This window comes from Simochromis diagramma, unplaced genomic scaffold (assembly GCF_900408965.1).
Source record: "Simochromis diagramma unplaced genomic scaffold, fSimDia1.1 OVJJ01000176.1, whole genome shotgun sequence".
Taxonomy (NCBI): Eukaryota; Metazoa; Chordata; class Actinopteri; order Cichliformes; family Cichlidae; genus Simochromis; species Simochromis diagramma.
Window position 1 is genome coordinate 1,941,165 of NW_024386892.1, and position 144,179 is coordinate 2,085,343.

At 43.5% G+C, this 144,179-nt stretch overlaps 3 protein-coding genes across 4 annotated transcripts; all 3 read right to left on the reverse strand.

Annotated features, from left to right (window-relative positions):
- Positions 1-5,022: 5,022 nt before the first annotated feature.
- shtn1 (shootin 1) lies at positions 5,023-43,811 on the reverse strand. Of its 2 annotated transcripts, none has more exons than XM_040033861.1 (16): positions 42,518-43,811; positions 38,945-38,997; positions 37,555-37,615; positions 28,572-28,666; positions 24,009-24,177; positions 21,464-21,561; positions 17,452-17,533; positions 15,601-15,695; positions 15,373-15,519; positions 13,725-13,878; positions 13,367-13,481; positions 12,017-12,099; positions 8,668-8,768; positions 6,870-6,920; positions 6,414-6,531; positions 5,023-5,283 (listed from the first exon to the last, which is right to left on the reverse strand). In XM_040033861.1, exons 1-15 carry the CDS (start codon positions 42,675-42,677, stop codon positions 6,421-6,423), a joined length of 1,575 nt encoding a protein of 524 aa, XP_039889795.1. In that variant the 5' UTR covers positions 42,678-43,811; the 3' UTR covers positions 5,023-5,283; positions 6,414-6,420. The 2 variants fall into 2 exon arrangements, with proteins under 2 accessions (XP_039889795.1, XP_039889793.1); XM_040033859.1 differs by having other exon boundaries at positions 8,668-8,771.
- A 108-nt stretch (positions 43,812-43,919) lies between these two features.
- atp6v1ba (ATPase, H+ transporting, lysosomal, V1 subunit B, member a) lies at positions 43,920-83,644 on the reverse strand. Its single transcript, XM_040033862.1, has 14 exons — positions 83,428-83,644; positions 68,267-68,322; positions 67,910-68,008; positions 63,239-63,332; positions 62,777-62,854; positions 60,092-60,231; positions 56,080-56,181; positions 52,326-52,423; positions 52,071-52,194; positions 47,474-47,624; positions 47,035-47,117; positions 46,223-46,327; positions 45,991-46,120; positions 43,920-44,576 (listed from the first exon to the last, which is right to left on the reverse strand). The coding sequence occupies exons 1-14, from the start codon at positions 83,534-83,536 to the stop codon at positions 44,437-44,439; spliced, it is 1,509 nt and encodes a 502-aa protein (XP_039889796.1). The 5' UTR covers positions 83,537-83,644; the 3' UTR covers positions 43,920-44,436.
- Positions 83,645-100,166: 16,522 nt separating this feature from the next.
- vax1 (ventral anterior homeobox 1) lies at positions 100,167-105,853 on the reverse strand. Its single transcript, XM_040033723.1, has 3 exons — positions 105,521-105,853; positions 104,233-104,420; positions 100,167-101,818 (listed from the first exon to the last, which is right to left on the reverse strand). The coding sequence occupies exons 1-3, from the start codon at positions 105,732-105,734 to the stop codon at positions 101,276-101,278; spliced, it is 945 nt and encodes a 314-aa protein (XP_039889657.1). The 5' UTR covers positions 105,735-105,853; the 3' UTR covers positions 100,167-101,275.
- Positions 105,854-144,179: the final 38,326 nt, after the last annotated feature.

A 144,179-nucleotide genomic window follows, 5' to 3' on the forward strand; every position in this document is an offset into this window, starting at 1 on the left:
AATTGTAATGACTATAGTGTGTTTTAACATGCTGTAGTTTTGTATAGTTATTTAAAACAGATCGCTCTTGAAAGCGAGACCTTGTTTCTCATTGAGATTTACCTGTAGAAATAAAAGTGAAATTAGAAAATAATAATAATACAGAGAAAACGCCAATAATAATATGACCCCCTATGAGCAGCACTTTGGTGACAGTGGGAAGGAAAAACTCCCTTTTAACAGGAAGAAACCTCCAGCAGGACCAGGCTTAGGGAAGAGCAGTCATTGGCTGCAGCTGGTTGAGGGTGAGGAGAGGAAGACAGGATAAAGACATGCTGTGGAAGAGGGTCGGAGATCGATAACAACTAATGATTAAATGCAGAGTGGTGCACAAACACATAGTGAATGTGCAGACTGTGTGCCTTTGTATGCTTGGTGCTTAGTGCCTGTTCTTATACTTCCATGATCTTTGGATCTCCTCAGTTGTGACTACCTTCCTTCCCCCTTTTTATCATCTCACTACATTTTCTTCAGTCTGAAGGACATTCTGATGTCTTTGGTATAGAGTGTGGCAACTGATGTATCATTGGCTTAGAAAAGAAAGTTAGCGGCCATCCAGGTCTTTATGTCTTTAAGACATTCCTGCAGTTTAACTCATTGGTGTGTGTTATCTGGCTTCATGGACAGATAGAGCTGGCTGTCATCTGCATAGCAGTGTAAATGTATGCTATGTCTTCTAATGATGCTGCCTAAGGGAAGCATGTATAATGTAAACAGAATTGGTCCTAGCACTGAACCCTGTGGAACTCCATAATTAACCTCAGTGTGTGAAGAGGACTCTCCATTTACATGCACAAACTGGAGTCTATTAGATAGATATGATACAAACCACTGCAGTGCAGTACCTGTAATACCTACAGCATGTTCTAATCGCTCTAATAGGATATTATGGTCGACAGTATCGAACGCTGCACTGAGGTCTAGCAGGACAAGCACAGAGATGAGTGCTCACTAAGTTCAGCTACAGCAGTGAACTTAGTGAAGTGGCTGCATTGGCTTAGTAACTGTTAGCTTATTAACTGTTAGCTTAGTAACTGATAGCTTAGTAACTGTTAGCTTATTAACTGTTAGCTTAGTAACTGTTAGCTTAGTAACTGTTAGCTTATTAACTGTTAGCTTATTAACTGATAGCTTATTAACTGTTAGCTTATTAACTGTTAGCTAACGGTACCACTGAGTGAGAACTGCTTTGCATGCAGATGCTCATGGGGTGCAGTTAGCTTCTTTAGCCAGTAGGTGTGACATGCATCAGGGCCTGGTGCTGTACAACTCTTCATGCTTGAGACTCTTTCTTGGATGTTTGACACTGTGATAGTTAATGGTTCCTGTTCAGGGAGGCTGCTGTGATCTAATCTTAGCTCCATAGCCACTTTTCTACTTCGAGTATTGCTCTCTCTCCAGCCTCAGTGCCATCTGGTCAGGCTGCTGGACTCGCTGATGCTGACTAATGGACGGTGCCACAGAGAGTCCACCTTGGACGGATCAGTGGAGAACGTCTGGTTTATTCTTTTATGTTCTGTGTCTCTGGTATACCTCTTCTAGCAGTTAGCCAAATCTGTGAGTCATGACAGCTTCTAAGGCCTCAGGTGTGAACAGCTGTTGTGCCTCTTAGGGACCATTTTCTTCATCACACCTTTTTGTTGTGCTAACTTTCCTCTGTGCTGCCTCGATCTTTGGGTTTCAGTGATGGCCACAGTAGGGATTGTCTGTAATACTGGATTCAGTAGACTTTCAGAGGATGCTTCATGTAGTCTTGGTGATTGGCCACAGAGAGTACAGGTTTCCAGCTAAGCCGCGATGTTCTTTATCAGTTCAGCTGCATTCAATGCCTTTAATATACCAGTTGCTCTTAGAATGTGTGGATGAATATATATCCCTCCTGACATGATGCTGGAACACTGAACTGCCTCACTGGAGTCTTGCATGGCTTGGTTTAATGGGTTTTTCATGTATTTATATGTATTTATATTATTCAGGTGTTCTTGGAAGCACGAGTTAACACACCTTGCCCATTAGGGTTTCAGTACCTGGGACTCCCCACCATTTGGTGCTACAAATAAAGAAGCTCCTCCTGCGTTCTTTCCAAGCTCCTTAGACTAAAGGATCTGAAGGTTAACACTAACACTAATGTGTCTGGAATTGTACAAACGTTCTACAGTTTTAAAAAAAAAAGTACAAATAACTAACACAAACAAGTATGTTTTAAATATCTGGGCAAAAGTAAAAAGAACTCACAATGGACTCGAATGAACCCTTTGAAAGCCCAGCGTATCGACTTTTCTTCATCCTCAAAAAATGATAAAAATTGCATGACATATTTTTAATGACTGAATTACAAAAATATGGCTTATGTAGCAAATGTAATCTGCATATATATAAAACTCATATATATGCAGATTACAATTTGATATATTTTTGCATAAAGGTGCAACAAACCCTCCATTATCACCAAATTAAAGATTCCTGGCAGTTATTTCATGCTTCAGGTTTTAAAGGGTTGAGTAAGGATGTATTTTGCATTTAGTATTCATTTTAAACAAACATTTTGAGAGTGTGAAAAGAATGAAACGAAAAGAAGAAAGTTCTTCCTGTTGTTGTTTGTTTGGCAGCTCACACCCAGTGTTGCTGTAAATGTCAGCGAGTAAAGGCAGCCTCTAATCAATGAAATGTGCCGACACAAACCGAGGCTGGACACACAGCAGCGCTCATCTGAAGCTCCCCAGCAGGCAATTTTTAAAAATACATGAAATGACAATCAAAATAGGTCAAATTAAGTGTTTCCCACACACGCTAACAGGACCTCCCTAATTGCTGGTCCTTGAAGGAACAAAAACACCAAACATTAGCTTGTATCGGCGTGATGTTGAGGGAACACAGTGGTGAGAAGAAGGAAGAAAAGGACATGGCATGGCTTGGGTAATTGCATGTTTTGCCTTAGTTTGCGATGTCGGCACCGTCCATCAGTCGGCATCAGCGAGTCCAGCAGCTCGAGCTGAGGCAGAGGAAAGAAACCGAAGCGCTGACTTTGTTTCTGCTGAGGAAAAGAAGACGGAGGCAGTGCATCCAAGGGACACCAGCGTCTCTCCTCCTTTGAATGCAAAACTATATGTGAGCATTCAGCTGCGCCCACACAGCCTCGACTAGAAGAACCTCATTAGATAAAGAGGATATGAGGAGGTAGAGACATAAATCTCTATTTTCATTTACTCTCGCTCAAGCAGGTCAACTGCACACTGATACTCTAACCTCCAACTAGATAATCCCACACATCCTCACGCTGCTTTGTCAGCTGTCTACACCAACGATTAGTTTGTCGAATCTGCTGAGCGACTGTTTCCTGTTCCTAACGACGTGCTGGTAAATAAACTTAACCAGGACTTCCTCTGCAACATGTGCTTCAGCAGACTGATGAAAGAACGAAGGGAAGCCTTTGAAGCAGTGCTGCTGATGAACTTGGTTAGAACACAGACTTTGATCCACAGTGACATTTCCTGTACACTGTGTCGGGGCTGGAAATTGCACCTCAGTGTTAAATGAAGCCTAAAGCGTTAATGAACAGCAGCACACAATAGGTGATGGACACCAGCCATAGTTCACAACTCTCATGTTTCACTCTCTCAGTGAAGAAAGTGTGTGGGAAATGTGGGCAGGTGTTGGGGAAAACAAAACACCGAAGCGGCTCGGCCATGTGGTCAAATCAATCCGTGCCCGGCCCTGCTGGAGATTTTAGACATGGTACAAAGCAGCCAGTGGGGAAAAGTTCAGCATTTCTGAACTCTGTGAAAAGGTCCATGTTTCCGTCTTGTAAAAATAAATACAACAGTGTGCAGATTAAAAACGCCACCGTTGTTTCTACAGCCAGTCCAAAACAATGGTGGCGTTGCAGAGAGGCTGCAGGTAGAGCACAGCTGAGGCTGAAACGAACCTCATGTTCAACACGTTTTATTTAGACGCTTTGTAAAACATTTAATTAAATGAGTCGTGAGGAGAAAATAACTGCTGCGTGCCGTCATAACGTAACAGTTCAGGACTAAGAACAGAGGCTGGTGGTACGACTCGGGCTTGTGTCTCGCTCCTCTGAGCGTCTCCGGCTGTGAAAGCGCTGCAAAGTAAACCGCGGCTCGCTTTTTTAACAGCAAAACATGCATTTAAATAAACCAGGTTATAACACATTAACTTGTTTGGGGGGGGTAAATGTGACCTTATACATGGTTTGTACAATAAGAGATCAAATAAAGTTTAAAGGGAAATCTGTGAATATTAATCCTAAGAGCATTAAAGAGCTGCTTAGTGAAGAAAAACACATTTTTATCTTTTATCTGATTGTAAAACACTTTCAGTCAAACTGATCCCTAATTATGTTCAATAAGTGATGACCTTAACCGCTGTCGATTGTTGTTTTCATAGAAAATCCCCCCAAAATGCAAACTGTAAGTAAACGATGGCTGCATCCACTGATATGACACTTTGGTTGCTGTAATCCTGTCGTGAGGCTCGCACTGAGCATTTTCACTCCAGCGTGTGACAATCAGAGACACTGCAGCTGGTCACAGTCACACCTGCGTAATCTGCTGTATCCTCCTTTATGACTGTAAGGAGGCCATCATGTACAAACTGGACATCAAACACACTCTTCAAATGATGTCAGATACATTTCTGGAGTTGTGTTTTAAAGAAGTAAAGTGACCATAAATTGATCTTAAGGGTCAACAAGTCGAGTGAGGGTGCACACAGAAAAACAGGAGCTCCCCAAATAAAATATGTGTCAGTGAAGAGAACCACTGAAACTAAATCTATCGCGGCGGCCTGTGATTGCTTACTGGGAGGCTACAAGTTTAACACTGGTCTACATGGAACCATTCAGAGAAAAGCAAAAGCTCGAGGCTGTGAGGCGACTGTGTCACTGTGCATAACAATGAACTGGTATTTTACAAAAGGAGCTGAATGAACTGCAGGTGGTGTGCGATACATGCCTTTATTTTACTGGAAGCAAACAGTCCAGTGGGAGTTACTGACACACTTCTGACTCTTCTTCATAGCAACAGGAACGTGTCTTTCCCTCTGACGGTGACCAAGAATCCATCTGACTGTAATCTCATCAATACAGTCAGAGGTTATTGTAAGTGTGCACTGATGTAAAAGGCTGGTTAATAACACTCCATATTAGTCTTCAGTCACCCACATCCTCTGTACACGTGGATCCTCAGGCGGCGCCACACTGCGGGGAGACACGAGGACGCTGACCTGCACACACACACACACATGCATGAAACCAATCAGCAGTGTCACCTTTGTCAGGCTACAGCAGGTAAGGCTGAGAATCTGTGGGTGAGGCCAGCGTGAGCACACAGTGGGATCCTTTAGATAAGAAACAAAGGATCCACTCTTTCATCGTGTGCCACGCTGCTTATCAAATATAAGGTTTATGCAACAGGTAACAGTGATGTGCAAGCTATTTATTCAAAAGGATCATTTATTTTTAGTGCTAAAAACAAATGATTGAAGCTAGCCATTCATTTTCAAAATACTGATACTTTAATATTTCTTTTATTGAGGGGCCAAACTACAGTTTCTGAACAGAAAAATAGTTTTAGTGGCTGAATGTTAGTCTTGTGTAATCACAGCTACACTGGACGTCTCAGAGAAGTCCAGCTGCACAGATGAATTCAGCCAGAAATTCCTCTCCTGTTCACAGTGGTGAGGATTAAAGCGCTCGGTGGTATTCAGTAAGACAAGCTGCTGTCACAGTGTGGGCCAGCAGATCCAAAATGTTCCCAGGAGGAAACAGAAAGCTAAAATGAATGAAGCACCTGCTCTTGCTTCTGTCAGTAACCTTAAAGCAAAGATAAATGCTTCTCGGCTGAATGCTAAAAATCACAGGTGCCTGCAGACAGGCCTCAGATCAGCCAGCGAGACTGTAGGTGTATGTATGGAGGGACAGTATGACGAGCATGAAGGTGTACCACAGCATGTCTGCATCATCATCATCACTGGAGCGTCTTTGCAGCCACACTCTGTTCACATGCACGGGCTCGTTCTCTTTCCTGACCTCTGTGAAGTATATGCTAGCCCACAGGTGTCAGTAGATTACCACCGACGGCTGACAATGAACACAGATTGTGTTTGTCACAGCCTGATAAAGACTTTGAAGTTAACACGTACCACACACCGACTCTCAGCCCTGTGACACTGTGATAAAAACACACGTATGCTGAATTAAATCTGGTAACAATCAGACTCGACTGAGATAATCTGAGATGTTCTTGGAGGAGCCACACGTCAGTCCACTGTCCTCGTTTAGCTCAAAACAAGAGTGGAGAGACGAGTCATCCAGATAAATGACTTATCAGTATCGATCACGTCCAGCGCCCCACCTTTGTGTCAGGCGTCCAGCGCGTCCCGCCGCCTCAGCAGAATCCTCTGCAGCTCGTCGTCTCGGGTTGTTGTCGGAGACGCTGCCTTTGGTTGTTGTACAGTTCTGTTAAAATTCTCCTGGCCAGTTCAAACCACAATAACACAGATCAGGACAAAGAAAAGTAGCAGCTGCATCACAAACACGTATCTGCGTCTTGTTAACACTGCAGTGGAAGTATAATTAAGGTTTCTTCAAGTCTTCATGTTGTGTTTTTAGCATGAGAGTAGCCTCGTTAAATGTGGCACTGCTACTCTGATCTCTGACTTTAGTGTAGTTTCATGTTAAATTGTATTCCAAGCACAACTTTGTATGACATGAAAAACAAACAAGTAATTTCAGATGTGAAAACACAGCGAAAGTTCAACTAGTAAAATACGGCTTGTGAGGACGTGTGATTGTTTTAAAGCCCCATTACCATGATTCCTTTAAGTTCCTGAATAGCAGAATTAGAGGGCAGCTTCTCCATCTGATAAAAGGAAAATAGGAGGAAAAAGATGGGTTTGGTAAATAAACAGCAGTCTGACACATTATACTTATTTTTCCTCATTCAGCACTTAGAGGCTAAACTGCACCTCTTACCACAGAGACGAGACACTGTAGGCAAGCACAAGGAAGTATGCTTTCTACAAGAAGCAAATATGTCAACACACAATCATTCTGAGTCACGTCAATTTTCCCATCCTCATTATTTATAATTACCTTGTAGAGCAGGTCCTAATGCTATCTAATTTGGCTGAGCTGTTGAGGCGGAGGAACAAGCAGACGAAAAGACGTCTTTGCCATGTGTCATGTTTTATCAAAACAACAAGCTCTTAGATAATTCCCCACACTGATGGGTTGGAGAGCCCTGAACAATATATGCTCAATGTACAAAAACCTCAGCGAGGTCTGACAACAGCGGACGTCTGCGGCCGGCGCTGCAGTTTGGCAATTTTAGCAAAGATGAGCCACATTCACACGTGTCCGTCATCCTTCCAGCTGTACGTCCGCCGCGCTCCCCTTTCATGTTTCCACGTCCTGTATACTCTGTCTGTCCTCAAACGATGCAGCATTAACCTCGACATGGCTCCATCACAAAACAGCATCATCAAGTCTCCGTAGGTCCTTTTCGTTTTTCTATGTAACAGACCTCAGTGTCACCTCCACATTAAGTTTATTATACATCTTTCGTAACCCCCTTTACATTCACGTCTCTGTTTTGATCTTAAACAGTAGTTCTAGCAGGTCTGTGGCTGCTCTGCTGGTAGAGTGGATCATGTGATCACGCTGTATGCAAACAAATCTGAGGGCAACACTTTGATCTGACGCTATGGAAGGAGCTCACGGGCGCGTCACTGCAACCCCCCCTGGCTTCTGCTCCGCGGCTGCTGAGCGAGCCCTCATCTGGGACTCTCCTCAGCTCTTACTGGGACAGTGGCGCGGCTGCCCCTCTGTTGGTCTTCCTTGGTCTCTTGTGTTCTGGGGGCCTCTGGATGTCTGGAGTTTTGATCTCCTCCATACCTGCTTCATGCCCTGGAGGACGGGGCTGTGGCCCCCCCACACCCTCTAGCAGATCATTACTCGAAGGAACCTTTTAAACACAAGCGCGTCCATGCTCACAGGTGTACACACGGGTGATCACACCCACAAACTACACCCTTTTTGGCTCCTACCTCAAAGCACACTGTGTTCTGTTGATCTTATGTGCTGCACAATAATGTGTAATATTTAGTATTTACTGTCATATTCCCATATATCATTGTGATGTTGTTTATTCTGTTACTCTTGTTCTCTTCTGCTTGTTTTCTTTTTTCTCTCTCAGCAGGTGATCCAGGTGATCGATATATGCATTTTTTTTTCTGCCCGTTCTGTTGGTTTTTGTTTTTTGCCCTTCTCCCCCGTCCCTCTTCTCAGCTGTTTCTCTTTCCCTCTTTCTTTCTCCCCTTCTTTCCTCCAGTCAAGTCTGTCCCGTATTCAACAAGTGAAAATAAAATAAACAATAAAAGGTGAATCAAATGGACCATTACGGCAAGGCTGGGATGGTCAATATGGTAAAGTAAATCCGTTGGGCATCTTTCTTTGCCTTTAGACAACAATTCTGATGCAAAAGAGCCAAACGGGACAGGCACAAAAAATAAAATAAAATAAAAAAATTAATTAATTAATTAATTAATTTGACTTTGACTTTAAAAATCAAAAACAGCAAATCACGGCCCACGTCAGGGTTAGGTTACCTGTTTCCTGCTGCTGTTGGGTGACTGGTTGACAGGTCGAAGCTGAACACCTTTCTTAATCCTTTGCATCATTTCCTCCACTGCCTGCTGCCTGACATCCACTTCTGGCAGTGAGTGACCGACACACACACACACACACACACACACACACACACACACACACACGCACACGCACACACACACACACACACACACGCACACGCACACACACACACACACACACACACACACAATGTTTTTATAATGTCTCAGCTGTGGAGAAATGCAACACAGCTTGAACCTGGAGCAGGACCTGAGGACAGAGGCGACACTTGCATAGATGGTGCAGTATTAAGCACCTTGAGGCAACCGTTGTTGTGATTTGGTGCCTTATTAATAAAACTGAACTGAATCATATTTAGTGATTCAACAGCAGTAGATTAGGAACACCACCAACACTTGGGGTTTTCAGAAGCATGTTAGCGTGGTGTAAAGTCATAATTAGCTCTGCGACTGAAATAAAGTTAATTCAGGTTGTTTAAAAAAACACTAAAGAGCCAGTCGGGAGTGATTGATGATTTTTTGTTTGTTTTGCACACACATCAGTCTGTTCTACACGACCGAGAATTGTGGAGGTTGATTTGGCTGATGATGAATAATTGTTACTGAGGCTGCTAATTTCAAAGTCTTCAAAGTACAGCAGGACATCTGTAGTGTGTAAGAGTACCAGAATTACTCTGGAATCAATTTTGACTCTGTGTGTAAAAACACACTATTCAACTATTTTTCATCCTCACGTTTACAAAGGACAACAAAAAGTGTAATTCTACAATAAAGGAGTCCATTCTCAAAGCAATGTGAATATTTAATTTTCTAACATCAAACATTCAGTGGCACACACAATGGAACAATTGTCACTTAAGATGTCTTTAAAAATCACACAAAGACTATTTTGTGTTAAAGTAATCGTAAAATATTTTTCTCCAGTACTCAAAGAGAGACTATTATTCAGGTGTCAGAGTAGAAGATCCTTGGGTTGCACCTATTCAGCCTTGTATGCAATTCCAACAAATTCCCTGTGTGTAGTGCTCAATTCAGCCGGCACATATTCAAAAACTATTTTAAAAAATGAGGGCACAGTTTAAGCCTATTCAGGCAACACAGATGTCCTACCTGCTCCAACAAGTCAAGGCTTTCAATTTCATTGCACAAATTAAAGAATTCAACTTCCTGACCTAAAAGGCCAGCGATGAAGATTCAGAGTTGGAATTTCTCATGGACCATTTGGCATATTGGTTTGTTCTTCTAATGTGTGAGTGACGTGTGGTAAAAAGGGTTAAAATTGAAAATATCTGAAATGCAAAATCAGAATTCAAAACTCCTAAACTGAAATACATGAAACAAAGCATCTCAAAGGGAAGGAAATACAAAATGAACATGCATCGCACAAAAAACAGAAGATTTTCCCAAATCGGGGCAATCAGGAGATAAAGAGAACAATCGTTCTAACTGACATGCATCAAAACATAAAGCAAACCAACGAGGCCTTTCTAGGTCTTTGGCCATATATACAGTGGTGTGAAAATGTATTATTAAATATTAGCCAAGTAAACACAAAATGTAGTTTCTAAATGAAGATATTTATAATTAAAGGGAAAAACCCAAACCTCCACGGCCCTGTGTGGAAAAAGTGATCGCTCCTCAATCTACTAAGGTGCTGGGCCACCGCAGCCACAGCAGCAACAACTGCAATGCAGCCTTTGAGTCTTTCACAGCACAGTGGAGGATTTATAAGCATGAACCACCTTTAAGGTCATGCCACAGCATCTCAATCGGACACAGGTCAGGACTGTGACTAGGCCGGTCTAAAGTGGGTGTGAGGGTAACTTGGTTATTGACCCAGTGTTTTGTGTTTTGGAGTCTTGTTTATTCATTACTATGTTCCCTGCGTGTCTTGTGTTTCCTAGTTCAGTCTGCTAAAGCTTGAGTTTTTGCAGCATTTATAGTTTAGGCAGTTATTTGGTCCTGATCATGTCTTTGTTTCGTCCCTGTGTCCTTCCATCAGTGTTCCTGTGGTTAGGTCTGTCTGGTCTTCATGTTTGTGTCTCCGGTCATGTCTCTGTGTGTTGCTCTGTCGTCCCCTCACCTTCTTGCCCCTCCCTCTCCTCCCTCTTGTGGAGATACAGAAATTCTTTTATTGCTGCCGTATAACCTGCATCATTATAACTGCATTAATAACATTCTTTACAGCATTATTCCATCTAATAATATTTCTCACAGTATTGATACTGCATTACAGTTGTTGATTGAAGATGTTCATTTGAGGATCCTTCCATTATGTTAACTTTTAATACAGGTACGGTTGGAAGTATTTCATGCACATTGCATATTTGTGCTTATTTTGAGTTGATGTTCGGTTCATTAAAGGTTTTAAGCTTCACTGGCATGACTGTCCAGGTGATCCATGCTGGGGGAAACTAGAACATAGAAGGATGATTGCATACATGCTTACAGTACATATAATACATATAATCTAGGAATAGGCCTGAGCAGAGGCCCAAATGTATTCAGCTTCTTGTTGCAACCTGTTGTGTTTTGTTCTACTTGGTAACAGATGACCGGAGTCGACAACCAGCCCTCAGAGACCCTGAAGGCTTGAAGTTATTGCCTTGTTTGGAAGGTGTTATAGAAAAGAGAAGTTCTATGCCTGTTTATAGCCATCTAAGATGTACCATTTACTGTAACTGACGTCTTTAACCTATTTTTACGCCATGGGGGGCGTGTACCTCACTGCTTTATAAGTGTTCTCAACATGTATTTTTGTCAGAGGACATATGCTGATGTTTTCTCCTGGCTGTTAATAAACTCACCGTTTGATTGCACTTTTCTGGGGCCTCCGTGGTTTGTGACACTGCTCTGCATTGATTGATTTCGCCACACTCTGTTCCCTGGGTTTGTGCGTATCAGTGTGTGTGTGTTCCTCGTACTTCCTGTTTTAGTTTGACAGTCTCTTGTCCTGTGTGTTCCATGTTCAGCCCTGCTTCGAGTTAATGTGATTATGTTCAGCTGTGGTTTTGTTCGCTCATTGGCCCTTGTGTGTATTTATGTCTGCGTCGCAGTCTCTCTTATCCTCCGGCTGTGTGTTCTGTGTAGTTTTGGCATTCCACCAATAAAGCTGCGATTAAGCTAGTGAGAAAGTAAGACGAGAGAGCAACACAGACGTGACTGGATCAGAGAGCAAGTGTTAGTATCTTGCCCAAGAATATCTGGCATGTAGACTGGAGCAGACGGGGATTGAACGACCAACCTTATGATTAGTAGGTGACTACAAGTGATTACAAGTTAGTACAGCACTGTCTCTGATCTGTACCTGGTGTCTTGGCAGAGTCCTGTTCCACCAGCGGGATGTCGGTTCTGATGCCTCTTCTCCTTCGAATCAGTGATACCAGTGTGCTATATGGAAAGACACAAACACATTGTTCAGTTAGCTGTTATTTAGGCTGCTAAAGTTTCCAGAAAAAGTTCATTTTAGCGAGAGAGTAGTGTTCAAATCTAAAACTGAGTGAAAGAAGCGGTCATATTAAACACAGTGGTATTGAATTCAAATCAAAAAATGGCCTGTATTTGTATAGCGCTTTACTAGTCCCTAAGGACCCCAAAGCGCTTTACATATCCAGTCATCCACACATTCACACACTGGTGATGGCAGCTACATTGTAGCCACAGCTGCCCTGGGGCGCACTGACAGAGGCGAGGCTGCCGGACACTGGCGCCACCGGGCCCTCTGGCCACCACCAGTAGGTAACGGGTGAAGTGTCTTGCCCAAGGACACAACGACCGAGACTGTCCAAGCCGGGGCTCGAACCGGCAACCTTCCGATTACAAGGCGAACTCCCAACTCTTGAGCCACGATTGCCCTTAATCAAGGTAAACAAAGCATCCCTGAGATAGCTGAGAGCTATAATCCCTCCAGTGTGCTGTGGGACTACCCCTCAGTGTCAGCTCGGCTGGAGATGCTTGAAACATCTCACCAGAAAGGTGTGCAGGAATCACTGGAAACTTTCAATGCAAAGGAGTGGCCAGCATGTCATTTGGAGGAAGCTTGTTTGGACTGTTTGTGTCTGTGATCTTCTTTCAGTCACTACTTCTCTCTTAGGTGACGGTTTGTCAGTGCTAGCAACAAGCCAGCTACTCCTCTCAACCAAAACCCCCCAGGCTTTACTGTCATTGCCCATGTGTGGTGCCCAACACACCACACAAAGATTTCAAAAAGGACTCTGCTCTTTAAAATGTCCCCGATTTAAATAAGCCCTCTTGTTCACTGAAGAAACCTTCATCCTAAACCACACACGTAAAGTTTGACCCTAGCCTGGCCAATAGGGTCTCATTAGTGTCCTCCAGTGCTCCTATCCTGGACAGGGTGTTCATGTCTCTTTGCTGTGGTCCTACAAGAGTCCAACACATACATTGCAGAGGAAAGGTCCCATGGTTGGTCTGGCTTGTGCTCCAACTTATTCACTTCACTTCAAAATCACTTTGCAGTATGTTCAACAACTCCACTCCTGTCTTTACACTGTGGATTACCTGCACTGTGTGGTTGCTGTGATCAGCTCAGTCAACAATTTATTTCCTTATAGTCATTTTACTGTAAAATTATTCCATCACACTCAAACACTTTCACACATTGATGATGTAAAGAGTAAACTGTGTGTGGTCAAACCTGAGTGGGTTCGTGGTTGAAGGCAGGGCTGGAGGAGGTGGAGGAGGTGGAGGTGGAGGTGTTGGAGCTGGGGGTGGGTTGGTAGCGGCCTGAAGCTTTTTCTGGAGCTCTTCAACTGGCCCATCAATCACATCCAGTTACAGTGCCAACACATCACCAAGGACAGAAATTTTTAACTATTATAGTAAACAACTAATAATCTTCCAGGCTGGCAAAAGCCACGGAGAGAATTTCAAGGTCACACTTTAAATCAGGTGTGTCCTTCTGTTGAAACAGCCGCACACACAGCGTGCTCTCGACACTGTTAGTGCTGTTTCCATTCTCCACAATGCCCCCTTCCAATATTGTTCGACCTCACCTGTAAACCTCAGATCCTTGAGCTCCAGTTCAGCCTTGGAGCATTTATTGCTGCACTCCTTCTTCTCCTCCTCCAGGAGCTCCAGTGAGTGCCTCAATGCTATAAGCTCCCTCTGAGTTTCGCTGCTCCCCAGCATGTCCTCCATCGTCTTTATCTGAAGATGGCCCAAGCACACAGAAAATATTTTTTACTACAAAGGATATGCACACTAGTTCAAATCAGCGTAACCTTAAACATGTAGCATGTTTGGTTACATTTTAGACAGAATTGTCATGTCGACTGACAGAATATTACTAGTTTGTTTGGCTTTAAAATGAATTTTTGGATCTCATAATGCAGAGAGTTCATTTTTTAAATGATTTGCTACATTGTAGCATAATACTGCAGACAAACTGACAAAAGTTTACTTTGAAGAAACCACCTCTGCTCTGATAACACGCTGTTACGGCAGCTAGCTTCACGAGGTCATGGCCGCAGTGCTTTGCTGTTCGTGCGTTACCGTCACTGGTGTCCACATTCTGGGACTTTCTGTTTGTTCTCCTGCTTTCATTTACAGCTACAGGTAATAATATAATAATACAAACTAATCCAACGGCTGAAATTGTTTCTCTCCTCAATGAAGAAATACACACGGCTGAATTATTTCTAATCTAGGAAATGAATATCCCTCAAAGAAAAGAATGTGGATGACTCTGATAAACCAAGTGCCAGCAGAGTGTCGGTGTCACGGCGACAGCTCCGGTGTTGCTAATTTCTCATAATTCTCATTGGACAGCTGCCAGTTGACATTCATTCATCTGCTGCACAAACCCAGTTCCTTAACCAGTGTTTTAATTGTTCCTCAAATGAAGGGTATGGCTCACCTCCACCCCAGAACCAGAAAAGATCAGTGATCCCTCTCAGCTCTAATTGTTCTCCATCAGAGCCACAGGAGGAGGGAGAAAGGGGAGGCTATTCAGCTGCTTTTAATTATTAATCTGGCAGGTCGTGGCCCTGTGGTTGTGCTGCCATGGCCCATGATAATTCACCAGGCATTTCCACTCTATGTAATTAGTCAGCTAAATAAGTCGTGTTTGGATGCATACAAATTAAAAGCATTGTCCAAGCAAATTACAGAGGTGCGCTGCCTCCACTGCTTAACACTTTTCTTCTGTTTGAAGCATTAAAGAATGAGGTATTTCTGACTGACACCACAGTCTGTTCTTAGGTATAGATTAGACTCTGCAGTCTTTAATACACCACAGCCATTACACAGCATTGTATTTATTTACTTTGTATTTTTAAACTTCTATTATTCTGTTACTGTTATTCATTTTTAATTGGCTTGTTTTTCAAATGTGGCAAAATATCATTCGTCTTCATTACATGGTTATCGCTGCATTATTAGCAGAACGAGCCAGGATGGAAACTAATGGAAGCACATCAGCGTTTCGTGGGAGAAACGCTGCGTCCAGATGAACAGAATCAACTTTGGGAGAACTCCATCAGATCCACACAATGTCTGCTAATCTGGAGTTATTTTATCTGACCAACCTGTTGTTGCCTTGTACACATCTGTGTGGAGAGGACCGTTTTTAGTGTTAAACAAGAAATTCATTATTTTAACAAGACTATTTCAGGCCACATCCAAACGTCTCTTATATCAGACCTGGCTCTGGTGCTCCAGCCTCTGTGTCTCCAGTTCCTCTGTCAGTCGGGTCACCTGGCTGAGGGCATCCTGCAGAGCCTGACTTGGTGAGGAGCTCTGCATCAGGATCTGACTCTGTCTCTTCAGCTTCTTTTGCTCGACCACCATCTGGGAAAACACCATGAGGAGGATGGAGAATAAGAACATGGAAGACTGTACAAACAATCAAACAAACAAACAAAAACTCACAGCTCTGGCATAATTTTCTGCCTCGGCCCTCAGATCTCGCTCCAGGTTGAAGGTGTCGTGTAAAGTTTCATATTCCTCCACAGCTAACTGAGACACTGCAAGAAGATTTCCACAGGGAGAGATTTGTGCTTTTTGGGGCAACCAGAAGTTGTGACACTGTCTAAAATGTAAACAGCAGATATGATTTGCAAATCTCATAAAACTACATTTTATTCAAAACAGGACACAGAAACTTACACAACTTCAGCCTCATTCACACAAGCACTCATTTCTACATACGTGCTTTCTATCCAGCTTTCGAACACATTAGCGCCCGTGGCAGTGACAGCTTTCACACATGGTTTTAAAGCCACATGTGTTCCCATCCAAATACCGTCGTCTGTAAAGACCTCGTATATTTAAGCAAGACAACGCTAAAGCACATACTGCAGCTATTACAGCAGCAGTGCTTTAAAGCAGAAGAGTCCAGCTCTTCTGAATTATCAGCAAATGCAAACAAATCAGGACCAACCAGCCTGACGTTTGATGTTTTCTCTCATAATTTAAATATGAGTTCATGAGATTCATGAGATCCAAATCACCGCACAGTGTTTTAAATTTGGATTGTACACAAGTTCTTCAGAATTGAGGTGTGTGTGTGTGTGTGTGTCTGTGTGTGTCTGTGTCTGTGTGTGTCTGTGTGTGTGTCTGTGTGTGTGTGTGTGTCTGTGTGTGTGTGTGTGTGTGTGTGTGTCTGTGTGTGTGTGTCTGTGTGTGTCTGTGTGTGTGTGTGTCTGTGTCTGTGTGTGTGTGTCTGTGTGTGTGCGTGTGTGTGTCTGTGTGTGTGTGTGTGTGTGTGTGTGTGTGTGTGTGTGTGTGTGTGTGTGTGTGTGTGTGTGTGTGTGTGTGTGTGTGTGTGTGTGTGTGTGTGTGTGTCTGTGTGTGTGTCTGTGTGTGTCTGTGTGTGTCTGTGTGTGTGTGTGTGTGTGTGTCTGTGTGTGTGTGTGTGTGTGTGTGTGTGTGTGTGTCTGTGTGTGTGTGTGTCTGTGTGTGTCTGTGTGTGTGTGTGTGTGTGTGTCTGTGTGTGTGTGTGTGTGTGTGTGTCGGTGTGTGTCTGTGTGTGTGTGTCTGTGTGTCTGTGTGTGTGTGTGTGTGTGTGTCTGTGTGTGTACGTGTGTGTCTGTGTGTGTCTGTGTGTGTACGTGTGTGTCTGTGTGTGTACGCGTGTGTGTCTGTGTGTGTCTGTGTGTGTGTGTCTGTGTCTGCGTGTGTGTGTGTGTGTGTGTGTGTGTGTGTGTGTGTGTGTGTGTGTGTCGGTGTGTGTGTGTGTGTGTGTGTGTGTGTGTGTGTGTGTGTGTGTCTGTGTGTGTGTCTGTGTGTGTGTGTCTGTGTGTGTACGTGTGTGTGTACGTGTGTGTGTCTGTGTGTGTCTGGTGTGTCTGTGTGTGTGTGTGTCTGTGTGTGTACGTGTGTGTGTCTGTGTGTGTCTGTGTGTGTGTGTCTGTGTCTGCGTGTGTGTGTGTGTGTCTGTGTGTGTGTCTGTGTCTGTGTGTGTCTGTGTGTGTGTGTCTGTGTCTGTGTGTGTGTGTGTGTGTGTGTGTGTGTGTGTGTGTGTGTGTGTGTGTGTGTGTGTGTGTGTGTGTGTGTGTGTGTGTACTTTGTACAGCACTTTTCAATAGAAGGTGTATTTAACTGTTTATAAATACTTTTTCCTGTCAGTGTATCAACAATCAGTTAATCAGGACACTTTTTGTATTTACTTTGTATCAAATCATACTTACGCTACACTGACTCTTTGTACCCAGTAGATTAATAATTAGCATTATATTAATAAACCAGTAAAAACACCATATTAAAATGCAGCACTCGAACCTCTGTGATATTTCCCCAGCAGCTTCTTTTGCCGAAGTGTCTCCGCAATCAGAAGAGTATTATCATGTTTCTCCTTCAGCAGCTGTAAATGCAGCGAGGGACAGAGTAAAGACACATCACGGCATACAAACAGGTTTCATGATTTCTGTTTTACAATAACCACTTTGGAGATGGCAAAATAAGGAAATGGCAAAAGGACTGGTACTTATGTAGTGCCTTTCTACTCAGGCTGAACACTGAAAACACCTTCAACTACATGTGTTATTCACCCAATCACACACAAATCCATACAGTGCTTCTTATCTACACCAAAGCACTTTATCTAACATTCACACATCACTGGGGTACACCAGGGGGTGGGGACAAACCCTCTGATTGGTAGACAACCTTTTCTGTCACATTTACAAGCTTATTGTTTATATGCACAGCTATCTTTCCTAAATACGCAGTTCATGGGAATCACTGCTGTGACTAACCAGCAAAAACTGGATCAGTTATTGTTTTAAATGAAGCTGAATTTTTCTTAGTTTAGTTGCAGTGTGCACAGCACTACCACTGAAAACAGCCATGCTATTTAAGAAAATAATAATAATAATGGATTGGATTTTATATAGCGCTTTTCAAGGCACCCAAAGCGCTTTACAGTGCCACTATTCATTCACTCTCGCATTCACACATTGGTGGAGGCAGCTACGGTTGTAGCCACAGCTGCCCTGGGGCAGACTGACAGAAGCGAGGCTGCCATATCGCACCATCGGCCCCTCTGGCCAACACCAGTAGGCGGTAGGGTAAAGTGTCTTGTCCAAGGACACAACGACCAGGACAGAGAGCCCAGGGATCGAACCGGAAAGGAGATCAGAACACATATACAGAGCTATACCATGGACATGATCAATACTGAGCTGGAAATATATATCTGAATGTTAAAATGATTTGTTATTTGTCCATCCATCCACCCACCCACCCACCCACCCATCCATCCATCCATCCATCCATCCATCCATCCATCCATCCACCCACCCATCCATCCATCCATCCATCCATTTTCTTCCGCTTTAACCGGGGCCGGGTCGTGGGGGCAGCAGCCTAAGCAGAGAAGCCCAGACCTCCCTCTCCCCAGCCACCTCCTCCAGCTTGTCCGGGGGAACACCAAGGCGTTCCCAGGCCAGCCGAGAGATATAATCTCTCCAGCGTGTCCTGGGTCTGCCCCGGGGCCTCCTCCCAGTGGGACATGCCAAGAACACCCAGGAGGTGCCCAGGAGGCATCCTTGTCAGATGCCCGAACCACCTTAACTGGCTCCCTTCGCTCATTCGGGAGGATGAGCGGCTCTACTCTGAGCCACTGCTCCTCCCGAATGAGCGAATTTCTAACCCTATCTCTAAGGGAGAGACCAGCCACTCTTCGGAGGAAGCCCATTTTCACCACTAGTATCCGCGATCTCGTTCTTTCGGTCACTACCCACAGCTCGTGGCCATAGGTGAAGGTAGGGACGTAGATCGACCGGTAAATTGAAAGCTTCACTTCTACACTCAGCTCTCTCTTCACCACAACAGACTGCACATCACTGCGGCTGCCACACCAATCTGTCTGTCGATCTCCGGCTCCCTTCTCCCATCACTCGCGATCAAGACCCCGAGATACTTAAACTCCTCCACTTGGGGCAGGAACTCGTCCCTGATCTGGAGTGGGCACTCCACCCTTTTCTGGCTGAGGACCATGGCCTTAGATTTGGAGGTGCTGATTCTAATTCCCGCTGCTTCACACTCGGCTGCGAACCGTTCCAAGGCAAGCTGGAGGCCATCACCTGATGAAGCCCACAGAACCACATCATCCGCGAAAAGCAGAGATGAGATCTCTTCAACTAACGGACGGACTCTCCTCTCCAGCACCCTGGCCTAGACTTTCCCAGGGAGACTGAGGAGTGTGACCCCCCTGTAGTTGGAACACACCCTCCGGTCCCCCTTCTTAAAGATGGGGACCACCACCCTGGTCTGCCCATCCAGAGGTGCTGCCCCTAATCTCCAAGCAACATTGCAGAGACATGTCAACCAAGACAGCCCTACAGCATCCAGAGCCTTCAGGAACTCGGGGCGGACCTCGTCCACCCCAGGAGCTCTGCTACCAAGGAGTTGTTTAACTGCCTCAGTGACCTCGTAGAGATAGGTGAGCCATCCACCTCATCCCCAGAATCTGCTTCCTCCATGGAAGACGTGTCAGTGGGATTAAGGAGGTCCTCGAAGCATTCCTTCCACTGCCTGACAATTTTCTCAGTCAAAGTCAGCGGCTCCACCGGCACTATACACAGTGCAGGTAGAGCACAGCTTTTCCCTCCTGAGTCGCCTGACGGTTTGCCAGAATCTCTTCGAGGCAGTCCAAAAGTCTTTTTCCATGGCTTCTCCGAAACTCCTCCCACACCCGAGTTTTTGCTTCAGTACCTATTAGCTGCCTCCGGAGTCCCACGGGCTAACCAAGCCTGGTAGGGCTCCTTCTTCAGCTTGGTGGCACCTCTCACCTCGAGTGTCCACCATTTGGATTGGGAATAACCACCACGACAGGCACCAACTGCCTTGCGGCCACAGCTTAGTGCAGCGGCTTCGGCAGTGGAGATGCTGAACATGGTCCATTCAGACTCAATGTCCTCAGTCTCCCTCGGAATGCTGTTGAAGCTCTGCCGGAGGTGTGGGTTGAAGATCTTGGCTGTCGGAGGGGTGCTTTACTGAGCTTCAGGTCCTGGAAGGGTAGAACATATGAATGTCCCATAGCAGCTAGGTTCCCTAACTTTTGGTAGCTGTTGAAAGGATAAAGTTTTGGTATATCAGTGGTTAGAAATACCATTAATACTTTAGTATTACCTTAACACAAAGTCAGGGCTGACCCGGGACCATTGCTGTGAGTCACAGCATGAAGGTCCTTTCACAGCAGACACATTCACTTCTAACTGAGAGCGCAAAATTTGTTGCGCTGGCCGCTGCGCTGTCGTTTTCTTGCTGCAGCTCTGCGTGTACTAGATGCGCCTGCTCCTTGTTGTTTCTGTCTCTGACTTTATGTCCTCTACAAGAGTTTCTGTTGTTTTATCTTCAAATGTTCAATAAAAACATGTATCGCTCATTCACAATGAAGAAAGCTTTGTAACTATCCTACTACTGGTGTCTTCCTACATACTAGTGAAGACTGTGTCATTTCCACAATGCTGCTCCTTCTCGAGGTCCACAGAGCCGTTAAAGTCTCTGGAGGTCCCTGTGTGAGCTCGTAAACCTGTGACACAAAATTCATCGGACTCGGACACGCGCAGACTGTTTTCCTTCGTGGTGATGAAGGAAAACGCTGGGCTGGCATGTAAAAGAGCATTTATCCTTCCAGGACCTGCAGCTCCGTAAAGCACCCCTCCGACCCCTCCCATCTGTTCTCTGATTGGATTGTTTCATTTGTGATTGACATGACATTGACCAATCAGCTGAAAGGAAGAAAAATCGGGTCAAAATTCGTACTTGTAAGTTGAAACTGTCACACATCCAGGGAACCAGAGCGCAGAGTTTTACATGTAGACCTTAACAAACAACACTGTAACTCATGTAAATACTTTTACAAACACAAATTCTCATCTATAGAAGCACAAACATAACATTTTAACATGTTTAAAGGTTACAAAACTCAGTTCACAACTAAGCATTCGATTTACAAGCACAAAATATTTATGACCACAGTTTGACCACAGACATGGTCCTAACATTTAACTTACAGTGCAAACCTGCCTTAAATGTGACTCGTTGTGTGTTCCCTCTCGACTGCAGCAAAACAGAGATGCGGCAGCACATGACAAACCTCTGCCATGCAAAGTGCAGCTGCACACACAGTGGATCCCTTTCTGTCCTCCGTGCTAATGTGTCACTGTTATTATTGTTAGGAAACAACAATGCAGGGACACATTTTGCACATATTCACTACTACGAACTGGGAATCTGAATTCACCAAAGTATTCACAACAGGGAAAAAGAAATATTAAATACTTACTTCCTCCTTGGTCGCCCTCAGTTGTTCTCTTACTGCCTCAAGATCAGAGAGTGCTTGATTTTTCTCCTTAACTGTCATCTCCAACTTATTTTGCAGCACTAAAAAAAGCAGCACAGTTAAACAATGTTGTGGTGCACTGACTGTACAACTGTGACATTCTGTGGGTTAACCTGTGTTTGTTTCGTCAAATAAGAACATTTATTATGTAGAGCCAAACCTCTTTGAAACGCTGATCAGCTTGGTTCTAGTCTTTTTGATAATACCAAATAATTGAAACAGAGTAATTCATTCATACTGGCGTTACATTCTCGTTTTTTAGTTTGTGCTTATAGACCCCACCTAACAAATGTACGAGACCAGCTGTCATACAAACAAGAAAACACAAATACTTCAAACTTTGTCAAAATTGTCTCTGAAACTAAAACTTTATTAGAACTTATGAGTCAAATAGAATGCTTCTTTGAGTCGGCACCCTGGACTTTAGCGCTTTAACCACTAAAACTTCCTTTTTTGATATATATATATATACACACACATATATATATATGTGTGTGTGTATATATATATATATATATATATACACACACACATATATATATATATAGGCTTTATTATTTTTTCCACTTTTTGTAAAACAACAAATCTTAAATTTCATGGACAACATAAAAACACTATATTTCAGCATTAAAATGATCATGTTGAGCTTTAGTGGTGAGTTTAACCATTAAAAAATACTCTTTTAGTTTAATTTAGTGCAGCTGTGGCTTAAACCTGTGCTGTGCCGATACGTTGGTTAAGAACTGTACGTGTCCAAAAATGTGACAAATGGAATAAATCTTGAAATAAAGACGTGTTAATACAAACAGCTCACAGCAGGAACAGTCTGAGACATTTAAACAGGGTACTTAAGCAGAAGAAGGTCGCTGACACCAAAAGCTGTTTCAGGTACAGATGGATTGCCTTCTGGTGAGCAGAACGAGGATTTCGTGTCATAAAATTTTCAAGTGAAATACTGAACATGATTTGAACAGATGAACACAATCTGTGTGATGTACTTAGCTCAGAACCTACGAGAACTCGTTTGTTTGGCTGGGATCTACAGAAGTCTGCAGCCAAATATCTGGTGTTTCATCACAGGGGCTGCTTTGACTAGCTGTCCATTAACATGCAATTATGAATTTTCAAGATAATAAGCCCACAATCTTTGCAAAAGTCAACTTATTTCAGTATTGCCTGTATCACAGCATATTATTTGCAAATGACATGATTATCTGTCCCTTTTAATGCCAACAACATGAATGGAAAAGCATCATCGAGTATAAATCCATTATCACCGGAGGTATAATTACTGTTTGACTAAAGGAACTGACCATGACGTGAGCCAGAGGCAGCTGGAGGAGAAAATACATCTGCAGTGCTGAACTTCAGACAGCTGAAAACTCTCAGGACATCTGCCAGTTATTTTATGCACATCTGCGCAACACACCTAATATTTTTTACTTTAAGGGTGTAGACGTTATACTCTTCATGTCATCTGTAAATTGAATTTTTGGTGAAGCTAAATTTCACACTGTGATGGACGTGGCAATGGGGCGGGCTTAAACCCGTCGGGGTCTGAGACCCAGCACCTTGAGTTTATTTTTTCTGTTCTTGACTTCTTATGTTAGAATCATGTTTTATTCTTGTTAAGGATGTAGTTGAGTTATTTCATATTTCTGATTAATGAGAAAAATTCTGGCATATTATTTTGTCTTAGTTGAGTTTTAGTCTGGTTGATGTTTGTCGCTTCGTCATGTCTGCATCTCCATGTTTCCTGTTTTATTTTGAAAGGTCCATTGTTCCCCTGCTCAGTGTGTTTAGTTTTGTTTCCCCTGTGGCGTCATGCTTCGTTTCTGCTTCCCTCCTTCCCCTGCTGTGTTTAAGTCCTCAGTGTCAGGTCGTCTGAGTGTTTTGTTACAACTGTTCATGCTCGGGGTTATTCCCCGTCTACGTGTTTCATGTCTCCTGCCACAGTTTACAGAGTTCGTTTAGTTTTCCCAGTTTAGGTTTCAGTTCTCTTGTTTTGCTTCGTGTTTTTGTTTGTTGGCATTCAGTCCGATAAAACGTCTCTCTCTTCGTTACTTTTCGTCTGCTTTTGGGTCCGCTCCATAAACACACCGACCGAACCATTACAGGCCTCTAGAATCCAGGTAATTTGATTTCCACTCATTCAAATATGTGAGAAACTATGTGCCACGTGAAGACTTTGAGTAAAGTCCTTGTAAAATGAAGAGTCAAACACAAAGCTCATGGATCCATTTCCAAACTAGATTTCACCTCAGTGGTACATTCCCTTCTTCATTCATCCATCTTCTAACCCAGAGTTTGTCTTTGCAGTAACTTATCACTGCCAGCAGATACAAGTAAATGTACCAGTGCACAAGTGCTTTCACAGCTCTCCTTGTGACCACTGAACACATTCTTGTGTTCAAATACTCTTTGGTGAATGAATGAATGCTGTAGGTGAGGTCTGTCAGCACAGTGTAGGCTTTACTTTCTACGGTACCTGAGATGGAGGTGCAGCACTGAGGAGAGAGGCAGTCGTGGCTCGATGCATGCAGGTCCTCACTCTCTTCTGCTTCATCATTGAGGTCGATGTCAGCGATGGTCTCAGGGCTGATGTGAGACAGCAACATCATACTCTTCCTCTTCAGAGAGCGGTTCTGCCTGTCCAGCTGTAGCATGCAGGCAGACAAAGGAAGTGTAATGTACTGTCAGAATAAGATGCTTTTGTGTGTGTGTTATAAAGCAGCATTCATGGTTTATTTGACCAAATGAATAAAGTGACTCTGACTCCAACACTTTCTATGCAAAGTGTGCAAACATCTACCAAGATGGTTTTCTCACAAACACAAACCCATAAAGACACCAACTGAAGTTCAACACACCTGCAGTCAAGTCCGTAAGTTTTTGGACAGAAGTACATTTTTTTGGTAATTGTGCCCTTGCACACCAGCAAAGTGGACTTTTAACATTAATTAAATACAAAATACTTTTGTATTTAATGCAATACAAAAGTATTGCATTAAATATTTAAGAAATACAGCCATCTGAATACATCGTTTCACGTTTTCTCAAGAGTAACTGGACTGACTGACAAGCTGTTTCATGGCTTTTTAACTGGACAGTGAGGACAGTAGGCCATCGCTGGGCTCGAGCACAGATTGCTGAGCGAAACATCTGAGACCACAGGAGGCAGCTCAAATAGATTAGAGCAAAATTCTTCTCTTAGTTAAGAAAAACTCCTTCACGACATCGAACCAACTCAAGAACACATTTTCAAGGATTACCAAGTTCCACAGAGAGACCTTCATGAACATAAATATGCCCATAAATGCAACAGCTGATGCTAAAGCGTAGAAATGCTTTGAACATTTGCACTTTAGTCACGTCTTCATCGTTTCACATAATCTGAGGCAAATTCATTTTACAGGAAACAAAGTTGAGCTCAAATCATATTTTGCTTGTTTTCACCAAAGTACTGATACTTCTATTAAAACAATATCTTCCAATGTGCTGCATGTCCTAGCTGCAGTAAACTGTCCTGGTAACAAAGCATTCATGGAGTTTTATACGAGGTAGACAGTAGACAGTAGACCACCAACATCTAATGAACATAAACACAACTCGGACAGTCCACTCACAGAACTGCAGTACAACATGGCAGCACCACTGTAGTAGGAATAACAATTCATTTTAGCTGTTAATATTTTCACACTCCGTTATAATCATTGCTACAGGAGTGTGTGCTTCTCTGTTGAAGCATTATACTTTATTAGCATTATATATATTTATATATATACATATACGTATATATATGTATTAAGGATATATACGTATATTTACTGGTAAGTAAAGCATGAATGAAAGCCATGGCAGTGGGACTGATGCCTCTTATGCACGCTTCTTGATGTCACCTGAAGGAAGCAAAGCCCCTAAAGGGAAGACAAAAGTAAAGGAAATAGAAAACAGGAGCCATGAAAGAAGCATTTATTAATGGCATCCCGGTGAGAGCGGATTGCAGCAATTCCATCTTTTGATGACACCCTTCAGACGACAGCTTTTTTTCTGAAATGCAATCAACAATACATAACATAGAATCACATTCTTCTGATAATAATCTACAATCGGTGAAAGATGTACATCTAAAATTACATACTTAGATGACTCGAGGCTGACATAACAGTCGGCTAGCGCTGTCTTTGGAGGTCGCCATTACAAAGTCACAGCCTTGATCATACAGCAACACAAAAACATTAAGCATCAAAACCACATTCTCCTCTGACTGGTTGCAAATTGCTAACCCCCTCCAGCTGCTTTTAAATCAAAATGTTGACGAGTTAAAGAATTGCTCTAAACTTTGGCTTCTTTCAGAGCGGCCTTGGAGATATTTGTTGTGCAAAATTACCATCATTGGGGACAGAAATTAACATAGAGTTTAACTTGCCGTCGTGGTGTGTTCTAGCTCTGATTTAAATGCAAATGAGTAATAAACCCACGTTAACACAGTGTGCACAGGAATGGTGACTTTGGAGTATTGCTGCTGAAAGGCCAGCGTAATGTTTCATACTCAGACTGTACTCTGCTTATGGATTTATGGTGAACAAACGTGATGCTTTTAACATAAGTAAGTTAATAATTAATAAATGGATTTATTCTTTGAAATAGCTAATCAAGGACTATTGCTGTCCGCCCCACACACCCACAGCACAGGGAGTGTCTGGTTATAGACGTCGCTTTATATGAAGAAAGAAGCCGTTAGTGAAGCAGAGCGAACACATCAAATAAAGCCTGAAGGAGAGTCGTTACTTAGACCAAGCAGCCTTTTAGCCAGAAATCATAATTCCTTCCTGAAATAGCACAGTGCTAGCTGTTAGCAGCCGCTTCACTGGACAAAGCCTGAAACATGATGTCTGTTCTGTGCTCAGTCAGCTGCAAGTGGGATTCAAAATGATCCTGGACAACATTTCAAGACAAATACAGTTTGTCACATCTGATTCTCATTAGTTCCAAAGTATGCTGTTCATCTTTGAAACGTTTATTTTACAAAACAAAATGTAAAAAGTAAATTAGGAAGAAAGGCAGCTTGTATACGACTAGTTAGAGTAACACCTACTTCAGATGCTGCAGTGCAAATCTACGTACTGCAGCTGCTCGTGAGCCTCGTAGCTCATGTGGAGACGCAGCAGTACTTTTATTACCTCATACTCACGTTACCTTTTTCTACTCTGGGAGGGCCTCAAGCTTCACGTCGGCCTACTTGACCAATCTAATGGTTGTAAATATCTCAACTTTCTAAAGCTGGACTCCTGGTAACCGCTGGTTACTGCTGTTAATGCAACTGGAATAGATTTATTTTATTTGACTAGTAAAGTTATAGAAGTCTGTTTATCAACAGTGCTTCATGAGAAAAAAGGCTACTTAAAAACGGTAGAGTTACAATTCTAACAAGCTTCTTCAGTTCAGAACTGAAGAAGCTTCTGGGATGAGAGGTGAAACGTCTTCAAGCAACTTAAAGACGCTTTTCTTTCCAAGCTCCTTAGACTACGATGACCTGGATGACTGAGAACCTTCACAGACATATTCTGAACTTTTGGTTGAATATTTGACTAATGTAAAAATTCAATATTTGCATAGGCAAATTTTAATTTGTATCATATTTGTATCATATTTGCTACAGTTGGTAAGTGTGCTGTGCGATTTAATTTAATTTTTTCAGGCAAAAAACCCCCACTGATGATATAAAAGTCTCCTTTATCAAACAAGACACATCTGGCATTAGATGGATAGTATAAATACCTCAGCTAACTTCTGCATCAGGTGTGGTTTAATGTGAACAGCTGTGTTACCACAGGGAGCTTCCTGTGGTAACACAGCTGGTACTGATCTTTGGTAAAGTTTCAGCAGGGAGGCACAGTTGGCCTGTTACAGCAGATGACAGAAGAGCGAGCTGATCCTTAATCATAGGAACTGTTGATCATCTGAGGTGGGACAATATCATCCACCTTATCTTTGTCACCCTGAGCTACTCATGAGGAGGCGAGCAGGACTCGCAGGGGTCAGCAAACACAAGGAGTCAGATATGTTTCATGGCCACTGCTGAAACACAAGATTTCTATGATCAATAAGAATATTTGTCTACTGCTCAGTGCAGTAAAACTCCTTTAATATAAACATATAGACCTGATGTAACATTAACATCAAATATTTTAATACTCAAATGATACTAGTAATAATTTCATTTGTTATTTGCTGGTTTAGAGGTTAAAAAACCTTTTAAACATAGAGACACAATTAAGTAATTAAGCGAACAAATGAGTAAGTGATAATGTCAGCAGATGATCAGTGTGTAAATGGACTGATTCTTCCCCTGAAGCACTCAAAGCGCAGCAGTCACTCATTCACACGAGCGCCTTTTCTGTGCTTAAGTGCTTTTTATCCAACGTTCACACACAGTCACACTCCCATGGATGAAACTCGGGGTTATCCTTGCCCAAGGATATTTGGGGAGCAGCCAGGGATCGAACCAGCAACCTCGCGATTAGCAGATGACCTACTCTGATGAAAAAAGCCCACCTTCACTGTAATTCTTCCTCAGTCTCCAACTGTCCACACTCGCGTCCAACCAGGTGGACTCTGAGGGCTTTTGTGCAGAAATTGAATGAGAAATGATTACTGTGATAAGTTCAGCACCAGTGGGCTGCAAAATCACTATGTGCCAGGCTCCCCCACTTTCAATCACAACTCGCATTTTGGCAAGGACTCCAAAAAATTGTGCTGTGAATCAGAAGAATCCAACGCAATTTCCTACACTGAGCCGTGGGGACAGGAGCGGCGGCAGAGGACCAGAGAGCGCTGTGATTGTAACCCTGCGCTCAGATAATGTCATCACAAATGGCTGATTGGACTCTAACATTCACTTAGGAAAGCTGGTTTAAACCAACATTATTTTATTACTTTATTCTTCTCTTGTTTTACTTTAATGACACCGTTTTAGTAAATGTGAAACTGAATCTGAGCACGCATAGGAAATTAGTTCAGACCTGATTTAACTTAAGGTGAACTGTACCTTGGAGGCCAGCGCTTCAGCACTTTCTCTGCACGTTCGCTCAATCTCCAGGTTCTCCTGGATGGCGCTGACCTCTTCAATGACCATCTGAGAGACTAGAAAACACAGAAAAAGACAAGATGAAAGGAAAGAGGGGAAACGGCTTTTTCAGTTTCACGTTACAGAACAAATAAAAATAGTAAAATATGACAAACATCACATCCTACAACACCGATGTGAGGGAATTTCATGACTAATCTTTGTCAGTGTTACACGTGGTTGTTAAATTCTAAGCTTACACACTATTGGATACATTTGTTACGATGCTCTGTTTTAAAAGCTCATCATCAGTTTTGTATGTTAGAGTTAGTGTTTGTATTAAATAGCATGACTGTCAAATGTATTAATAGCTATCAATATTTTTCTGGGTGTTGCTGTCTCCAGCACCTCACAGACTCGGTTATGAGGACAACAGGTTATTAAAAAACACAAGTCAGTGTGTAAACAAAGCACATGTGTTAATTTTACAAACGAGTCATTAGTATTGATGAAATATGAAAGGCTGTACTCATGTGAAGAAGAACTTTAACATCAACTCGTGAACAAAAGGTCATGATGGAAACAAAGAAAACAATTAGGTTTTTCTAAAGGACGATGCATCGCTGCAGCTGACGAGAGCGCCGTAACACTCGACACCTCAGCACTGAATGACCTCATTAGAACGAGACTTTACACCGAACCTCATATTTATTTATGAGCTCATATTCAGATTATTTACCCCGTTTTTTATTTTCTTCATCCGTGTCTGATTGAATAGACGAGGAAAAGGATAGAGAACCAGAATATTAATAAAGGGGAGTGTTGTGCAAGTATTTCAAGGGTGGACATGAGCTTCTCTTTACGAGTCATGAAGTGTGATGCTACACCTCAGCCTGGGTGGGAACATTTAATTCTTTACTAAATGGTGACAAGAAGTGATTTTTAATTGATATTACCTATGACAATGGCAAAGGAAATACATGACCAACACATTTACCGCTAACTGCGTTCTGGGTTTAACGCTGGTCCCGACTCATGTAAAGATCCACACAGGCCATGTTTGGTGGAGAAAGCAGGAGCTCACAGCAGAGAGGAGCGTGGGAAAGCTTTCACTGCACACTGCTTCTATGTAAGCAGTTAGACTAACATTGCTGGAGTTTTAGTTTTCTTTTCTTTAACTGACGTTTGGGAATAACTGTACAAAACCATCAGCTTCAACAATTTGTTACATGTATTTTTGCTTTTTTCTGTTTTTAAACAACTAAAATATCCATACAAAAGGAGGGAAAGAGAAAAAAGGGAGCAAAACAGAAAAAGAAAGAAAAAGGCATGTAGGGAGTGAGATTTTACTACCATTAATATAACTAATATATCCTCTAATATATCTTCTAGTACTTAACACAGTCAAAATCAAAATCTGGCCTGCGTTTTTTTATATAGTCCATCCATTTCTTCCATCATGATACAAACAGGTCCTCTTATAGTTCATATCTGCTGTCATGTTCTCCATCCTGTAAATGTCCATTGTGATGTCCATCCACATGTTCATAGCTGGGCTCTCAGGAGAAAGACATTTTTCTGTGATGGCTTTTTTACCTGCTGCCAGTAAAATATTAAACACGTATTTATCGTTCTTTGTCCATCCTTCTGATAAGTCCAAAAAATAAAGTTTTACTTCCCAAAGGTAAATAACCTCCAAATATCTCTCGTATTGCTGCATGTATTCCCTCACAATACGTTTTAATAACATGACAGTCCCAGAAAATATGATAGTGATTTGTGCGGGTGACCTTCATAGTGAGATTTTTGCTAAGGTGTAATAAAATATCTTATCAGGCTTTTCCACCCAAATTCCCTCCAGCTCTGTGGGCTGCTACATTTCCATATGTATGTCCATATTGTTGTCCTCCTTTATCTCTATTCCTCCCTCCATTTCCCATTTGTTTTGATATATAGAGTCGAGTGTAATTTCATATTTGTTAATCCCTCATAAAGGCCAGATATAATGCCTCTGTCTTTATTTGAACTGTATGACCTTTTAAGGAGTTTTATTCTTCTTTTGTTTCCGTTCTGCTTTTTTGATCATGTCTGGTTTGATCTGTGAGGCAAAGTCCTGAAAACAAGCCAGAAACACTAAAAACAATCTCAGCACACTTACCTTTTTCCTTTGGGTTTTCAAGTTTTCATTCATACAAATATAAATGTGCTCTGAATAATGTAAACATGTCGACAGTTACCTGGATGTAGAGTCAAGAGGGTCTGTGGGAGCTGTAGTTGGCAGAAGCTGCCTGCTGCTGGCCACAGCAGGGATGATTACAGGAAATGTGTCAAACCCCCCAAAACGAGACTTTTAAGAATAAAATGGTTTGTGTCCCACATTGTACATACTTTAGTCGTAATTTTACAGTTTTACATGAAACCTGTTTGGCGTCTGTCTTTTGTCATGTTTGTTGTGTGTTCAAAGCTTCCAGGAAGTAAAAGTAAAGTGTGGATGAATAGTAAAGGTCAGATTATCGATGCGGAGAAAACGTTTGACCTGTACAGCAGAGCATAAACCCAGTGACAACACCCTGGCACCACTAAAGACACTGAAGGTGATTTATGAGTGTAACTGAACATGCAGCCGTCCGATTCACTGTCAATATGAAACTCTGTGATTAAAGCAGTTTTATTAAAACATTGGGAACAAAATCTGACGAAACTCCAAACAGCAACGTTTCAAGCTGCAATCGTACCTCGGTAGGAGAAGAACACCCTAAAGACTGCCCTGCCACTTAACTAATTAAACATTACAGCTGAGTGAGGGAGAAATTAAGCATTAGTGCCACTGCCGTGGGCAATTCCTTCCCCCCGGTGACACCTAATTAAGAAGTTGATGAACGTCAGCGCTCTGCGATATCCACTCTGCCGTCCTCCGTATCAGGCGCTCAATAGCACTTAGCTGCCAGTTTTCTTCCTCAGCCTCTTCTCTGTCGCTGTCCAGACTCGGCAACCTACGAGAGGGCGCCTCGAACTAAATGACGTGTTAATTATAATTACTGGTAGCCATGGTAAATAAACAGCGCTGGAAGCGTTGCAAGTATATGAGCACGAGTCCACAGGGGGCTCTGACACATCACAATTGGCATTCTTAATTGTAAGTTTCAGCCTCCCCATCATTGTCCCTCCATCTTTCCCCCCCTCTTTTTCACGCTTGTCTTTTTTCATCCCGCTCTCAGGAACGACAGTGATTACCCCTGTGCCGACGTGCTACATAATGGTATCAGCGCCGTCAACGGAGCAGTGAATTAAATTGTATCTGCAGCCGCTGCGAAGCCTTGATGAGGGGGGCAGATGCCTTTGTGGTGTTATCATTATAACACAATGGTCATGTTGTCATCAACCTTGCCATCGCCAATTGAAAAGGCACGATTGTGTGTTGGGGGCTTTTCGTCACATCCTCCCACAGCCCCCGCTCCCCGCCACCCACCACCCACCCAACACTTCTGCCCCACCCCCAGCCGTTTCGTTGTGAATAGGAGCAATTTTCTAAGAGCTATGAAATCACGTAATAGGTCCTAATATGCAGCTGCTTGGCACAGTCAGGCAGCCTCTATTAACGCGTAAGTCAAACACAATATGTGTTTTGGCTGGAGAAGCACTGAATACATGAGTACAGGCCAGAATTATTCAGATGAAAATCCACACAACTGTCATGGCTACAAAGACAAACTATTTGCTCCATCCTTTGACATGTGGTGCCCCATTTCAAATTCTGTCTCCACTAAAGTGGTCATAGCAACCTGTAAGGAAAATCAATTGAATGGTGCAGCGGAGCACCTGAAATGTGTTTGCAATCCCAGGAAGCGATTAAAAGCTCAGAAAAGGAGCTGGGGATGCAAGGGTGCCGCTCACGTGCCATTATCTGTATCCGGGCTCGTATTTCCACAGCTGCGATCATTTTCAAACAACATAAATTTATTACAGTGCGCCATCTTACTGGTAAATAGGCCCGTTAGTTTAGCCTGCAGCTAACTTTTCCAAGTGTGAGTGACAGAGAGTAGGGCTGCCACGAGTAGTCGACTAGTCACGATTACGTCGACTATTAAATCGTCGACGATTTAATAGTCGACGATTTAATAGTCGACGCGTCGTTTGAAGCTTTGTAAGATCCCGAAAGACGCAGGAATAAGTAGCAGGATTTAAGAGTGTAATAACGGACTGAAACAGAAGATGGCAGCACTGCATGTACAAGGATGCCAGCTGCCGTTAAACCCCGAAGAAGAAGAAGAAGCTGTGTCCCAGAATTCATAGCGCGGCCCAGGTCAGTTTCCAACAATGGCGGCAGCTAGTTAGTTTTAATATTACTCTTATTATTCTTTCTGGGTCACAAAATAAACGTTTAACATATTTTCAGGCGAGAATGTAGCTGTGTAAACCTCAAATATCTGCTCAGTTTATCAAGACACCGCATATTTTCAAAAGCGCGCCGACGTTTTCGGAGACGTCTGTTACCCACTAGCTCGATAGCGAGCCGGGGGCAAGGCTCACTAGAGCCGTGAGAACACCGGACTCCCGGCAAATCGTTTTCAAACCCACCGCCGTCTTTCGCTACTCAGGTTAAACATGATATATAAGTCACTTAGATAACTTAAATGTTATTGTTTGGCTTTTTTTAGTATTTTATTTGTTCCTGAGTAAATCGGTTTGGCTGAGATTAAAGTTATAGTTTTTACACAGCTGAGTAAACGTCAAGCAGACAGCTGATTATCAGAAGTGTGAGATGCTCGAGAATTTACTCCAGTGTCCTGTTATATTTTAGATAGCAAGGAGTTTATTAAACTTCACCGAAACAATCTGCAAACTTCATTAAAATTTAATAAACTATCATCTTGTCTTTATTTTTAGTTAGCACCTTAAACACTTAAAGCTGTAAGCTAATGATAGTTATATAATGCTGGTGCAATAAGCTGTACTTTGTACGTCCAATGGATGATGATCTGATTAGTCGACTAATCGCAAAAATAATCGGTGACTAGTCGACTATCAAAATAATCGTTTGTGGCAGGCCTAACAGAGATATCATGTTCCTGCTAATGTCTCATACCTCACTGTGCTCCTATCTGTCATCAATCTTTGTTCTTTGATCAGAATTTTTCATGCTTTTAGTGTCATTTTACAATACAAACAATGTAAACAAACTCTCACTGTAATGCTCTGTGTGTGAGATTGCATGTTGGACTTTTACTAGCCACTAAATAACTGTACCCCTGCAGAGACTAATGTTCAACCTGTCATGTCTATTTTGTACCATAGAGCAGTGTTTCCCATCCTTTTGGAGCCATCCATCCATCTTCTTCCGCTTTATTCGGGGCTGGGTCGTGGGGGCAGCAGCCTAAGCAAAGAAGCCCAGACCTCCCTCTCCCCAGCCACCTCCTCCAGCTTATCTGGGGGAACACCAAGGCGTTCCCAGGCCAGCCGAGAGATATAATCTCTCCAGTGTGTCCTGGGTCTGCCCCGGGGCCTCCTCCTCCCGGACCACCTCACCCAGGAGGCGTCCGGGAGGCATCCTTGTCAGGTGCCTGAACCACCTCAGCTGGCTCCTTTTGATGTGGAGCAGCAGCAGCTCTACATGTTTTTATGTGAAGCACTTTGTAACAGCGTTTTTGTCTTAAAAAGTGCTATATAAATAAATTTTACTTTACTTTACTTACTTACTCTGAGCCCCTCCCGGATGGCCGAACTTCTCACCCTATCTCTAGGGGAGAGGCCAGCCACCCTTCGGAGGAAGCTCATTTCCGCCGCTTGTTGAAGAAGCCAACAGAACCACATCATCCACGAGAAGCAGAGATGAGATTCTGAGGCCACCAAAGCGAAAGCCCTCCGCCACTTGGCTGCGCCTAGAAATCCTGTCCATAAAAATTATGAACAGAACCGGAGACAAAGGGCAGCCCTGGCGGAGCCCATCACCCACCGGGAACGAGTCCAACTTATTGCCAGCAATGCGAACCAAGCTCTTGCAACAGTTGTATAGGGATCGAATGGCCCGTAGCAATGGGCCAGACACCCCATACTCCCGCAACACCTCCCACAGGACACCCCGAGGGACTCGGTCGAATGCCTTCTCCAAGTCCACAAAACACATGTAGACTGGTTGGGCAAACTCCCATGCACCCTCAAGTATCCTGGAGAGGATAAAGAGCTGGTCCAGTGTTCCGCGACCAGGACGAAAACCGCATTGTTCCTCCTGTATCCGAGGTTCGACTAGCGGACGAACTCTCCTTTCCAGCACCCTGGCATAGACTTTCCCAGGGAGGCTGAGGAGTGCAACCCCCTTGTCGTTGGAACACACCCTCCAGTCCCCCTTCTTAAAGATGGGGACCACCACCCTGGTCTGCCCATCCACAGGTACTGCCCCTGATCTCCACGCAACATTGTAGAGGCGTGTCAACCAAGACAGTCCTACAACGTCCAGAGCCTTCAGGAACTCGGGGTGGACCTCATCCACACCAGGGGCTCTGCCACCAAGGAGTTGTTTAACTGTCTCAGTGACCTCACCCCCGGAAATTGGCGGGTCATGTCCCTCATCCCCAGACTCTGCTTCCTCCTCGGAAGACGTGTCAGTGGGACTAAGGAGGTCCTCAAAGTATTCCTTCCACCGCCCGACAATTTTCTCAGTCGAAGTCAGCAGCGCTCCGCCAGCACTATACACAGTGCAGGCAGAGCACCGCTTCCCCCTCCTGAGACGCCTGACGGTTTGCCAGAATCTCTTCGAGGCAGTCTGAAAGTCTTTTTCCATGGCCTCTCCGAACTCCTCCCACACCCGAGTTTTTGCTTCAGCCACCGCCCGCGTCGCGTTCTGCTTGGCCTGTCGGTACCTGTCAGCTGCCTCCGGAGTCCCACAGGCTAACCAAGCCCGATAGGACTCCTTCTTCAGCCTGGTGGCTCCCTTCACCCCTGGTGTCCACCATTTGGTTCGGGGGTTACCACCACGACAGGCACCAACCACCTTGCGCATCACACTGACTGTTTTTCAAATATTTATCTATTGCTATTACGCGCTGCATTGTCTCACAGCATAACTATTATGTCATTTCTCCTTCGTCTTCTTCTGTTTTACTGGCAGTTGAAAACCCATTTAATTGGAGCAGGTAGTTGTACTGCACTCTAGTGGAAGAGAATGTTATTGTTCCGCCCGTTACTCACGCCGATAGCTTAGAGGACCAATCAGGTGGAACCAGATAACCGTCCACGGCACACCTGTGGATCACCTGACACACCTATGTGCCAAGGCCCAGTGGTTGGGAAACACTGCTGTAATGGCATGGTACAATTCAACATTATATAGCATCATGCTAGCTTGATCTTAAAATAAATAGTGACAAATTACATTAGAAGCAATATCAGGAGACAGATCGTCCCGAGATTTTGCTCTAAAATCTAAAAGAAATGTTTTAAATATGTACCTTTTACTGCGTCAGGTCATCTATAGGCACACAAAGCTACCCAGACATACGATAATTAGACGTTGAGGGCACATTTGTGTATATCAGACTAAACTCCTGACTAAACTCCCATTTCTGAAAATCGGGAGCTTCCTAAAAAGCCTGCTGTAAGTGACACCAACAGGAGGCCAGAGAGCCACCAGATCATTATTAAGCCCAAATGAATCAAACTAATCCTACACTTTGGCCGTATTATTGTTTTACATGATAACAGGACTCAAACTTCAGAAGTTTTAAGAGACACAGATGGCAGCAGATGCACACAACAGCGGGAAATGACTTCAACTTTTAAAAGCAATACAGGAGAGAAAAATGCCAAAGAGCTACTGGAGGACTGATGAAGTCTTTAGGTACAACACTGAACCAGCAAGTACTTATTTCCAGACAACTCGCTGCTTTCATTCTTTAAGGCTGTGTAAAAGTCACCTGGAATATGTACATACTGCTGTACATACTGCTTGTTCAGTGAAATTATACTTGATAAGCTTTGAATTATAACTCAGCAGCAGCAACGTTTATGACGAGCTTCACAAGCTCAGTATGAGCTGAGACGGTGGTTCAGCCACAGAACTGATGAAACCTGATTTACAGGTGTTTGAGTCTTTAAAATCCTTTGTGAAGAACAACGTGATTGTGCTAATGTGCAGATGGAGGCCTTAATAATTACTGGACTTTCCAGCAGCAGCATGATTGCAACCAAACCAGGTTCAGAAACCAACACTAGAACATCCTTGGATCGCCACCTGAGTCCCTGCATTTGACTTGAAAAAGCTTTGGCAGGAATGAAGACGAGGGTTTACTCTGCCGTAGATCCAGCTGGCTGACTGCATGAATGTAGCTGAGCTTCTCTCAATGTAGGGACACGGGAGAAAACAAAATCCACGTGGGAGAAAAAACACTAATCTTTGTCTTGTAAACGTAATTATTTGGTGTTTAAAACCACTCGATCAGTGTATGTGTAGATTTTATTCATGCAGCTGCAGTTTGACTTTGTAACAGTTTAATTTCTGATAGTTTGATAGTTATTGTGTTACATACATACTGTACTTATTACTTTTTGCTTGTGAATTTATTACTGTATTTCCATTGTGAGTAATTCATGAATATGGATTTGTCACAAAGCCCAAAGGCATTTCCTTTTAGTCATATGTGTCAGGTATGCATGTCTTTTAAACTGTCAGCTGTTCACAGAAACATAAATCCAAACCAAAGCGCCTCCATGTTCAATCGTTTACTCTCTGGCCAACAAACGGACTTTGACATGTAGAACAGGAAGAGTGCGGCTCTAAAGGAAAAGCTACAGACGCTGGACAATTTCATAATCTTAGATCGGGATTACCCACTGTATGTGTTAGCGCCATAGACACGTATGACACATGCTCAGAGCTGTGATATGTGTATTAAGCATTGATGTGCAAACAATAGTGAGTTAAACATGTTGGTGCAATGGGAATCTCACTTTTGGACACAGGTGAACTTACCTTGCTGGAACTCAGAGAGCTTCTTCATCGCCTCGTCTCGCTCCTCTTCCAGCCTCTTGAACTTATGTAAGACACATAGAGTAGCTTCAGTTCGTCATTAACCTTTATGCAATGCCACAGCTCAGAGTCTGGAAAAGCAGGTCATTTAAATGCAATGACAATATATAAAACTATGTAGATGTTAAGAAGGGAAAACCCCCTGATGGTCTCTGTGAGCACCTCAGACCTTTTGTTTAGCAGCCATGTTTAGTCCTACGTGTACGTAACCTTCCATAATACATGTGTAGATAAATTGTGCTAAACTAAACAAAGTTTAGTTTAGCATAGATTGTTGTGCTACTTTGTCCTCATTCACTGTTGTTTCTGCCATTAAATATCAGTAAATCATTATCTGGTCAAACTTCCTTCTAAACTGAGCCTTACAGATGATCCAGTTTGGCTTGATGCTAAAGATCAACACTGTGTGTTCAGCTTAAGTTTACTGGACGCACACTGAGCTCTGTTCACAGAGGATGTGGACACCGTTATAGCAGGTGGTTCATTATTAATCCTTCACTGCTCATAATAAAACAATACTGTACAATGTCAGTGATATTACTTCCTGGAATACTGTGTAGATTACAATGTTCATGAACAAGTATTGATCCTATACTGGACGCCATGTTATTTGCTGAAACAGGGGAAATGAGCACTAAAGGTCTAACTACGTTACCCAACATTAGCTTCACAACAGGACTGAAGTCAATATTGATTCTAATTCTATTGTAATTCTCCTGATCCGTGTTCTGTGCGAGGAATCACACGGGCTTTGAAGGATGATCTTAGTGTGAAAACGTTTTAGAAATGGAGCAGGGAAACAAAAGCTTGGCAGGTGACTCAGGCTCACCTGTGAAAAGCTCCATTGCTGTGGAACTCGTGATTGTTTCCAGTGTGCAACAGTCACAACGATATTGCAGCAATCATAAGAGGGACTACGCTTGGAGAGATAAAAGTGATTTTTTTGCCATCGTTCATTCTCAGTGTTCGAAACAGTTAAAGACAAATATTACACACAGACTGACCTCATATCTGCTTAGTTTTAGACAATAACAAAAATGTGATCATGGCAGCTATTTAACACAACACTGAGTACTGGACCTGCTCGAGGTTATTATCAGCTCGATGCTTTTTAATCACTTTGAAACCAAAATATTTTTGTTAATGTTTTTATTGTTCAAATAAACAAAGAAAGAAGTGTTACCCTGCTGCCCCGCTGCCCCGCCAGCTTCTATTACTGTGAGCACCAACTGTTCTCATCTATCGCAGCTGTTACACTTGTTGCTACTGTAAGCGAGCTGGATCAGAGCTGATCGAGGTCTGCAGACTGTAAACATTAGATTGTATCACTTACTTCCATGGCTGTAGTTTCTTGCTTTCTCTGAAGATCCTCATACTCGTGCAGGGCTGTGGGGAGCAAAGGGTGCCAGTAAGCCATCGCCATCACTCAGTCACAGTAAAGAGCTCCTTTCATCTTCAAAGAGCCCAGTGGAAGCTTCTCTAGCATGTGATAATGTCTCATCCAGTCACACTTATGTCGTGTCACAGGACTATTATAGCACGCTATTTTGAATATAGTACCGTCTAAATATAACTGGCTTACGTGCACGTAGTGCAGGAAACTACCTTCCATAACACATGTGTAGATAAATTGTGCTAAACCAAAAAAATGAAATAGATTGTTGTGCTACTTTGTAATAGGACTATATGTAAGAGGAATAAAAGGAAGGCTTTACTCCATCTGATCTGTACAACACGGTCTTCTGTGTTCATCCTATTCCTGCTTTTCTTACAGCCATCAAACGTGGGCTGTACAGTCATTCCACCCTGGAAAAACTTACCATAACATTTGTGCTCATGATGAGTGCACATAAACATCTGACCACAACTGTACATTACACTTGTTAGAAAGCTTATTATCACACAGGTAAGGACTTCGATTCACTTTCTCTTAGTCGAAGCAGTACACCGTGAACACGTGAAAACAGAAGGAACGTCCTCCTTTTCTTTTGTCCCGTTAATCAGTCACAGAGCTGATTGCACATTATGATGAGAGCTAGCTTGACGTAGTCACAACATTATGTTTTAACTTCAGTTATACTACAAAAAACATGCCTCAAACATCATTATGCATCCTTACTCTAACACGGGCCAGATTATATTACTGGTCGTAATGATTACACCAACTCCATCATCCCAGCTTGGACTGTGCACTGTTCCCAAATAAAAAGCTGGGACATCTACGGACATCACAGCCCTCCTCAAGGACAAGAAGAGGGCCTTCAGAGCAGCACCAGAGAGAAGGTGAGAATGTTCAGGGAGCGTTGAGGGACAGGCTCAGAGAGGCTAAGGACAAGTATAAGAGAAAGCTGGAGCAGGAACTCGAGACAACAGCATGAAAGAGGTCTGCATGAAGACCATCACTGGATTCAGGCTGTCCAACTCTAAACTGGACTCTAAAGGTGGTGTCAGCCAGGCAGATGTCGTCCTGGACAATGCTGGATACCTCCAGGTTGGCCTACAGTAATGCACAGACACCAAACACGTTTGGTGGACGTTTAAACAGATGTGTGTGTCTGTGTGCTGAACCTGTACAGTTTATGGATGCAGGCTTGCATTAGGTAATAACTTAGCACTTCTCTTTTTAAAATATGGTCACGTTTGGCTCCAAAACGCCAGAATGACAGAAGCCAAAATCTTAACACAACAGTCTTTGAGATGCACAGTCTCAAAAACAACAGTGACAACAGCCACGTTTATCTTTGATACAGTCATGAGAAAACCAAAGTTCCCACAGGACTCCATCCAGTGAAAAACTAAATACACCCTAGCTTCTTTCATAAGAGTTAGCAGTTAGCAGCCATGTGGGGCTAATTGAATGCACTTAATTAACTGATGATCAACTACTGTGAACACTTTTTTTAATATTATGTTTTTGCATTTGTCCTTATTCTACAGTGACGGTGGAGATGGACAGGAAAGTAGGAAGAGGGCGAGGAGCCCAGCAGAGGACGCTGAGCCCTCAGGCCACCTTCACAGAGTCTGCTTCTGATTGACTGGTCAGACACATTTACACCAGTGGAGTACTGGAGGTCATTTAGTAAGCCTCTGGCAGCACTCGTCCCGTTCCTCCTTGCAGATGCAGATGCTGGTCCCATCAGCATCTACGTTGCCTTCCCATTATGAGAGCAACGTAATGGTGTGCTGAAAGAGGCGTCTTCCAGTCAAGTGCTCTGTAGGAGTCAGGTTAGACACGCCTGTCATGCTGCTGTAGATACCTGCCCGTCTCCTGGAATCGCCCCCATGCTCCTGGGACTGTGCTGAGAGAGACCAGACTTTCTGGCAATAGCACATATTTATGTGACATCTTAGAGGACTCGTACTTGTGCAGTCCCTGTATTGTCCTCATGCAACAATTAGTGACACTGAGCCAAGACAAATTCAAAGTGAAAAGAAAACAGTCAGACAAGAGTGTCAGTGGATTCCACCTGTTCAACCAGTTGTATTTGGAGGGCTTGTCTCACTGTTGCCCCTCTAATGTTAATTTCATTAAGACCAAAGCTGCTGAAACTGATCAACAATCCCCTCTGCTACCTTTCATCGCTCATCCAAGTGACTTCTTCAGACACAGCTGACTGCAGATTACAACACAGAGCGAACACCATCCCCACTGACACAGCAGCCAGGGAGGCAGAAGAACATCAAGAAGGCCCTGAGTAAATGTGGTTACCCCAGCTGGACGTTTGTCAAAGCTGGGAAGGCGCCTAAAGAAAGCTCCAGCTGATCCAGGAGAGAAGGACAACCGCTGAGTAAGCAAAAACCTGCAGTGATCCCGTACGTGTCAGGAGTATCGCAGCAGCTGAGACACATTTTCTCTAAACACCGGGTCTCTGTGGCTTTTAAACACCAAAACACGCTGCGCCAAAAACCGGTCCACCCCAAGGATCGGGTCCCCGACACAAACAGAGTAACATAGTGTACGCTGCTAAGTGCAGGAGGATTGCCAGGATTTATACATCGGGGAAACCAAACAACCTCTGGCTACAACACAGCAGAGCTACTTCGTCAGGCCAGGACTCTGCAGTCTGTTTACACCTACAGGCCAGTGGACACTCTTTCAATGATGAGGATGTTCACATCCTGGACAGGGAGGAACGCTGGTTTGAGGGCGGAGTCAAGGAGGCCATTTACGTGAAAAGGGAAAGACCATCTCTGAATGGAGGAGGGGCCTAAGGGTCCATCTGTCACCATCTTACAATGCTGTGATTGCAGCCATTCCCCAACTCTCTGTCAATGGGACTCATGGTTATTGATCAGTGTTCATGACAAAGTGCATATTAATGATCAATGACCTCACAGCCCACTGTTCATTCCTTATACAACTGTTAGAAAGGTTGGGCAAACCTGCATGTGGTGACTGAAATAGTCACTGGGATAAGTGACGAAACATTTCTCCCACTGGGAACATTTTAAGTTTCATCAAGTTGCCCAGTGAGCCACGACAGTCAGCAAGCGTGCAAAACCCAGAAGTAGGTCATCTACATGGATTATCCTGCCTTCATGTGTGCTTCTCTTGCTGTCTCAAGCTTTACATAGAATGACACGAGGGGTCTTGAGTTGAGTCCAACCTCTTTTTTCACCACAGGCTTGATTTAAGATTAGCTGTTTAATCCACAGGCCGCGTTAGACTGTGGCAGAGTTGTTATGTCAAGCTAAAGCACACTTACTGTACACACCTTTGGCCATAGAAACAAAACCCTTAGAGAAGGGAAATAAGCAGCTATGTGATAACCCAGCCCTCAACACTGGGCAAGCAGTAGATCTTAAAGACACTCTTCAGGATCTTAAACTGCTGGGCTGTGATGTCACGGCAGTAAAATGCAGCGTTACTACTGGAAACACTTACAGGACCAGAAAAGAAACTTACCCTGATTCGACAGCTTTGTAACAACATGAATTCTGTCGAGTTCCTCCGCAGCCATGACAGAAATCCCTGTCCAAAGTTCAACAGGAAGTGTTCTTTCAAGACACACCTGCCCAGGTGGACACTGGCGCACAGCACGAGATAAGAGTGCAGCTGGGAGCATTAGGGCCACATTAGGAACAGCATTAGTGATTATTTTGAGAATAAAGTCGGAATGTGCGGATTACACTTGATTCCAGACGAACTGCCACGGCTGTTGCATCCTTTACAACAAGCTTAATGTAGATGGCTTTATGAAACACGTGTCATGCAACACATCCTCTTTATTGTACGAGGATGGAACCGCTGATAAGCTTGCATCTGCCATTCTTGGTTTTTAGTTCCCAAACACCTCCTTTAATAACTTATTACTGCTGAAACTTTGGAGTCTTGGCTCTTCATACAGTAAAGACACAGAGGATACAAATAATCAGGCAAAACGTCAGACACCACGTGACAATAATAAACGTGTCATTTCTGTCGGTAACGTCACGACGCTCATCATATGTATGCATGTATAAGTCATATGTATTCACACAGCACGTTTCATAGATACAAGTCACAAAGTGCTTCACAATAAAACCAGAAATATAAAGAATAATATGAAACAATGAAAACAGGACTTGAAAGCTCGCCTGTGTAGAAACATCCTTTCCACGGACACCTTGGCACATTGTTTGTGTGGTTTTGTGCCAGAACAGGAATCATTTCCTTTGTAATAAAAACCGTCTCTGACGCACGAGTTCACTGACCGTGGAGGTTCGTCTCTGAACAACTAGAATCTCCACTTTGACCTCAAAAGGATTAAAAACAACAACAAACACAACAACAATAATAAGCCCGGCTCATCAATATTCTGGCACGCGGACGTCAACATTAAATATAGAAATATCAACAGCAGAAGAACGACGCTGTTTACTTTGTATCCACGTCAGTCACGATAAATGAACCGTCGATACAGTGAAGACAGCTGCGCGGTTTTTTCTTTGCAGATTAATTTTCCATTCAAACACATCCTGTAAGAATTACATGTGAACCAACATGAAACACAAAGCCTTCATTTATCCTTTGCTCGTCTTGTGTGCAGCACATTGTATCCTGTAGCAGCTCCACACAGAAGGATGACGTTAGCTTAACTGTCACACTGGCTCATCTGATGCTAACAGCTGATGCAGGCAGTGAGGGAGGACACTGGCTGTGTCAGCAGAAACTGGGAGAGCTGGTTTAGAGTTCACAGCTCTAACAAAGAAAGGATGAGGGAGCCTTGTAGTTACATATTTATACTTTTGTTACAGCCGCTAACAGATATGTTTTTGTAGCTCAGATGTTGGCAGCAGGGGACAATGATCCAGGACACACAACAAAGCACCGTCATATAATTTAATGTAAACTCACAGAACCATGGTTGCACAATAAACTGTTTCTGCAGACAGATGTGATTTCTTTAAAATACACTCATGTTTTTGCAAGACAAATCAAAACAGCACAAATATGTAAATGCAGAGAAGAAGCAAGAAGGTCCAGAGGGCAGAAGAAAGCATCCAGGTAACACGGAGAGCAAAGAGCACTGACCGTCCTTAAAACAAACACCGGTGCCTGTACAGTTACCAAATCATGAAATAACATCTTTCTGAGAACATGGTGGTATCATCACGGGTCTCTACAGGAAACCTTTTGCTTTGCTTTCGTTGGGCTTTATTTGAAAAAGAAGATATCTTGATATATAACAGCACAATAAATAAGGACTGATTAGGATACACTTACTCTTTACTCAGACACTTTTCATACACGAACACACTACAGTGCATCTAAAGGAGGGGGTATTATTACTGAGACATGGAAACAGGGCCTGTTAGCAGAACCAGAGCATGGTGACGTGTGCCTCAGTGACGAGCAGACTCTCGGGGGTAAAACTCTGCCAGCGTGCTCTGAGGAATCCTCTTGAGCATCTCCTTGGGGAAGATTCGCAGCAGCTGCCAGCCGATGTCTAAGGTTTCGTACACCGTCCTGTTGTCGTATGGGCCTGACACACAGAACAATCAGTTAGCAAAACACACCAACACATCCAGTGTTACAGTAACCTTACATGTAGCTTTTATCAAAGGTGCAGTTTTCTCCTTTGAAACAGAAACGTGATGCGAACACAATGAAAAAGCCTCTCAGTAAATTCAAATGTATTTATATAGAAACAAATCTCGACAGCAGTCGCCTCCAGGTGCTTTATACTGATGGTATAACAGTAACAGAGCACGTCAGTCACTCGCTGATTAAACACCGACATGAGGAAATCGAACGTGTGGTGCACTCCATGACGAAGTACTCTGGAGAACGTCATACACCTTTCATCGTGCTTTCATTTTTATTTTGACCCAAGCTCAGTTTATCCAGAGCGACTGTGAAATGATCAGCGAGAGCTGAGTAACCTGCAGCGGTCTCAGCCCCATCACTCACATCTGCAGAGCCGCCTCCATACAAGCTGTGACGTGTGTTTCCCACATGCTTTGGATACTGCTGTCGGGATGCACAGGAACATATTTCTCTCTGCTACACTACTGGAGTCTATTAGTGTTGAGAAGAGGAATAAGGCTCTGTATTTACCAAGAAGATTACGCCATTTTAACAGGTTAGTCACTCAGAGGGAAGAAAAGAAGGAACCCTCACAGATCAGTATTTTCCAGGAACAAACGTAACCTCAGACATACAATAAATGCCAAAACAGCTGCAGGTATTCACAGCAGAGCGCTCTGACAGAAGAAAACAGCCGTAGTTTCATACGTTACATGCTGATTACAGGCTGACCTCACCGCTGTGAGATAATAACTACATATCTGCTGTTTACTAAACAGTAACACTCTTACAAATCATATTCAAAACAAGTAACAGACTTCACTGTGACTGCAGTGCAAACACTGAGCTGAGCTTCACAGCAGGGTCCAATGGACCAGAAGCACAGCTGATCCAACGCACGAGGCTGACAGGTGGTGATCGTAAAGATGAACCACCGTCCAGCATCCGTTTAAGACCTGAAGGAACAGAGGAGCACCTCTGAATGTGTCCCCAAGTGCAGTCACAAAACCCCCCCAGCACTACGAGGAAGCTGACACGATGAAGGAGGAGGGGCGAGACACACCTTCAAAATAAAGGCCCCTAAGATGCTTCAAATATGTGGAGCTTTTAAAATAAAAGCTATCAGTTAGTTGTAGCCGTTCAGCGTGCCATGCTTTCCTCCTTCAGCTCTTCTAACCAACCTTTTTATAAATACTTGAGACTGACGACTGAGGCTATAAACTGAATCTAATAAAGGTGTCAGTGAGGTCGCAGATGAAGGAACGTAGGAGAAAACTATGTGAATAAAATGCTGTAATGAAATGTTGTGTTCCTGTTACACAGTGTGATACAAAGCTGCTGTCTGTCGGTGTGCAGATCGCTTTTCTTACCCTGAGCAATAAAGTTCTTCTCAAACTTCTGCAGGAACTCCAGATACAGCAGATCATCCGAGGTGAGCGCCTCTTCTCCCACCACGGCCTTCATGGCCTGGACATCCTTACCGATAGCGTAACAGGCATACTGCAGACACACACACACTCGCTGCGTGAACTATTACTGCTGCATACCAACACTGCTGCCCTCACACACATTATTCATGGTGCAACGTGCGAGACGGTTTACCAGCTGGTTTGACACATCAGCGTGGTCCTTCCGGGTCATCCCCTCTCCAATGGCAGACTTCATTAAACGGGACAGAGAGGGCAGCACGTTGATAGGTGGGTAGATCTGAAAGACGTAGGATGAGGTTACAGGTGTTACTGGATATTGTGGAAAAGCACAAAGGGCAGCTGTTCAGCTCCAAATGAGAGAAACAGGCCGGCTCTTTAAAAGACCTGTCTCTGTGCTGTGTCCACACTGCAGCGTGGTTTCTTAGGTCAGACCTGTCCAAACAACTCTGACCAACGTCTGATTTAACTGGGATGAAAAGTCTGGGTGTGGAACAAGATAAGGACAAACTCCTCAGCAAGCTGTGCTCTAACATTCACAGTCCCGTGTGTCCCTGCTGCTGTCCAAAAACACAGCAGCTGAGGTAGAGCACGCAGGGAGTCTTTACTGTGACGTGTGCAGGATCATGTCGTTTGGAACACACTGAGGAGGCTTCAGTCTAGCTTTGGTTTACAGCTTCGATCAAAACCTTAGAGGAGACTCATGTCAAACACGTCGCAGGTGGAGGAAAAACCACACATGTGCAGCACGTGGATCAAAGACTCTCCTTCTGGCAGGTTAGCATTTCCTGTCATACTGACTGTTTGCAGTGAGCATGTGCTCTGGGTACACAGGCTGATTTCTGCAGTGACAGGTGTGACACGGAGGACCTGGGCACAACACAGTCGTCTGCAGACATCATCAGTTATCATTATGTTAATATTGTTCTTCAGGTTTTAAAGTGCGGCGTGTGAGGCCACAGGTTCAAAGCCCGGACCGACACATACCTGTCTGTTGTGCAGCTGTCTGTCCACATACACCTGGCCCTCTGTGATGTATCCAGTCAGATCAGGAATTGGATGAGTGATGTCTGTTCAAAGAGACAAATGCATTTGTTGAACTGGAACACGATGACTATGAAGACGTAGCTGCACCAGCACAGAGAGGCTGTGTTACTCCAGAGCAGGGAGCCCTTTGTAAAAGCCAACACAATCACCCTCCCTGCAGTGCTGTGGGGGGGGCGGGTCATGTTCAGACAGGAGCAGGCTCTTCATACATGTTCCCATGGTAACTGACGGCATCAAAAATGTCTACTCATTCCACTTTAGACACCACCTCCATTAATTCAGTTGCCTCGTGGGCAGATTAACTCGTTTAAGGACAGGTGGATGACTGACGACCACACACAGGTTCAGCTCAGAGCTATGGCAGGCGGTGTGCTCTCACCATCGTTGGGCATGGTCAGAATGGGGATCTGGGTGATGGAGCCGTTTCTGCCTTCCACTCTGCCGGCGCGTTCATAGATGGTGGCCAGATCTGTGTACATGTAGCCAGGAAACCCTCGACGCCCGGGTACTTCCTCTCGGGCAGCAGAGACCTAAAGGTGAGGACGAGTTGGGGGAAGCAGACAAAGGCTGTAAAGAGACATTCCCATTATATTTGAATCACATCTGGGAGAAATGTTCAAGTCGTGTCATTTATTTTGGTCACTGGTACTGGATATAGTCTAGTCTTTACTGGTCTCACTGGCCAGTCCAAACACTTTAGACTGGTTACAGTTAGCCACAGATCTGCAGTTATTTACCACCCATGGGAGGAAGCTGGAGTAGACAACACAAACTCCAAGGTCTGAAACGCTGATGTGAGGCGACGGTGCTGCTCACCACTGTGACCAAGGTTAGGGAATGATCCCCTCCAAGTCAATATGTTTGGAAAAGAAACTTTAAAAACTGACAGCTGCTATATGAGTGTTTTCACACCCGACTTAAATTTGGTCTGAAACCAATTCAGAGGTTGGTACATCATCATTCTGCATCCTCAGGGTAAACGGGCTGCAACACAGGATTTGGCATTTAAACCGAAGACATCAAATTATTGTAAGACTCAAAACAAAGACAAACACTAGCCTTTACTTCTGCAGAGTCAAGTGATGCTGACTCTTCCATTTCGGTTACAAAAGAGGCAAAGAGCTGGTTGGAAATGCTGCCATTCTGTTGGAGACCCTCTACAAAAATGACCAAAGCAAATCTTTGTTCTAAAAGTTCACCGGATTCAGAGCAAGAGGGAAAGAAAATGGATCCTATTCACCTGTGGATTGAAAGGTTGATGGGCAGTCTCCACGATGCTGAACAGCAGAGTCAATGCAAAATTCAACCTTCACGCTTGTGAATGGAAACAGAAGTTAAATGTTAATGTCCCGGCTCTTTGTACGCGCTGAATTACCCATCGAGCTGCCCGAGGCTCAGTTGACTATTGGTGCAGCCGTACATGTGCCAAGGTTATGAACAGCAAACACACATGCACCCTTTAAAAACCCACACTGTGCTGTGCCAACATATTGAAACAGCAAACTGTGCAACACAAAAGGATTATTACGGAGACACAAAAGAGTGAGTTGAGAGGACCCGACTCCTCGCAACAAGGAGAAAGGAGGGCAGTGGGTGTGAGGGGAGTGGGGATCGGGGGGGTCCATTTCCTTTTAAAGCCAGACCTACAATAATGAAGTTAAGGTATTTCCTAGTAGACTGAAGGACACATTATCCTCCCTTTCAGCAGGAGCTCACGACTTTAGTGAGTCTATCACCTTTGTGCTGATGTTGCTGAGGTTTTACACTGGGGGGTGTTGACTTTGTGCCAGAGTGCAGCTTGACAGAGGATTCAGTATTTACCACACACTGCTGAATATGTGGCATACGTACATATGTGTGCGGCAGAGTGAGCGAGCAGATGGAAAAGCTGCATGTAAACTGAATGTGAAAAGAATAGGACACAATTAAAAACAACTTCTAGGATTTAACACTGAGAAGAAGAACTCGCTGACCACGTTAGCTTCTACAGATGAGCCTGAAGGGTTATTCAGCTGATTTATATTTACCTGGGATATGGCAGCATCTCAGGTTTCCTGCACAACATTGCTCAGTAAAGCCTCTGTGACAATGGATATATAATCCACCAACACCCATGAAGGTCTGGCTTTTGTTTTCACTCTCAGAGGTACAACGTGCATACAATGACACAGTGAAAAGCCTCTGGCAACAAATATCAGCCATGGAAATGTGAGAACCTAAAGGTTCCCCTTTTTATGCACAGCAGCATGATGACACGAGTTAATGTTGTTGTGGACACTCCAGCGACACAAATGAACCAGCTGACCGATTAACATTAATTTAAACACAAACAGTTGGACGTCTTGCAATGAGGCAGAAGGCCTAATGCAGAGCTGCTCCCTGATCCTGTAAGTGTCACTGTCCACACATCAGCTCTTTGTCTTCTCCGTGCACCTCGGAGGCTGTGCCAGAAAAACGTGTTGCTATCTATGAGTCGACGTTGTCCCCATGTAAGCAGCGTTAACGTGTCCTTTGGTCAGTGTTAGGGAATCTCAGTGGTCACTGTAGGCTAAAGAATCCTCGGCCAAGAGTTGCTCGTGAGGTTAAGACTCACGTGAAACCCCAAAAAACATTTAAAATGTGGATTCGTCCTACCAGAGTCGTCCAAAGACTCTTCAGGTCAGAATGGTAAATGTAAAATTATCAACCTTTCATAAAGAAGAACCAGTAACCACGACGACTGTGAGCCCGGGTATGAGGAGTCGTTGGATTTGTTTAACACACTTATCTGCATTAAAACAACCAAACCAGCAGTAGAGTTAGTGACCCTAACACGCAGGGCCACCGTTGCCCTGGTGCGCCTAACTTTTTCAACTGCATCGCTGAACACCGCAGTTTTACATGTGGGAAACTGCTGTCCACACAGACAATATTGATTTGTAAATGATTAACTAACAAGCTTGTGCTTAAAGTGCGTAAAGTGCTTAAAGTGCTTAAAGTGCGTAAAGTGCGTTGGCTCTCTTTGGTGATACTGTAGACAAGTTAAACGTAATCATCACATCGGCTCCTCTGACGACCTGCTTGCCACTGAAAGGCCGTGTTAGAGGGGACACTTGGGCATTTATCGCAGCATATAATGTGTTTCCTGGATACACTGTGCTTTTTCAGATGGCTCTGTGTCAGAGCTGGCTATGAGTTTCAGAAGGATCAGGCCTTAACAAAAAAGTTATCAGTAGTTCTCCACCTTTTTACCCACAGCTACATCCACTTCTGTCGGGCCGAGGCTGCTCACTACGGCTGGCATCATCACTGATTTCTGTAATCCATTCGATTCTGATTCACGAGGTCCTGATTCCATTCAGTTTGATTTTGCCTCAGACAGTCAGAAATATTATAATTCTGATGGTTTATCAGCACTGATACATGTGAGCCTTCATCAGAGGTGTGAGCATCACAGCAGAGGCCTTTGTGTCAAAGTAACTGAGGATAAAACAGAAAAACATGAAGGAGATTTTCCTGTTTTCTATAGCAGATCAACTTTAAAATATTCTGCAATATTGCATAGTTTTAAAAAGTTTACATTTCTTCAGTATTGAACAGCAGAAATTAGGCTTTCTCGTCCGAGCGGCCGACAGCGCTGTAAACAGCGGTAGACTGGTGGGTGATAAGCGAATGAATGATGCAGGAAACAGAGATTTGAGACGGGAAACTGTTCCTGAAGCACAGAGAGAGAGAGAGCTGTGCAGGAAGTGTGATTTTATCGTGCTGGTAGCAAAGCAGCAGAAGTCAGAGGGGATTCATGACGACGTTTATCAAATGTGGGGCGCAGTTTGGATCTTCTTTTGCTGCTGCTTCAGTGAGTTATGGTTGGAGAGAGACAAAACCTGCAGCTCAGAATCGAGCGCAACAAAGACGGAAACACAAAGCGCCGACGCATCAGAGTCAGCGAGCTGTCGGCTTTCAGCCCCGACGGCGTGTCCGTGTGAGAAAGCTGATTGCGATGCGTCGGGTCCGCTCTGTGTTTACGTTGTTTTCAAAAACTTGAACAGCTGGTCACACCAAAGATTCTTTTTAGTCGCATCATTGAAAAATATGGAGTGAGCCCTCATCTGGGACTCTCCTCAGCTCTTTCTGGGACAGTGGCGCGGCTGCCCCTCTGTTGGTCTTCCTTGGTCTCTTGTGTTCTGGGGGCCTCTGGATGTCTGGAGTCTTGATCTCCTCCATACCTGCTTCATGCCCTGGAGGACGGGGCTGTGGCCCCCCCACACCCTCTAGCAGATCATTACATGAAGGAACCTTTTAAAAACAAGCGCGTCCATGCTCACAGGTGTACACACGGGTGATCACACACACAAACTACACCCTTTTTGGCTCCTACCTCAAAGCACACTGTGTTCTGTTGATCTTATGTGCTGCACAGTAATGTTTAACATTTAGTATTTACTGTCATATTCCCATATATCATTGTGATGTTGTTTATTCTGTTACTCTTGTTCTCTTCTGCTTGTTTTCTTTTTTCTCTCTCAGCAGGTGATCCAGGTGATCGATATATGCATTTTTTTTTTCTGCCCGTTCTGTTGGTTTTTGGTTTTTGCCCTTCTCCCCCGTCCCTCTTCTCAGCTGTTTCTCTTTCCCTCTTTCTTTCTCCCCTTCTTTCCCCCAGTCAAGTCTGTCCCGTATTCAACAAGTGAAAATAAAATAAACAATAAAAGGTGAATCAAATGGACCATTACAGCAAGGCTGGGATGGTCAATTTGGTAAAGTAAATCCGTTGGGCATCTTTCTTTGCCTTTAGACAATAATTCTGATGCAAAAGAGCCAAACGGGACAGGCAAAAAAAAAAAAAAAAGAAAAACATGGTCGCACTCTAGAGCCCTGAATACAGAGCATTAGATTAAAACGCTGTGACTCACTGGGATTTGGCTTTTACACCGATGTTATTTTGACAAACAACACCTAAACATTAGCTGAGCCAAAGAAAGTAAAGGCAGTCGTACCTCTCTCAGAGCTTCAGCGTAGGAGCTCATGTCGGTGAGGATGACCAGGACGTGTTTCTCACACTGGTAGGCCAGGTACTCTGCTGTCGTCAGCGCCAGGCGGGGAGTGATGATACGCTCGATGCTAGTTAGCCGCAAGAGAAAAGTCAAGATCTTTAGTAGCTCTCAGTCCACGAGACAAACAATTACGAGTAACACACACAGCAGCCCACATGTACAACATCAGCCAGACTACTGCTGGAGATCATTTCTTACGTGGGGTCGTTGGCCAAGTTGAGGAAAAGGCAGACATTGTCCATAGAGCCATTTTCCTCAAAGTCAGACTTGAAGAAACGAGCCGTTTCCATGTTGACCTGAAACAGATGCCATAAGCATTTCAGAAATCATCTCTGGAACATTAGTGGCTTCACAAACTGTGAGGTGTCCTGGAGAGATGCAAGAACGTCTGAAGGCATGAAGGTACTGAAAAGGCAGTAAAGAGCAGGAGCGAGCCATTCTGTCACGAAGGGAACGTGATGTTTGTAAAACTCCACATAAAGACTTACAGTTCACGTCATTAATATAAACACGTTCATCCTCCTCCTTCCTTCAGTTTCAACTCAGAAATGGAAATTCGATTACTGTTCCATGTGGTAGGTTCACAACATTAGTACCAGGCGAGTAGTTCAGTGTCAGCAACGCACACAGCTACACAGACATGTTATTTACCATACAGCACATGTGACTGATGGCTGCGAGAACCACATTCAACCACCAGTCAAAGTTTCTCAATGGACTTCAGCACTAAGCAGGAGAGGAACTACCAGACCCCCGTCATCAACGAGTGCCCAGTGGAGAGAGTGGACAGCTTCAAATACCTCGGAGTTCACATCACGCAGGACCTGTCATGGTCCTGTCACATCAACACCGTGGTGAAAAAGGCCCGACAGCGTCTCTACCACCTCAGACGCTTGAGAGACTTCCAACTGCCCTCCAAGGTGCTCAGGAACTTTTACTCCTGCACCATAGAGAGCATCCTGACGGGAAACATCTTAACCTGGTTCGGGAACAGCACCATGCAGGACAGACGAGCTCTACAGAGGGTCGTGCGGTCAGCTGAGCGCACCATCCGCTCCGAGCTCCCTGACCTGCACTCAATCTACAGCAGGCGGTGCTGGACCAAGGCCAGGAAGATCGTGAAGGACCTCAGCCATCCCAACAACAGACTGTTCTCTCTGCTGAGGTCAGGAAAGCGATTCCGCTCCCTGAAGACCAACACAGAGAGACTGAGGAGGAGCTTCTTCCCGCAGGCGATACGGTCTCTCAATCACACCACCACACAGTACTGACCCACACATATGGTTCTTACACACACACTGGACTTTCTGGACATTGTTTTTGCACAACACTGGTCACTATATTCTTCATTTCCGGTTAATACGTGTACAGCTGCTGTTATTGTGTATATATTTATTTAGATTTAGATTTCTTCATACATTCTTATATAGTTCTATATTGTGTATTTTGTTGTACAGTTATTTTATTTTCAACTTTAATTTATATATTTTATCTTATTCTTCCCAGTTAAATTTACCCTTCATTCTAATTTGTGTTGTACAGTTATTTCATTTTTAACCTTAATTTATATTTTATTTCTTCCTAGTTAAATTTACCCTTTTTAATTTTTCATATTTATTTCCTATCTTATTCATAGCCTTTCCTTTTTTTTTGTTTTCTTTAGGTCACGAGCAGTTGTCCAAGCATTTCACTACATATCGTACTGTGTATGACTGTGTACGTGACAAATAAAATTTGAATTTGAATTTGAATTTGGACTTGATGTTATACTGTTAGACACGATGAGCACTGCCAGAGCCGCGACCTCAGGCACAGTCTGACCAAAACAATCAGAAACACACGACGACCTCCGGCGGGCCGCGCCCAGGACGTCCCCCGGCGGGCCGCGCCCAGGACGACCTCCGGCCGGCCGCGCCCGGGACGACCTCCGGCCGGCCGCGCCCGGGACGACCTCCGGCGGGCCGCGCCCAGGACACCCAGTATCACCTGTTCTTGAGTAAGAATGGCCTTCTGACAGGCAGCATCTTCAAGATCAGCTGTCCAGAGTTTGAACTTGGACATATATGTTTGACTTACACCTGCAGTCGTATTGCACAGCGATGGACGGTGAAGGACAGGAAAGGATGATGTGGCGTTTTCCTCTCTGAACTCACAGAATCCACGTTTGCACTGTGGTGACTGCAGATACTTTACTACATTGTAAGCCTTTTTGAAATCCCTCTTAAAGAGTGACACAGTGCACCTCACTGTAAGTCTCTGGCAAACACTGCCAAATTGCACTTTTAAGCCTCCTCCAGCCTGTGCCGGGCTGCGCTGTCATATCCTCCATGTGTAGCTTTTCCACCATTCTGGCTGCTCCAGCTCATCGTGATCCCTTTGCTTGCAGAGCACGTCAGCACTTCCCCGTGGTCAGACGTCGTTGTTCAGCAGGATGTCCATGTGGTCCAGTAACAGACCTGACAGTGGTTTAAACCTGCAGCCATGACTTTGGTCACAATCTGAATGACAACATTCATTCTCAGGGAAAAGTTTGGTGCAGGCTGTAGTGAAACATCAGCGATGTTCTGCTCGGTGACGTCTGCAGTGAAGCTACAAAGCCTATCAGCAGCCACCCACACCAGGTGCCTCTAAACCTTCCACCACAGCCCCACACCTGTGTTTGGGTTAGGGCCAGCGGAGCTCACAGCAGAACACTGTGATTCGTACACCTTTGGACTCATCACAGACCGCTGATGTCCTTAATTTGCCATCTGGTGACGTTTCTGCTACTTTCATGTTTCTGTCTGTTACAGTCTTTGCAGAGAGAGACACATCTCTCATTTTCTGCACAATCTCATTTGTTTTTTTAAGTCTGACAAAGACATATTCTGAATTCTTTTATATACTCTCCTGCTGTTAACGGCTTCCTGGGCCTGACTATTTCCTGAGCAGCCAACAAACCAGCACACGTAGTTGAATTTCAGTCCTCCAGCCTTCTGAATCAGGTGTTTTCCATATTTTTCAGCAAAGGCTTTGTGTTTGTGCTGGGAATGTTCTGCAACACAAACTTGTTGTTGTTTGTTGTTTAGCACACTGGCAGTGAAAACAAATCAATCTGCACACGTGGCATTAAAGGCGTTTTCAGAAGCTTTGCTTGGATTCATCCATGTTGAAAATCACACGCAGGCGTCACACATCAGCAGTTAGCACACATAGTTTGAGTGTTTCATTTTAATGTTACAAAATCACCATAACCTCATAAATTTACAGACATTTAAAAAAGTAACACACCAAGATAAGAATAATTCCTGATTTTTAAACGTCACAGCGAGCAGAGTCCCGGTCGCCGACCCCGCGTTAGGATGACAACCTGAGGAAGAGTTTCAGTTGGAGGTGTGACGTTCAGCACACCGTTTCAGCTTGATTCACTCTGATGCTGTGATGGTGCACACTGTGTGTTAAAAATGCATATTCAAGCACTGCCTTCACTGCTTATCCACAGTCGTCACACACCAACCACCGTGGGATGTGAACTGTGTAAGGTGAAAGGATGAAGGATTACATTTAGCAAGTGAAGCAAGAGTGTGTGTGTGTGTGTGTGTGTGTGTGTGTGTGTGTGTGTGTGTGTGTGTGTGTGTGTGTGTGTGTGTGTGTGTGTGTTCGTTCCTTGGAGGTCAAGCCATCACAATTGAGCATTACAACAGATGGAAGGAGCAGCTGAGGAACACAGAACTTGATACGGGAGGCTGACGGCGGCCTTTGAATTACTAAGCTGTCTACGTGGCTGGGGGCTATGCTCAGAGGTGCAGAAATAACAAGAGGGACTTAAAGGTTAAATCACCTGGTGAATAAAGGACAAAATGCAGGGCGGGAGGAGGGAACAAGGTGTCACATCAAGGTTAAGAGGGGGATTAGAGCCACAGATGGGCTGGGAAGAGTTTGAAAAGCTGAATGCTGCAATTTGTCTGCTTACCCCCATGGCTGCGAAGACAATGGCAAAGTTGTCTGCACTATAGTCCATCACATCCTTGGACTTCTGCACCAGGCCAGCCTGACGACAGATTTGGGCAGCAATCTGAAAGCACCAATAAGAAACAGAGTCAGACACACAGACGGATGGACAGAAGGGCTAACAGTCGACAAAAGGCTCTCAAAGAACACGTAAGCTAGAGTCAAATCCATACGAAAGCTTCACCTGAGGCTCAAAATGATCACGTGCTATTTACAGACTATAGCTGCTGTTATTAATGAAGAGACAATCACCAAGGAAACTACAGCCACTCACACTGTGACTGAGCGGCTGCAGCTGCCTCTCCATCAGGACTCAGTCTCATTACCGTTTCATATCTGACATTCAATCCCTACATAAACCACCACGTTACATATAAGACTGCAGAGACGCTGTGTCGCTGTAGTGAAGGTGTGACATGATCACGGCCCTGACCTCTCCGTGCACCTTGAATTCAGCCACAGGGTGGCTGAAGGGAAAAGGCCTACATGGATGAGCTCTGTCACGTGTGCTTGATGACACAATGACACCAAACAGACCATAATTAGGTGGAGAACACGTTGTGCGTTTGTTTGGGCACTTCTGCAGCACGTTAATCATGTAAAATGATCCTGAGGTCCAGTTATGCACAGCTGATCCTTTTGTGGTCACATGATTCATTCGCTCGCTCTAGCACTGCTTTGGTTTGAACTGTAACACTTTGATCTGTTCTACAATAATAAAGGTTTTGAATATCACATAAATTGCCATAAGCAGCAGCTGCTCTTTGTTTTAAATAATGCACAGCGACAGGGCATCTGGCTGTGGGTGCTGTGGGTGCTGTGGGTGCTGTGGATGCTGTGGATGCTGTGGGTGCTGTGGGTGCTGTGGGTGCTGTGGGTGCTGTGGGTGCTGTGGGTGCTGTGGATGCTGTGGATGCTGTGGGTGCTGTGGATGCTGTGGGTGCTGTGGGTGCTGTGGGTGCTGTGGATGCTGTGGATGCTGTGGGTGCTGTGGATGCTGTGGGTGCTGTGGATACTGTGGATGTTGTAGGTGCTGTGGGTGCTGTGGGTGCTGTGGGTGCTGTGGGTGCTGTGGGTGCTGTGGGTGCTGTGGGTGCTGTGGGTGCTGTGGGTGCTGTGGATGCTGTGGATGCTGTGGGTGCTGTGGGTGCTGTGGGTGCTGTGGGTGCTGTGGGTGCTGTGGGTGCTGTGGGTGCTGTGGGTGCTGTGGGTGCTGTGGATGCTGTGGATGCTGTGGATGCTGTGGATGCTGTGGGTGCTGTGGATGCTGTGGGTGCTGTGGATGCTGTGGGTGCTGTGGATGCTGTGGATGTTGTAGGTGCTGTGGGTGCTGTGGGTGCTGTGGATGTTGTAGGTGCTGTGGATGCTGTGGGTGCTGTGGATGCTGTGGGTGCTGTGGATGCTGTGGGTGCTGTGGGTGCTGTGGGTGCTGTGGATGCTGTGGATGTTGTAGGTGCTGTGGGTGCTGTGGATGCTGTGGATGCTGTGGATGCTGTAGGTGCTGTGGTCTGTTCTAAGTGCCCTACCTGTTTAGCAGCATGGCTCTGAATGATGGGTTTATTTGGTGAAAACAGAGCTTATAAGTCCACAGAGCAGAAATTAGGCTGGTGATCAAATCCTAACAATAAAGCTGGTGCTCTTGAGCTGAATACACTGAACCTGACTCAGCTTTATACACAGAGGGATATTTGGGGATGTAGTACATTTGTGAAGTGTCTGAACATGAACACACTACAACTGAGTCATGAATTTCCACTGTGAGGCACAAAAACTTCCAAAAAGGAAACAAAACAGCTGTCATGTGACACAGAAGGACCACAGCTACCACTCATGAATCATCCCACTTACTCATGTTAAACATTTCCACTGAAAGACTTCCACAAAATTGGACCTCAACATATCCCAAAGCATGTAGCTTAAACCTCTGAGCTAGCAAAAAGTTTTTGGTGTATTCAAAGCAGCTGTGAGTTCTTGGTATGATACAACAGTTTGGTAAAAGCATGACCTCCCAGAGTACAGGGATGAAATAAGTTGAGTTTAAAGCTGCGAGTTAAAGAGACAAAGGTTCAAAAGGACAGACTAAAGACGAGGGCTGCACTAATGATTGGTGACTGATCACCAGCAGCCTGAGGTCAATTCTTTTTATCTTGTTTTATCAGTAATGTAATAAATAATCATTATCGTTACATTTGTAACAAATGTAACGATAATGTAATACACAAGCTGTCCACGTCTGAACTCTGACATGAGTGAGGATGAGGAGGACGTATCCATTACTCTCATCTCTAAAGAGAAGAAAACAAAGTGCTGCTTCTGTTTGTTTGAAGTAAATTCTACTTTATCTCCTCTCCTCAGCCTTTACACATAAACACCTAAATAAATACCTAAATAAAAAAAGTATGTAAGTGGCTGTAAATGTATCTGTAATATCTGTCCACTCCATGATAACCCATCCATCACTGTATATAAATGGTGCTCTCCCATTAGTACCGCATTCTTTTTCTGTATGCGGGAAGTGGGACATAAACTCCCTGGTGTCGGTTGGGTTTTTCTAATTGTTGTTATTTGGACCACAGAGCACGTATTAGGTGGGTGGATAGCACTACTTTAACCTCCTCTGGTCTCTGGTGATCTGGCAAACTAAGGAGCAGACTGTCCGAACCATATCTGGTCTCTAAGTGAGGACGTATGAACCACACTACTCTGAATTTATTATGGCTGTTGTGTTTTTAACATGTTTTAATGCTTTGAATCTTGTTCTATTTAATCTGAACAAGCCCCTAAAGCAGGCAATGATCACTGTCGGCCTCTCTCAGTTTTTATTACCACTGTTCATTTTAAAGCTCAGTTTTTAAACCCATACGATGTAACTGCAGCCCAGCAGCAGTATATGAATGACTAACCTGGTATTGTGGATGGATTATCTCAGTTGTTCTCCTGGCTGAAGTTTGGTCCGTTTACAGCATCCTGCCATGCGACTGAATTTGTCTCTAACCATCAGGAACCGTCACGTTAACTTTTATCGAGTGGAAAAAAGTTGGCGTTCATCCTCCAGCTTCACTGTGCTAATGTTATGCTAACATAGCTGTGTAGCTAGCGATCACGTAGCACATCATTATATACCAACTAGCCCAACTTCAGTAACCCTACAAACGTCAGTGCTGTTTAGTTTTCTGTCTTCATTTATGTTGGAAGTGACAGCAGAGCTGTACGTTTGAATTTGTTTCAGAAATCTCTCAGTCAGAACATGCTATATCATGTTTAGGTAGAAGCTAGCGAGCTAACTTCCTGCTAACTTCTAACTCTGTTAATAAATAATGTAATAAATCCTGTTTTCATGGATGCCTGGATGCTAAACTTAATTGTTACACCTGGTAAAGCAGCAACGCTGATCATTTTATTAAAGATGGAAGAATTTAGACAGTTTTTAACTCTGAGTGATGCTGCAGTGTTCGTTTGACTTTGGGACCTGAAGCGACAGAGTTTAGGACCCAGAAACAGCTAATGATGTCAGACTTACAAACCGGACAGAGACACATTACTTTTGTGTTTTACTCCATGCACTTCTTCCTTATCAAAATCTGCTTGCAATACCAAATGAACACAGGAAGTAATGCAATAGGTTTAATGAAGTTATTCTTGTTGCAACAGACTACATGCAATGGGAAGGGTCACCTCATTTTCAGTCTTCTGCCTAAACTGACACTGACTCGAGTGGCATCATGTGAAGATGCTATCCGAGTTCACTCTGAAGCCACTACAGAGACACCAAACACTACACGAACATAATGCTAAACACACTTATATCAGCTAATACTCAGGTATGCTCTGGTGTTTACGATGGGGATTGATTCTCAATAAAGATAAAAAGAGATATTCAGCACTTCCAGTGGTACCTAGTGGCCCAGCATTTTACCAGCATTGAGACTTCTTGGTGTTGTCACTAAAGAAATAAAATGGTATGCTGATCTCACCTCATTGTGGGGCAGCCCAGCGGCAGAGAAGATGGGGATCTTCTGTCCTCGAGCAATGCTATTCATGCCATCAATGGCTGAGATGCCAGTCTGGATCATCTCCTCAGGGTAGATACGGCACTGAGGGTTGATGGGCTGACCTGGGAGACAGAAACACGTATTCAGCTGGACACAAAGGAAGCAATAGCACACTTCACTGTTCATCATACAGGTCAGTCCCACAGACTTGACCAGACAAAACACGCAACAGAAAAAACGTAGTAAGGAAATGGTGATAGAAAGTAAAAGGCTGTGCAACTGCTTAAATGGAAAGTGAGATTATTAATTTGATGTGAACAATCAGAAGCAATTACATCGTGTTATTGTGGAAGCTAACTGTACATTCATGTGCTCCAATAAAACTCTGCTGAGCATAGTTTACATTCTAGTTACAGTGACTACATACTGAGTCAATGAAAATATTTCCTATTACAGTTTCAACACGCTCTTCTGAGCTGCAGTAATTAAATAATAGTGCAAGGACAACAGCTACATTAGACAAATGACTGTTAGGAATTCTGCCAATTAAGCTGTTGCTTGCTTACTATATGATCAAAGGGTAACTGCACTTATAGAGCACTTTCCCAGTCCTACCGCCTGCTTAAAGTCAAACACAGACGTCTTACACAGGTCAGTATCTGGCACAGAAAACATCTGACAGGCCTTTCAATTAGTGGATAACCTGGTCTACCGCCATGAGCAATGGGGGGTGCAGAGAATTAGTCACAACTCATTAGTGACTTTGAATGGGGTTATCCAAGGATGTGCACAGAGACCTGCTCTCAGGAACTCTCACTCATGTGGTTCACCGGCACTAATCTATCAATATTTCACAACAGCATGTCAAACCGTGTAGCTGCCACAGGATTAGCGCCACTGTGGCCCTGTAGTGTGACCACGAGCTGCAGCACGGCGCTAAGTATAAACCATTAAGAGAAGCAGTGGTTAGGTGTTGTCCTGTTGACCAAGGTTAGGGTTAATCCTATCAAGCTCCTATGGATGCAGACTGAGCACATGACATGCAAAGAGTGACCATCATATCCATCCAACCTATGGAAGACTGTTCCAGAAGAAAGGACTTAAATACTTCCAGATCACTTTAAAAAAGGACCCATGGCTGTGATTACTGAAGTAACATCTACTGTTTCTACCTTTTACAACAGCATTAATATTCAATGCACTGTGTGGATAAAGTATTGATGGTAAATGTAGGATTGTAGGACCCCAAACGTTTGACTGGTTGGGTTTATTGTAGCGTATGGGAAAAAAGAAATCTATAGCATAGTGATATTTGGGAATACTGGCTCAACACACGGACACGGAGTATCGATATTTTATTACATACATGTAAATACTCTGGGAATTTCATGAACACGATGGCTCATCTTATGCACCAACCTGACATAACGTTAGCCGAGCCAACTTTAAATGGCTCAGCCAAAACAGCCATGAAAACTGACACACATGGGTGAGCTGAGAGGTTGATAAGACTAAAGCCCAGAGGAGACCGGCCCCAAACTTTGGAACAGTCTGCCTCCTCATATCAGGATCTCTCCAACACTCGACATCCTTAAAACCCATCTGAAACACAGCTTTGCTCACTAGCTTTGGTTTTGTTCTTCGTCTGTGTTACCTTTTACTGTGTACAGCACTTTAATCAACCTGTGTTGTTTGTACATGTGCTCATAAATAAATTGATTGCAGAATGAGAGCAGACTGGCATTTATGTCTGTTGTGTACTCAACATTTGAACATTTACTTGCTATTCCGCGAGTAGCAGAATGCTAGGATAATTTCCTGAACTTCAAAATAAAAACATTTCCTGTTAAAGTCTAAGGAGCTTGGAAAGAAAAGCGTCTGGACTTCTTTAAGTTGCTTGAAGATGTTTCACCTCTCATCCGAGAAGCTTCTTCAGTTCTAAGGTCAAATGGTGGAGAGTCCCAGATTTAAACCTAGTGGGAGTTTCCCCCCACAGAGGGACAAAGGACCCCCTGAAGATCCTCTAATCGACATGAGCCAAGGTGTGAAAGCGGGTGTGGGTCCCAATCAGCCAGGGTTTCGGGTGAGCTCATTGTGAAACCTGACCCCACCCTATCATGTGATGTCCTGAGGTCAGATGGCCCAGGATGTGAGTGGGCGTTAAGGCGCCTGGGAAGGATCTCAGAACTGGATTATAGATGGCAGACAGTTGGTGTCGTAAACCAACATTGACGTTTGGTTTACGTAAAACATTTCATTTCTCACAAATGAAGCTAAAGTTCTTGAAATGTTCATTTGTTAAGGAGACAAAATGAACTCAGGCTGAAGAAAACAGTTTAACACTATTAAAAAGGACACTTAACTGTATTAGCAAAAAAATGAATGAGTAAAAAAAAATTATTAATGTTATTGTGGTATTTCACTCATGTTCACACCTGGGACAGTAAAACAGTTCAGAACACACTGCTGAGTGAGCTTTGGTCAATATTATTATTAATAATAATAACAATAATAACAACAACAATAATAATAATAATAATAATAATAATAAAACCCTAACAATAACTATTTGGTGATTTTTTAGGACATTGTACCTAAATGAAGTTTCCGTTTATGACACTGCATTCTTATATGACTTAGCAGCAGGAAAGTAAGAGGTTAACATACCCATGATGTCCAAGTAATCTTCAGCCAGAACAGTCGGCCCGCGATCGATAGGTTTGCCTGAACCATTGAACACACGACCTATAAAAGGAAATATTTTGGTAAGGAGGCATTTAGACATTACATCATTGCTTAATGAGATGAGACCTGCAAGCACATTCTGTCTACTTTGTGCTACTTTACTTCAAAGTAAAGTAGCACAAAGTGCAATTATAAACTCGTGTTAATGATGACAGATACTTCAAAAAAGAAAAAGCATCTCTACTTTTTGCTTCCATTCAAATGTATGTAACCTTGTGTTGTACTGAGTCACAGTGATTGAGATTCAAGAACATTAAAATAAAAGCTTTGATTTAATTATTTGATTTTACAGTTTATTTAAAAATTAGCGTAACAAGGAAAAAAGCTGACTACATTAATTCAGCGTGCTATGGTATTTTAATCATTAAATCGTGTTGATCATACCTAGCATGTCCTCTGACACCGGGGTACGCAAGATATCACCAGTGAATTCACATGCTGTCTTCTTGGCATCAATACCTGATGTTCCCTCAAACACCTGCAGCAACACAGAAAGGTAGCAAAGACATCCTCAGCATGTCTAGTTACATGTTTACTGATAGTGATTATCAGGGTTGACAAAAAAATTAATTCATTAACAAATCCCTCAATGCTTACATGTTAATCAATATAAGAATTAATATGGAACTCATTTGCAATACAGACACCAACAGTGCTGTCTTTGCTCCCGTCAGCTGACGCGTGACTTCACATGGCAAAGCTGCAGACAGTCCGGCACTGAGCTCCTCCCCTCACTAACAATTACAGACACTACACAGTAGTCTCTGAGGGTTGATACATGGTTCAAATAAGCTGCTGCTACATGCTGAAATGTTCAGGATTATGCATTAGGTTAACATTAATCTTAGCCTGGTGCTATTAGAGAATGATAAGATTAGAATTAATGAGCAATTCCACATGTTCTGGACCCTCGGGTAAAGGCAGGGGGTGAGCTGTCAACTGATCACCACCTGGTAGTGAGTTGGATCAGGTGGCAGGGGAGGATGCCAGACAGTGCACCCTCAGCATACGTTTGGGGGCACTGGGAATGCCTGGCAGAGGCCCCGGTTCGTGAGATCTTCAACTCACACCTCTGGCAGAGCTTCAACAGCAGTCTGAGGGAGACTGGGGACATTGAGTCCGAATGGACCATGTTCAGCACCTCCACTGCCGAAGCCGCTGCACTGAGCTGCGGCCGGAAGGTAGTTGGTGCCTGTAGTGGTGGAAACCCCTGAACCAAATGGTGGACACCGGAGACGAAGGGAGCCGCCAGGCTGAAGAAGGAGGCCTACCGAGCTTGGTTAGCCTGTGGGACTTCGGAGGGAGCTGATAGGTACCAGAGTTCGCGAAACGCGGCTCGGGTAGTAGCTGAAGCAAAAACTCTGGTGTGGAGGGGTTCGGAGAGGCCATGGAAAAAGACTTTTGGACTGCCTCGAAGAGATTCTGGCAAACCATCAGGCGACTCAGGAGGGGAAAGCGGTGCTCTACCTGCACTGTTTATAGTGCGGGTGGAGCTGCTGACTTCGACTAGAAACATTGTCAGCGGTGGAAGGAATACTTCAAGGACCTCCTTAATCCCACTGGAACGTGGAGGCAGCAGAGTCTGGGGACGAGGGGGACAGCTCTAGGTGTGAGGTCACTGAGACAGTTAAACAGAGCTCCCGGGGTGGATGAGGTCTGCCCTGAGCTCCTGAAGGCTCTGGATGCTGTAGGGCTGTCTTGGTTGACACGCCTCTGCAATGTTGCTTGGAGATCAGGGACGGTACCTCTGGATTGGCAGACCGGGCTGGTGGTTCCTATCTTTAAGAAGTTGGACCGGAGGGTGTGTTCCAACTACAGGGGGATCACACTACTCAGCCTTCCTGGGAAAGTCTATGCCAGGGTGCAGGAAGGGAGAGTCCGACCGTTAGTCAAACCTTGGATACAGGAAGAACAATGTGGTTTTTGTCCTAGTCGTGAAACACTTGACCAGCTCTTTATCCTCTCAAGGATACTTGAGGGTGCATGGGAGTTTTCCCAACCAGTTTACATGTGTTTTGTAGACTTGGAGAAGGCATTTGACCGCGTCCCTCGGGGTGTCCTGTGGGAGGTGCTTTGGGAGTATGGGGTGTCTGGCCCATTGCTACGGGCCATTCAGTCCTTCTACAACCGTTGCAAGACCTTGGTCCGCATAGCTGGCAATAAGTCGGACTTGTTCCCGGAGTGTGATGACTCTGCCCGGCTGCCCTTTGTAACCCATTCTGTTCGTAATTTTTATAGATGGAATTTATGGGGCTAGCTAAGTGGTCAAAGGCCTTCCACTAGGGTGGTCTCAGAACCTCATCTCTGCTTTTAGCGGATTATGTGGTTCTGTTGGCTTGATCAGCTGATGGCCTCCAGCTTGCATTGGAAGTATGAGTATGAAGCTGTGGGAATGAGATTCAGCACCTCCAATCCATAATATGGATTGACTCAGGCTCAGGGATGAGTTCCCTTTAAACTTAAATTGTTTAGGAATCCCAGTCTACAATTAATACAATATAAAATACTACATAGAGTGCACTATACAGTCAATGGATGTTCAAGGTGGGCTTCTAACAACTGCTCACATAGTCAAGGCAATACACTTGATAATTACAACCCAGGGGCTGTGGTCATGACCTGGATGGAACGCTGGTGGCTCTTGGGTGGTGTTTTTTTGGGACCTGCGTGCAGCACACCTGGGGGAGGGTCTGTGTCGGCAGACATAGGTTACTGACTTGGTAACCCTAGCTGCCCCTGCGTGGCTCTGGGGTAGACTTGGGGATTTGGGGTTCTGGGAGTGCTTCTTTACATCCCCGTTCTCTGTTTGCAGTCTGGGGTGTGGGGGCCGGGAATTCAACTCAGTTTTATCTATATAGCGCCAAATCACAACAACAGTTGCCTCAAGGCGCGTTATATTGTAAGGTCGACCCTACAATAATAGATACAGAGAAAAACCCAACAATCATATGACCCCCTATGAGCAAGCACTTTGGCAACAGTGGGAAGGAAAAACTCCCTTTTAACAGGAAGAAACCTCCAGCAGAACCAGGCTCAGGGAGGGGCGGGGCCATGTGCTGCGACCTCGCCACACTCCTTGGCTGGTGTCTGATGCCACCACCCGTCGGTGCGTTGGTGGTTCTTGGTGTCCGGGACTCTGGCGTGTACTGGCTCACTCCCGGCGGCTCCTTGGCAGGGCCTGGAGCCTGTGGCTCGGTCGGGCCCCTTCAGGGGTGTGTGAGGCCCTCAGATCTCTGGCCTCTAAGCCTGGGGTTCAGACCACCCTGGCATAGCCGGCTACCAGTGGAGTCTGCAGGCACGTTGCTGCAGCCCCTTGTGGCTGCTGGGTGACCCCCCCGCCTGCGGCTCTCCTCAGCTCTTTTCTAGGTGGGTGGTGCGACTGCCCCTCTGGTGGTCCTCCATGGGCTCTCGTGCTCTGGGGGGCCTCTAGATTTCTGGGGCCTGGATCTACTCCATGCCTGCTTAATGTCATTGGGGGGCAGGGCTATGGCTCCCCACACCTACTATTAGACAGTTACATGGAGAAACCTTGTAACCTCCTTGGCTGCTGCCTCTAAACATATGGTTCGTTGTCGGTTTTGTGTGCTGCTCAGTAACATTCAATATTTATTATTTACTGTTCCTTATGCTTATCTAGGTTGTCGCTGTGGTTTTCCTACAGCGTTGCTCCCTTTTTGCTTGTTTTTTTCCCCAGCAGGTGATCGAGCGGGTTTTGTGTGTCTTTTCTCTCGTCTCTCTTCCCCTCCATTTTTCTTTCCCTCTCCTTTTGTTCAGCCTCTTCCCAACTTCTCTTTTCTTCGTCTTTTCCTTCCCTATCCCCCGGTCTTGTCTGTTTCTATTGTTAAAAATGTGAAAGTAAAAAATAAATAAATAATAAAGGTGAAATGAAATATGACAATCAAGTGGACCAGTACAGCGAAGCCGTAATGGTCCACTTAGGAAAATAAATCTGTTGGGCATGTTTCTTGGCCTTCAGACAATAATTCTGATTGCTACAGTGCCGGACAGCAAAGGCAATAGATAAATAAATAAATGCAAATACTACAAAAATGGATAGGAATGCTCACTTTAGGCAAACAGTGCTGGTTTATGAGAGTCACTGTTTGCCTGAACAAATAAATATGCACAGCCTTTGTTTTAGGTGCTCTACAAGGACATGTTTGCTAAAATGAAACTACAGCACAGTGATCAAAGACCTACAACTGTTGTCTCCTGCTCTAATTATCAGTAGTAAGTTAAATTGCAGTTTAGCTATTTTGAACTATTGACTACTTGATCATGATGATGTTAAATGTAGATACAATTTCCTTTGATGTTGCATTGTCGAGTCTACAGCTGTGCTATCCCTTCTTTTGTGTGGCTGTGTGCGCTCATGGTGCATGTCTGTGTTTGTAGATTCGTGTGGTGGCTGTGCCAGGCTCTTTTTCAGTTTTATGTTCATTTGGTGAGGCACCTCCAACCATAACCTCTTTATATCTGCTGATTGGTTGGTTCAACCATCATGTCACAACCAACCACCATGCAAAGCTGTATGAGGTGCTGTTGGTCTCTGCATGGAACATTTCTTTCTTCTGTCAGGTTATTATGGCTAGTATGAAAAAGGCTAGTTTGCTACTATGGAGCATTCAGACAACATAATAGTAAGTTACAGTGTTTGCATGGTTAATGAATGCATTTTAGGACCTTGAATGGTGCCCAACCAAGTTTGGATTTTTGTGTATGCTTTGGTCCCCATATCATCTTATCATTTCATGTATTTGGCAGCTTAACTGGAAAAGTATTTTTATGTATAACAAAGCAATTTTAATGGCGTAAGCTGTCATTGAGGAAGGATGAAGATCCATGCTAAGCCATATGTACCTTACCTGAGTCCAACCGAACCAAACCTGGGCCCACCTTTCAAGCAGGCCACGATCATCAAGCACTAATCAAACAAACTGGACATTGGGGCATGGGCACAAGTAAGGATAGCAAAATGCAATTGCACACTGCACAGAGCTTACAGCACAGAGGCTGTCAGCTGATATGCTTTAGTTTCCACTCACTACTTCTTACCTGAACAACTGCCTTGGTTCCAATCACCTCGAGGACCTGCCCGCTCCTCTTGGTACCGTCTGGCAAGGTCAGGTGAACAATCTCAGCATACCTGGGGAACTAATTCAAAGAGATCCAACACTGTTACTACAGCAACAGAAAAACACGTTTTTATCATTATTATAAAAGAGCGCACCGGCTAGTAAAGTGCTGATTTATACTGACTTCTACAAACATTTGGAGTTTACCGAGCGACAGCGCCACTATTTGCAACCTAATTAATACATATTGTAAGAGGATTTGCACAAAAGATGAACGAGTATTAGCAGCACCACGGACAGAAAGCCTGATAAAAACAGAATTTCTTTGCAGCCTTACCTTCACATTATCCAGGATCACCAGGGGTCCATTTACACCCGATACAGTGGAGTAGGCTGGAATAGGAGAGAGACGGGTTACTCATTTCTGAACCTCAACAGGCAGCAGAACAGGAAAATAACACACAATACTTCAATTTCCTTCTGCAGCGAGCAAGCCACCTATCATCAGTGCAATAAGCAGACTTCTCCACAGCCAAAACCGCTAATCACCGCAGGCTGACCTTTTGCTGTGAGAACAATTTTACTGCACTTTCAGCCCTAAAATGTCACAAAAAGCCAAATGTCAGGTCAAGAAATGGAGGAATTTTACATTGTTCGATTACACCGTCACACAATCAATCACACGAATCAATAAAAACGCACGACTCATGAGAACCGGAGCAGATGTTCAAAAAATATACATTAAATACTTCATATTCGGGTTATCGCAATATTACAATTTCAAACTCAATACTGATATCCACAAAAATACTCGATACCATTTTGATACCATAAGAAGGATTCTGATCCCATCCTGCAACATGAGAATAGCAAACATCTCAAAAACACTCGCACTAATTTTTCCAGTTATTAACTACAGTCCACTACGTTAACGAAAGAAGACGGCTGACGCAGCTGTTAGAGTTAAACTGGACAGGTAAACATCAATAAGTGTTTAATACTTTCCTCCTAAAGTGTGATACGAATACTTCAGCTGTTAGTGAGGTGAGGAGCTGTGTGCCTGTTTGCAACGTGTGAAGGCGTCAGAGTATCCTATAAAAACAGAAAAAAATGCCATCTCCCTGAATGTGTGCGACTGCAGCGTAACATCAGTACAACAGTAATGGACAATGCTTTTCTACTCTACTGCAGTACTCAAGCCTTTTACTGTACACAGCATTCACACAAGCAGTTTATCACCTGTAATTAATTCAATTACCCTTTTTATCATAACAGTCTCGTCAGCGTAAGGCAACGATTGTAGAATATTAGAGAGCAGCATCTGGCACTTTAACAGGAAGTAACCTCCAACAGACTCAAGGACGGGTCTCCATCTGGTGTGGGTATGAAGGTGCTTACCTGTTAGGGCTGTGCCCTGAATAATAATAATAATAATAATAATAATAATAATAATAATGATGATGATGGTCAATGTGACTGAGAATCCAGGTCATTCAGAGCAAATGCAGGGCTGATGTCATTACCATGAGAGTCAAAATAAATTCAGTCTAATCCGAATTCTTTCAATCAGATAATAAAAACACTGCCGTCACCGACAACACCACATTAAGCATTACTGTCCACATATTCACTGTGCTCTACGCCCATCTCAAGTGTAACCCTCTGCACTGTGCTGCACACTGTTCTCCATCACTATTATCAAAAACACCCAATGAAGGAATATTTTTGGAAGCAGCGAGTTCATTAAAACTCCACTCGTTCAGTTTCTTCTGCAGAGCTGCACCTAACAATGATCGCCGGCTTTAAAAATCCAAAAGCAGGCAGCCTCTACTCTAGTGTGGCAGCAGACAATAAGTTAAACAAACCCATAAATGACGGTAATATTACAAAGTGTAAATAAGGAGCGTTTGAACAGAACTGCTTTCAGACCACATAAGAGCAGCAGAGTGTCCTGCTTCTGTGAAGTAAGCAATAAAATGTGCCATGCAAACATTACAATCAAATCATGTTCAGCCATTCCTCTGCTCTGAACATCTGTAGAGCTGGGTGGTAAAATGCAGACATGCAGGGAGCGTTGGAGTGGGGGACTGAAGGTGGCGGCATTGTTTCTATCAGGGTCTGCTGTTCTTCTTTATGTGTGAACTGTCAATCTCTGGGCTGATATCAAAGGCTCGGGGAAATTAGAGCAGACTGCTACGAACATAAAGCACTAAAGCTTAGCGGGGTGCATCCACTATGCCACTAATTAGGCAGGGGCCAACAAAATAACCTGTCAATGCGCTACAGTATTGCAGCCATTTCCCACACACACCTGCATTTTACCCTCTATTAGTCAGACACACACTGTGTGCGTCTGTGTGTCGAACACGAGGTTTGAATGGGAGGTGGTGCTGGGAGGATGGGGCACAGACTGTTGAGTTAGCGCGATAAAAGATGGCTCAAGTGTGATGATGAAAACCAAGGGCAGGACAAACACAAAAAATAAAGAAATAAATAAAATTTCCTCTCCAAAATAAAATGTGTTTTACTCCAAACAGCCTTTATCTCAGTTCTTGCCTCAGGGTCCACTTTCCAGTGAATGACTCAAGTTGTCTCTGTTTGTTCTACAAGGCCTTGCACTGCAGCGCGAGGGGGGGGTTTACAGATGACCTTTGCTTTGCTCATTTCCCACTGACAGGCAGGAAGTCCATGGTTTCATCATTTAATATACAGCTTTCCTTAAACAACACGACAGAGCACCACTCTGACCAAATAATAAAAGAACACTGAACCAGTATAGAGAATCCCAGTGTTATCAAACCTCACGGATATCCCCGCCCTCCTGACAGCCAGCACAGCCGATCAACAACGCCTGACATCTGCACATAAACCTGACACATAACTGAAATACAAAGGAACAGCAGTGATACTTTCTAGCTGGGAAAGGTTTCCAGCTCAGATTGTTTGGTGTAGAAAACGAAGAGAAATATAACTCTGGATCAGATCTGTAAGGACATTCTACACATGCAGTTTAGAGAAATGAACACGCGTGTAAGGAAAGCTTCCAAATGCTCAAATAGGTCATTGAAGGCGTTTCCAAAACACTGACACACTGTGTAAGCCTGCAGTCTCTTAAAGGCACTCTTCATTAACCTTACAGCTAAAACATTCCTGTGAACAACACGGCCTCACTTAACCAACCATTTTAATGTCGTCTGCATCCAGTACATACTAGCCAACATGTATCTGTGATAACAACCTGCTGGCTGTGTATAGTGCACATAATCTGACAGCAGAAAACAATATTCTGTTTACAGAGATGCATGCTCTATGTTTAGTCATTATGCTTTTCTGAAACACATGCATGATGGCAGAGTGTGTAACTACACAGCCAGCCCTTTAAAAAAAGAGGGAAACAACTCAAGTGTGTACAACTGGAGAGCACGTCACACGGTGAATCTGTAGCTCCTGACAAGGACGACTGACAGCTCCCAGAACTATTTTACATTATCATTCCTGGAATAATTGGCATGTTTATACTTTAAACCTTAAACAGTCACATGGTAAACGGCCTGTATTTGTATAGAGGTTCAAGGTTCAAGGTTCTTTATTATTTGTCACATGCATAGTTATACAAGTATAACACACAGTGAAATGTAGCCTGACACGCTCCTCGACATGTGCAAAAATTTGGGGGGGGGGGGGGTGTAGAGGAGGAACATATATATATATATCTCTATATATATATATATATCTATATATATCTATATATATATATATATATATATACACACACACCACACATATATAATATACACACACACATACACACACACACACCACATATACACACACATATATCTATATATAGATACATATATATATATATATATATTATATATATATATATACATATATATAATATATAATTATATATATATATTATATATCTATATTATAATATAATACATATATATATATACATATATATATATATATATATATATATATAATATATATATATATATAATATATCTATATATATAATATATTATATACACACACACACATATATATATATATATATATGTAGTATATACAGTGGGTGAATGTGCAGTAGTAGCAGCCAGCAGGTGAATTCTGTACATTAATAAGAATAGACATCTGACTATTTTACAGGATAGACAATATAAACATATTTAAAATTAAAGGAATTGAAATGTACATTGTGCCTTGGTTTAGTGTCTGGAAGAGTCCTGACTCAGTCAATTATAGATGATGTGAGAGGGCGGGTGTGTGTGTTTAGGGCCCGGATGGCTTGGGGATAGAAGCTCCTCTTGAGTCTCTCTGTCCTTGCCCGGAAGATGCGGAACCTTCTACCAGATTGCAGAAGTTGGAACAGTTTGTTGCCAGGATGGGACGGGTCCTTCAGTATCTGCGCTGCTCTAGTCCGACATCTCCTGGTGTAGGTGTCCTGAAGCGGGGGGAGAGCAATCCTGCAGCAGCGTTCTGCTGTACGGATCACTCTCTGGAGAGCTTTTTGGTCCTTCACACAGCTGTTCCCAAACCACGATGTCATGTTCTGTGTGAGGATGCTCTCCACAGCGCCTGTATAGAAAATCCTGAGGATCTTTGGAGAGACCCTGAACTTCCTCAGTTGTCGTAGGTGATACAGGCGCTGCCTAGCCTTTTTGGTCTGGACCTGAATGTGGGCAGCCCATGTCAGGTCTGAGGAGATGTGGACACCAAGATACTTGAAGGACTGCACCCTCTCCACTGGAGCTCCATTGATGATAATGGGCTTGTAGTCTCTGTGCTGACCCCTTCTGAAGTCCACCACCAGCTCCTTGGTCTTGCTGACGTTCAGCTGGAGGTGGTTGTCCTGGCACCACGATGCCAGATTCTTCACTTCATCCATGTAGGCCGCCTCATCGTTGTTGGAGATGGCACCCAACACCATTGTGTCGTCAGCAAACTTCACAATGGTGTTGGAGCCATGGGTGGCCACACAGTCTGAAGTGTAGAGGGAGTAGAGCAGTGGCGAGAGGACACATCCCTGAGCTGCTCCTGTGTTGATGGTGATGCTGTTAGAGACGCATCTACCCACCCTCTAGAGCTTTACTTAGTCCCTATGGACCCCAAAGCGCTTTACACTACATAACAAAAAAGCTTTATTTGACAATTCCAGTGAATATTCATAGCATCAGCATTACCCTAACAGATTAGCCATGTTTATGAACACAGCACAGACTTAAACTAGAAATTGCTGACAGGCCTCAAAAGAGATGCATCAGGGTAATTATAGTCAGAGGCAATAATAATGGTGCAAGGAAAATGTTACTATGTAACAAGAAATCCACAAGTCTGGTGTGTTGTCATGGTCGACGTCCTATCAGGTAAAACAGTCACAGCATTATTTCAGAGACATTTTGGAGCTGCACAGCGTGTCAAAGAGTAACGAGGTTAGTGGCAAATAAACAGGAATGATCCTGTTATTTCACCTCAACCTACATCGTTAGGTAGAGTTAAACAGCTGGTACTGCAAGTCAGAGTATTTAATCAAATTTTAATTTTTACCAAGTACTGAAATAACTTGTATCAGTACTAACATAACGTTAGAACGAGCCTTCGTGGCGTTCGTCGATCACAACAAACGGACGCCTCGGTGGCACAAAGTCTAAAGTGTGTACAGGCTCTGAATGAGCAGCTCCAGTCGGATTAAAGGCCTAACCCTGGCCCAACACGCTAACCCATCATTACATGAAAGGGGAAGAAAAAAAGACAACAGTTCAGGGAACACTCTTATGTATAACTGTGATGATGGAAAAAAAATAAGTGGTTTGCTCTCTCATTTCACAAGGTAACGACTCATCAATGGGCTATATGTTCATGAGGTGTGAAGTAGCAACATTTCCCAATAGGTTTAGAAAACTTTCTCCACCCCTCTTTTGCTACTTCAGCTCAAGTACAGCGTTCCCCTGGTTTGGCATGCAACAGCAGCGTGGGTCACCCTGCAGCCTGTTCAGCTGCCAGAGCCCTTTGTGTACAAAGATGTTAATTGGTCCTAATCCGCCACTAGAAGCTGTTTTGGTAGCCTGACCTCGCACCCTGAAGGACACCTTGGTGTGAAATACTAAAGAGCCCATTCAAGTGCCAGAGAAAAGAGGCACAGAGCATTCCAACACAATTCAATTTCCCAGCAGAAAGAGGGGGGGAACTCAAGGGGAGGAGAAGGGAGGAAAGGGGGAGTCTGGCCTAGGATGGAAATGGGGGAGCATCATCATTCTGACAATAAGCGAGGGCTACAAAGCAGTGGCTGCTGTGATGTGCACTCTCACAATCACGTCTTAGCCTCTACTTCACGGGATTCCCACAGCCCCACTGGACATAGGAATGCTAGTTGATTAAAGCCTACGACCAGCTCTCCCACACACACACACACACACCCACACACACACCCACACACACACACACACACACACAGCTAATGGTATTCATACGAGTTAGCCCGACGCAGACTGCCAGCACATCTACCAAAACTATCGGTCACTCTGAATCAGCTGGCCTGTTGTTTACAGACGTAGACCGCACCTGATGGACCGCATCAAAATTAACAGCTGAATACTTTATTCTGAGGTTGCTGTTGTTAACAGTTGCTAATGTCATTCAGCTCCACAGCAGCTCCAGCATCTCGAGCTGCAGCAGCAGAGATCAACTGTGACCTGGAGGGTTAGCCTAACGTGCTGCAGGTGGTCCTGCTGACTTCACCAACACTGTGGAGCAGAGTGCAATCTACCTTTGCCAGCCACAGTCTCCGACGGTGGAGCCCAAGCCTGTCTGCTGATCATGGAACTGCATATCAACCAAAAACCTACACTGCTAAACGTTCCATTAAAACACACCGTTTTAGCCGAATGAACAGTGTTTCCTGTCTGTGTGTTTCAGCCCGAACCTCATTCTGCCTCATTCACACCCATTCGTACGAGCATTTTCCACGCCTAACATTCACTCTGACGGAGGCACCAGAGAGCGACTCGGGCTTTAGCATGATGATTACTGGCACATGATCCTTTTGATTTTCTCAAAAGAGAAAACCCAAATCAGTAGATCTTACCAAAATTAATACTTGACTTTGTTTACTCCCCTTATTTACAACGAGTGTGGTTCATCAGCTGTAACTGCTAGTCCTCACACTGGGAGGAAAGCCTTGCTTGGCTTTTGCATCATGAAGTGGAATCAACGTCTGCTTCTACAGATCAGAATGTGATGTTTCATCCAACTGTGCCGTGATGCAGTTCAAGCACTGGAAAAATATCCTGACATTATTTTTATCCTGCGCAAACTACTTTGTGCTTTCAACATTAGAGAGGGGAAATGAAATAGTGCAACTAAAATGAAGCAAACAGATGAAGGACAAGTTGAATGTTTTGTTAACCAATGACAGACTTTTGGAATAAATCAAAAAAAATGAAAACATTTTAAAATCAGGGGGCGGGGTGTCAAAACAGCCACGGGCACAGGCACATCTTCACCAACCAATCAGCACACAATCTGTGTTTTGACATGTGGGCAGCATCTGGGTTTGACACCACTAGAAAATGAGGCAGGCTTTTAACATTGCAGGTGCACAGGTACTCCATATAAAGACGACTTCCTACCACACTGCACTGATTGGGAGGAAACGTAATCAGGCATGAACCGGGAGCAAATGTTCTAACAGAGTGGGGTCTCTTGTATGCAGGGCCTTTTTGCTAGTAGCGGAAAACCAGCGACTATACAGAGAGGCAGCTGGTTATCACACAGATAGCCTAGTGCTTTACTTACAATAGCTCGACGCCTGGGCTTTGACAGAGCAACAGCCTCCTGCTATTTGGAGCAGATGAAGAGCATTTTATTGTGCTAGCTTTTCCATTCAATTTATTTCTTTCATCATTCTAAGCAGGTAACAAATAAAGACAATTTACACAAACTTAAGAAATCCTTTTTGAAAATAAAAAAAAAAAAAAAGCATTAATGAATTAAAAGATTCAAAATACATAAACACATCCTGCGGGGTAGTCCCAGACTAGAGTCAAGATAAGGTCTGGGACAGAGGCTTCAGAGCGGTCCAACAAAGAAGCCCTTACAAGCTGTTCCCAAATACATCCTGTAGACAAAGACGGGTTTCCCACAGAACTCAGTGCTAATTATGTGCAGCACCCTCACGCTTTTATAACATCAAGCTAAGCCAAACACACTGTATTCTATGACAGCTGTCACACCCCAGGCTATCTGCGAACCTAAATGCATTATTATAATAAATTACAAGACACACGTTTTTTAAGGGATCATTACATGAAAAATATACACATTTACTATTTCTGTCAAAACAAACAAGAAATGGAAGCAGCGCGTTTCAAAACTCTAAGTAATCATGTGCAATAAAATGAGTGATGAAAAGAAACGGAAACTGAACTATTCAATAAACAGAAAGTATCGAGTGCGAGTAGAGAACAAAAGAGGCCACACTCGTAAAGGAGGTCCTGCAAACAGTAAAGATCTGCTGTGAGCTGGGGCACACTCGCGTCACTACACATTTAATCATCAGGGTGTTTGAAACTAAACAAAATCATGCTAATCTTACAGTCCTAGGTTTATGGGAAGTTCTGCAGTGGAGAATTTCCTGCATTGCATTTCTTCTAACAAGAGCCACCAGTTCTTAAGGTGAGGAATTTCAGGAAGTGAGCCGTCAGTGGTCAGTGAAACAAGTGTGTGCTGATTGGTTTCTGTTCTTGCAACAGACTGAAATGGTGTCAGATCCTTAGCGTACATTTTAATGTTCTTTCATGAAAAGAATGGCAAACGCCCACGCAAGAGTCTTTTTTCCTACTGACAAGCTAGCTGCTTAAACCTAATTAGAATGTGGATTATAGAACTGTTGCAAAAAATAACATTGATTTTATAGAAATTACTTTCATAGTGACAGATGAGACATTTGTTTATCGTGACTACATTATTACCAATAATTAAATCTTCACAAAGAAATGTAGTGCCTTGCTCCATGTCTTTTCATAGCACTAAATGACAGAATGCACCACTAAAACAAAGACAAGCCATTTCATGGGCTAATAGCTTTTGTCGCATTTGACATGAGAGAGACAAAGGCCTCTTAAAAGAAAGGACTTGGTCTGATGAGAAAGCCTTTTTATTTGTTTATTTTCCTGCTCCATCTCTGAGTGGATTTTCAAGCTGCTTCTCTTAGAGCTCTGTCACGTCGGTATCGCAGTGGAAAACCAGCTCAACACTGTGATCTTATAGACTGTTTGATGGCTTGAAATACTAACCTAAACTGGTTGGACGTTGTTCAAAGTGTAGTGATGTTGGACTTTCCTTTAAACTAACAGCGGCTGATGCTGAGCATGCTCGAGATTTGGTGAGTACAGTGGGTTTTGGAATCACTGCTCAGTAACAGTTTGAACAGCAGGAAATTTAAAAAAAAAAAAGCCAAAATATATTTTTTTTTTTACTATTTTCAATAATATTGTCAAATTAGGCATCATTCTTGATGTTCCTACTGTTACTGACAGAGATTAATACTAACAAAGCTCAACTGTGGTCAAGTACGAACCTTGAACTGGGTCACCGCAAGATACGCCAGCTGAACGTACAGCTCAGGCTGGAACCAGTCTGAGCTGCCAGCTGTCCGGGACATCTGGCAGAGGCCCCGGTGCAGAAGATCTTTAATTAGGATCTTCAACAGAACCTCTACAGCATTGCGAGGGAGGCTGGGGACATTCTGAGTTCAAAGTGAGGTGGCTGAACAGACGTGTCTGCAAGAAGGTTGGTGCCAGTTGTAGTGGTATGGTGGACACCAGACACCTCAGGGAGGCGCTACAGGAGCCCTATTAGCCTTGGTTAGTCTGTGGCAGCCCCAGCGGCAGCGTTCCAAGAGGAGTGAAGTTCTTGAGGTAGCTGAAGCAAAACCTCAAAAGCCATCAGGCGACTCCAAGCAGGAAAGCGGTGTTCTACTCACGTGGTGTAGTGTGGGTGAGGTGCTACTGACTTCAACTAAGGATGTAGTCAGGTGATGTGGGGAATACTTTGAGGATGTCTTCAATCCCACCAACAGGCCTTCCTATACCAGAGTATAGAAACGTAGGACTCGCCCATCACCATGAACAACATCATTAGGATGGTTAAAGAACGTTTTGCTTGTACCTCTGAAGGCCGTCCTGTAGCAAAGCCACATGGCAAAAGGCTTTCACCTCGGTGGCCTTAGGATGCCATCTCTGCTTTATGTGGATGTGGCTCTGTTGGGTCATCGAGCGGTGGCCTCCAGCTCACACTGGAGTGGTTTGCTGCCATCATATTTACAAACTTAAGTGTCCACGCCGCCCACCCAGCGAGATGATGACAGAACCCCATTAGCCTTTCATGGCAGAGGGACAAAGACGAGTTTTCTTTAGCTCCCTCCTACATACTTGGTCAAAACTGGCCTGAGACACAGATCCAATTGACCATTACCCATGGTAAAATACATTCTAGTATAAAAGCATGACCCACACATACACACTGAGAGAGAGAGAGAGAGAGCTGTGCAGGAAGTGTGACTTTATCGTGGTGGAAGCAAAACAGCAAAAGTCAGAGGGAATTCATCCAAACGTGAAGCGGAGTTTGGATCTTCTTTTGCTGCTGGTTCAGTGAATTTTGGTCAGAGAGACGAAACCTGCAGCATCAGAATCTGTGAGATGTCAAAGGTCGCAATACACTGATCACGTGTATCTTACCAGGTAGCCATGTGCTCACAGTTGGACTAATCATGGGCACGTTTTAGACGAGCACTTTACACAGTGACTGTAATGTTCCTTACATAGCGACAAAGAATTTCATGACAAGCCAATGTCTGTATCCCATGTTTTACCCTCCGGGTACTCCGGCTTCCTCCCACCGTCCAAAGACATGCAGCTTGTGGGGATAGGTTAATTGGATAATCCAAATTACCACTAGGTGTGAATGTGCGAGTGAATGTAAGTGCGAATGGTTGTCTGTCCCTGTGTGTTGGCCCTGCGACGGGCTGGCGACCTGTCCAGGGTGTACCCCGCCTTTCGCCCTATGACAGCTGGGATAGGCTCCAGCGCCCCCCGCGACCCTGAAAAGGATAAGCGGAAGCGAATGGATGGATGGATGGTTAACCCAATCACCTGCCAAGTATTTTCTTCAAAGCAACTCAAATTTTCAGCACTTCTCAGATAGTTCTGTGTAACAAAGTGAAGAAAGACGACATAAGAGACACTGTTATTTTAGAGACATCTCTTTACCACGTTAAAGCTCGCCAACAGACCAAGTTACAGTTGGCCCCATCCATGCTGCCGATTATGCTTTCTTTGCCTCTTTGTTCTCTTGAGACCAAGCTCCACTATCATGTTGTTCAAGTTCCAGGATTTTAAATGAACTGCAGAGGACACCAGAAACTACAGGTTTATTTTATGGGCCTATATTACTGGAACATTCAATGATGTATAAATTCAATGGTTTTGCACTAAAGTCAATGTCACACACTACCTTTAGACTGTGACAAAGGCATTGCCTTTCCCAAATATAAGCAGTATGTTGAAGACAAATGGAAACAAACCACACATCTCCTCCAGCAGGGCTACACACACTGTGAATGCAGCACCTGCACTATTTGAGAAACACACTTTTCCAAACAGTTACTTGAGATTATCATTTAGCTCTAAATTGCTGCCTCATCATAAGTGTGGACTGCTGCTGTTTGGTAATGTGTTTGATGAGACAAAAAAGATGGCAAAATTAGAGTATTTCAGAAGCAGGATTGTTCAATGTTTTTAGAAGATGGGTTTTATCACATGTTGCATCCTTTCTGCTTAGCTCTCAGATGGCCTGAGCACCATTAAGTCATTTCCTTCCAGTTTGCTGAGAGGCTTTTAGTCCATGCTTGCTTCTCTGACACTTGCATAAAGAGCAGGAAAGAAAAAAAAAAAAAACAGCTCTCTGGCCACATGGCTCAGGGCTTCTGCAGCAGCCCAGCCAAGACTCAACATCACACAGCTAAGTGGAAGCAGCACAAACCCTTTTAAAACCTCATGCTCTGCTCCTAATTAGGCCTGCAACTATTCATCGAGTCATTCCAATAATATGATTATAAATAAACTCGACGCAGGACGCCTTCATCAAAGCTCCTGATCAACAAACTCTGACCTGAAGAAAAGAAACTTTGTAGCTGCTCCATCCACCACTGTGTGTTTTACACAGAGAAAACCTGCAGTAACCAACAAGTTGTATTCAAATATGCAGATGAACTGTTAACCTAATGTGACACCACCTTTAAAGTGTAGGCAGCCGTCCCATTTTACATGGAAGCCATACCTGCAGGAAACAGGGCTGAGTCTAAAGGGGGGCATGGTTGCACCAGACCATTAACGTTTAAACGCTTTTGTAACATTTTTAAAAGTCAAATAATATAAAATATTGTAATAATTACATTACATTCATATTTGTAAACATAAAAATAAAAGCTTTTGAAAGCCATTAAAAATGTCCATGGGCCAGGTACACTTTTTTTTTTTTTTGGCGGGACACTGATTTATCATTAATATTAACTAATGTCTGCACCATCATAACATCTGTTTCAGCAGCACAAAAACCTCCAGAAACAAAGCAAAGACACATGTTTTATGCCTTAGTTTAGACTGCATATTTATCCTATATGGTCTTTGACTCAGACAGACAGATAGATATACGCACATAGATATAGATATACGCACATAGATATAGATATACGCACATAGATATAGATATACGCACATAGATATAGATATACGCACATAGATATAGAGATATATGCACATAGATATATGCACATAGATATAGAGATATATACACACACACACACACACACACACACACACACACAACCCACACACACACACACACACATATGTATGTATTACTGAATATTTATTACTGCCCATTAATAAGAGACAAGTATTTCCTATCCGATTACTCGATTACTCGATGGAATTCAACAATCGATAGTTGCTGCCCTAACTCTAATAATGCTCGGCAAAACAACAAGGATAGATAAAGGAACATTTCAAGCTTTTCTTCACAGAATTCAACCATTGTCAACCAGGCCTGGACTTAAAGCAAAGAACCCCGAGTAGTTTATTCCAAACCCTGATACGGATCAGCAGAAGACACTGGGCATATGATCAATAACTGACATTTTGCAGTCGTGACAACATGTTATAATAAGAGTTGGTGTGGGTTAGGTTGTCCTTAGTTTTATGCACCCATTTGTACCTTTTGTGTGTCAAATTATAGAGGAAATGTCTACATTAATGTAAAGGAAATCCAGCATACTGAGGTCAAGCCCATTGGTATTCTTTCAAATGATTTATTGTGCTGTAGATCAACTTTTCTCAGTTAATATTATTAAAATATCTGTATGAGCACATGTGCGTTAAATGTACTTTTGTTTGGGAAAACAGACTTTTTAAATATTAACGTATCAACTATTCATGTAAATGATGAATTAATTAATTTAAAACATTTACCAACCCCCAGACTTTAGTAGCTTTAATGTGTTCATAGAGATTTCTGCTCTCATTTAAATGTTCTTATATGTTCTTAGCGTTTTATGACAGTTGTTTTAGGAATCCTGTTTAATTCAACTATGTTGATGAAGATGACAAAAAGCAGCATTTCAGAACTGTTTCACAACAGCTGCTGTGTGATTGGTTAGCAACACTTTAAGTTCACAACTTGGTTTAGAAATCAATCATTGTAATATTGGATTTGTCCTCTTTAGCTTCTGATGAAGTAACGACATCAACCTGCATGTGCACCGTCAGAGAGGTGAGGGGCTGAGGTGCAGCTACTGTCCCTGTGTTTCCTCCACAGCCAGCTGGGTGGATGGTGACTGCAGGGGAAATTCCACAAAGAGAAGAACACAGTCCAACTTTTTATAACTTTAAATGGGCCTACACCAGAATCCTGACTTTAGCAAAAATGAATTACCAACAAATGGACTGACAATTCAATTGTTTCCATTTTCTTTCGGGGAGTTTAAGAACTTAAAACAACTAAATATGCAACAGATGTGCTGCTGATAAAAATATCACCTTTAGTTACAACCATATAAGAGCAAATAACTATAGATAGTAAAGATGGGAATCACCAGACACCCAATAATAATTTTTTTTATCATATTTCACTCACAATATGAAATTATTGTCACATTTTTGATATGCCACGTGCTGTAATGATTGGTGTGTTTTTTGCTGACAATAAGATTGTCAAACATGGCGAGACGGTGACTAAAACCTGCCACAGACAGAGTCTGCTATCAGTCATCAATCACATGAGGTAAAGCTGGCAATAACCTGCAGTCTGTTTCCAGTAATACAGTAAAGATCTGTGATAAACCTGTGAAAATTACAAATGTGTTGCTGTTTGCAGAGATAGAAATTCACAGAAAACAGAAATGATCATTTAACTATTACATCTGCACAACCAGCTGACAGCCAGCTGAGCTTCAGACTAATGGGAACAGTGTGTGCATGGAAACATGATTTTGAAATTATTTGCAAACCTTCAACAATGTCAACAGTGACTGCAGTCAGTCCAAGCCAGACTGAATCTCTTTGCATTTGCCTTCCTGTCTGTAATATTCTCACAGTATTTTAACTGAATGAAAACATATCAATATTAGGTGCCCCTGTGTAGATACCGTATCACCACGCCTATCCCTAATAGACAGATGACACATGAGAGTCCATGTTTTAGAAGATCTCTGTAAATCTTCACATTTTTACAGTTTCGTGTCTAACATTTTAAAAAGCGATGTCGAAATTCTTGTCACGAGAGCATGAACGTCAGCTTCCCTGACCACGGGCTGCCTCACTCATGTGATCCGATCACATGACAGGTCCTCCATCTGGCCCATACGACCAACAGGCTGTGTAATATAGTTCTGCCTGTAAAACACTGCAAAGACGCAAATATGACATTTTAAATTCGTGACCAGTTGAGTGTACCACACATCCCCGCACGCTGAGTATATCTCATCAATAGTTCCAGACACTGGTGAAAGGCAGCATGCTAGCGTGGCTACACTGCTGTTTGACAGAAATGACATATTCTTAAACGCAGCTTGTACAGCAGCAGTAAGGTTCATTTGCCGAATTACTCGCATTTAATTATTAATATTTATAAAATAAAAGCTGGTTTGTTTAACACCCTGTGTACAGCACCACAGGTGGATAGTTAGCTAACGCTAATGCCCTCTAATGCTGCGTCCCGGTTCAATGGGATATCCAAGACTTAAGCACAATCTTACACCTTTATATTTTCACACTACACATTAACCTATTGCAGCCCGTAAACATACTGTCCCTTGTGCCATTTTAAATGCTACATTTATACACTGAGTCAAAGTTATCCCGTTTCCTACCGTAACTACATCACCGAACACAACACAACAACCTTGTTAGCTGGTAGCTTGCATTAGCAACGTACTTAGCCTGGGCTGAGAGATGTAGTTCCTGGTCACAGCCTGGGTATGTGTCCTCGAAGCCGCTGCCAGGCCGTTCACATCCATCGCCCTGTTTGCCACCAGTGTTGCCATTGTCGGATAAGGTACAGAAACCTGAGAAATCTGACGCTGGTTGACGTGCTTTGCTAAGAGCTACTGAATGACAGCAGAGCGCGAGTCATGTGACACACAGGAAACGGATGTTTGGTAAAGGCCAGGGACTGAAAGCAGTGAGAAGTAGCTGCTTCTCACAGAAACGTAATGAGTGTACAGTAAGTAGCAAACGATTAGGAAAGAAAAGCTAACAGCAAGGCTGTTTAACGTGAACTGAAGAGGATTTTCTTTGTAGCTGTGGGATTCCACAGTGGGATATTTGGATTTGTTAAGTATTTAAGATTAAATTTAGATCATTTCATTACAGATCGTGAAGGTAATATATTTTACAACCTACTAGCAAACAAATCCAATACCTAAATTAATTAATGCAGAAGAAACGCATTATGAAAAAGTTAAAAATGAACTGGGATAAAATGTGATTTTAGTTATTATTTATAAAAACATGCTCACTGTGAAGGAATGAAGAAATCACTGCCTGCATCGTAAAACTGACCTCACAGCTGCAACTGAATATGAAACACATTTTAATAAATGATTGAAAAAGGGAAAAAGCTCAAGTTTATCATATTATCCATATCTGCCAGCAGCCTCTCTTATCACACTACAGGGAGTGCAGAATTATTAGGCAAGTTGTATTTTTGAGGAATAATTTTATTATTGAACAACAACCATGTTCTCAATGAACCCAAAAAACTCATTAATATCAAAGCTGAATGTTTTTGGAAGTAGTTTTTAGTTTGTTTTTAGTTTTAGCTATTTTAGGGGGATATCTGTGTGTGCAGGTGACTATTACTGTGCATAATTATTAGGCAACTTAACAAAAAACAAATATATACCCATTTCAATTATTTATTTTTACCAGTGACACCAATATAACATCTCCACATTCACAAATATACAGTTTCTGACATTCAAAAACAAAACAAAAACAAATCAGCGACCAATATAGCCACCTTTCTTTGCAAGGACACTCAAAAGCCTGCCATCCATGGATTCTGTCAGTGTTTTGATCTGTTCACCATCAACATTGCGTGCAGCAGCAACCACAGCCTCCCAGACACTGTTCAGAGAGGTGTACTGTTTTCCCTCCTTGTAAATCTCACATTTGATGATGGACCACAGGTTCTCAATGGGGTTCAGATCAGGTGAACAAGGAGGCCATGTCATTAGTTTTTCTTCTTTTATACCCTTTCTTGCAGCCACGCTGTGGAGTACTTGGACGCGTGTGATGGAGCATTGTCCTGCATGAAAATCATGTTTTTCTTGAAGGATGCAGACTTCTTCCTGTACCACTGCTTGAAGAAGGTGTCTTCCAGAAACTGGCAGTAGGACTGGGAGTTGAGCTTGACTCCATCCTCAACCCGAAAAGGCCCCACAAGCTCATCTTTGATGATACCAGCCCAAACCAGTACTCCACCTCCACCTTGCTGGCGTCTGAGTGGACTGGAGCTCTCTGCCCTTTACCAATCCAGCCACGGGCCCATCCATCTGGCCCATCAAGACTCACTCTCATTTCATCAGTCCATAAAACCTTAGAAAAACCAGTCTTGAGATATTTCTTGGCCCAGTCTTGACGTTTCAGCTTGTGTGTCTTGTTCAGTGGTGGTCGTCTTTCAGCCTTTCTTACCTTGGCCATGTCTCTGAGTATTGCACACCTTGTGCTTTTGGGCACTCCAGTGATGTTGCAGCTCTGAAATATGGCCAAACTGGTGGCAAGTGGCATCTTGGCAGCTGCACGCTTGACTTTTCTCAGTTCATGGGCAGTTATTTTGCGCCTTGGTTTTTCCACATGCTTCTTGCGACCCTGTTGACTATTTTGAATGAAACGCCTGATTGTTCGATGATCACGCTTCAGAAGCTTTGCAATTTTGAGACTGCTGCATCCCTCTGCAAGATATCTCACTATTTTTGACTTTTCTGAGCCTGTCAAGTCCTTCTTTTGACCCATTTTGCCAAAGGAAAGGACGTTGCCTAATAATTATGCACACCTGATATAGGGTGTTGATGTCATTAGACCACACCCCTTCTCATTACAGAGATGCACATCACCTAATATGCTTAATTGGTAGTAGGCTTTCGAGCCTATACAGCTTGGAGTAAGACAACATGCATGAAGAGGATGATGTGGACAAAATACTCATTTGCCTAATAATTCTGCACTCCCTGTACTCGTCCTCAGTCTGCATTTCTTAACCTCTGCAGTTTTACTGTTCATGCTATTATATTTTTCAGATTAGTTCTCCAAACTCTGGACTCTACTAGGTTTATTTATGGTTCCCCAACGACTCTGCACAGCCAGAAACCTGCCTGGTTCTTCAAAATTCTGCTCCTCACATACAAGGTCTTAAATAATCAGGCCCCATCTTATCTTAATGACCTTGTAGTACCATATCACCCTATTAGAGCAGCAGGGAGTGATCACGTTTTTATATACATGTGTTTTTTTAACCACCATTTGTCTTTGACATCTTATTTTTCTAATGAAGTGGTTTGTTTCCTTGAAAGTAAAACTCATATTAAAAGGATGCATTAATAGGAACTGACAAGTAGAGTGGTGAAGCATATGATCCTTGTTGTTGTCCAACCCAGATGTAGGTTTAAAACCAAAGTAATCTCAAATGTGCAGCGTGTCCTGGGAAGTTGATCTGGTGATGAGCAAAGATCGCGTTTGGCCAAAACACTCTATATTCAGCGCGATTCTTACACCCACTAAAAACAGAGCGTTAGCTTGATACGAAAAGCCTCTGCAAGCTTTTAATGATTTGTTTTTTCATTTAGAAAAAGACAAACAGAGCGAGACGATCTTTGGTGCTGTTAGCTGCAGTGGGGTCTGGTTCTCCTGTTCTTCTGTTTTTCAACCTGCTTTTTTATTTCACCTCAGTGTCACAGTTGTCCCTCCAGCACTGACACTGTTCATGAGATATTTAAAATGTGATTGAGATGAAAAGTGGCTCGCAGCTTAAAGAACAGCTGTGTCTAATGTGCTCTTCATGTGTTTCATCTCCCTACCTCTCTCTCTCTCATACACACTCACGTCCACAAACACATATTCGGCAGCACAATGTCCTGCTGAGTGTACTGTTGAGTGAAAGCTAAAATGACATGATTGCACACATTTTCTCTTTAAAATTTTTTTGCTTTGCTGTGTTCTCATTTTGGAAGCTCTGATCCATTCTCATTTTTCCCCGCGTGTCCTGTCCAGTAGCTGTAACCGAAGGTGGTTTTTTTTTAACCATGGCCCTTTCACAATCAACACACCGGCAGTTGCACAGAGCATACACATACACACAGCTCTCTCACAGTAGAAAAGCACTACAGATTGAAGTGGTAAGTACTGCCATGGTGAGGCTGACAGCAGCCCCTAGAGAGCTCATCAAAATGTTTCAGGCCGCATGCAAAAAATAGCAAATTAATGCAAGTGAAGGGCTTCTGCCTACAGGAGCATTGCCCTCATTTTAGAAATACCATTTTTCCCCCCTGAGTCTTTTATGATGAGTTCAGAGTGTTATGATTTCCCTCAAACTCCTCAGATCTACCCATCTAGGAAAATAGGTGTCAAAATACTCATGCAATTATTTTGCATGTTGATGTTGTTGAAGGGCTCAAACAGTGTCCTGAATTGTAAACTGCATTGTAACAAACTACTGCAAATAATGTGGTAAACTATGTTACCGTGGTATCTAATAATGTTACTGTTATTGTTTTTTAACAAACGGACAAATGATCACTAACATTTGTTTCCAGTGTTCTAATGCAGTCCTGTCAGCCTCGCATGCCGTGACTGGAGAATACAATTAACCAAAATTCACTCTGTCACTTTGTGTTATGCATTGTCACGCTGTGCGATGTTATGTTGTTCCACATCTGTCATTATCTTACAGTTTACTAAGGTAGGACAGCTCTGGAGGTAGAGCAGGCGTCTCCCAACTGAAAGGTTGCCGGTTCAATCCCTGCCACTAACCCCAAATACCTTCTGATGTATCCCTTGGAGCAGTAGTGTGTGGTAATGTGCGGAGATGATAGACTGACCATACACACCTCAAGTAGGAAATATAATGTTACCATAGTTATGATTTAAATAAAACATCATAAAAACACCCCGCTGCATTATTGGTAAACTGTGCATAGCATCATAAGTAAAACAAATTACTTCTTCTCTCGGTGTTAAATGTATTAATAGTAATACTGTTTAACATATGTTCATTTTTTAGCTCATTTTAAAAACATATATATTGTCCAGTGTCCAGGATCATATTCTATAAATCATGTCTGTAGTTGCTGACCTGTGAGGAGCACAAATCCATGAACACAATCTGTTGTTCAGGAGTGATGGTACAACTGCTGGTTCAACTAATAATATTCACATAAATGATCATTTGAAAGTGCTATATACATCTCAAAACTGGCTTATCCAGTCGTTAATTCTGACGTCACTAGCCGTGTCTGGGCCTAAACTCCGCTGCAGGTCCATATATCAAACGATCACTATGGCATTACTGAGAGTTGAAAAACTGTCTAAAGTCTTTCATCTTTAATAAAATGATCAGCGTTCTGCTCTACCAGGTGTAACAATTGAGTTTAACATCCAGGCATCCATGAAAACGGAATTTATGACATTTAACGGAGTTAGAAGTTAGCAGGGAGTTAGCTCGCTAGCTTCTATCTAAATACAATATAGCATGTCCTGACTGCGGGGTTTTGGAAACAAATTCAAACGTACAGCTCTGTTATCACTTCCAGCATAAATGAAGACAGAAAACTAAACAGCAGTGACGTTTGTAGGGTTACTGAAGTTTGGCTAGCTGCTATATAATGATGTGCTAGCGACCGCTAGCGACACAGCTATGTTAGCATAATATAAACAAGCTAACTTTTTTTCCACTCGATAAAAGTTAACGTGAGTGTTCTCGGTGGTCAGGAACAAATGTAATCGCATGGCAGGATGCTGTAAAAGGACCAAACTTCAGCCAGGAGAACAACTGAGATAATCCATCCACAATACGAGGTTAGTCATTCATATACTGCTGCATGGGCTGGGCTGTAGCTACATCCTAAGGTTTTAAAAACTGAGCTTAAATAAATGATTAGCGGTAATAAAAGCCGAGGGAGGTCAGCAGGGATCACTGACTGTTTTAGGAGCTTTTTGAGATCAAATAGAAGAAAATACAAAACATTAAACATGTTAACAACACAAAAGCCATATTAAACGCAGACTACTGTAGGCCCGGAAGTAGGATTCGTCACGTCATCACTTAACGACCGGATTGTGTGTGTGTCCATTGTTAGATACTCCTTGGGATATTGTGGTTTTCTTTTGTGGTTTTCTTTTTTATTCGGTTTGGTTTGTGTAGATGTTTTTTTCTTTTCAGGGATTTGTTTCTAGGCCGTGTACATGATTTGTATATGTTCACCTATCATTGTTTGATCTGATTCTTGATTCTACTGCAATTCATTGTATTTTGGTCTCGACCAGGCCTCCATTCATCGTCTTCAGATGGTCCAAAATGCAGCTGCTCGCCTGCTAACTGGTACCAAACAGAGAGAGCATATAACTCCAGTTTTGGCTTCTCTACACTGGCTTCCTGTCGCCTACAGGATCCAATTTCAACTTTGACTTTTTGTTTTTAAGTCACTTAACGCCCGAGCTCTTCTTACCTGTCTGAGCTCCTTTCTGTTTATGCTCCAGGAAAAAACATAAGGTCTAGGTCAAAATGACTGCTGTCCATCCCACGGACTAATCTCAAATCTCGTGGCGATGGAGCCTTCTCTGTGGCAGGTCCCAGACTTTGGAATAGTTTTCCCCTAAATGTTAGATCTGCACAAACACTTGATCACTTTAAATCACTACTAAAGACACATTTTTATGCCCTGGCTTTTAACACACTATGACCCAAGCATTTTGGTCTCATTTAATAGTCTTAGTTATTGTTTTAATTCTTTTATTGTCCTATCATTGTTTTATATTGTTATTAATGTTTTACATGGAAGTTTATTTTCTTCAAGCTGATGGCCAACAAATTCTAATTCCTAAAACGATTTTTTTCTACTAACTATAAGAGCAGAATCATCCACATAAAGAAAACAATCAGCAGAAACAGCCTGAGACATGTCAATGACATAGATAAAATGATAAAAATGGTAAATGGTCTGTATTTGTATAGCGCTTTACTAGTCCCTAAGGACCCCAAAGCACTTTACACTACATCCAGTCATCCACCCATTCACACACTGGTGATGGCAGCTACATTGTAGCCACAGCCACCCTGGGGTGCACTGACAGAGGCGAGGCTGCCGGACACTGGCGCCACCGGGCCCTCTGACCACCACCAGTAGGCAGCGGGTGAAGTGTCTTGCCCAAGGACACAACGACTGTCAGAGCCAGGGCTTGAACTGGCAACCTTCTGATTACAAGACAAACTGCCAACTCTTGAGCCACGATCGCCCAAAGTAAAGGACCTACAGTAGAACTATGTGGTATACCACAAGTAACATGAGTAGTGAGTGCGAGTGCATAGTGAGAGTAAAGGGTGCCTTCTGGACCTAGCAGCAGGCTCAACCAGATAGATAGAAAGTACACAGCATCATTTTGGTCCTCCAGTCCAGTCTGTCATTCAGATGAAACGTCAAGTACCTGTCCATGTTTCCTCCATGAAGGTGACTGACCTAGTTGCAGTTTCTTTCCTCCAGAAATTATCAACCATCTCTTTTGTCTTGCATTACGAAGAAGGTGATTTCTTCTGGACCACAAAGTTCCTTGCCAGCTCCCTATACTTCAATTCCTACCCATCCTTATTACAGCAATCCAGGAGACAGTAGAAGTGGTGACACCCATCCTGAGCAGCTTCTCAACTAGCAGAAGTGGTTGGATGGTAGTAAAGGCACTGGAAAGATTAGAAAAACATGGTTTTCACAATGCCACCATTACCATCAAGGCAAAAGTAAGCACGCTCCAACAGGTAGACCAGGCTGTAATAGTGAAGTCTACACCGCTAATGAGCACAGAGCAACTTACCAAATCGCTCTGTACCCAAACACAGCTTAGAGAAATGGTGCCTCAGTCTCTTTCTTCAGATGAAACTCCCTTTTGTGTCCCTCTCTTTCTGGAGATTAATTTTTTGCTGATGAGAATACATCCAAGTGAGGCAGTGTCGCCGGCCTGTCCTCTGGCACCTGAGTGACAGGTGTAGACACAGACGGTGCTACAGTCAGCTTCACAGCAGGAGTGTCTGCCTCCCACTGAAGAGATGCCTGAAAGCTGAAGGCTCTGCCTCCCATTTAAAAGAAGCTGGGGCCTTGTTCAAGGCCTTGTATGTGGAGAGAAGGTTTTTAAATTTGATCCTGTATTAACCTGGGAGGTTATGAAGAGAAGCCAGTCTGGAAGACAGGAAACCTGCTCTCTCTTTCTAGTCCCTGTCAGTACTCTCACTGCAGCATCTTGGTACCTGGTTAGACACCATGTTTCTAAGATGTTTAGGGCTGCAACTGATAAAACCTCAATTTTGTCTAAATTTAGAAGTAAGAAATTAGGTCATCCGGCTCTGGAATGTCTTTAAGACGTTCCTGGAATTTAATTAACTCGTGTTTGTCTGCCTTTATTAAAGCTGGGTATCGTCTGCATAGCAATGAAATTGTGTGATACAGTGGTCCCTCGTTTATCGCAGTAGTTATGTTCTAAAAATAACCTGCGATAGGTGAAATCCGCAAAGTAGCCAGCTTTATATTTAACAATTATTATGGATGTTTTAAGGCTGTAAAACCCCTCACTACACACTTTATACACTTTGCTCAGACAGGCATGAACATTTTCACACTTTTCTCTCTTATTTAAACACTCTCAAAGTTCAAACCTTCATAGCAAAATAAGTCCAGTATTATAGGATGAAACCAAAGGCACCTGTGGTTACCACTGACGGTGTAAAATGTTTCATCTACAGTGTTGTGTTTGTTGGGGAGAAAATTACAGTGCAGCACTCCAGAGTCACACTGCTAGCAAAGATTTATGTAAGTTTGACAAGCTGAATGCATTCTGTGCTGTACAGGAGACACAGCATGGAGGAGACTGACAATGGTCTACAGCCAATCAGGACGCAGAACACAATGCGCTGTAAAAAAAAGAAAAAGAAAAGAAAAACACGCAAAATTGCACCAAAAAAATATCCCTAAAAGGGCGAGGCTGCGAAAGGTGAACCACGTTATAGCGATGGACGATAACCGTCTAATAATGCTACCTGAGGGGAGCAGGTATAATCTGATCCCAGCACAGAGCTGTGGAATGACACGATTAAACTCAAGTGTGCAAACAAATTGGAGCCTATTAGATAAATATAATTTAAACCACTTGAAATACTTTTAATACCTTTGGTCTTTTATAACCTCTGCAGTGAAATATTGTGAGCAGTGGTATCGCTGCACTGAGGTGAACTTTAAGGTGTCAGTAATTAAACTATTACTTATATGTCATGGTTTGGAAAATCTGGACCTAAAATCCTCTGGTCTGCGCTGCCCAAGAACCATGGAGCAGTGGAGCAGCACCAGCCAGCAGGAAGGCTGGGAGCTTGGGAGAATACAGGCCCCAAAATGTATTTTGTAACGTATTCCATTACGTTAATCAGTGAGAGTAATGTGTTCTGAATACTCTGGATTATTTAATATATTATCAAGCTTTTTCCAACTACATGAATGTCCTATTGCTGTGTGATTTATTACTATTACTGAAGGTTACTCTCCATACCAACACCAACTAGATGTTTAAATCTTAATATAAATGAGTAACAGTAGGTGGACATTAGGTAAGGCTGCACTTTTTGCAGCGATCTCGTGTAGAAACTATTCGACAAAATTGTTGGTACCCTTCGGTCAATGAAAGAAAAACTCACAATGGTCACAAAGTAATAATAAATAAAAATTCTATAAATATTTACCAGTGAAAGTCAGACATTGCTTTTCAACCATGCTTCAAGGGAATTATTTAAAAAATAAATGCATGAAACAGGCCTGGACAAAAATGATGGTACCCCTAGAAAATACTGAAAATAATGTGACCAAAGTCAAAGGAGCTTGCAAAGAAAAGCGTCTGGACTTCTTTAAGTTACTTGAAGACGTTTCACCTCTCATCCGAGAAGCTTCTTCAGTTCTAAGGTCAAATGGTGGAGAGTCCCAGATATAAACCTAGTGGGAGTTTCCCCCCACAGAGGGACAAAGGACCCCCTGATGATCCTGTAATCGCCTGAGCCAAGGTGTGAAACTGGGTGTGGGTCACAATCAGCCAGGGTTTCAGGTGAGCTCATTGTGAAACCTGGCCCCACCTTATCATGCGAATTCCTGAGGTCAGATGGCCCAGGATGTGAGTGGGCGTTAAGGCGTCTGGGAAGGGAACTCAAAACTGGATTATAGATGGCAGACAGTTGGTGTCGTAAGCCCCGCCCTCTGTTCAAAGTTGGTCGCTCACAGTGGACATAGATGCTTCTTTCACTCCTCTTTCAAACCATCTGTCCTCTCTGTCCAAAATGTGAACGTTGGCATCCTCGAATATGTGACCTTTGACCTTTAGATGCAGATGGACAGCTGAGTCTTGTCCTGTGGAGGTGTCTCTTCTGTGTTGTGCCATGCGCTTGTGAAGTGGCTGTTTGGTCTCTCCAATGTAGAGGTCTGGGCATTCCTCGCTGCACTGTACAGCAAACACCACATTGTTAAGTCTGTGTTTTGGCGTTTTGTCTTTCGGGTGAACCAGTTTTTGTCTGAGCATGTTGCTGGGTCTGAAATGCACCGGGATGTCGTGCTTTCTACGATGACCTGGATGACTGAGAACCTTCACAGACAATGTGACCAAAGGGACACGTTAATCCAAGGTGTGTCCACTAATCAGCATCACAGGTGTCTACAATCTTGTAATCAGTCAGTGGGCATATATATAGGGCTCCAGGTAGTCACTGTGTTGTTTGGTGACATGGTGTGTACCACACTCAACATGGAGCAGAGCAAGCGTCAGTGGCAGATCGCACCATCCGTCGTTGTTTGGACTACATGGGAGACGACCAAAGAGGACACCATTGTTGAAAACAAATCATAAGAAAGCCAGACTGGAATATGCCAAACTACATGTTGACAAGCCACAAAGCTTCTGGGAGAATGTCCCGTGGACAGATGAGACCAGGATTGAACTTTTTGCCAAAGCACATCAGCTGTTCACAGACAGAAAAATGAAGCCTATCAAGAAAAGAACACTGTCCCTACTGTGAAACATGGAGGAGGCTCGGCTATGTTCTGGGGCTGCTTTGCTGCATCTGGCACAGGGTGTCTTGAATCTGTGAGGGGTACAAGGAAATCTCAAGACTATCAAGGTATTCTAGAGAGAAATGTGCAGGCCAATGTCAGATAGCTTGGTCTCAGTCGCAGGTCATGGGTCTTACAACAGGACAATGACCCAAAACACACAGAAACACCCAAGAATGGCTAAGAGGGAAACATTGAACTATTTTAAAGTGGCCTTCCATGAGCGCTGACCTCAATACTATTGAGCATCTTTGAAAGGAGCGGAAACATGCCGTCTGGAAAAGGTGGTCTTCAAACCGGAAACAACTGGAGCAGTTTGCTCATGAGGAGTGGACCAAAATACCTGCTGAGGTGCAGAAGTCTCATTGACGGTTACAGGAATCGTTTGATTGCAGTGATTGCCTTAAAAAGGTTGTGCAACAAAATAAGTTATGGGTACCATCACTTTTGTCCAGGCCTGTTTGATGCATTTATTTTTTAAATAATTGAAGCATGGTTGAAAAGCAATGTCTGACTTTCATTGGTAAACATTCATCGAATTTGTATTTATTTATACTTTTGTCAGATTAACATTATTTCTGTGAGCATCATGAGTTTTTCTTTCAGTGACTGAAGTGTACCAAGAATTTTGTCCAGGCCTGTATTCCGTTACTCCCCAGCACTGGTAGGGCATCATTTGCAATATCTCTGGTTCAGGCGATGTGGGATCACATGACGGAGTGATGACCTCTCGCTCTGCTGGACCGGTGACTGCTGGCTCGGGTGGAGCGGGGGCTGCACAGGGTACAAGGTTGTCTCTGGTTGCTCTAGCTGTGGCTCTGGGTCAGTCTGAGCGAGGAGCTGGCTAACTGCGGCTGCTGTAACAAGGCTTGGACGTGGGCTTGCTGCTGCTCCTGTGAAATTATAGTCCATCACTTGACCTCCTTGGCTAATTTTAGGCCAATCTTCCTCTTATCTCAGAAGCTTTTGAAAGAGTAGTTGTAAAACAGCTGACTGACAGGGATGGTTCATTTGAAGAGTTTCTGTCACGGTTCTGGGTCATGTTGACCCAGCTTTCTGTTTTTCATGCTTTGGTGTTTTTCTAGATTATGATTTGATTTATCAGTGATACTGTTTTGATTATGATGATTATTTAGTAGACTTTGGTCAGTGTCAAGTCTGTCTCTCCCTGTCTAGTCCGTGTCTTAGTAAAGTGTGTTTTGTTTCCTGTTTTACTTTGAAGGTTCTTGTTCCTGTCTGATGTTAGTGTTCCGGCTTTGTTCTCCCTGTCTCGTTAGGTCATATTTCTCCCAGCTGTGTCCCCCTTCTGTCTCTAATTCCTTGATGACTCCCTCAGTGTATTTAAGCCCAGTGTGTCTTTGTGTCAGCGTCGCGTCGTTAACGTCTGTTCACCCTCACGTGCTGTGTGTTCATGATTTCCAGTCCTCCTGCATCTCAGTTTAGTTTTGTTTGCTTTTGTGAGTTTTATTTTATCTTGATGTTTTGTTCCAGCAATAAAGCTGCATTTTCAGTTGAAACCTCGTTTCCTAAGAATCCTGCATTTTGGGTCCACCACTCCTGCCTGCCTGCCACACAGCCGACCATGACAGTTTCAGTCAGGTTTCAGAGCTCATCACAGCACAGAAACAAGGTTACAAATGATCTTCTTATGGCCTCTGACAGTGGACTCATCTCTGTGCTTGTCCTGCTAGACCTCAGTGCAACGTTCGATACTGTCGACCATAATATCCTATTAGAGCGATGAGAACATGCTGTAGGTATTACAGGTGCTGTGCTGCAGTGGTTTGTATCATATCTATCTAATAGACTCCAGTTTGTGCATGTAAATGGAGAGTCCTCTTCACACACTGAGGTTAATTATGGAGTTCCACAGGGTTCAGTGCTAGGACCAATTCTGTTTACATTATACATGCTTCCCTTAGGCAGCATCATTAGAAGACATAGCATACATTTACACTGCTATGCAGATGACACCCAGCTCTATCTGTCCATGAAGCCAGATAACACACACCAATTAGTTAAACTGCAGGAATGTCTTAAAGACATAAAGACCTGGATGGCCGCTAACTTTCTGCTTCTTAATTCAGATCAAACTGAGGTTATTGTACTCGGCCCTGAAAATCTTAGAAATATGGTATCTAAGCAGATTCTTCCTCTTGATGGCATTACCTTGGCCTCCAGTAACACTGTGAATTGTTTGTTAACAGGATATGTAAATGGTAAACGGCCTGCATTTGTATAGCGCTTTTCTAGTCCCTAAGGACCCCAAAGCGCTTCACACTACATTCAGTCATTCACCAATTCACACACATTCACACACTGGTGATGGCAGCTACATTGTAGCCACAGCTGCCCTGGGGCGCACTGACAGAGGCGAGGCTGCCGGACACTGGCGCCACCGGGCGCTCTGACCACCACCAGTAGGCAAACACGGGGTTAGTATCTTGCCCAAGGATATTTGGCATGCAGCCAGGAGGCAGCCTGGGATCGAACCACCGACCTTCTGATTAGTGGCTGACCTGCTCTGCCACCTGAGCTACAGCCACCCACAAGAGCAATGTCATTCATTGTGCATATTAAAGAAACATGTAGGACTTCCATTTGCACATTATCTTTGAAATAAGAAAAACCAGTCTACAGCAAGAATTTCTCCGCTGTGGGATCAATAAAGTCTTATCTTATCTTATGTCGTATCTTAGGCTACGTTCACTCTGCAGGTCTTGATGCTCAATTCTGATTTTTTGATCAAATCCGATTTTTTTGTCTGCTCGTTCACACTACAAATAAAATGCGACAGCAAACGCGCTCTAGTGTGAACGCTCAAAGCGGCCGCATGCGCAAAAGAAGACGTCACACACAATGGCTCTGTTTAGACCCAGAGCAACAGTATGTTTGACTGATGGACTTCGGACTTTACGTTAACCCAAATTTTTGCTTTAAGTTATTTTGTTATTTACATAATAATGTAAATAACCTAATAATGATCCTTATTGCTGTTTTAGAGGAGCGGAGCTTCAAAGGATAGCTGCAGATTTCTGTCAGAATCTGCAGATTATACAGAACAAAGAAAATGTTCACGTTGTCTTCCCAGCAGTTTCACTGACATCTACACTGGATGGACAGGAAGCGTTCACGATGTCTTCACTGGCGCTGATAATTGGCGTCTGTTTTGTGTCAGTGACGTAAAAGATGGATTTAATGCGACATGACCATCAAACAGCATTATCTCTTCAATAATAATGCGCAAGCCTGTCTTAAAGACCCCATAGTACCATATTGCACTAATAGAGCACTTCACTCTCAGAATGCTGGCTTACTCGACTTTTTCAGGCCCCTCTTCTGTGGAATCAGCTCCCAGCTTGGATTCAGGAGACATTGGGAGACATACAGCCTCTCTGCTTTCAACACTGAGTTTGAAACTTTCTTTTTGTCTAAAGCATATAGTCAGGACTGGATCAGGTGACCCCGAGTCCTTCCATAGTTATGCTGCAATAGGCCTAGTCTCTGCTGGGGCTTTCCATGATGCATGTTTTTTCTCCACTCAGCTTTTTAACAATAACAAATGCATTTAATCGTTAGTTATTATTAATCTCTCTACACAGTGTGTTTTTGTCCTGTGTCCTCCCCTCACCCCCAGCTGGCGGCTCAGGGAGTTTTTCCTTCCCACGGTTGCCAAGTGTTGGTTCATAGGGGGTCATGTGATTGCTGGGATTTTCTGTTATCGTAGGCTCTAAAGCACCTCCAGGCAATTTTGTGCTTCTATGACATTAAAAGTGAATGGAATTGAAATAAATTGAAAAAACTGAAGAAGTGCAACTTAATCACAGCGCTCAACTTGACGTTACGTAGATTGAAGTGGTTTGGCAAGACGCCACATGAACATATCCAGACTCAGGAAACCCCTGCTGTGAGTTTAACGAGGGATCGTTTTACCTGTCCTGTAACACAGATGCTGGAGCAAGGCCAGCATGGTGGCCATCAGAAGATCATGTTTCACCTTCGCTGCTGCTGTTTCTGTACCGTGATGAATTCTGAATGAGCCATTCCTCTGCAGATGATCAGTTAGACGGCTGGGTCCAAGGCTGGCGTTTTAAATATTGTTTTATTTACTGCCACCTAAAGGCTTGTGGTGCATACCCCTCAATAACAGAGATAGATTGATCATATTTAAAATCAAAGCATTAATTAATGGTAGGATTTCTTTGGCCTTCAGGGTGATCGTGGCTCAAGAGTTGGGCGTTTGTCTTGTAATCGGAAGGTTGCCGGTTCAAGCCCTGGCTCTGACAGTTGTTGTGTCCTTGGGCAAGACACTTCACCCGCTGCCTACTGGTGGTGGTCAGAGGGCCCGGTGGCGCCAGTGTCCGGCAGCCTCGCCTCTGTCAGTGCGCCCCAGGGCGGCTGTGGCTACAATGTAGCTGCCATCACCAGTGTGTGGATGGGTGGATGACAGGATATGTAAAGCGCTATACAAATACAGACCATTTACCATTTGAGTGATTATGTTGAAATGTGCTTCAGACATGCAGATGGTTGGGAGGAAGTATTAATTGAGGTTAACTGAGGAACATCAATCAGAGAGAAAAAAGTCTAAATAAATATGAATAGTTTTAAAGCTGTACTTAATGATACGTCTGTGGGACAGGTAGGAATAATTTAAAATTTTATTTGTAAAGAAATTCAAGGAGTCATTACGAGTTAATATTTGGCTAGTGCTCTGACTCTTCGCCAGCCTGAAAAGCAACCGGGGGCTGTTGTTTTTGTCTTCAGTGAGTGATGAATAGTGGGACGTACTAGCTTAACCGAGGGCGAAATACAGATACTGAATACTGGACAGAATGTAGGCTTTCTGTCATCTCCTAAGACCTGAGTTTAAAGACAGGACGATGTAATGAGAGAAAATATGTTGGTGGTCTGCACATGAAAAACACAGATACCCCTTCAACAACCCAGCACACTTACAAAAACCTCCCCGACCTTCTTCTAATTGGACTAAGGGTGAAGGGAGAGAATGGATGGGGGCCTCCAGAATGGGGTTGAGAGGCATAGGAGGCATAAATGTAACCTTTATTTTTTCCTCTGGAGAGATTCCCAAGACACAGTGGGAAGGATTGGTTTCTTTGGCTCTGCGAACAAAAAGCCTCAGTTTTACATGTCTGGTGTTATTGTTCTGCAGAAACAAGCAGGGCTGAACTCAGAAGAGAACAAACAAACTAAGAGTTCTCAGAGTCGTCTGACAAACCGCCACTGTGTGCTGCTATGTTAACGTTAAATTATAAAACACCACCGTTATATTATTATGAGTCTTCATTGCTATCGACAGTTGTCGCAGTTCAAGACGTTTTAGCCGTGTTTTCATTAACAGAGAGCGAGACCAATGATTACAAGAGGTCTTTGGAAGTTTTCCTTTTATTTCTAATATTCATTTATGCAAATGTGTTAAATGACTAAAAACACGATTCTATGCAAATTTTGTTTTCTTCAAATTGACTGAAAATAACTTGAAATTAGACTGAGAGAAACTTTTAGGAGGAGTTTGTTTGGACTGGGTGAACGCTGCAGCTCTCCCGTCCAGCCGACTCATTAGATGGTGGAGCAGGTGAGAAAACAGGATACTGGCTGCTAGCCCTAAAGGTTATTGTTTCGAGTTCACAGGAAAACAAAAGGATGTGGAAACGAACGCTGTAGTCAACTGTTTCCTTTTGTTGTGTAGATTTTAGTCAGAAAATACAGAAACTCACATTTGTGAAAAGTGAAACGAATGTCTGAACTGAACTGGCACCATTATCCCGGAGAGAACCCACAGGGAGAACGTAGGAGCCGGGGCAGCATGGCGGGACGGTGGTTAGCACTGCTGCCTCGCAGCAGGAAGATCCTGACTCCGCCATCTGCTCCGGCCTTTGTTGATTTCATTGTTTTAGAGTTTGGAAAAAGGAAAAAAAGGCAGTTTTTTCTACTGTTTCTGATATCTTTTGTACAAAATTAATAAAACGTTTGCTTATATAAATAGCTGTACAGCCCTAATAAAATTACACTGTCACTGCAACACGTTAGTCCACTGTGTTGCTTCATAGCTTTTGTTCCCTCCAGTCAAAGGATGAGTGGGAATAACATCAGCAAGCATCACATCAGGCGCGTGTAGAGGAGGTATGACAGTCATGAGATTTATCATAACTTAATTTATAGCAACATGTATGGAAGAAAAAAAACACACTTGTCTTTGTCTGCAGCCGTATACATAATATATATCAACATTTGAACCACACGTTTCACAAATTTCAAGATATTTCACAACAACAGCACCAAAGAGCTTTTGATTGAATCCTCAACCCTGCTAATACATTCATTCATTCATTATTTTCCAGATATACTAATAATCTATTAATTACAGAAGTAAATAATTTACAATAAAATAACAACTTTAAGGTACATTTTGCATTTCCAGTACTTGAGTACTACAATAATTTCATTCAGTCTCCACAAGAATCATCGGCCTTAATCTTTTCTGAAGGCTGTGGATTTAAGAAATTTTGCACAGGAAAGGTTAATGATTGAAAAAGCTGTTACCTTGTAGCGTTCAACAAAGCAAACAGTTTCAGCTGAAAAGCCTTTTCTCCCTTTCAGTAGCTCGTACCTGTGCTCAGCTCCAACACGCAACAGAAACTGTACACCAGAACCTGGAGAACTCGTAGTGGAATTACAGTCACACACACACACATTTATACATATGTGTGTGTGTGTGAACAGCTCTCATGCTGTATGACGACATTGTTCGGGATTCTGTTTTGGTTCAAAGATAATACAGATTTACAAAAGATGCTCTTATGAAACATCTGCATCTCTGATCGCCTGGGTTTCAGGAAATTAGCCTTGCTAAGGTAAAATTTTAAAAGCGCTGAATTATCAGGATGACACAAACTGCTGCTCAGGTGTTTGACGTCTCATGTTGTTTGTCTATATCTACTCACTGCTCTGACACGCACCTACCCATCACAATCAAAGAACACAGTTCAACAACATCACCATAACTTTACAGTTCCTGTCACCAGTCTTCAGCGCCCTGCCGTAGCCTGTATGCACCACAGTAGCAGCTGTATTCTCTGCGCGCTTTAGTATATAGTTGGTTTTTGGACTAAATATTTGTTTATTAACAGAAAGACATCTGTTAGTACTCTCCTCAGTGTATATCTCTCTAATTCTCTTTTATAAAGTCCTTTATGAACTTCTTGTGCAAAATCTCCCCACTGCCACCTTTTCTTTGTTAAGACGAGCTTATGTTTGCTTCCTTGTACAAGGCGCCAGATGCGCAACTGGAATACATGAACTGCTACAAAACATGACACAGACAGATGAAGAGACAGCTCGAAACCAGAAAATGACAATAACAGCCAAGGAAAATAACCGGCACGTGTCCTGAGGAAACAGGACTCCGTCTATGTAAAAACATTATTCCAGGATTTTCTTGTCCATGGATTCTTTGCCATTGGTCCGCGAGTAAGGCTCAAAGGCAGAGGAACTCAGGTAGCGTGCAGAAAGTTCCTGCAGGTTTCCAGCCAGGGAGCCCGCCATGGAGAGGGGGTTGGAGGAAATGCGGGTGGCGACGCCACTGAGTAAGGAGGGCATAGGGAAGCTGAAGAGGCTGTGAGCTGCCGGTGAGCTTTGCAAGCTTGCCACTGTCCCTGAGCTGGTGACGGCGGGTAGCGGGGGGCTGCCGCCTGCTGTGCCGGTGCTTCCTCCGCTACTGCTGCTGCTACTGCTGCCGTTGCTGGCCATGGCCATGGAGGGCGGCCGCAGGGCAGAGCCCAGAGTGCCGCCGCCGCAATGAGGCAGGAGGCCCGGCAGGCCGGGAGGCGTCAGCAGCCGGCCCTGCTCCAGCAGTCTGAGGACACTGCAGGTGGCTGCTGTTTCTGAAACTACCGAACGCAGCTCAGAGTCCTTCCCCTGGTCCTTCTTCTGCTTAGTACGGCGGTTCTGGAACCAGACTTTCACCTAGATTCAAACACAAAAGAGAGAGCCTTCTGAGAAATAACAATCATATGCAGTTCCTCTGTGGCTGTGCTATACGTAGAGCGGTGCTCACAGATCCAAATCCTGTGCATGAATATATAAATATTGTGTGCTGGTATAAAATGAAAGAAAGACTAATATTCACTGATATCTGCTGCTTCAGTGTGAAGTCTAAAACAGCTCGTCTGCACAGAGTACAGCCGCAGCTGCCTTCCCTTCCCCCGTGCAGATGCAGCGTTAGAGCCGTGCTAAAGTGTAACAGCCATATAAGTGCAGACATTTTAATAAGCACAGACAATAATACGTGTAGGCTGACCGACAGCAAGGCGATTCAGTCAAACGTGGCACAAACCACACACGACCCAACAGAGCCATCGGTAAACAAAAACATGGGAATCTGCCCATTATGTTTGATTGCTGCGCTGCGATGTTATTTATTGGAAAATAAATGATCCACAAAGATTAATAACCAGCTGCTCAATTCTGAACGTGACTCGTCAGCATTTGTGTTTTTTAAAATAGCCTGCTATTAACATTAAGAGCTTAAAATCTCAACATATTTCTATGGAAACAAAAGCCTGAATACCACATTCACAGTAAACCTGCTCCATACTTGTTTCTCTTCACTCAGAGTGGGGATAATTAACTGCAATGACATCAGCGACTTCTTTTATTACCACCACAGGATTCACCGACCCTGGAAATGAAGGCGAAACTTCACGAAATATCCTCAGACAAATGAAAGAAATCTTAAATGTAATATTTGACATTGACACTTTTTGCCCCTTAAAAATAATATGTGATGAACAGAAAATGTTAAACTTAATTTGAATTAAATAAATTAGTCATAATAAAATATATTTCTAACATTTTAGAGATTTATTGAAAACTGTGAAAGTGAAATCTGCAGCAGGAAGAAATGTATTTCCATGCCTGAGGATATTACTGCTGTAACTGGGTAAACTAGCAAGTATTCCATTTTTAATTCAGTTTGATTTATGATTTATTAAATAAAATGTTTATGTAATAAATAAATATTTGTGTAGTTATTTATTTATGTATTTATATTTACCTCACGGTGCTTAATATAGATTATAAATAAAATATAAATTACGCCTTTCATCAGAAACAGTCCATTTTTATTATATTTACATTTCTTTTATCCATCATTTTATTTAATGTGACATCTTAATAGTTCCGTTTTAATAAGCGGTATAATTTAAAATATGAAATGTTGCTGACACATGAGACTATTTTAGTAAGGAGCAAAATATACACGTACCAATCATCAGCAAGCGCCCAGCTCAGTCCTGGTGCTACTCCACACGTGAATGCTTTCCCTCCTCGCTATAGTCTGTGGGTTAATTCTTTACACAAAGTGAAGAAACGCCACTGCTCTGTCCAATAATCTCCGTCCACAACATAAAGACTGAACAAGGTGGTGTCCTGAGTGGACTCAGTGCAAAGATGTGAAACTGCAGCTTCAAACTGCTGCACACAGCCGAGTCTCATTCCAGAAAACTAAGCACTGAAAAGTTCGTTTCCTGTCTGACGTTTATATGAGAAAATGAATAGTTGCGCGTGGGGAACAGTGGTTGTGTTGCTCTAATGAAAACATTTAAAATGTTAACACACAGCTAGGTTAAAATAAGCACAGCCGTTGCTGTTAGTTGTGTCTTATTATGACCTCGTGCAGGCCTTTTCTCAAGGTCAAGTTCATTCAGCTGTGGCAAAAACCACATTAACACAAAGTGCAAACTGAGGTCCCGACAGCACCGGTGTTAAAAATCCCAGAGACGAGCCACAGGCGCTGAAACAGGCTGGGATCGCCGGAGTGACTCGCTGTGGAATCTGGTACAAAGAGCAAACACAGTTCACCCACTATGAACCTGTGCTGACCCCACACGTACAGCATGAAGACAAATCGTGAGCTTTCCTACGGCCTACATCTCAGTCAGACAGTAAACACAGGATTGCTTTATTTGAATTTCATTTTTTATTAGAAGCTCAAATCAAATATTTTTGGGGTCTCTCTAAAACAGTAAGTTACAACTGCTTAGATATGATTTTTAATGGTTACTGTGGGTTGAAGATTTTTTTCCATACAGCATGCAAACCAGTGACCAGCATGAAAATCATGTTTCACAATCAAAGTGTAATTATGTGTAAAAATATCTCCTTAAAACACAAAAAAAGTCCAACTTAAATAAACAGTAAATGGCCTCTGAGTCATAATTAATGTTATAATTTCACGTGCTTGAAAATGAACTGAAATTAATTTAATTATGTGGTTACATCCACCTTCCTACGTGCTGAAACACTAGCAGGAAAAAGCTGATGGTTCAGTGCATAAAGACACTTTGTTTAAATCCATGGCGGCGTTGCTGGGTGCATACCTGCGTTTCAGAGAGGTTGAGCTGACGGGCCAATTCTGTGCGTTCCCTTCCAACCACATACTGACACCTCTGAAACTCCATCTCTAAACGGTAGAGCTGCTCTGCAGTGAAGGAGGTGCGGGTACGCTTCGGCCGGTCCAAGTCCAAACCTTTGGGCAGGATGATTTCTCTAATGGAGCCTTTAGCATCTGCAACAAGCAGCAAAATAATTCACAGAGGCAACATCACAGGACACAATGTAGACAGATTTGACACCATCTCAGTTATTAATATAATTAGATTTATTATTACTAGAATCATATTTCATAAAGCCACAGGAGTGGAGGTGCATTCGGAGTAACATTGAAGTGTGACGTACTCCGAATGATTTCTTTTCATCAGTGTGACTGAAATGCTTTGCAGAAAACCGAACATTTAATTTAAGTTTATAATAAAAAACATTAAATCAAAGTGAGCCTATTTATTTTTCATTCACACGACCCTGCACAAAAGACAAATGAATAAAATGCATCTTTACAGTCTGCTTATGTTTTCTATTATTTCAGATTATGCTGTGAAAAAATGAATAAATAATTATTGTATAATTTTATTAAATATTAGAGTAAAATATTTTAATTGAAAACCTTAATGTGCTTTTTTACATTTATTAAACAAGTGGTTTTGTTTAGGTATTATATTTATTATTTGTTTTCAAACACTCGTGACAGAAAACACACAGTGACACTCTCAGCTGTTCTCTCTCATGCATTTAATGCGATGCATCATTTGTTGATGTTAAATAGCAATAATAACAAAGTGTGTGCGTATTTTCCCTCTGATTAATCATCTTTATAACTCTGAAAATATAGGGGATATACCTGGGAAGGCACATTTAAATCTGCTTATTTTAACAGCAAATCCTAAAATCGTTGCAATAATTAATCTTAAAATATTAATTCTAAACGTTTTGTCATTGTCTTAAAAAAGCATGTGCACGTAACACAGCAGATAATTCAGTTCTCTTACATTTTGAATCCTGGAGCAATAAAATAAGAAGAAGTGAGTTTATCAAGCTATATTTTAAAAAAGAAAAACCTTCTGGTGTTAGGCTTAAAGTTCAGTAAAGTGCTTCCGATCTACAAAGGCTGATGAGCGGTCGGCGTCCTCTTAATGAACTAAACGACCACACTGTGACATTACGGAGCTTGTTTTACAACTTTTTTCAAGATAATCTCATTTTTCAAATTTGTCAAATGCATCTGAGTGCGACAGACTGATACCAGCTTAAAAATCAAAGGACGAACATTACCTCGAACAAGTATTCTCCGACAGTAGTCTGGGTCTCCTGTGCTCCCCCTGTTCTTGTCACAAGTGTCCACGGTCCCGGAGGGGGCAAAGGAGTCCTGCTGGTCCTTGAGGAAGCTTTTGGTCAGGCTGCCCTGGGAGTCCTTGCCATCTTTCCCCTCCTTTAGTCCATTCTTCAGCACCATCCCTTCAGTCTCTTGGTTGTATCTGACCTCCATGCTCAGTTTATCCTCTTAGAGCCGCCGCTCGTCCACCTCTGATTTTCCTTTGTCAGGTGGGGGAAAAAAGGAGATTATGGAGAATGCAGCTCACCAGCCTGTCCGGACACTGTGGGTTTTAGTTTCAAAACAGCACCTTTCAGCAGTGCAGAGTCAGCTATCTAATGTTTGGAGAAATACTTCCGCCGCCGCCAGACCAAGGAGTCCTATTATCACTGACCAAACTCCCTTGCCCAATGATCATGGACTTCTCAGTAAATCTCAATAGTAATTCAATGCCCCCCTTTCCTCGTTACACAGCCATCAGGCTGATAGATGATCTCCAAATAATCAGAGCCATGGATGCGCACTCGCTGTTTCAATTGATTACGGTAATTTTGCTGCCTCCACATTTGCGTAACCTCATGAATACACAAAATTGTTTGGGGAAATAGATCAGGTCTTGATAGAGGGGTTTGTTCGTTCCGTCCCCCTCAGTTTGCCTGCTCTCAGTGCAGGGTATCAAGACAAATGATTGGTCTTGTCTCGCAACCAAGCCTCCCGCACACAATCGCAGAGGTACGAGTCGACCGGAGCCCAAAAAAGTTCCCGGACACGTCGTTCTTCCGGTGCCAGAACGCGGCTGGTTATTTTGTCCCACTGACTTTTTACAGCGTACCTTGTTGCTGCAGCCTGTCAGTGAACTTTGATCTCATTTTTCCCGTTGGCTTTCTCTCCAATCAGTGGAATTCTGCAACGTGCAGATCTTGTCACTACGCTGTTGTAGGCAAGAGAAACTGGGAGTGAGCCAGAGAGGGAGACAGAGTGTGAGAGAGATAGCTAACAAAGGGTAATGAAAAAATCCACACATAGCAAAATTTATGAAGGCAATGATGACTTAGCCAGCCGGATCACCACAACAATGCTGGGCTCCTCTTAAATGAGAATTGTGTTCAAGTTTCCTGTGTCATCATGTGATTCGGTCAAAGAGAAAAGCCCAGCGAGGTCCTTCAGTATTCAAATGATTGCACCCTAAAAGCCATCTTCAGCTCTCGCAATCTTAACCTGCATATTTGAAGGAGACAAAAAAGGGGAACAAAACTTGTCATTAGTGCTTCGGCTGCCTACGCTCTCTCTCATGCACGCATACCCCTGAAATGGCCCCTACCTCTCTCCACCACTCGCCTTCCAACCCACTACCCACCCACCCAGCCACCAACTCTTTGCTATTTTCATTGTCAGTGAAACAATATCTCTGAACACAGCAGTGGCCAGTAATCCAATAAGACCATTGATTAGGCCACAAAGATTCAATTCAAACCAGCGGGCTAGTGCAAGGAACATTCTCTGGCCCTTCTTGTCACCTTAGCTGGCCAGAAGCCCTCTTCAGGCTGCCCCCCTCCCTGAGTGCCATTCATGCCTTTATGGGAAACAGAGAGGAAAAGGAGTGAAAGATGGCAATTATCTAATTGGACTATTAACACACAATTCTGTGAGTGTGGCTGCCCGCAGCAGTCTCAGGGTGGGTTTAGGGCCGCATGTTGGACTAACTTTATTCACACAGTGTTTGGGGGATTCAGTGTGAAATAGGGAAGGATCCATTGTTTGACAAAGGTAAAAGGAGGATGAAAAGGGAGCGACTAAAGGGGACCTGGGTTTTGCAAGCTGGGTTGCAGAACTACAGCCTGGGAAATTGATTGAGGATGCCTGGTCTTGGCCTCTCAGCTTCATACAATGGCTAAGAGGGGAGTTTTACACATTCTCAAAAATAGCAACTGTTCAGCGTCCAAAAAACCCGAGAAAGCAGGTAACGTATGTAGTACAACACATTGTCCAGTAGTCAGTCAACAAGACTGTATTTTAAATAATGTAAGTAAATAATAATAATTTGCAAACACACTGCAGTCCTGCAAAATCGGAACAATCTGATTTTCATTTGTAGATCTTTTCCTTCAAAAGTGCGTCTTTTATTAGTCCAGATCGAGACTTTAAAAGCAACGTAGCACCAGATAATCGTACCCGAGAATTACACCAGCATAAATGTTTCGGTGCTATTACGAGCAGTTTCCAGGTTTAGAGCTTATTTGTTGACAGAATAAACAGTGATTACACTGAATGTGACGTTAAACTTTCCAACTGTTCAAAAAAGGGTTCATCGGGTGGAAGTGGGAGGGGGAATAAAAATATCCATCCCTAAAATTAAAAGAGAGACACTGAGACCCCATCCCAGGGTCTGGGCTCGTGGGGCCCTCTCACTCCACTGGCGTGCACAGGAAGCCACACATTAATTAATGGTTGCAGCGTTCAAGGCCGCAGCACATTGAGGAGCAATGACACAACTCGCTTTCCTGTGATTGGGCTGGACTAGCTAAAGAAGCCAGCAAACCTCCCCTCCTAACACAGGAACAGCTAACCCCCTTGCTATCTGTCAACGTTCCTGGCGGCACAACTCATGATAATGAATGATGAACACGCCTATGCCACGCAACGTCCTGCAGCTCACACACACTAAATGCCCATTGCTCATCCATAATCAAGACCTGTAGTCTCATTAGCTACACAGAAAGCCACACTCAATGGGGTGGCTGTAGCTCAGGTGGTAGAGCAGGTCATCTGCTGATCGGAAGGTTGGTGGTTCGATTCCTGGCTTCCCCTAGTCTGCATGCCAAATATCCTTGGGGAAGATACTGACCCCAAATTGCTCTCCGATGCAATGTGTGTGAATGTTAGCTATAAAGCACTTAGAAAGATGTGAATGGGTGAATGCACAAGTTGTGTAAAGCTTTGAGTGCTCAGATGAGTAGAAAAGCGCTGTATAAGAATCAGTCCATTTACCATTTACTCGATATCAACCACTAGCCCTGGACCAATGTATCCCAACGATGGTGAGTTCAGGCTTCATCCCAGTCACATTACCCTCTTTACAAGTTACTACATCTGATAATCCTGAGATGAAATAGGAGCCCTCTGATGACATGAGGAGTTTCCAGTGGCAACAGCTGAACTGCTTAAGGTCTTTTTTCTTTAAGGGGACATGCGGTGGTCCACCTTCAGGACCTTAGGTCAGCTGCTACCACAGAAGATATACATGGCTTAATCTAAATGGGCCACACATTCAGGGCCTCCATACAGAGGTATTAACCTGAGTAATACAGCTTTTTGTACCCAGACCAGTTCTCCTTCAGAATAAAATTAGAACTCGGCCTTAAAGTCATAAAGACTTTTCTGTTGGACGATGTCTGACCAAAGGCTCAACGTTTAAGTGACTACAGTTCACACAAAGCAAGAACACAGTTATATTTAAGGTACCTAGCTTACAAATATGTGAACGTTTTCACAGTTCCTTAAACAGAGTCAAATCAAAATTTCAGCCTTGATCTGAATGGATACTGCAAACAACACTAAAACAATCCAGTCCTTAGCTTCATGATCAGTCCATGCTGTAAGATATACCTGTTCTTGTAGTGGTGGATGGCTACAAGGGAGCCAGCAGAGGCCTTATGGGAAGAACAACCTGCACCGCTTTTAACCTGTTCCTTAACCAGCCTGGCCAGTGAAGGCCAGTGCAACTTCTAAATACCTAAATGGTATTCATTTCTGATGGTACCTGCACCGGAACCTTAGGCACCAAAACACCTGTATTTGGGTTGCTGGGTCAGAATGGGGTGTGGCAGCACGGTGGCGTGGCACAGTCACCTCACAGCAAAAAGGTCGTGTGTTTGACTCCACAATCTTGCCCGAGCCTTTCTGTGTGGAGGTTGCATGTTCTCCCCAGGTACTCCCAGCTTCCTCCCACAGTCCAAAGACATGCAGTTAGTGGGGTTAGCTAACTGGTGATCCTAAATTACCCATAGGTGTGAATGGTTGTCTGTCTCTGCGCTAGCCCTGCGACAGATTGGCGACCCGTCCAGGGTGTACCCCGCCTCTTGCCTTAATGTAGCTGGGATGTGCTCGCGCCATTAAAATGTCTGGCTCCAGCCTCACTTTCTTTGGATCACCATAAGCAGGTAACCTTGAAAGGATTGCATTTGCATGCAATCTGCCTGGCCAGTAGTTAGTAGACTAGTTAGTAATTAGTCTTTTAGTTAATAATGAGCTCTGTTCTCATTAAATTGCTGGCTGCCTGCGTAGTGTCCAAAAAACTATATGTGCTTTACAGATAACTGGGAAACTTCAGACCTGGTCCTGTTAGCAGAAACAGCATCCATCCCATTTTGGATGCTTTTGCATTAATTTGCCTGGACAATATATTTTCTTATACTGAAAATTAGCAAGCTATTCTGTCCACCTGCACCTCAGCCTCCCGTCTTTTTGTTAGTGCTACGTCTCCAAACCATACATCATAGCAGGTCTCTTACAATCTTGTAAACCTTCCCTTTCCTTCTTGTTGGTATCCTTTTGTTACAAATCGCCCCGACACTCATCTCCACCCCCTTGATCCTGCCCGTCACCTGTCTCGTGCACCGTGCGTTGCTTTGGATAGTTGACCCCAGATTTTTAAACTCATCCACCTTCATTTTACCTTTATTACCTGTTGACCATCACCAGTCCCTTAAAAATGCTTCACTTTCTCTAAAAGTGAAGCATCAGTAGGATATTAAACTTAAATTTGATTACTGACTGCAGCCCCCTTACCAGGGTCTGCCTTAACCCCTCTGCATGGGACATGACATGTGCCAAGTAGTAAACAAAATCAAATTTACAGGGTTTGATTTTCAAATTGGCGTGCTGAAGTTTTGCACATACCTTGTCCAACCAGGCCAGGTGCTGCTGAAATGTGCGTCCAAACATAATATCATCAAAGTACATCAAACGCAGTGTCCACTGCAAATCTGCAAGTATGAAATCCACCAATCTTTAGAAAGTACAATTCACAGACAGAATTTCAAACATTAAATTCAAACAATCCTTTTTTAAAGCATTTTTGTGATGATCTTTTGGATTAACCTTCTGTTCCATTGGCCAAATCAAGTGTGGACAACCAGCAGGCATATCTCAGGCTTTCAAGTGCATCATTAAAAGGGCATATATATCCTATCTGGTGACATCATTAAGCTTTCCACAACACAGAACCTGAGACCACACCCCTTTTCCTGCAGAAACAAGACGGTCAAATAATGCCGCTGTCAAGCATTTGTTTTAAATGATCTGTTACGTCTCCTGGAGGTGGGGACAGTTTGATAGGCCTGGCTTTACATATTTCAGTTTTATGTAAAGCCAAAAACATTTCCCCCAGCTTCCGATTTATTCTGCCTTAGAGGGCCTGGTTACCATTAGATAAACGTCTTAGTTTAAAATGATTCAGCACTCCCGACTCCTGAAAGCCAGACTCGTAACCTTGTCCATTTTATTTGTCGTTATCTATCGTCCACCTGGCCTTACTTAGATTTTCTATCTCATTTTTTAGACTTTGTAACTAATTTATTGGTGACTTCAGATAAAGTAATCACATCTTAACATCCATGTAAATGCTGAAATTGTCAACCTCAACACTGCGTTTAATCTATTTTTAGACTCAGAAGTATTCCTAGCGTTAAAAAAAGTCCAGGGCTTTTGAGAACTCCCCCATTTGAATACACATTTATTTTAATTTTTTTAACTGCAGAAATAAATAAATGCAAATGACAACTAGCAATGATTTCTGAATAGCTCATAGTTGAATTTAACAATGAATTTCTTAGTCACAAAAATGAAGAAAATGCCATTTTTATTCAAATTCCATGCTGGATTGAGCAAATGTGACCCTACCAGTAGATTGTTCATATTTTGAGATGGAATGTCTGAGCCCTTGTACACATATTTAAATTATTTTTAAGTAGAGATATAGATAGATTGAGATATAATGTGAGTACCATCTGGAATCTCCAGAATGGTGTTTGGATTCAACTACTGACTGATATTTTTATTTTTTTATTTGCTTAATCCAGCATGTAATTTCAGATACGGATTAGTAAACTAACAACTGTAAGCAGAGAAAATCAGACTGAAGGTGTCAGCTGTCCTCACCAGTGCAAGAACTTCTGTTCAACCTTACAATTCAAGAAAAGAAGGCCATCCCATCCCGAGTAAATACTAAAAGACGGTGCGTAAGAAGTACAGCAAGCTGTTCATACCTGAGGCCTTGGAAACTGCCAAGCAAAGACTCACAGCCTTGGCCACCCACTTGAAGAGGTTCACCAGAGACATCGAAGGCAGGAGAATAAACCAGCTGTTCTCCACTGAACCAGCCAAGGTGTACTCTCAGTGGCTGGAGACGGAGCAATACTGGAAGAGCATATGGGAGAAGGACGCAACCCATAACGGCAATGCTCAGTGGCACAGCAACCTCCCCAAACAGGGTCCAGTAACCACCACAGTGTCAGACATCCAAGAAAGGGTCTCCAATATGAAGAGTAGGACAGCACCAGGCCTCAACATGGTTCACTCCTACTGGGTAAAGAAGCTGACTGCAGTCCACGAGCGTCTGGCAGCACAAATGAACTGTTGTGGAAGTTTTCCAGTTAAATAAAGCCTGCAGACGAGCGGTGAGCGGTAGCTAACATTCTTTAATCAAAGCACACAAAGAACAGACAACCAAGCTTGATGAAGTCCCTGCATGTCCGCGGGACAGACGGTCAGCAGAGTCTCTCTGAGCCTAGCATGGCTCTCAGTTAAATACCTTCTCCAGGAACAAAAGGCAGTACACAGCTGTTTCACACCTTGAGGTTCACACTCCCTTGCTACCTCCCAGAGTCCTCGAAGAGACAAAAGATTCTTCCTGTGGAGTTGTCTGCTTCCCCCAACTTCCTTGCTACACCCCCACCATTTGTCTTAACGTATGAGTATCAGACATGTTAAAATCCAGTGGCACCAAGGCATCATACAATAAAATAATGTGATTAATACATAAGTAAAAGAAATTCCTATACAGAACCAGCTGCTAGTTGACGAGAGACACCCGGAATGGCTAACCAAAGGCAGTCCTGATCCTCAAGGATCCCAAGAAAGGACCGGTCCCATCAAACTACCGGCAAATAACTTGCTTCAGCACCACGTGGAAGCTCCTGTCGGGCATCATAGCAGCTAAGATGAACAGGCACATGGGTCAATACATGAGCAGGGTACAGAAAGGAATTTGCAAGAATACCAGAGGCGCAAAACACCAGCTACTGGTAGACCGAGCAGTCGCCTGAGACTGTAAGATCAGGCCGACCAACCTGTGCACTGCCTGGATTGATTACAAGAAGGCCTATGACTCAATGCCCCACACCTGGATCCTGGAATGCCAAAATCAACAGGACCCTAAGAGCCTTCATCAGGAACTCAGTGAGGATGTGGCGTACAACACCAGAGACCAACTTCAAGCCCATAGCACAAGCCAGCATCAAGTGTGGGCTCTACCAAGGAGATGCTCTGTCCCCACTGCTGTTCTGCAGAGGCCCGAAACCCCCTCAGTGAGATCACTGACAAGACTGGCTACGGATACCGACTACAGAATGGAGCAGTTGTCAGCCACCTCCTCTACATGGATGACATCAAGCTGTTTGCCAGGAGTGAATCATAAATCAATCCACTGATCCACACTACCAGGATATACAGCAATGACATTGGAGTGTTGTTCAGGCTGGAGAAGTGTAGTCGGATGATAAGAAAGAAAGGGAAGGTAGAACTGAGGGGATCGAACTACCAGACAGAGGGTTAGGGTTAGGGGTTACCAGACAGAGTTTCAGCCTTGGAATGAGTCAGTTTGGCCACATGGAAAACACTCTTAACATCATCGTCATCCCATTATTATTATTATCATTTTAAGAAACATTACTTAAAAGTTCATAGTCAGTTTCAGTGAAATAATTCTCAGTCTGTTCATAACTTGATTCCAAGTCACACATTGAAACAGTTTGAAAATTCGGTTCAAAGGTCGAACACAGAATGAGCGATACACAGGGAAGCAGGGTAATTGAGCAGAGGAACCAAACTGTGGAAGGCGTCTCCTGTGGCTTAATAACTGCCTTTCTGCTAGCTGACCCATTAACAGTTCTTTTGCCCATGAGCGTCTTGGCAGGACTATTCTTAGTCTGAGCTACTTCATAAACATGAACAGTCTTTTCATAGCTGGGCCCATAAACTGGAAAATCAGTATTTGTTTTAATCTCCACTATAGAAAAAACGTGCGGCGCAAAAACACAGTCATTTGATTCAAGCTGTTGTAAGGCGCAGTGGCGATGACGAACGCGGCCGTGACTCTGGCAGACGAGCTGAACACTTTCTATGCTCGCTTCGAGGCTGCAGCTAAGGACTCCAATGATGCTAGTGTTAGCGGCGCTAACGGCTGCAGACAGGAAGATGCTGCCAGCACCGGAAACATGCTCGTCATCTCCGAGCATGAAGTAAGGAGAGCCTTCAAGAGAGTGAACACCAGGAAAGCAGCAGGACCAGACGGCATCCCAGGTCGTATCCTCAGAGACTGCGCATACCAGCTAGCTCCTGTGTTCACTGAGATATTCAACATCTCTTTATCTCAGTCGGTGATCCCCACATGCTTCAAAGAGTCCATCATTGTTCCTGTCCCGAAGAAACCCCACCCTGCTTCTCTCAATGACTATCGCCCTGTAGCCCTCACCTCAGTAGTGATGAAGTGCTTTGAACGCCTGGTCAGAGACTTCATCATTTCTTCACTACCAGACACACTGGACCCACTACAGTTCGCTTACCGTCCAAATCGTTCCACAGACGATGCCATCTCTCATCTCCTCCACACATCACTCACTCACTTGGACACTAGAAGGGGGAATTATGTTAAAATGCTCTTCATAGACTACAGCTCTGCATTTAACACCATAATTCCCTCCACACTCACCACCAAGCTGGAGCATCTGGGACTCAGCTCATCTATGTGTCAGTGGATCTCCAACTTCCTAACTGGCAGACCACAGGCAGTAAGGATGGGCGGACATGTCTCAGCCTCCACCACTCTCAGCACTGGAGCCCCCCAGGGGTGTGTTCTGAGCCCCCTGCTGTACTCTTTGTACACATATGACTGTGTGGCCACTACCAGCTCCACCACCATCATCAAGTTTGCTGACGACACCGTCGTGGTGGGCCTGATCTCTGATAACAACGAGACGGCCTACCTGAAGGAGATTAGGAATCTGGAGAACTGGTGCCAGAGGAACAACCTCCTTCTAAACGTCAGTAAGACAAAGGAGCTGATAGTGGACTTCAGCACTAAGCAGGAGAGGAACTACCAGACCCCCGTCATCAACGAGTGCCCAGTGGAGAGAGTGGACAGCTTCAAATACCTCGGAGTTCACATCACGCAGGACCTGTCATGGTCCTGTCACATCAACACCGTGGTGAAAAAGGCCCGTCAGCGTCTCTACCACCTCAGACGCTTGAGAGACTTCCAACTGCCCTCCAAGGTGCTCAGGAACTTTTACTCGTGCACCATAGAGAGCATCCTGACGGGAAACATCTTAACCTGGTTCGGGAACAGCACCATGCAGGACAGACGAGCTCTACAGAGGGTTGTGCGGTCAGCTGAGCGCACCATCCGCTCCGAGCTCCCTGACCTGCACTCAATCTACAGCAGGCGGTGCTGGACCAAGGCCAGGAAGATGGTGAAGGACCTCAGCCATCCCAACAACAGACTGTTCTCTCTGTTGAGGTCAGGAAAGCGATTCCGCTCCCTGAAGACCAACACAGAGAGACTGAGGAGGAGCTTCTTCCCGCAGGCGATACGGTCTCTCAATCACACCACCACACAGTACTGACCCACACATACAGTTCTTACACACACTGGACATTCTGGACATTGTTTTCACTTCATCACTTAAATCACGCTGCTGTTATTGTGTATATATTTATTTATATTTCTTCATACATTCTTATATAGTTCTATATTGTGTATTTTGTTGTACAGTTATTTTATTTTCAACTTTAATTTATATATTTTATCTTATTCTTCCCAGTTAAATTTACCCTTCATTCTAATTTGTGTTGTACAGTTATTTCATTTTTAACCTTAATTTATATTTTATTCCTTCCTAGTTAAATTTACCCTTTTTAATTTTTCATATTTATTTCCTATCTTATTCATAGCCTTTTCCTTTTTGTTTTCTTTAGGTCACGAGCAGTTGTCCAAGCATTTCACTACATATCGTACTGTGTATGACTGTGTACGTGACAAATAAAATTTGAATTTGAATTTGACACCACCTCCTCCTGGAAGACATACAGTGATGGAGGCAGGCACCACCATGGCTGAGGTGAACATGGTGCTGGAAGCAGCCACTGGTTGCGGCGGAGAAAATGGAGCACTTGTCCGCTTGGGCATGCAGACAAGCGAGAGACTTAACGCGCCGACTTCTGGTGAAGGGAGAGCTGCATCACAGCAGGGCTGGGGAGATCCATCTGCATGCTGGGCAGCTGCTGCTGTGGATGGAGTTGGAGGGTGGTGTGGAGAAAGTCCGCTATTAGAGGGTGTACTGCCTCCCATAACCAGGGAAACGCATCAAAACATCCCTGCAGCTGCTAAACTTTTTCCTCCAGGGCCTCTTTTCCAGAGAGCTTTAACCACGCACTGCATAAATCCACCACTGTGTGAACTGTCTTGATGCATGCTCAATCATCCAGGTAAGTTAATCCCAAAAGGATGATTCTGTTCATCTGGACGTAGCGCTTTCAGCGGGAGAAACATTTCGTCACTCATCCAGGTGACTTCTTCAGTCTCAGCTGACTGCAGGTTTCCCCGACCTTATAAACAGTACATTTGCACAATAACTAAAACCATCCCACTGGATGAACAGTGGGCTGTTTGAACTAATTTCCCAGAACTCGTCTGAGGGGTTATGGTGTCGCTGGGTCCGTCATGCTCCGGTCGCACTGTCACAGCCTGGCTGAAGCAGACTGTGTGGAAGTGAGAAGCTGGACCCAAGTGCAGACACACAAAGACTAAACTTGATTGAAACAAAGGGCAAGCCGTTTTTCATAGGCTGGTAAAAACAGTACAAAATAAAAGGGAAAGGCGAAACTAAACAATAGCCTAGACTGGGATCAAAACATGAAAGAACATGAACATGAAGACCTGGCATGGACACATGAAAACCTAGAAACATGACATGAACATAGCAGATGACCAGATGAGGAATAAATGAAAACACACAGACTGAAGACACACAGGAGGTGATCAGGGGAAGTGGAAACACATGGACAAACAGCTGATACGAATAAACATAATGACACTACAGCGAAGTGAAGCACAATGAGACGCAGACATGTCTAACCGATGAGGGAGACTTAAACTCAGAGGGTGATGACACAAAGGGATCTAACAAATATTGAACTAAAACTTGGGCAAAATAGAAAGAGTTAACTTAAACATAAGCCATCAAAATATATACAAACTCAAAGCGCTGGGTCACAGGAGCCAGGGCCGTGACACTGAGGACTGCTACTTTACTGTGGTGGTTCTCCAGATGCTGCAAACAGAACATGAAAGACAAAACAGAGGTGTGTACACAAACAAACACAATTTTGCTGTGATATGTGTGTGTATGTGTTCCTGTCTAGCTATCTTTGTGAGGACCGAAATCTGCATTCTACTCTACTTGTGAGAACCAACAGTCACTTGTGAGGACACACACACGGTCCTCACAAGTTTGAAAATGTGGTTTCAGTGTCAGGGTTACAATTAGGTTATGGTTGGGTAACGGTATAACTATATCAAGTAAAATAAAACAACATGTCAGTGCAGAGGACTATAAAAAGTGACAGTATTTTGTAATGAACAGAAAAAATACAGGGTATGATGGGGGGGTGAAACAAACATTCAGTAACATACTGTTGAGTAATGTTGCTGAATGAGAACAGAATAACACTGATATTGATATTAAAAGAATCTCCTACAGAGCGAGGTTGTACAGTCTCGTAGCCACAGGTAGGAAGGATTTCCTGCGACGGTCGGTTCTGCATTTAGGGGCGATGAGTCTTTTGCTGCGTGTGCGCCGATGGTCCATCATGGAGGCGTGCATGGGGTGAGAGGGGTTGTCCATGATACTGAGAAGCTATTTTAATATTCTCCTCTCAGACACCTCCATCAGGTTCTCTAGACTGACACCCAGGACAGAACCAGCCTTTTTAATCAGTTTGTTCAGCCTGTTGGCATCAGCTGTCTTCACCCCACACAGCAGTGTGCAGCACCACTTCGTGGGGTGAAGACAGCATTGGTGTTCTTGGACCAGTCCAGTTTACAGTCAGTGTTTACCCCAGGTACCGGTAGTCCTCCAGGATCTCTACATCAGCCCCTCTGATGGTGACAGGGGTAGGAGGAGGAGCCTGCTTCCTAAAGTCCATGATCAGTTCCTTTGTCTTTGTGATGTTAAGTTGTAGATAGTTAAGCTCACACCACTCAACAAAGCTGTCCACCACACTCCTGTACTCCTGCCCGTCCCTGACACAGCCCACAACGGCAGAGTCATCAGAGAGTTTCTGCAGATGACATGACTGAGATTGTACCTGAAGTCAGACGTGTAGAGGGTGAAGAGGAAGGGTGATAGGACCGTCCCCTGCGGTGTCCCCGTGCTGCTCAGGATGTTATCGAGCGGCAGCTCTTCAGCCGGACATGCTGTGGTCGACTTGATAAATAGTCAGTGATCCAAGCTACCAGTGGGGCGTCCACCTGCATTTCTGTGAGCGTATTCCCCAGCAGTGATGGTCTGATCATGTTAAAAGAAGTCAAAGAACATGACCCTCCCAGTGCTCCCAACAATGTCCAGGTGAGAATAAGCCTGGTCCAGCAGGTAGATGATGGCATCCTCCACACCGATATGGGGTTGATTAGCAAACTGCAGGGGGTCCAGCCAAGGCTCCACAGCAGACGCAGGTGTCTCAGGATGAGTCTCTCCAGCGTCTTCATGACATGTGACGTCAGAGCCACTGGCCTATAGTTACTGGGGGGCGACGGGTTAATCGTTTTGGGGACAGGAACCAGGCAGGATGTCTTCCAGAGTGATGGGACTCTCTGCAGTTTCAGACTCAAGTTAAAGATCCGATGCAGAACTCCAGACAGCTGGGCAGCACAGCACCTGAGGGCGCCGGACTGACACCATCAGGGCCAGCAGCTTTACTGGACGGGAGTCTGCCCAGTTCCCTTTTGATGTCATCTGCTGAGAGGGAAATGATAGAAAAGCCAAATCCCAGCCCTGAGATAGATTCATCAAACTATGATGCTCCCATCACCACAACCACAGTGCTGGAGATACTGAGATATCTAATTTCTGCTCTCCACCCAAAGAATGTTGTCCCACAAGAAATGTTAAATACCGTCATAAAAGCTGGGTCTGGCTCTCTGATAACACTTTCTAAATTTGGAAGACTGTTTTCTGCTGTTCTAGATTATGTATAAATAAATAAATAATGCGATGACACATTTAATTTCATCATTGTGATCAATAAAGCCAAGAAATGTACATTTTTTTGTGTGTTGGTCAGATTATGTTGTGACTTACATTAAGCTCAAACTATACTTATACTTCTTATCCGGGTCTAGGTTAGCAGAGAACCACTGACCTTATTCTCCCCAGTCACTTCCTCCAACATATCCGAGTGAACACCAATGCATACCCGGGCCAGCTCTCCAGCATCAAACCACTCCAGTGCGAACTGGAGGCAATCATCCGACGAAGCCAGAAGAACAACATAATCAGACACCAGCCCATACTCTCGAAGCACCCCCCACAGGAGTTGGTTAATTACCTCAATGATCTCACTCCCAGTGATGGGCGAGTCAACCTCCTTGTCCCAGACTCTGCTTCCTCTACAAAAGTGTGTCTGTGGGATTAAGGCAGTGCTTAAAATATTCCTTCCACTGCCAGAATATGTCCTCAGTGGAAGATATGACTGCTTCTACAAACTGATGGCTTCTTTCACCTTTGGTGTCCACCATCTGGTTTGGGGATTACCGCCACGACCTGCACCAACCACGATGAAGCTGCAGCTTTTTGTGGCAACCTCCACAATGGAGGTGCAGAACATGGTCCATCCACACTCAATGTCCTCAGCCTTTCTTGGAAAGCTATCAAAGCCTGAGGGGGACTGAAGATATCTCTGGCTTCTGCCAGGCGTTCCCAGTCTACTATACATGTGGGTGCACAATTCTGTCCAGCATCCTCTTGTCATGGATCGCTGTGTGGCAGGCAGGATGAGGACCCAATCGCAAAACTCACAGACTCAGGAGATGAACTCAAAAAGCAGCTTTATTGCTGACAAAAGATAATAGGAGATACAAAACTAAACTGGGAAAAACTAACATAAAGCTCACCAAGAAACACAGGGGGAATCACACACAGCATGAGGGAGAACGCGACGCCGAACAGAGGGGGACGCAGACAGAAATACACAGAGGGTTAACGAGGAAAGTGGGAACACACGGGGAACACAGCTGACACAGATAACCATAACGAGACAGGGCGGGGTGAACATAACACTGACGGGAGACGGGCAGAGTCAAACAGGAAGTACAGAGGTTCAGACAGGAGGAGAGAGAGCACGGGGAAAACACAGACATAACGGGTTGGGGAAACATGGAACAACCACAAAGGGAGACGAGGGCTCATAAATGCACACAGGGGGGAGAGAGAGCACGGGGAGAACTTAGACATAACGGGCTGGGGAAACATGGAATAAAACATAAGGAGAGACGAGGGCTCACAGATACACAGAGGGGCACACAGGGGGTAAAAGCCACGAAGGGAAAACACTTAGGGAACAACACAACAGGGCAACTCAGGAAACATGGCCTAAATAGGGAACAAAATACAAACATACAAGAAAACTAAGAATACTGGGCCCACATGGCCCAGGACCATGACACCTCTTCCACCACCTGATCCAACCAGGTGGTGATAAGTGGACACCTCAGCTCCTCTCATCACTGGAGTGGCTGCGCATTTGGGCTTCTTCATGGGGATGTGGTCCAGGACGTCATCGGTACCTGCTACCAATCTCTGTCAGCCTCTGGTGGCGTTGCTGTCCCTCGATTTCAAGACACAGACACACACACACACAGAGACACACAGACACACACACACACACACAGACACACACAGACACACACACACACACACACACACACACACACATACACACACAGACACACACACAGACACACACAGACACACACAGACACACACAGACACACACACACACACAGACACACACACAGACACACACAACACACACACACAGACACACACACAAAACAGACACAACAGACACACACCACACACACACAGACACACACAGACCACACACACACACACACACACAGACACACCCAGACACACACACAACACACACACACACACACACACACAGACACACACAGACACACACACACACACACACACACACACAGACACACACAGACACACACACACACACACACACAGACACACACAGACACACAGACACACACAGACACACACACACAGACACACACACACACACACACAAACACACAGTGGTGATCATTTTCACTGACATTCTTTAAAATGCTGTGAAATGTGTTTTAATGCGACCGCCCTGCCAATCCAGTCATTTCCTTTTCCTTGTTCCACCTCTAGAAGTCAGAGTTATTCTCTGAATATATTTAACGTGTTGTGAGCAATAAATTTGTGGAAATAAAATGACACCCATAACTGTTCAGAGCAGCCAGACAGATGAGGGGGTGAAATTTCAAGTTACTTCTACAGAGGAAATGGCTGCTGTAGCAATGGGTCCTGCTGAGCTACCCGCATGTTTATAATGCCATCTCCTCTTCTATGACTGTGTCACAGACTTAACACAGTCCTGCAAACCGGAGAAACAACCCTTTGCTTATGGCTCTATTAATGCTCACTATAATTGCTATAAGTTGGCTTTTAGTGGTCCTGTTATTAGGACTCAGAACTACTTGGCACTTTGTGGCAAAGCCTTTTTGGTTCTCTAATACAAGGTAGGTTGCTGTGAAGAGTGCAGCCTTGATGTTTGAATGACAACATGGTAACTCAAGATGAATGGCTGCATTCAAAGCCCTGCTTTACGTTTACAAATGTGGTGATTATGTTCCACAGTAAGAGAGCAAGCTGTTCTTGAACCTTCCAGATAAAGAGCTTGTTTCTATCGATGGCAGAGGGCTCCGCTGGCAGCTGAGCTCAGTTTTTTTTAATCCCTGTTTTTACTGTCTGTGGATTTTTTTCTATTCAGTTTAAATCACTTGCACCTTTAAAATATGGAGTGCTTGTACTTACTGATTCTAAAAACCTAACTTTGCAACTAATTAATTTAGTTTGATCAGGTTGGTTTTGCGGGTTGGTTCGTGGTGCTGGAGCTCATGGGCCCATGACAACTTTATTGTTAACTTCTCGACTGAGTTGCAACAGATGATACAGCTCAGTAATTCAATTCAGTTTTATTTATTTAGAGTGTCATCACCTCTGCACAATAAAGCAGACACACTACAATAGTTTCGAAGGGAAAAACAAAAAGAAGGATCAATACCTGCAGAAACATCCGCATCCCGAGCCAGTGAGATCTGCAACAACAAAGGAGGGAGCATAGACAAACTGTGGAAGAGAGACCAGATCTCTGCTGGTTGCATTTTGGAGTCATGTGGTGGGTTTTTTTTTTTCAATATATACATTTTCTGCAAATCCTAAAAAAGAACCGAAACCAGCAATGACAGCATGCTATCAAATACGAATGGGAGTTTAGCATGAACACATCCAGGACCAGTGGCGCCCTCCCCCTCCAAACACACACACAGACACACTCCTCATATTGCGACCAGCAGATGAGTGTCCTCCCCTCAGTCTGGGACACTGTGGTGTAACAGCCAGCTGGTCTTTAAAGACCATTATACTAAAACATGGTAGTGGTAGCGTCGTGCTCTGAGGCTATTTTGGTGAAACTGAAACAGTGAAGAAAGATGATCTCACAATTCTTCAGCTTCACCACAAATAGAGATCGAGGCCATTTATCTCATTTTTTAAGTAGTTGTGTGGAATAAAAACATTAAATGAATGTTAATAGCAAAGTTACTAAAGTATAGCTCAGAGGTCATTTGTATTTTTGTCACCAAATGTAGTTTTTCCATTTTATAGACTGAAAATATCTCAGTGCTGTTGTACTAATCTGCTGTTGACATACCAGACAGCCTAACAAAGCCTTAGCAGTAATTGATTTTTTTCTGTACATTCTTTGTGAGTAGTTTTGGATAACACCCTTTTGTCCCATGGACAGCGGGCCTTGCTGTAGTAATTGTCACAGGTGTAATTTGAGCAGTTCCTTTGTATCTCTGCAACAGTTTCGTCCCCATTGGCAGTCATGGTGTGCATCCGTACTAAAGCATGAGGGGAACAATGGAAAAGCATCATAAAAGCTTTGAAAATAAATCATGTGGGGTTTTTTTGTATCGTTTCCCCTCTCAACACTCAGCCCGCCATTTGTCAAAACACAGATGGACTGTTTTTTAACCAGGACAAATCTTTTGGGAGTGGTTAGAAACACAGCAGGCTGTGCCTCTCTCTGTTTAACATCCTTGATTATGATGCCAGAAATACAACAGAAATACAGCAAATATTGATGCTGGAATGACTGTAGCATACAGTGTTGAACACAAACCTGTTAGACACCAGTGTGTTGTAAAGGAGGACCTTAATATGCATTAATGCTTAAATCCTCAATCGCCATATTTTTCTTTCTCTGAAGTTATTTCTGTCTCGGCTCCACAACAAGCTAACAGAAAAAGGCATAACACGATACATTTCTCAATAATTTATTGAAACTGTGAAAAACACAAGTGTTATCACTTAAATACATGTCTCATTTCTTATATGGGAGGCCAGCAACTCAAAACACACTACACCTGACAAGACAGTAGGCTGTGCCTTTTCTATAACCTATTAGTGGTTTCCTAACAACACAACATCTGATTAGCAATCTTCGTTTGCTTTTTCTGAGAAAATGACAGAATGCATCATTAAATCAATCAGTAAAGGCTCGGTTCAAACTTACCTGCTCAAGAAAAGTAAGTAAAAAGTAAAGAGTGGGACTGATTATGACAACATCCTTAATGCACACTCTCCAGTTCTTCACAGGATGACTTATTTTATCAGGAGAAGACAGTACAGCAAAAAAAAGAAAAAGCAGACAGGTGACTGTCGGAGGAGAGATAGTTGACACTGAAGGAAATTTAAAACTCTTGAATATTTGAATCTTTGTGTGAAGGCCAAGAAAGACACCCGACGGATTTACTTTACCAACTGGATCATCGTGGCCTTGCTGTATTGGTCCACTTGATTGACCTTTGTTATTATTTATTTATTTATTTATTTATTTATTTATTTATGTATGTTATTTTATTTTGTTATTATAGACAGGACAGACATGGCTGGGGGATAGGAAGGAAGAGAAAGAAAGAAAGAAAGGGAGGGAAAGAAAAACATAGGGGAAGAGGGACAGTGAGAGAAGACAAAAACATGAGCTGGATCACCTGTTGAAAGAAAAAAAACAAGCAAATAGAGAGCAACCTAGATAAGTGTAAGTAACAGTAAATAACAAATATTGAATGTTATTGAGCAGCATGCAAGACCGACAGCGCACAATGTGCTTTGAGGCAGCAGCGAAGAAAGATATCGTTTGTGTCTTTGAAGACCCGTGTGTACACCTGTGTGCATGAGCGCCCTTGTATTCAAAAGATTTCTCCATGTAATGTAAAATTATGATTAAAGTCGGCAGTAATGACACCCGGTTCCAACAACTGGAGGCCACTAAAATTAATATTGATTCAATGTGTAACAAAACGATGTCAGACTCTGTAGCTTTCGCTGGTCTCCTCCCCAATCGGACCAATTGCTGTCTGAGTGGTGTCCAAAAAACTTGATAATTGGGTAATCCTCTGGAGGAAACCTGGTCTTGTTAGGAGAGATGGCATCCATCCCACTTTGGATGGAGCAGCTCTCATTTCTAGAAATCTGGGCAAATTTATTATTATAATATTATATTATTATTATTATCTGTCTGATTTCTCAGACAGAACCCAGATAACACACACCAATGAGTTAAACTGCAGGAATGTCTTAAAGACTTAAAGACCTGGATGGCCGCTAACTTTCTGCTTCTTAATTCAGATCAAACTGAGGTTATTGTACTCGGCCCTGAAAATCTTAGAAAGGCCCCATCTTATCTTAATGACCTTGTAGTACCATATCACCCTATTAGAGCACTTCGCTCTCGCTCTGCAGGCCTACTTGTTGTTCCTAGAGTATTTAAAAGCAGAATGGGAGGCAGAGCCTTCAGTTTTCAGGCCCCTCTTCTGTGGAACCAGCTTCCAGTTTGGATTCAGGAGACAGACACTATCTCTACTTTCAAGATTAGGCTTCAAACTTTCCTTTTTGCTAAAGCATATAGTTAGGGCTGGACCAGGTGACCCTGAATCCTCCCTTAGTTATGCTGCAATAGACGTAGGCTGCCAGGGGATTCCCATGATGCACTGGGTGTTTCTTCATCAGTCACTATTTAATTATTAGTTATTATTTATCTCTGGCTATTTTTCTTTCTGTTTTCTTTTCTGTTGACCTCCCTCGGCTTTTTATTACCGCTAATCATTTATTTAAGCTCAGTTTTTAAAACCTTAGGATGTAACTACAGCCCAGCCCATGCAGCAGTATATGAATGACTAACCTCGTATTGTGGATGGATTATCTCAGTTGTTCTCCTGGCTGAAGTTTGGTCCTTTTACAGCATCCTGCCATGCGATTACATTTGTTCCTGACCACCGAGAACACTCACGTTAACTTTTATCCAGTGGAAAAAATGTTAGCTTGTTTATATTATGCTAACATAGCTGTGTCGCTAGCGGTCACGTAGCACATCATTATATACCAGCTAGCCCAACTTCAGTAACCCTACAAACGTCACTGCTGTTTAGTTTTCTGTCTTCATTTATGTTGGAAGTGATAGCAGAGCTGTACGTTTGAATTTGTTTCCAAAACCCCGCAGTCAGGACATGCTATATTGTATTTAGATAGAAGCTAGCGAGCTAACTTCCTGTTAACTTCTAACTCCGTTAAATGTCATAAATTCCGTTTTCATGGATGCCTGGATGTTAAACTCAATTGTTACACCTGGTAGAGCAGAACGCTGATCATTTTATTAAAGATGAAAGACTTTAGACAGTTTTTCAACTCTCAGTAATGCCATAGTGATCGTTTGATATATGGACCTGCAGCGGAGTTTAGGCCCAGACACGGCTAGTGACGTCAGACTTAAAGACCGGATTGTCTGAAGGCCAAGAAAGATGCCAACCGGCTTTACTTTACCAATTGGATCATCATGGCCTTGCCATATTGGTCCATTTGATTGACCTTTATTATGTATGTATGTATTTATTTTATTTTATTTTCGGTTGTTACAGACGGGACAGACATGACTGGGGGATAGGACAGGGAGAAAGAATGAAAGAAAGAGAGGGAGAGAAAGAAAAATAGAGGGGAGAAGAGATGGTGAGAAAGGGGGGAAGAAAAAAAAGAAAAAAAAAACAAAACACCTGGATCACCTGTATGGAGATAAAAATACAGAAGAGAAAACAAACAAAACAGAGCAACATAATAAACACAACACACTCACAATAAACTAGCTAACAGTAAATAACAGTAGATACTAAATATTACATGTTATTGTGCAGCACGCAAGATCAACAGCGCACAGTGTGCTTTGAGGCAGCAGCCAAGAAAGGTGCAGTTTGTGTCTGTGAACACCTGTGTGCACACCTGTGTGGATCAGCACGCTTGTATTCAAAAGGTTTCTCCATGTACCGACCTGCTAGGGGGTGTGGGGAGTCATAGCCCCGTCCCCCAGGGCATGAAGCTGGTATGGAGGAGATCCAGGCCCCAGAGTACGAGGACCCAAGGAGGACCACCAGGGGGGGCAACCGTGCCACCCTCCTGGGAAGAGCTGAGGACAACAAATACTCGGCACTCACCCAACGTGGAGACAGACAGAAATAGACACTGCACAGACAGTCGCACTCCCCAAACATACTCTATATCCCAGGTCCAGGTACCCCCACCCCAGAGACATAAACCGTACCCAGACCCAGGAGATGTAACCCTTCTCTCTGGGGTGGAGGAGAGCAGACCGCCTCCTTATCTGCAGTAGCGGGGAGGCCCCGCATCCCAGACCCCAATCCGACGGCCAGCACCTCCTCCCAGCCCCCCAGCCCTGACGGTTAACAGAACCAGGGTGAGTGAAGACCCCAAACCTTCCTCCGCCCGCTCATATGTAGTGTTGCTGTGTGCTGTTCGGAAGTGCATTTAAAACGCAGGAGGGCATGGTGCTTCCTGCCAGAGAGCAGCACGGCTCCTCCCGAAACCCTCAGTGTCTATATGCATTTAAAATGGGTAGGGCACCAGCGCCAGAGGTGGGTTTGAATACACAGACCATCCTCTGGACGCTGTATAACGTGCCCACCCCCAAGCCGTACAATCGCAACCGTACAGTGGATCCAGCGGACTCATCTCTGTCTGAGTGAGGAGGTGAGGAGGAGGTGAGCGGGATCCAAGCGATCCTCGACCGTGTTCTCACGGTTCCCGACTTGAAGAGCATGGCAGTTATGGTTAACACAGGCGTGGCTGTTATGAGGACGAATCTCCACCTCCTCCAGTCCTTGGTCTCACCCGCCATAATCGATGCTTTTAGGAAGATAATGTGTAGCCGCTAAGACTGGTGGACCTAAATCTTCACCACCACCACGTCTGGTATACATACAAGTGAAAAAGGGGAGTGGGTGGGTCAGCGCTCAGGGCACAGAAACTAAGCTGGCTTCAAACACCATTTATTTCCATAATAAAAAAAACACAGCCAGAGTCACAAATACAAGACAAAATTCCCTGTATACAATAAAAGTAGTGTTGCAACCCGCTAAAAACCCTGCCGGCAGAAATAACTATACACTATTAAAACAAGGCTAGAACATGTTTTCCATATACTAAATTACCCTCCCACAGTCCCATAATCCCACAATCCAGCCACAAATGGGCGAATGGTCCTTATCTGAAAGAGACAGGAGAGGAACTTCTCTTCCGGGATGGGGAAACTCGCCAGCAACAGACCAGGGAGGAGGCTCCTATCGCAGACCTGTCTGCTCCGGACAGCGCGTCGCTTCACAGTCCCGCCCCACTCCACACCTGAACACGGCCTCCCTCGTCTCACCGTCAGATGCAGGCAGAGGGGCATCCCTGTCCTGTTGTGCATTGCGGCCATCGCCACCCACTGTTGCCGTTCCTGCTGTTAGGACTGGATCGCCGAACAACTCGCAGCGCCCCACAGTCAGGCAGCAGTTCGTTCCACACACGTGCGGGCTTGCACGCGTTCCTTTTTCTCCTCCTCACCCTTCGTGTATCGCTTCTTTCTTCTTTTGTCTCTGCGCTCACCATCCCCTTTAACAGGTCAACCTGGTGGCTGATAGGCCACCTTGGGGAACGCCCCCACCTCACAGGTGCCTACAATTATCTGTTTAGTCCACAGTGGGTTAAAGGAACATGGTACAACATTAACACAAATATAAATATGAGGATAAAGCCATGCAGTATAAATATAAATAAATAAACATGCAATATCACTATTACATTAAAATCATGCAAATAAAATCAACACTATGTACCAACACACAGATTGACAAAACATAAAAACACAAATTTCCACTGTGTGACAAATGGGCTGCGGGCCCAGGAACTAGCGCGTCTCATGATGTCCTCCAGCGCCTCCCCCTCGGCGCTGCAGCCAGCTCCCAGGAAGAGAGAGCGCTATTCTGGACAGTGGCCTGAGGAGCTTCAGTTTGCGGAAACAGTTCAGCAGCAGCCACATCAGCGGCAACCCCGCAAGCTAGCATTACCTGCTCAGCCTTGTAGTCCCCAGGTGATTAAGATTAGCACCGTGAGGCTCCTCACAATGGGTTAGGGTTAAGCTCGGACCCCTGTGGCTTCCTCCTGAACAGTAACTCAAAGGGACAAAATCCAGTGGAGGCCTGCTGCACCTCCCACACTGCAAACAACAGAGGGTCTAGCCAGCATTCCCAGTTGCGTTCATCATCATGAATGAACTTATGAACGGTGGATTTTAAGGTTTTGTTCAAATACTCTACTAACTCGTCAGTCTGAGGATGATAAACATTCATCCAAACAGACTTAATACCCAATAATTCATGCACTTCCTTTAATGTGTAAGGCCCAGGTCAGTCAGTGTCTTTTTGGGATGCCTCATGGGGAGATGACCTGAAACAATGCCTGTGGCTAAAACTGCACCTCTGCAACACCAGGCATCGGGATATTGCGTGGCATAAGCCATCAGAACTAATACAGAGTGATATCGCCCATTCATCTTCAGTGGCCCAGTGAGGACCCTTCATTAACAGTAATGGATGTAAAGCCACTTTCAGCTGACATTTCGGGCACGATGCACACCATTGGTGCATATCCCTCCGAATGTAAATTAAAAAGAATCTGGCTATGATTCACGCCAGGGTTTTATCATACCCCATCCCATGTACGCTATGGTAGCAGCATCAGATGATCTCGCATCACTACTGAACACAGCCTAGACAGTCCCTAGCAGTCATGAATGCATCCCCACACATTGCCCCAATACCTCTGGGCAATCTGCTCCCAGAATGAAGCAATGTGTCAGGCTGAGGTTAGCGGCAGCATTAAACCCTTATATTTAATTTCCAGTGGTACTATAGGATTATTGTGGGTGTTATACACCAAACCTCCATTAAGTCTTCCTTCAGCAATGCCCGACCATATCACGGTTGGGTGGACCATGGTCTGTGAACACTCCACCATAGCATATACCCCCTTGGCACCTTACCGGATCACTGTATGTCCCTCCTGGACTGAGGAAAGGTCCCAGAGCCCTGTCGACATGGAACACATGCCCCTCCTCCATCAACGGGCACTCCCGATACAGGTGTCACGGCAGCCCACACTCTTGCCTTGGTCTTTGTGTGGCGCCCTGCAGATGCAACACCAGGGGCCGCCAGGACCTGGGGAGAAAGTTCAGAAAAAAATGGGTCAGTGGCCCACAGTGGCTGCTCCGCAGATGGTGGTACCCATTGTGCCATCTCTCCACGAATTGCTTGAGGAACACTACCTCCAGCAGCTGCACCTCCCCCCTCAATGGCATGGGCTGCAGCCACATCGTTGTTGGTGTTGGGTGCCATCTCCAACAACGATGAGACGGCCTACATGGATGAAGTGAAGAATCTGGCATCGTGGTGCCAGGACAACCACCTCCAGCTGAACGTCAGCAAGACCAAGGAGCTGGTGGTGGACTTCAGAAGGGGTCAGCAAAGAGACTACAAGCCCATTATCATCAATGGAGCTCCAGTGGAGAGGGTGCAGTCCTTCAAGTATCTTGGTGTCCACATCTCCTCAGACCTGACATGGGCTGCCCACATTCAGGTCCAGACCAAAAAGGCTAGGCAGCGCCTGTATCACCTACGACAACTGAGGAAGTTCAGGGTCTCTCCAGAGATCCTCAGGATTTTCTATACAGGCGCTGTGGAGAGCATCCTCACACAGAACATGACATCGTGGTTTGGGAACAGCTGTGTGAAGGACCAAAAAGCTCTCCAGAGAGTGATCCGTACAGCAGAACGCTGCTGCAGGATTGCTCTCCCCCCGCTTCAGGACACCTACACCAGGAGATGCCGGACTAGAGCAGATACTGAAGGACCCGTCCCATCCTGGCAACAAACTGTTCCAACTTCTGCAATCTGGTAGAAGGTTCCGCATCTTCCGGGCAAGGACAGAGAGACTCAAGAGGAGCTTCTATCCCCAAGCCATCCGTGCCCTAAACACACACACCCGCCCTCTCACATCATCTATAATTGACTGAGTCAGGACTCTTCCAGACACTAAACCAAGGCACAATGTACATTTCAATTCCTTTAATTTTAAATATGTTTATATTGTCTATCCTGTAAAATAGTCAGATGTCTATTCATATTAATGTACAGAATTCACCTGCTTGCTGCTACTACTGCACATTCACCCAATGTATATACTACATACATATATATATATATATATATAATGTTCTCCCTCTACACCCCCCCCCACACACACACACACACACACACAATTTTTGCACATGTCGAGGAGCGTGTCAGGCTACATTTCACTGTGTGTTATACTTGTATAACTATGCATGTGACAAATAAAGAACCTTGAACCTTGAACCTTGAACCTTGAACTTTGCTGCCGCAACCTGCAGCCATCAGGCAAATGCTAAAGGTCTTCTGCTGTCATCTTGCTGCACAGGCCCGCCAGTAGTAATCCTCTGGGGAAAAGACACACATCCAGGAAGCGCTGTCTCAATGATTTACCCTAGGAGCTGTGCAGCTCCAGTAAAGACTGTGGCTCAGACCTGTGTATGTGTATTACATACCCCAACACACACCACACACACACAGTGTGTTTGCAGGAAAAGTGATGATTTATTTATTTCACTACCAAACTTAGGGACTGACACTGGCATAGGGAACTGTTCGCAGCTGCCCTGCCAGTCTCTGCTCTGCAGCGGAGCCACCGACCACACACCACCACAATGTACTCATGTCATTGAATGAAACAGTTTTATGCCATCTTCCTGTTTTTTTACTTTTGCACAAAATTTATTGCGAAATTATTTTAGAACAACCCGTTTTCCTTGACGGTGATTGGTCCATATTGTCTTGAATGTGCACATATCCTGATGAAAAAAAGCCTCGGTGAACAATGAACGGCGATGACCACCACTCGAATGCTCATTATATGCGACTGGGTTAGGCTTTGTTTGGCCACCTACAGTACTGCCATATGTATAGGCTGTAAGAATCTAGGAAAAAGATGTCGATCAGGAATATTTGTCCCAAACCCTCTGCTGTTGGAGCAAGTCAAGATTTGTGTCTGCATTTTTGGAGCCTTTAAGTATGCTCCTAGTACATCAACAGTCAATTAATGAGGGGATGTCTTATGTGTTAAGCAAACACAGCTGCACAGCAAATCTAAAGGGAGAGAATGGGATAAATACACTGAGCTGCAGCGAGCCATGGATAATGAAAACAAAGCCACATGCAAACAAATTTAAAATGGTGCTGGCTCAGTGTTTGGAAGGGCATGTTTTACGCCTAATGTTGAGATTTGTGTGCAAGATGAAGAGATTTAAATTGTATGCACCAATAATGAGGCTGCAGCATCTCAGCGCCCAGATAGAAGGCTACACGTCAATTAAAAAAGATGAGGAGTGCTTAAAAAATGATCGTACTTTTAGCATCATATAATTGGGCTCACTAGCGGTCAATCTTCCCATATGAAAGCGAGATAGTCAATAAAGGTACACAGCAGCACATTGTCACCAAACAAAACAGAGCAGTCATATAAAGGCACAATGAATACCCAGAGGAATAAATGAGGTATGAGAAGAATTTTGCCCTTCATGGCTCCTGTTTTTGTTTTTCTCAATTGGAGCAACTTCTTTGACAAGTGTTTTGCAAGATGGCATTCCTCAGTCAGCGGGACGTTTAAGACTCTTTTTTCTGTCAGGTTGCTTGCATCAAAGAGAAATCACAGTCTTACCGAGAGATGAAAAGGAATCATACTTGGAAATGTAGAAAGAAAAGGTTGAGGCAGTCACAGTCAGCAGTTGTGAATGACTTTGCTTTAAAACGTATTTCACATTTATTATCCTTTATGCCTTTAGACCGGCGTCGATCTCCAAGCTAAAGTATTCACATATTCTCATACAGCCAAAACAAAAGAAAGTCATTCAGTCTGGTAATGTCTCATCTAATCAAAACACCCATTTCATTTCACTTCTGCCATACAAAAAATGCCCTTGGAGCTTCATTAACTTTCAGTATTGAAAAAAAATCTGATTTTGCAGATGTGATAAACCATTGTGTGCATAACGTCTAAGTACCTCTTGACATGTATTTCTTATTAAGACTATGCACTTAGGCATGATTCCAAAAGTTTAGATGGTAGCTCATGTTCTTTCTCTTCATTATTCATGATGATCTAAATAACTATCTCCTGATCTGAAAGCTACTCTACCTAATAACTATTTCAGAATCCCTAATTAGCAGTTTAAGGCATGTGTCACTTTCTAAATGGCTGGTATTTTTTGCCTACTAAAAATGGTAAAGCTTCAGATTATTTTTTAGTCCTTACAAAACAAACAGTGTTATGATTTTAAGGTTGGCTGATTCAAACTTGTTTTTTAATGATAATTAAGACAAACAAGAATTATTATGAAAATGCCAGTAATGCATACAGCATCTATGTAGCAGAATTTCCGGTCAGGCATTCACAGGAAAATCTTTGAAATGTAAACGACTGCCTGCTCTTCAGTCAGCAGTTGAGGACACACAAGTAACAAAATATATGTTTCATATTTGAAGGGCACGTTTACACAAAGAACCTTTATTGGATTTTATTTGGTCATTTTCTAATTTTTTTTATTTAACTTGGTTTGTTTAATCCATGCAATGTGAGTAATTACATACAAGTAATGTATAGTTGCAGTCCCACCTCCAAAATAACAGGATGTTTTCTTGTTTGTGCAGTTTACTGTTACCAGCAAACATATCAAACCATTTAGAAAGGCTTGTTGTGTGAACCAATATGAAGTTAATAATTATTACATTAATGCCAGATCGATATTAGTGTGTTCTGCTGTGTTAGTGGCTCCACACTGTCTCTACCACTAACTGCACATAATTCTAGGGGAATGTATATATTTATATATATTTGAAGATTTTAAGATGGAAGATGAAATGTCATCAGTGATGATTGCAGCTGCTGCCCTGACCCTAAAACATAAAGATAGAGAAATCTGCCTGCCTACCAGATTCATTGGCCCTATCCTTTCTCCCTGAACACAGCGTTGCACAATATTCTCTGAAACAGAAACCTGGTACTTTGTTACGGGGTTAAACCTTTGCTCCGTGCTCCGTCTAAGTCTGCAGTGGTTGAGCAAACATCTTGCTTGATTTACATGTAATCATATTCTGATTTGCTATTGTTCCAGTCCATAATCAAAAGCCCAAATCACCACCGGGAATTATGGTGCTGTCAGTCATAGATTAGCATATGAAGCCTGGGCCAGGGGCATTAGATAGAAGAGCATTGGACTCTGTGGTATTAAATCCTTGGGAAATTTTGTCAGCGCCGCTTGCTGTGACTGTTAAGCTCTGGGGCCCCCATGTGGTTTCTGCAGGTATATTAGCAAAGGTCAGCCTAAGCCCCAGAACATCAAGAACAAACTACTAATCGACTGGAAAGAATAATATTTAATTACGCAGTAGTGTTAGGGTGGTTTAAAATAGAAAATAAAGCTCTAAAACATAATGTAACCATTGCACTTAACTTAGTACATCTGATTTCCATTTGAATCCCTAAATTGGGCTCTAAGATTTTGAAGCAGATTTGGGGCCCGTCATGTTCCCAGCCACCTTGATGTAACGATGGCTCTGTGTAGGTCCTCCGGGGCATTACTGTGTTAAACTGCATTTTCAACAATTAGATTTTTTCTCAGTAACTGTAAATAATTTCAGTTACAGATATTATATATTTAACTTGGCAATTGCATGAATGAATATGTCTTGGGAGAAAATAGTAACTGTTGTTTTTGCATTTATCTTTGTGTGTCCCGGTGATGCCAACAATTCATGTTGGACGTGGAGCTAATAAATCTCACACAACAGTTGCTTTCATTGAAACAGAGAAGAGACGTGTGATGGTAAAGCTGATTAAACACACGTGTGTACACTGGTTTAAAAACGGCTCTTATATTGTGATCAAGCTGTACTGTTCATTATGTATATTTCTATTGACGGTCAATATGCGGTGTTTAACAGTATGTTGCTATGGAAAATATGGAAAGATGAAAAACATCTTTAGGTAAAATACAACCTCTGCACAGTGACGATTAATTTGTTGTTTCGTCTCTAAGAAAATTAATTTTATACAACAATAGAGTCGAATCTGAGTATAAATGCAGCTGAACAGTTTTGTCCAACATCTTCTGAAAAGATTTCTTGACCGTTTTTTACACCACTGATGCTGGATTATGTGCGTTCATGAATGCTGAGCAGTGAAGCTGTATTTAAGTGAGCTGTTGGTGGAATTGTTGCAAGTGACCTTAGAACAGCTAAATATGGAGTTTTCATATTTGCTTTGTTGTGTATTAATTTACCAGGAGCCTTTGACCCTGGAAGGTTGCTGGAGGCCCTGATAGATGTAGAAATAAACAGTACAGAATGAAATGCCTGTTAGCACAGTTGTTAATGCAGATAAAGAATGGCTCTTGTAAAACCACTACTAACACCACAACACTAAACTTCTGTATACTGAGCTCAACTGCACAATCTTTTCTTCACCCTCTGCGTATGATTTTGAATGCAAAATGAAAAATTTGTCTTCAAGCCATTTTTGAGTAATGAAACATTTTGAGATGAACTCCTTTTAAATCATTCTAAAATTGTCTTATTTTCTAATCAATTGTGTTTATTTATTTTAAAGAAAACAAACATTTTTGCTTATTCAAATCTGAAATTGAACTTCAAGTCAGTTAAATAATATACAAAATAATTTCTATATAACGTGTAGATAACTATAGTATAAATGTTTGTTTTTTAATTACACATGCTTTCCCCAAAATGTTTTGACAACAACAATCATTATGTACACAATTATGCACAAATGAATTTCAATAATTTTTTTCAAATTGAAAATCATCCAATTCCAGCCTATGGAGGTGCACAACATTTAATGCTACGTATTACACATGTCAGTAATTTGCTATACAGTCACACCAAACAGACTCCAAACCAGAACCTGAGCTAAATGATATTGCAAGCTTCAGCAGCCTTTATTTTAGCCTCCTAAGACCTGGTGTCCACATATGTGGACATCATATTTTGGGTTGTCTAGGCAAAAATAGGACTTTGTACTGCCACTGTTCTATCAAAATTTAAATCAAATTTCCTCATATGTGGATCTCATTTTTCTCAGAAACAAAAATCAGGTAAAAAACAAAAAAATAACAAAATCTGGTAATTCTTTGTTTTTACATTCATCGTGTTCCAATCAACCCAAATAGCAAAGAGAAATTAAAAATGCATGCCATGAAAGAGTTCGGGTCTTAGGAGGTTAAACCAGCTCCTTGTTTTATTGAGTCTGCTTTTATCAAGACACATATAACATATGTCAGCCATGCTGCTTCAAGAAATTATTTTTTTAGCCCAACATTACAAATCACCAGTGCTTCTCGAGAAGCTTCACATCCTGCACAGCACGTTGAGTCCTTAGACGCTTTCAGATGAAGAGAAAATGTTACAGAAGCTTCAAGAAGACAAAGAAAAAACTTTCTTTTCTTTTCCAAGCCAGATGTTGTCTGAACAAAAAAAGCAACATAGCAGACTAACAATACAGACACTGAGATAAAAAGAAAAAATTCAAAACATGCAAAGAACATTGTACAACAGAACAAAATTACATCTTCATCACCATGAAGGAACAGGTGTCGTTGTAGATACAAGAAATTTCATAGACACAAGTTCAAGGAATTCAAGGCAAGACTTAACTGTGTTATTCACACATTTAGGAAAGAGAGGAAGAGGAAAGCTAAACCTAATAGACAAAGATCATGAAAAACAGGGGTTACATAGTCTTTATTTTCATCCACTGACTAATGAGAAAAACTGCAGTTGGTAGAGGAGGTGGGGGTTTGGGGAGACATGGACACATTGTCAGGGTTGGGATGGCCGGTGTGTTTGAAGAGGAGACCCAAAAGCAGATACGCAAGGCACCAGACTAAAGTTTAACAAAAAGCGAGCCATTTATTCAGGCTGACAAGAAACTCAAAAGGCAAAGGTGAACCGAGGCAAAACTAAATTATAACCTGAACTGGGCAAAAGTTAGACATGGAAAAACACTAACTATAAACATGAGCATGAATCAAAACATGATTTTGATACGTCAACATGAAATCCGTGGAACAGAAAGACACAGACGACCCAACGATGAACAGAAGGAGGCAGAGGACTTAAATGCGCAGAAGGATAATGAGGGAAGTGGAAACACAGCTGACACACATGAACATGACGCCACAAGGGAAGCAAAAATAAACACACTGAACATGGAAACACAAGACTTTCAAAATAAAACAGGAAACACGGAGAGACGGAGACTGTGACAATAAGGAACAGGCAGACATGAAACTCATAAGAGGAGACAGAAGGATACAGAAGGACAGGAACATGGAAACAGGTAAGGGGAACGAGACACAAATCACAGAGGACAAGACACAGGAAACAGAAAACGACACATAAACAAGGGAGCAAGGGTGAAACTTGAACTAAACAAAACCTAACACACTAGAACTTAACATTAATGCATCATGAAGAATTAAAAAATACAAAATAAACTCAAAATGCTGGGTCACAGCCCCCTGACACACATACACTAAGATATAAAAAGAGAGGGGTTAAAGAACGAGTCAAACTCAGTTTCTGTAGAGGTCATCCTGGAATATAACAGTTATATTAGGTGCAAGACAAATGGGATGGCTGTTGCTCAGGTGTGAAGTAAGTCGTTTACCAATCAGAAGGTCACAGGATGGCCAGCCCATCCAGTACATGTGTCAAAGAATCCTTGGGTGAGACACTAAACACAGAGTTGCCGCTGATGTATCCACTGGGGTGTGTATGTGCATATTCTTTTACATTAGACGTAGATGAAAGCACTGTATGAATCTGTGTGTGAATGAGACTTGTAATAGAAAGTTCTCACGGGGCAGCTTCACTGACATCTGCTGGGCTGTGCTGGACCAAATGGATATTGGACAAGATTGTGCTAGAGCAATCGGTGGAGGGGCTACCAGCGGAAATACCGCAATGGGTCCATTACCACCGGCCATGAGCCTGGAGGCAGCAGTCACGCTGGCAGAGGACCACCGGGTTGCCAGAACCAAGGGGCTTGAAGGAGGCAGCCCGGATGCCCGGATGCCAGCGCTGAGGCGCAGGGTCCCTACACCTGCACCGGTAGAGCAGGCCCCTATGCTACGTCCCACCAGCCTGTTTTTTTCCTTTTTCCCTCCACAGGGGCAAGCAACTGTCGCTGCTCCCGAGTCATGGAGAGCTGCATAGACTCCAGGGCTGGAGTGCTGGAAGTGTGGGCGGCCGGGACACCTGAGGCGGGACTGTCCGGAAGTGGGACAGGTGTTCCGAGCAGTGTTGGGACTAACGCGTTACAGTAACTACGTTATTATTGTGGTAACGAGCACGGTAACTAGTTATTATGCCAAAACCAGGAACGCGTTACTCGTTACTGGGATTTAGATAGGGTCGTTACTCGTTACTTCGTGTGGTGGCTATCGCGGAGCTTCCACAGATTCAGTAACATTAGCAAGTGGTGGAGGCCAGCAGGTGGATGAGGGAAAGGGGACGCAGAAGGAAGAGAGACCTGAGGCGGCCGCCGGTCCAAGTGTGAACTGAACTTCAGGTAAGAAGTTATGACCTGCAGTCTCTCTGGGTCAGATATAAACCAAGTTTAGGTGGAGTTTATTTTCGTTATGCTGACTTTTTCCGTACTGCGTGCTAGCTAGCATGACGGAGTTTCTATACAGCTGGGTGGGTGCTATGATGTTACTGATGTTGAACTTTATTTTGTTCATAAGTTATTAGAGTTGCCAACCGTCCCGTAAAAACGGAATCGTCTCGTATTCAGAGAAAATATTACGCGTTTCGTGTTGAGGTGAAAAGGAACAGTTTGTCCCGGACTTCAGCTACAATGAAAAAGACACAAAGCTGGAGTTATTCTGTCTTTGCTGCACAGCTGCTTCTTCTCCTCTCATTCTCTCCCCTCTCTCTCCTGTTTCTACTTCAATCATGAAACTGATCAATGATCAGCTGATCGGCTTTTCTCTCTTGTTTGTTTATCGCCCACTTTGCACCAGAAAGAGGAAACCAGCCGATTTTCGCGCTAAGCAACAGCAGCACGTTTAAGCTTGATCAGCTGTTGTTAGAATTTATTTAATATCACTTTCTAGTATCAGCTGATGTTTGCTGGAGCCACAGCTGTAAAGCTGCTGGTCATGATGTCGGTTTGGATATGTGGTGAGAGGGAAACATGAAGATGAAACCAGGAGATGTCCTTACTGAATCATCAGTTAACCTGGTTAACCAGCTGACATTCCAAAAGCGCCTCTGCGTCCACTACCACTACTGGAGGTCCCGTTTGAGTGCATTGGCATGGACCTCATCGGGCCATTTCACCAGAGTGCACCCAGCTATCGCTTTGTATTAGTTCTAGTGGATTATGCAACGCGATACCCGGAAGCAGTGCTGCTGGGCATCATTTCTGCAAAGAGTGTGGCGCAGGTGCTGTTTCAGGTCATCTCCTGAGTTGGTATTCCAAAAGAAATACTGAAAGAACTGTACGAATTATTGGCATTAAATCTATTCGGACCAGCGTCGACAACCCTCAGATTGACGGGCTGTTAGAACGGCAGAATAAGACTTTAATGTCCATCATTCAGAAGTTCATTCATGAGGATAAATGCAATAGGAGTCGCTGGTTAGACCCTCTGTTATTTGCAGTTCGAGAGGTGCCCCAAGCCTCCATGAGATTTTCTCCCTTTGAATTGAGTACGAGTGCTGGTGCGAGTGTAAATTACTCGCCGTGTAACCAAGGCGAGTGGGGGACATCAAATTTTGATTCATCGGTCCATAATACCTTCTTCCAGTCTTCATTAGTCCAATGGTGGTGTTCGATAACGCAGCAAAGAGCTCTTTCTGATAGATTCACAACATGGCTCATCAACTTCATCCCTCTGTAGTTTCTATAGCTTAGCTGTCAACTGATCAGCTGATGGTGAGTTTGATCAGCTGGCAGAGGAGGATGCTGGACAGACCTGGCACCCCCAAATGTATTGTGAAGGTGCACTAGGACTACCTGGAAGAGGCCCTGGGCCAGGAGATCTTCTCCTCCCACCTGAGGCAAAACTTTGACAGGATTTCAAGGGAAGATGAGAACATTAAGTCTGAATGACCGTGTTCTGCCCTTTCATTCCTGAGGCTGCTACAAGGAGCTATGGCCTCAAGATGGATGGCGAATGTCATGGTGATAATTCCAGAACCAGCAGACACTTCTTCAGCTTGATGGCGAAGGGAATCATCAAGCTGAAGAAGTAGTCTTACTGGGCTTGATTAGCCTAGGAAACTTCTGCAGCAGCTGATGGGTACTGGCAAAGTGGAATGTGGCTCGGTTGGTAGCTGAAGGTGGAGGTTCAGATCCAGTCCCTGCACCTGCTGAAAGACTGCTTCTACAGTAACTCCTACCAAAATAGTTTTTTAAACCATGAGGGTCCAAAAGACTTGTTCTACACAACAGTGTGGGGGTTTTTGTTCCTGGTGTAAAAATGTGGTCAGAGGACTGATTTAAAAAGTGGGGTCTTTCCTGCTGAAAATGTATCTTTATGGGTCGGTTAGAAGACATTCCCTTCTCACACCCCTATTCTCTGTACACCATCAGGTCAGGGGGCTGGGAGGAGTTGACAGTCTGGCCGGGGTCCGGGACGCTGGGCCTCCCTGTGGCTGCTGGGGCAGAGGCGGTCTGCTTGCCTCCACCCCAGGGAAAAGGGTAGTATCTCCTGGGTCTGGGGGTTGATTGCCCCTCTGGGGGTAGCGATACTTGGACCTGGGAGTACAGAGTATGTTTGGGGAGTGTGAATGGATGTATAGTGTTCATTTCTGTTTGTCTCCATGTTGGGCGAGTGCTGAGTATTTGTATTTGTGGGCATGTTTGTGTCTGTCTGTGCCAGTCTATGGGTCAGGTCGAGTCTCCGCATCCGCCTCTCTGGGAACATCTCAGGCCCCCCCAGGTGTGGAGGCCTGTCGCCCCACCCCACCACACTCCCTGCCGGTGACTGGTACCCTCAGCTGTCGGTGTGTTGGTGGTTCTCGGTGTCTGGGGCTGGCCACTCAGTTATGTACCCGGCTCACTCCCGGTGGCTGCTTGGCAGGGCCTGGCTGGCACCCGTGGCCGGGTCAGGCCATTTCCAGGGGGTGAGGTGCCCTTGGACTTCGGGCCTCTGGGACCAAGGCTCGGTCCGCTCTGCTGCGACTGGCTGCTGACAGGGCCTGCGGGCTTGTCACCGCAGTCCCCTGTGGCTTCTGCTCCGTGGCTGCTAGGTGACACCACGTTTGGGGCTCTTTCGCACACACGGTGGAGAGTGGACAACGACGGTTACTTTTTGAGGGTAAAATGATGTCTGTGGACATAGCAGCAGTTGAAAAATATTTTTGTTTTATTTCTGACAGCAGGCCCTCTCACTGAAATGGCCAACATCCCATAGACCAGAGGTTCCCAAAGTGTGGGGCCCGCCCCCTAGGGGGTCATTGAAGGGGGGGCGCGATACGAAAATAAAATAAAAGAACGCTTGGACACTGCTAGCATAATGGACTCTTTTTTTGACGGGGCTCCCACACAAACGCAAAGCAGGAGATGAAGCATCGCTGTATATTTTTCCAAACCAACTTCATTCTAAGCCAAAGACTAGAAAATATGGTGAAGCATATCTTCCCTTTGGCTTCACCTGCACAGGTGCCGAGGTAGGTCTCCCTGCAGGACTGGTTTCCCCTGCGTCAGGAGCAGCGCTGGGCTCTTCAAATCACGGACAAACAGGATCCCACAGCTGTTTAAGTTTTTTGAACCCATTTTGCACAGAGAATGTATTAATTAAGCAATGTTGAACATTATTACACAGGAAAAAACCAACTACACGTAAAATAATCACACCGTGACGCCTCTGCCTTTGTAATGGAGGGACAGTAACTGCGTGTGTATGTAAGCGTGTAAAACCTGCAGATAAACTGAAGACCTGTAGTCAGATTAACAGTATTTTGTCTCTATCCGCGATTGTAGAAATTCATCTCATGTAAACAATAACGTGGTGCACAGCGTGACGTGAAAAAAGTTACATACCTTTGACGTTGCGTGACGAACTCTGTATTCCTCGTCCACACGTAAACGCAAAAAAGGAGTTTTAAAAAATCTCAGTTTTCAGTGATTCGAAACGCCGTTTACGTGTGGACAAAAGGTCCAAACGCATAGAAACAGCTGTGTTTTCAAAAATACCCGTGTAGGTGTGGATGTAACATAAAAGAGTTAGTAGTTAATTTTATTACTACCTGTAATTTATTGCAGTTTACTTTTATGTGTTTAATTGTTTACTAAATGTTTGAGGTGTGAAATAAACTGCAATGGAGTTTGAAAACAAAATATGGGTGTGTGTGGTTGGAGGATGGGGGGGCGAACCACTGCCATAGACACTAAAACTCTGAAATGGGTGAAAGAAAGCATGAAACTTAAACTGGAACTGAAGAAAAACTATAAGAGATTGACAAGATAAATACAAGCTCAATGTCAGTTCAGTGTCTTGGCTTCTTTTTAAAGACTGAACGGTGTCTGTAGGTGAACGTATGTGAAGGTAGTTTGGGTTTAAAGAGGAATACGTTGAATAATGATTGGAAGAGTCTCCCCATTCAAATACATGATAATGTTTTGTTGAGTAAGTTGAATATTTAAAAAAATGTGTGTTAAATGAGAAAAACAAGCTAACATGTCCATAGGAAGAGGAATCTAATGTTAGTTGAATGTTTTTTTAGAGGATTGATCTTAAAGGAGACAGCGGGTGAAAAATGTACAGAATGTGATATTATAAACAGAGAACACATATCCTGAAGAAAATGCAGTGTGAATGCTGAGAGCTCAGTGGTTTGAGCTGAATTTTTAGAATTGCTTAATCTTTGGTACAAAAACAGTTGAATGAGCTGAAATACACTGAACCGTTCACCTGAAAACCAACAGAATGGTTGAAAGCTGAAATTCACACAGAAGATGTTTCAAAGGTGGAAAGTAGCTGAACATCTTTGAAATGCTACACAAAGCTCTTAGGTCAGTGGTAACGGACTTCTCCGAAAACTAGGGATGGTCCAGCGCTTCAGAAGCACCATGTCGAGGCTTGGTTCAGCTGGCCAGAGTCATGTGGTGAGTTTGGTACATCACTGCTTCAGTACCTGATTCAATGGTCTATAAGGAAGCGAATCACTGATAGGATTTGTGGTGTGTTTAGGTGGTGATCTTGTGCGAGCGATAAGGAGCCAGTGGAGCAAGTGAGGATCTTCTGCCTGTTCATACATAAACATTGTTTACATTACTATATATAATGTTTACAAATGCCAAGGAGTCACAAGCAAAGTGAGAGAACATCATAGCTCATTGTCATAACCCAAGATCATGTACAAATATGTGTGTGTGTATATGTGGGACTCCTCCCACCAGAGGATGTGGGTTTTTCTCTCCCCTCCCTCCCAGGTAGAAGGAGGTGGGGGGGGGGGGGGGGGGGTTGTTTTGACAGACACAGGTGCTGAGTGATTGAGTGGAAATGGTTCCTGTTCCCGAGATGGATTACTGGATGAACAGCAAGCTCTTAACCGCCAGATGACAGATACCTCGCCTCTCTCCTGGCCTTGACGACTCAACGCTTTGTGTTTCTGACTGACGAAGTTAATAAACAGCTGCATAGCATTTGCAACTGTTCAGTGTTTAAACAAGGAAGGTTTATTCATCAAAATGTTTTCTTAGTCAAAAAGAAAGAGCAATATTTCACCACCCCCCCCCCCCAAAAAAAAGATTTATATTTGATATTAAAATAAGACAATGGTAGCCCAATATCAGAAAGAACTGTCACACAATATTAAATATAAACTGTCTATTGACCTCTGTAGAGTGGGCAGTTATAACAAAGTTCATTTTAACTCGTAGGTTCAGGCAGCTGCGCTTCATATTTTTGGCCACCAGATGTCACCAAAGGGGAGTGTGTTGAAAAGCTTTGTGTGATGAACCTGTCTTACTTACCGTGGGGGAGTTCAAGTCCATTTTGAAAGAAGCAGAGAAAAACGCTTTTAGTCCCTGTGGCTGTTTTTAATGATCTGCTATTGTACATGTTGCACATGTTTGTATAGAATTTTGTGTTTATTTTTTATTGTTATATTGTGCGTTGAAATGCATTTTGACTTTTGCAGCCATGATGCCAGGTCTCTCTTGGAAATGAGATTCGACCTTTTCTCCTTTAAATAAATAAATTATTAATAATAATTTTCTTTAAACTTAAAACAAGCATCAGTGCTTCATTTGGCCGTAACTAGAAACTAGCCAGTGTCTTCATCAATCAAGTTTACACATCACAAAAACAGTCTTTCTAACTTTACTTACAGCTTTATCCACCATTGCTGCTTTGTGAATTTTGGACCAAATGCATTCTGGGATACTTCCTGCACCTAGGATACACAAACCACCAGCGATGCTTGATAGAATGGGCAGAGTGAGATCAAATCTGGGCATG

Excerpts from the sequence above, each read along its gene's own strand:
- shtn1 (XM_040033859.1), bottom strand. The coding sequence starts at position 42,677 with ATGCTCCCAGCTGCACTCTTATCTCGTGCTGTGCGCCAGTGTCCACCT. Across the intron at positions 24,178-28,571 it reads CTGAAGCGCTGGCCTCCAAG|CTGGACAGGCAGAACCGCTC; the intron begins GTACAGTTCACC and ends TGCATGCTACAG. Across the intron at positions 13,482-13,724 it reads CAAGGATCTGAGGTTTACAG|TTGAAGAGCTCCAGAAAAAG; the intron begins GTGAGGTCGAAC and ends TTGATGGGCCAG.
- vax1 (XM_040033723.1), bottom strand. The coding sequence starts at position 105,734 with ATGGAGGTCAGATACAACCAAGAGACTGAAGGGATGGTGCTGAAGAAT. Across the intron at positions 104,421-105,520 it reads TCGGAGAATACTTGTTCGAG|ATGCTAAAGGCTCCATTAGA; the intron begins GTAATGTTCGTC and ends TGCTTGTTGCAG. Across the intron at positions 101,819-104,232 it reads TCAACCTCTCTGAAACGCAG|GTGAAAGTCTGGTTCCAGAA; the intron begins GTATGCACCCAG and ends GTTTGAATCTAG.
- atp6v1ba (XM_040033862.1), bottom strand. The coding sequence starts at position 83,536 with ATGGCAACACTGGTGGCAAACAGGGCGATGGATGTGAACGGCCTGGCA. Across the intron at positions 68,323-83,427 it reads CATCTCTCAGCCCAGGCTAA|CCTACTCCACTGTATCGGGT; the intron begins GTACGTTGCTAA and ends CTCCTATTCCAG. Across the intron at positions 56,182-60,091 it reads CTGGGCTGCCCCACAATGAG|ATTGCTGCCCAAATCTGTCG; the intron begins GTGAGATCAGCA and ends TGGTGCTTTCAG.